Here is a 144,179-nt window from a genome sequence, read left to right as displayed (position 1 = left end):
CAGATTATAAATTTTATTGAGCTTCCATTTGGGCAATTTATTGCTTAGTTTCTTCAAATGGCAGATGATGGGACAGTGCCTTTATTGAACAGCACAAACTGGATAGAAAGAGTGGTTATTATTTTTTATTTTATTTTAAGTTTTTTCCTATGAAAGTAATTCATGTTCTTTAAGGGAAAGTTGGAAAATCCTGGATAGTAGTGAAAAGAAAATACATGATCTTTCAGAAGTAGTACAGCCTCTTAAAGAGTACCATATCATGGTTCATAGGACTTTGACGAAAGATCTCATTCAGAGAAATTGTATTATAATTCATGATGATTATTTGATTTTCTTTTGTTAATAAGTCAAGATGTGCAATATAATGTGGCTTATTCATGGCCTTTAAAATAGCCTCCATATGATGAGAATTCTGTTTTGGCAACCCAACACATCAGTGTATTTGATGACCTTTGTATATCAAAACGCTTGTGGTCTATAGTATATAGGAAAATACAAATTAAATTTGTTTTTATTTTTTAAAAAGTCAAGATTTTTGTCACCCAACTTTCAGCAGTACATTGATTAGAACTTCAAATTAGTCTCTCTGTTTCTCTTGTGTTAAATTGCTTTTTCATCTCTTCCTGTAGTTAACTACAAAGATTAGAAAAAGTACAAAATGTACCTGCTTAATATTAACGCATGATCCCTCAAGAGATTATTTTTCAAAAGGGCAAAATTTCTAGCATGGGTTTCAGTAATAATCAATAGGAGACATTGGTTTTCTTTCAAATGAGATCTAATCAATTACTAATATTCAATATTTAAGACTCTTTGTACGCCCTGCAGCTCTTAGAGTCCCTTCTTTGTTCTATTCAAAATGCATTGTCTGCTTACTGTATGGATACAATGTGCAAGAGTGAGTCCACAAACACTTTACAGGCACTCTATATTTTCAAAGAGCTCAGAAGTTAGTGGGTGATAATCACTCTGTGATCAATGCCAGGGCACAACAGAAAGAGCTCTTGAGCAGACCATGTCACTTCTCATAAGACTTTCTAGTGGAGGTGCTGCTTGATCTGTATCTTAAAGCAAAGGTAGGAACTAACTAGCTAAATGGGGCAGGGGAAGGGAGGCGTCTTTCCAGGGAGAGGGAGTAGCATGTGCAACAGCACGGCACCGCTGAGGCAGGTGGCTCGATCCAGGAACTGCATTTGAGTTCAGTGAAGCCACGTGCTTGTCGACGAACTTACTCTAAGCTGGAGAGAGCAACAGTCAGATCATGCAAGTAGCAGGGTCTAAAGGAAGATACACCTCTGGAGTGGGAAGACAGTACACGTCCTTTCTCTCCAATCCATTGACTCTCAGGCTCCATTTCTTTATCTGTAAATGGGTTGTAATACCTTCCTCACAGAACTGCTAGGATCAAACACACTCCATGTAGAACTGCATTGTAGAAGTGCATCACTACACGTGGGATCCAGTTTAATGCTCTTGAGGACATTGAGTCCACTTTGAATTGGATGTTAACAAAAGGAAGCTCTAAGAGGTATTAATAATCCAAGAGAGCAAATAACAAGATCATTTATATTTGACTTTGAATTATGTTAGAGGAGGTTTTGCAGATACTGACTTCCTTATTTATGCTTGCCTGAGATTAAAATTTGTTTCTATCTTTTGACACTTATAGACAATGGCCTTTATGTTTTAAATTCCATAAAAGAACTACATAAAATTCATATACAGATATTGAGATTATTCAAATGAAGCTGCAAATCCCCTTTTTGGAATATTCTGGATTGCACCATAACCCAAGGATCTAGGAATTAACATCTATACAAAATAGTATCTCAGCTACTGGAAAAGAAATAGCCTGTTCATACAGCTTCGTCAGAGAGACCTAAGGAGTACAAAGGTGTTCTTAACATGAATAGTTATTTTTTTAACTAGGACGTGTGGCAGCCACAAAGGTACACCACCGCTCAGATCTTCCTCCAAGAAAGAACTAACTGTTCAGCTGCAGGAGGACAGTTAACTGACAGCCTCCGACTGCAGCACCTTCTGCATCTGCGGTAGCATTCAAGTCGAGGTCACACTCTTCCTGGGCAGTCCTCAGTCAATGACTGAGCACGTTGAGTACCAGGGCCTGGCTATTTCTGCCCAATGCTAGACTTCTCAAACAGGCCACCTTTTCTTTGGAGCTCCTCACTGAGTGAGCCAGATCTCCCTCGTGGCTGGAGGCTCTTCCTGCTTGCTCCTCCTTTCATAAGTATCAGATTGGCCTCATGCCCTGAATTCTTCCCCATCCAATCCTGTGTCCTCCTCCTCTAACAGCTGATACCCCTTTCAATATGCCTCTTGCCCTCCTTACTCTGTCCATCTCAGCGTCTGTTTCCTGGAGAACCTGGACTAACCTAGGCAGATTGCCAGTCCAAATCATAAGCAGAGCAAGTTCAGGCTTTTGTTTCAGTCTGCTGGGGTGTCTGGAGAGATTCTGCTGTTGCCTGTATACACGGGGCTTATAAATACAAAAAACCTGACTGAGTACAGGGAAATATAGTTTCCCTCTTTCACCCATCATAGTTTTCTATACTACTCAGAGATAGTGCTACCAAGGAAATTCCTCTTTTTTTTAGAACCTTACTGCGGTCTCCAGGGTAATCCCTATGAGGCTTTAACACAGTAGCCATTGTCAGGAAAGGGGACTGTATGCCCATGAGCTGCCCATCCTTTCTCACAGTTCCAGACCGTTTTCAAGTTTCAGAGTTCCCAGAATGGAAAAAAGTCTTTTGTGAACACTACAGCCCAGGCATTTAAACCATTGAGGCATAGTGAATACACATTGTACACTGCTGTGACGAGCTAAACACTGAAATTTGGTCATAAAATTATGCTAGCCAAGTCCAGTTATTTTAAATGAACAGTTGGGCTTTATTAGACTCTCTTTACAATATTGTGAAAAGCAAAACTATCTTAATCTGAAATATAGTTCCTGTTTATTCCCCATACTTAACAAAATGTCTCATGGTATTATAAAAACTGGATTAAGGGCCCGGCGTGGTGGCGCAAGCAGTTAAGTGCACGCGCTCCGCTGCGGCGGCCCGGGGTTCGCTGGTTCCAATCCCCGTTGCGCACCCATGCACCACTTATCAGGCCATGCTGTGGCGGCGTCCCATATAAAGTAGAGGAAGATGGGCACGGATGTTAGCTCAGGGCCAATCTTCCTCAGCAAAAAGAGGAGGATTGGTATCAGATGTTAGCTCAAGGCTGATCTTCCTCACAAAAAAAAGAAAAAAACTGGATTAATTCCTTTGAAAATAAGTAGGAAAAAAATGCCCACTGAAAAAGTTGTATTGTGCAAAATGTTTATTTTATATATATTTAGTGCCATCTGCTGGCTATAAAATATTATAACGTTTGTCACGAAATAACTTACCTACAAAAAGTGTTAAGGAGCTAGTTTGCATATCTTTTAATAGAAAATGGAAGAAATCCAGGGAGAAACAAAGAGAACTTATGGACATGAGCTCCACTTTTTCTTAGTTATGATTATCTGCTCAGAAGTCCCCTCCTCCTGGAAGCCAGTCCTGACGTTTCCCCCATGGTGTGTTAATGCCACTCCACCTGCCATGTTGTCTGATCATTTAAAAATTATCTGTTTACCTTTGCGAGTCTCTTATTGAGCTGTGAGCCACTTCAATACAGGGCTTGTGTCTTATTTATTTGTTTTCCACCCGTCCCAGTACCTGGCACATGGTGGTGCTCAGCGAATATTGCATGAGGGAATAATGTGAAAATAACTGGTTCAAGTACAGGAAGATATTACAAGATAGGGTGGTTGGTGATCCCTTTGGGTCATTTTCACTGTTTGCTATCCCTACTATACGGCTAAATTATCCCAAAAATAGATCAATATGTTCTTGTAATTATTTTGTAATATCCAATGCTGTATTGGGTTCTCTAGGGGTCAAGTTCAAAATATTAGTATGTAAATTAAGACCGGGTTTGAATCCCAGCTCTACCACTTACTAGCCGAGCAGTTTATTTAGCATCTTAAAATTTTCTCAAATGCAAAATGGAGGCATTAAAGGTATATCCCTCAGAATGGTCTTTTGAAGGAAAAAATAAGGTAATACATGTAAAGCAGATAAAATAGAATAAGCGACCAGTAGGTTGGTGGTGGTGGTTCTTTTTGCTGTTGTTCTTGCTAAAGTCAGATCAGCACGGAGCAATTGCTGACTGGGTGGGGTTTCTGTTCTCCATTCAATAATGCAATTATTCTCTAGGGACTGTCTGTCTCCTCTAGAGTCTATTATCAATATTTACTAGGCCAATTTAGGAGCCTTAACTATTGTCTTGTTTCTCTGATGAGGGCTAACTTATATCTTTAATTTTAAGAAGTCATTATGCTGGAAACAGAAAATGCACACAGCCTAAATTTGTGACTAGAGCTTGTCCTGCAAAACAGCAGGTTGCTATAGTGTAGTGGTATCATATGGTTTTAACTTAGAATTTACTCGGGTGGTCTTTCCCTCCAGATATGACATAAGAAACCCAACAATCCCAGGCCTCCAGTGCTTGGCTTCTGACAAACTACTCACCAGTGAAGGCAAAGCCCATTGAAAGAAAGAAGTAACTGCTTTTCAATTGGAAATGAATCTAATAGTATCAAGGGAGCTGATGTCCTGTGCACAGATTTTGCCTCATGACACAGCCTTGTTGGGTGCAGGATGGAGGAAGGTAGCTGTTTCGGCTTACTTTTAGAGGCAGTTTGTAGATGCCTCTCTAAATTCCTGTTTTTGTAGCTTTCACCTTGAGACAGTTAGAAAAGCAAAAGGTAAACAGAGGCCAGGGTTGGTGGCATGGTTCTTTAATAAATGGTTCTAGAGCTCTTCTTCATACATCCGCCTCTAGCTGCCTGGGTCCAGGTGAGTAGAAGGGGAGGGATAGTGAATGAGGGGAAGATGTGGAAGGACAGGAAGGAAGTGGCAGGTGAGGCAGACAACAGACGGTAGTTGTCTGGGTTGCGCCATGTTGGAACAACTTCCCAGAACCTCTTATTCACCTAATTGGGTAGAGCCATCACGTGAACATTGATAGTAGGAAACTTGAGTTGTGAGACCAGTCTCTCAGATCATCCACTTAGGTTGGGGATTCAACCCCACCCACCCAGCTTTTCCACACTCTGCTCCCTGTATTGACCGTGGCTTTTACTTTCCATGACGAGTGATTTTCTCTGGGCATTATTTTCCCACTATTACCACCACCCAAGAAGAAACAAACTTAAACTTCAGTTTTAGAATATTTTAGCTAAGCCATTTTCTCACCTTAGATGGTTTATAATTACAGATTCACACACACTCATATGAAATAATATTCTTTGTGAAATACTTTCATACTTTTAAATCTTCTGACACACACAGAAATCCATACTCATTTTCAGTATGTCCACAGCCCTCCTCAGCCAGAAGCAAGGCCATGGAGAAGTAGAAAGAGGCTCTCAATGAAGAGATTTTTTTCTTTAGAATCACACCCTCCTGCAGGAAAATTAATATAGTCACCATAGTAAAGGCAAGAAATTTGGCGTTATTAACAGCTTTCTTAACTGTCTGAGCCAATGTAGACATCAGACGTTAGAAGATAAATATGAGTATAGCAAAAGAATACAAAGACTTGTTACAAAGGCAACGATTTTGTTCTCCAGGTCAGAAAAATAGGCAGGAACGAAATTTCTGCTGCCCCTTGTAGTTCTCCCTTATACTGATAAAGACTTCCACTGCAGGATCTACAGCATTTTGATGCCTTTCACTCTCTACTAACTTTCCTTTTCCTTAAGGGTACAAAACATGCCTTAATAGGAAAGCAATTTCTTGCACGCCCAAGACCTAGCTCAATGCCTGGCTTCTCACAAGTGCTTGGTCAATGTTTTCAGAATGAATTTTGTATTCAAACAGGTCCCACATGCATGGCTTCCATGGAGAACTAGAACTGGGCAAATAAGGGCAATGAAGGGGGTCTTGCAATTAAAAGAAACAAACTAACTGAGCTTATTACAATATTGCTTTGATGGAATCCGCTCTTTCATGGCGAATACCTATCTTTTCTGTTTGCAGCGACGTCTCTCTTGCCTGACCAGAGAACACCTCTCTTGCAGGCAACTCACTCTAGTTTAGATGAGCTCTAATGGCCTTTTGGCTCTAAAAAGCCCTGATCTGTGTATGACCCACAGGCACTGACACTTGTATTTCAGGGGAAGAAGAAAAGAGAAGCAGTTTAAAACACACAGAAAAGTCAAAATGACTGAAGCTTTTAGATTCAACTGAGAAATAGGAGAGCGCTGGAGTCCTAGAGAAGTCTATCTCCATGAGAAATTTTAGGAGATAGATGAAATAATGAAAATATTTATTGTCAAAAAACAAAAGTGAAAATAGGTAGCAAATAGAGTGTATAGCAGCATATGTTCTCAGTCATTGGAAAAGTAAGGAAATTTCCATTCAGTGGTTTTTCAAGGTAGGCATTCCAGAAGCTTAAGTTGGTGGGTTTTTAAGGACACACTTAGACCCCAAATTCAATCCAGTTTAACTCAGTTAAGTAAGTGTTTCTTACATAGCTGGTGACAGAAGGAGCAGTGGTAAGGACAGTGCATTAACCATGATTTTCATGTTCTGTATTTTGATGCTTTCAGGGCTTGTTAATTCCTAGAGATAGTAAACAACACAAGAACACCTTTCATAGACAAACTAACCAGTCCAGAGCTCATACTCCCAAATACCTTTTTTCTGTGCTCTCACATTCAAGGCTATTACCCACCGGCCCTAATCACCCCAGGGCCAGGGACCAGACAACTAGGGACAGTCTCTAAACCCCAGAGCCTGCTGAACTGATTCAAACTAGCCAATCCTAAACTTACTTACCCTGGCTTGCACATTCCTTCCCCACACACCACAATAAAGCCTCTTGCCCACACTTGCCCCCACCTTCCTCTGCCTCCTCATTGGCATTGGCACTTCTCCATGTGGAACGGCATGGCGTGCCCCTTCCTCTTAGGAAGTGTGAATAAACTTCTTTCTTCATGACAGTCATTTCTGTGTCTGTGTGTCTTACCATACATGATTAAAACAAATCCTGGAGGCCAAAATCCAAAACACTGACAACACCAAATGCTGGGGGGATGTGGAGCAACAGGAGCTCTCATTCATTGCTGGTGGGAATGAAAAATGGTACAGCCACTTTAGAAGACAGTTTGGCAGTTTCTTACAGAACTCAGCATATTGTTATAATACAATCCAGAAGCTGTGATCCATGGTATTTACCCAAATGAGATGAAAATTTATGTTCACATAAAACCTGCACATGGACGTTTATCGCAGCCTTATTCATAATTGCCAAAACTTGGAAACAACCAAGATGTCCTTCAGTAGGTGAATGGATAAATAAACTGTGATACATTCATACAATGGAATATTATTCAGTGCTAAAAAGGAATGAGCTACCAAACCATGAAAAGACATGGAGGAACCTTAGATGAATGTTACCAAGTGAAAGAAGCCAACCTGAAAAGGCTACATACCATATGATTCCAACTATATGACATTCTGGAAAATGCAAAACTATGGAGACAATAAAACAATCAGTGGTCACTGGGGGTAAGGATGTGGGGAAGAAGAGAAGAATAGGTGGAGCACAGAGGATTTTTAGGGCAGTGGAAATGCTCTGTATGATACTATAATGGTGGATATATGTCATTATACATTTGTCCAAATTCATAGAATGTACAACACCAAGAGTGAGCCCTTTACCTTAGGGACTTGGGGTGACTATGATGTGTCAGTGTAGGTTCACTGATTGTAACAAATGTACCACTCTGATGGAGAATGCTGATAATGCAGGAGGCTGTGCATGTGTGGCGGCAGGAGGTAGATGGGAAATCTCTGTACCTTCCCCTCAATTTTGTGTTGAACCTAAAACTAATCCCCAAAAAATATTTTTTAAAATATATACATAGGGGCTGGCCCGGTGGCGCAAGCGGTTAGATGTGCATGCTCCGCTGTGGCAGCCTGGGGTTCACCGGTTCGGATCCCGGGCACGCACTGACGCACTGCTTGTCAGGCCTTATGCTGTGGCAGCATCCTATATAAAGTGGAGGAAGATGGGCATGGATGTTAGCCCAGGGCCGGTCTTCCTCAGCCAAAAAAGGAGGATTGGCAGATGTTAGCTCAGGGCCGATCTTCCTCACAAAATAAATAAATAAATAAAATATATACATATAAAAGAACTTGTATCTAGCATTTACAAAGAACTCTTGCAACTCAATAATAAGACAAACAACCGAATAAAAAATGGAAAAAAAAAGTCCCATCTACCCTTAGAACAGGCAGATAGTGGTAACAATCTTAGAACTGCCGTAAAAAACCATGGCAAAATTTCTTCTTGATCTTTTCTTCTCTATCAGCAATGGTCATGCTGGGAAAGTATGGGCTTGGGATCAGGCAGACCTGGGTTGGAGCCTTGGTTCTGCCATTTGCTAATTACGTGACCTTAGACAATTTAATCTGTATGAACATCCATTTAATCATCTATAAAATGAGGGTAATACTGCCTATCCCACAGGCTGCTATGGAGATTAAATGCTATATATATATATATAAAATCAAAGACCCCAATTTAAAGAAGGTGCTTAATAAAGATCTATTTTGTGGTAGCTGCAGCTGATACATTTCTCCTGAGGGAATCAGCGCCACTTCTGTATGCTTCTGATAAAATGAAAAATAGATGTGATGTTTTAAAGGTAAAGGAACCAATTGGAATTTATGAGTGAAGCCATAAAAAGAGTGCAAAAATAAAGAAATGACATAGAGTTATTTGTTTTAAAGGTAAAGGAACCAATTGGAATTTATGAGTGAAGGCATAAAAAGAGTGCAAAAATAAAGAAATGACATAGAGTTATTTACAAAGGTAAACTTTAATAATTATATCTTAAAAGTGATATCATGGCAGTAGAAAATGTGATGGAGACTACCTACCAATGAGGACAAATGAGTAGGAACTTTTGTTTTCATTGGCCCAGATAATTTGAATACCTACAGGCAAATCTACTGTGCTTTGGTGTTTCCATCAGTAAAATGGAAATAATAATGGCTAATCTTTCCTTTTTAATTAAGACTTGAAAGGTCGGTCACCTTACTCTCCTCCATCCCTCTTGGCTGCCAGCTCCCATTGATGCCTTCTGTAACGCTGGAATTCTCCTTTCCTTTCCTACTCAGACACACAACCCTATTCGCTTCCTTTCCACTTTGTACAGGGACAACAGGAGGAATTCCTTACCGTGTCCCCTTGTCTCCAGCACTTCCTCTCTTTGCACCATCCTTCTTCTCATCACAGATTAATCTTCTCAAATACTGGCCGCCATACATTCAGGCCACATTTCTACTCAGAATTTTCCATCGCTTCCCATTCTTCCCAGGGCAAATGTCTTTACCTGGCACTGAAGACCTTCCACAATGCAGTCTCAGCCTACCTTTCTAGTCTCATCTCTTGTTGCTCACCTATACAAATTAAATCAGAAGACTGCTCTATCTTATGTTCACATTTGGGCTCAGACTATTCTCTTCCTATTTTCTCCAACCTCTCCACTACCCAAATCCTACCCACATTTGAAGGTCCAGCTCAAAGCTTTCCACCTTGAAGCCTTTCTTGACTACTTGATGTGAACTCTGCCCTGAACCTCTGCGATCCTTCTTATTCCACGCACAGCACATTTGACATTTTACAAGCTTTACTTTACATTAACTTTATATGATTGTCTTATCACTGGAACTAAATCCTCACAGACTCAAGATCATAATAAGTTCTTAATACCGAATATGCTTTTGCCCACTGGGGACCCATTTCCACACAAAGGAAGATGACAGACACTATTGGCCAGAACATAGAGCAGTGAAATGAAACACAAAGACCACCCCCTGGGGAATACCTATTGTGTTAATTTGCTAGGGCTGCCATAACAAAGTACCATAGGCGGATGGTCTAAACAACAGAAATTATTTTCTCACAGTTCTGCAGGTTAGAAGTCTGAGATCAAAGTGTTGGCAAGGTTGATTTCTTCTGGGGCCTCTCTCCTCGGCTTGCAGATGGCCTTCTTATACCTTTGTCTTCACATGGTCTTCCCTCCGTGTGTTTTTGTGTCCTAATCTCTTCTTCTTATACGAGGGGTCATATTGGAATGGGGACCACCCTAATGACCTCATTTTACCTTAATTACCTCTTTAAAGACCCTATCTCCAAATACAGTCACATTCTGAGATACTGGGGGCTGGACTCCAACATATGAATTTTGGGGGCCAAATTCAACCTATACGCCTACTTAACAGCATATCTTTTATAAAGAAGAAGAGGAAGGAGAAAGAGAAAGAGAGTGAGAAGGATAAGAGAAGAAAGAGAGAGAGAGAGGGAGAGAAAGGGAGAGAAAGAGAGAGAAAGAAAGAAAGGAGGATGGAGAAGGAGAAAGGCCTGTTAGCAATGAACACGATAGAAATATTTTTCTTTAAAATTTAAATTTGATAATTTTGCAGTAATTAAAAATAGTTTTGACACAAAGAATGTCATCCAGCTTAGATCTGCATGGGATGTGAATGACACAAAGCATGCAGAAGAAAAGGAGATGAGTGATTCATACTTGAAAAAGACCGTCCTCTCCTTTGATTGGGAGGGGAAATGAGAATATAATGCCTATAGTTTGTTGCAAATACTTTTGCTCAAGTTAATGTTATAATGAACTTTATAAACTTCTTTTTCTATAACGTGTCTGATCATTCTTAATAATAATTTTGTTATCTTCATAAAGTTTATTTAAACAGCCTTTCTGGTGTTATAGATTGATGACTCCATCCTACTAATGCTGTCATGATTCTAGCACCCAGGGAAGGAGTCTTGCTCTTGAGATTCAGTGTAAGGTTCATCTTTATCTAATCACTGTCTGATGCTTCATGTGGCAGTACCACTGAAGGCTTTTCCGTCTCAGAGAGTAAATGTGAACTAACTCAGATCCAAAGACATTAAAATCTTTATCAATGGTTACGTCCACAAAACCACCAACCATAGTTTTAACAGTGTGAGTATCTGTTCTGGACACAAAGAGATCATCAGTTCAGCAGAGAAAAACAGAACAATCTACTTTAGAGAATCTAAACCATTCATTTCACTGTTTTAGTAGATGCATAACAATCAACATCCAGTCATTTGCTGAATAATACAAGATATTATAATTTATCTTTGAGAGAAGCTGTATTTGTAGAATTTACATTGTATAGCTTTATTCTCTCATGTGAATAAATTATAGGCTCAGGAAATAAAAGGACAGATCAGGCAGAGAAAAAGCAGGAAGAGTAATTCAGGTAGGACCAGTAATCCATGGGTGACCGTCAGGTTTAGGCGAAAGTAAAGAATAAATCTGAATGTGAGAGTTGGGCCAAGACTGACTCTTTTAGCCATGGCCTCGGTGATGTGTGATTAAAGAAAGATGAGTTTGAAGAAGACTTGAAACCAGGCCAACAATGATGAAGGAAATGGACAGGCAGATACTACTAAAATAATAATGATAATAATAAGCTGTCATTTATAGGCCTACTCTGTGCTAGGCACTTTATGCATCATTTATTTAATCTTTAGAACAACTTAGTAGTGTCATCTTACACATGAGAAAATTGTGTCTCAGAGATGTCAAGTGCCTTCCTAAGACCCCTCAACTAGAGAGGGGCAAGGCTGCAAATTAGATTCGGGTCTGTCTGATCCACTGATACAATCAAATAAACACCAAACTGCCCTAGATGGAGGTCATTTATCTAAAGGGGAGACAGAACAGGAGGTCTAAAAAGTAAGGGACCCTGGAGTTGTCATTTTATACTGGGGCCAGGTGGTAGAGGAAATGAAGGACAAGGAATAGCTGGCTGAAAATAAAGGCATTGGCACTTCTGCAAGGGAAAAATAAGACAGTGACCCTGTAGGTAAAGAAGTTGGGTTCCAAAGGTCATCTCAAGAATTGTCTCAAGGGCCGGCCCCGTGGCTTAGCAGTTAAGTGCGCGCGCTCCGCTGCTGGCAGCCCGGGTTCGGATCCTGGGCGCGCACCGACGCACCGCTTCTCCGGCCATGCTGAGGCCGCGTCCCACATACAGCAACTAGAAGGATGTACAGCTATGACATACAACTATCTACTGGGGCTTTGGGGGGGGGGGAAGAATTGTCTCAAAAATTACTGACCAAGCAAAATCCTCAGCTCTTTTCATCCTAAACCTTCTTAGGGTTGGTGTAGGCCTGGGAGGGCAGGGCTGGGCTGAACTTGGGGACGGGAAACCAGTCTCCACGGGTGCAACAGTGGCGAGGGAAAGAGAAGTAGGCAAACAGGTCATTATGTAAACCCAAGAGCTCCAGCCCAGAGCAGGATCTTGTTCTTCCTATTCCCACAATAAGAAGCTATTTAGTGGGGAGCTGCAGAGACATCCATCGAGACTCACAGCTCACCACCCTGCAGCGGGCCCCCTGGCAAACCTGAGAGGATCCTGTCTCCTCTTGAGGAAGTTCAGGTTTCTGCTGCCCGTCCTACCGGGATTCCCCGCTGGATCCGCTCATGGGTAGGATTTGCATTAAGCGGAAGTCTCTATGGTACAGGCTTTGAAGCATGTCCTGTTTATTTGTTTACCGGCACCCATTTGCTGGAATTTAAAATTCTCTGGAGGAAATAAAATTCCCATCTGAGGCAGCTTTGTGACAGTGTGAGGTGTGTGTGAGAGACTCGGTGTAGCTCCTGAGGGTACGGAGCTATTCCTGGCGATATGATGAATGTCGCATTCAGCCAGACAGGGCAGGCGCTCCACTTAGAACATGTGGGTGAGTGACTGACGTGACATCTTGCCAAAACCTCTCAGATGCAAAGTTCCCCAAGTATATAATAAAGCCTTGGAAAATAACATGAAATTGCCTTGACTGCACTCACACAGCAGCAGAACGTAAATGCCATTTTTTTTTTAACTAAAAAACCTTCTTAAGGCTTTTGCTCACAATAGGATGGAAATGATATAGCAGTGGGGGAGCACCGTGATGTCAGTGAAGCGAGGCACACCACACACCATGCATTTGGTTGTTAATGCAGTCAGAGACACAGAGGAAGTCAGAAAACCTATTCTTTTTTTTTTTTTTTTAATGTGTTTCAGAAGGACCTGCAGTTTTCCTTTTTTTTAATTAATTAATTAATTTATTTATTTTTCCCCCCAAAGCCCCAGTAGATACTTGTATGTCATAGATGCACATCCTTCTAGTTGCTGTACATGGCACGCGACCTCAGCATGGCCAGAGAAGAGGTAAGTCGGTGCGCGCCCGGGATCCGAACCCGGGCCGCCAGCAGTGGAACGCGCGCACTTAACCACCAAGCCACGGGGCCGGCCCAGAAAACCTATTCTTAAATGACGGCTTAATGCAAAAGTAAAAACGAATGACTTGTAAATGTATCTTGAGCTGTCTGCTCTGCAGCTGAGAGAAACTGAGATCAGAACAGCCACTATGAGTCTGGGGTGACTGACATTCTCCATTTCAATTTCTTCATGGTGATCAATAACTTTAGGTTGAATAGGAAGACATCTGGCTTCCCTATGCTTTAGTTGACCTGTCCTGAGGTAGAGAAGATTCCATTATGACCACTCCTGCCAGCTCCAGGACACTGATGCTTGTGAAGTGTTGACCCTCTCTCAGGGATCAGAGGGCTGGGATTACAGGATGGTTCTCAGAGATGAGCGACATATTATTATTATCTGATGTGTTCAGTAAGACAAGAAAAATGCTGTCACTCATGCCAAGAATCTGAAAGGTCAATTTTAAGGCAAAATCAGACAATTAAAAAAAAAAGATCACATTCTTGCTGTGTGCCAGAAACTGGAAGGAGCTCAGAAGGCAGCAGTAAATTCCCTGCCCTCAAGGAACCTCAAGGAGGAAACAGACATATATACCCACAATTACACTAAGTATTACAGGTAACGGTGGTAGTGATAGTAAGGTATGTTTCCAGAATGTGAACATAAAAATGGGTCACTGGATCATTATGATTCATGGGAGGTTGAAGCTACCAATATGCAAATGAGTTGCAGGTAGACTAACAGACAACACTCCCCTGACAAAGCTCTTGGCATCTCTCCCAGCAAAAACAGAAGTCAGATTCCCACAAAGTCTCTGAAATTCCCACATATCCAGCATTCTTTTATTTATTTATTTATTTTTTGCTGAGGAAGATTTGCCCTGAGCTAACATCTGTGCCAATCTTCCTCTATTTTGTATGTGAGTCCTCACCACAGCATGGCCGCCAATGAGTGGTGTAGGTCTGTGCCCAGGAACCGAACCCGGGCTGCTGACGTGGAGCGAGCCAAACTTAACCACTATGCCATGGGGCCAGCCCCCAGCATTCTTAAAAGCCTCATCAAAGAGGGAATAACAGGGAGATGCAAGTTGTGTATAGAATTCAATAATTGTTAGATGTTAAATATTACGGAGACCACCATTGCTGGCCCAGTGAACCCTCACAGTCTATCTCTCTCACTAATTATAGCTAAAAACCAATGCAAAAAACCCAACTTCTTAAGGAACCTGAAAAGTAAAAACAATAGAAGGTACGTTGGACACAAAAGTCAAAAATTGAAGAAAAACCAGTATTGAGGTGAGTATCTTGGATTATTTTTCCTCTTTTATCTCATAGCTTTGCCCCAGTTATGGATCTGTGAGCAGCAGGCCCAGATATCAGAACTCTGACAGAAACCTCCCTTTTTTGACCAGAGCAGGAAAGGGGGCCCCTGCAAGCTGAAAAGTGGGAGACACATCTCAATATTTTCCCTCTTCTATTTCTCCTACCTCTATCGCAAGAGTGGCCCTAGTCTAGAACTTTACAGCAGTGGCTGTGGCTGAACCTAAAGCACTGAGAAAAACCCAGTCTTTCTGGTCAGAGGATCCGGCAAAGGGGTTCCCTGTGGTCCAAGGAGTATGGAAGAAATCCTCATCATTGTTTTCTCTCTTTTTTCTCACCACTTTGCCCTGAATGCAGTGCCAGTCACATGGAATTGCATAACAGAGTGGTCCGAATAAATTCCAAGAGGAACCCATCTTTCTGGTGAGAGGAACCTGGTGCAGGTGCCCCTGGGAGCTAGAGAGTGTGAGGGAAATCTTGGAGAGCTCAGACCTAGAGAAGTGATGCTCCAATTCTGTGTACAAACCAGCCAAGTTCTGGGCTAGTGATCAAGCCACACATGCATGAAAGAGACCCCAAGCAACATAGTGACCACTCGGAGCCCTGACCTGGTAGTGAAACCACTGATGCACAGAACTCATAATCTGTGCCTAACTAGCTTGATTAGCTGCTAAAACAAACAACTAACAAAAAATTAACATTCTCCAGATTTTTTTTTGGAGGAAAAAAATTCCAACAATCTCCAGAGGATTTTAACAGGACCCAGAGTCCGACAACATAACACCAAATTGTTTAGAATACAGTTGAAACTTAGTTAACAAACAAAGCACCAGGAAAATGGGATCAGTTCTCAGGGGAAATCTATCAATAGATGGCAATCCACTCCAAAACAGCAAAATGCGCATTCTTTTAAAGTGCTTATATAGGCCATATTCTGGGCCATTTAATAAACCTTAAAATTTTTTAAAAATAATTGAAAGCATATGAAGTATGTTGATAATCATGAGTGTGTATGACCATAACAGAATTAAGGAAAAAAAATCAAAAACAGAAAGATATCTGGAAAATATCCAAACATTTGGAAATTAACACAATTCTAAATAGCCCATTGGTCAAACAAGAAGTTTTGAGGGAAATAAGAAAATATTTTTAAATGAAAATACAACTTACAACAATTGTAAGAAGTGCTTAGGAAAAAAATTGTAGTGGGGGCCGGCCTGGTGGTGCAGTGGCTGAGTTCGTGCGTTCCGTTTCGGCAGCCTGAGGTTCCCCGGTTCGGATCCTGGGTGCGGACATACTCACTGCTCATCAAGTCATGCTGAGGGGGCGTCCCACATAGAAGAGCTACAACTCTACAACTGTGATACACAACTATGTACTGGGGCTTTGGGGAGAAAAAAGAAAAAGAGAAAGATTGGCAACAGATGTTAGCGCAGGGCCAATCTTTCTTAAAAAAAAAAATTGTACCATTAAATGTGTATGTTAAAATAATGTGTATATTAAAAAGAAAGTCTCGCATTAAGAAACTAGAAAAGAACAAACTAAATCCAAAACAAGCAGAAGGAAGGAAATAATAAAGATAAGAGCAAAAATCAATGCAAGTGAGGGGCCGGCCTGGTGGCGCAAGCAGTTAAGTGCACGCACTCCGCTGCAGCAGCCCGGGGCGCATCCCAGGTGCGCACAGACACACCGCTTGTCAGGCCGTGCTGTGGCAGCGTCCCATATAAAGTGGAGGAAGATGGGCATGGATGTTAGCCCAGGGCCAGTCTTCCTCAGCAAAAACAGGAGGATTGGCAGATGTTAGCTCAGGGCCAATCTTCCTCACACACACACAAAAAAATCAATGAAAGTGAAACAGAAAAACAATAGACAAAGTCAATGGAAATATCAATAAAATGGATAAAGCTCTAGCTCAACTAATCGAGAGAGAGGGAGAGAGAGAGAGAGAAAGAGAGAGAGAGGACAAAAACTACCAGTCTCAGGAATGAAAGAGTAGATTTCACCAGGAAGGCCACCAGGGGTCCGATGTCCTCGGGGAACCTAGACCCCTTGGAGAAACCAGAGGTGCACTGGAGGTGACTGTCAGGACCTTGGACCTCAGGACCTTGGACCTCAGGATGAAGAGACACACGCAAGGAGGGGCCGTGGACACTTACCACAGACCCCAGAAAGGCGGCGGAATACCGGATGAGTGGAGCCTGGGTCCAGGGCCAGATTAGAGGCCGTGTGGGAGGAACATGGTGGCCAGAACTGCGTGGCACTGCGTCACGCTCAGCCTAGATCTTGAGGGAGTTCTAATAACTCACGACACCGAAACTCACGTGACCATTTATGAGCAAAGATCCCTCAGGGAACATATAGACAGAGAGTCTCTGGCAGGCATGGGCTTCTGATTCAGCCAGAGTTGGGTTCGAGGTCTGGATACTGCCCAGGGCAAAGTAAGCTCCTGTCACCCCCTCTGTAAAAGGGGAATTCTAGTACAGCTGGGAGAGAAAGTGGCTGGACACCACGCCTGGCATTCAGTAGGTGCTCACTACATATTGGCTTCTTTCCATTCCCCAGAGAAGCCAGGCTACCCAAGGGCATTTGTCAGAATTGTCACTTTGGGGCAGAAAAAGCCGAGTCTCAGCCCGAGCTGGAAAAAGCCTGCGGCAGCCACAGTGGCCAGTCCCTCAAGGAGGATGGAGATGCAGGAGGGATGCTCCATAGAACAGCCCTGAAGCAGGGACCCCCCGAGCCTAAGAGACCAGCTGACCAAGGGGTGTACCTGCGGCAGCCTGTTTGCCCAGCAGAAGAGCCTCCTGGAGGAGGACGCAGGCTAGTCCACTATGCGGCTGGCTCTTTCCAGGGAGCTGAATAGACCCCCAGGAAAGAAGACCTCCCAAGAGAAGAGGATAGGGGGCAATAAGCTGGACCGGATAACAAAGCCTTCACTGCTGCAGAGAATGGAGATTCCGAGTGCAGTGTGAAGGCAGTTACTTACCGCTGTCCCAGCCCAGCCCCTGGGATGCAGGCGCTTGTCTGTTTCCTAGGGAGAAGAAAGACAATCTACTTTTTTAAATAGTCATTTTGTCTGTGAATTCTAACACAGGAGCTCACAAGCACCTGCTCGGCATTCCTGCCACACCTGGTAACACAGAGCTGCTCCTGCCCTTCCACACTTCGTTGTCACAGGCCACAGGACAGTTTTGTTCTCAGGACATCAGAGCAGGGAGTGGCAGAGAGGCTGTACTCCCCAGCAAGGTAGCTTCCTAGGCCATGACAGCCGAAGACAGGGCATTCTGGTGACAGGCAGGGCAGCAGGCTAGTTCTTGCACACCTGCGAGACACCGTCCAGAGAGGCCCAGAAATACTGGCATAGAATTTACAGAAGGAGGAGGTGTGGAGCTCCTGCAGGTGTGAGCCGGCCACCAGTCAGCGAAATGTAAATGGTCGTGTTAACTTGACCTCATTTGTATCCACCCGGTGAGGAAGCCTTGGAGAGATAAGGCAGGAATAGCAATGCTCTGTAATTACTTACTGAGCAGCTGTCATGGGCCAGGCACCAAGCTTAATATTCTAAACATTTCATTCACTCCTTATCACAACCCTGAACCCTCCCTCTCCAAGGCCCCCCGCCCCTCCTCCTTCTTTACTGTACAGGAATACTTTGATTAAAGGAAACCTAGAAAGCAGAAATATAAATTTGGCAATGAATCTTTTAATTGGGCTTTGACTTTTACAGGAGGCAAAAATAAGCTGGTTCTCATTTTTTAAAAAACATATTTAATAAAATCAATACTTGGTAAATATTTGTTGATTTAACTCATGAAACATGTGGATGTTAAGTGAAAATACATCACATATACACCAGAAATGAAAAAGATTACTTATTTTCGCCTAGCTCACAGTACCCCAGCACTGCTGTGCCCCTGGGAGCACCATTCCCACGGTTTTCTATGCAAATGCCCCCGCTCCTCCCAATACAGGATGACCCCAGGGCATAGGGAGTGCTGGCCGCCCACCAGCCTTGAGTTCATTGCAAGCAAAAATGATTTTTATGTATTTTATGCCTTTTTACCAATTTATTTGGAAGAGGCAGATGAAAATTTACAATTTTAACAGAATGTTTACCTTAGAACAGAAACTAGATGAAAAGATCATCTGGGGCCCAGAATGCACATATTTTTCCTGTAGATCCAGCCAAATGTGAGACCAGGGACTGGGCATAATTCATCAGAGCTAAGCAACACTCTGCAGGCAGGTCGTGTGGCGCCCACCTACCTGTGTAACATTGTCTGCCTTCAACTGCAAAAGCAGCCACCCAACTGATCAGAGAAGGACTGGAGGGAAAGCCAAGGCTTGCAGCAGGCTTGGCACCCCTCAGTGCCGGAGGCCACCTGCACACAGCACGGCGCAGAGGAATAGCCAGAGTGCCCTGGAGCCAATTCCTTCTAGAAACCAGCAGCGGTGGGGCTCATCCACCCCACCCACCTCCAGCAAGGAGGAGCTGCCGTGACGATGAGGTGGAATGAAGAGGCCCTGGCTGTGGAGGGCTTGGGCTGTACCTTATTCTTCTCTGGTCCCCAGGGCCCACAACTGTCAGGTTAATACTGCACTGAATGGAATAAACGGATTCTAGCCCCAGCTCCACAGGGAAGTTCCTGAGTGATCTTAGTGAGTTACTTCCCTTGAAGCCTCCTGCACAACAGACTGCTCCAAACTTAGCGGTATAAACCAAAAATGAGCATTTATTATCTGTCACTGTTTAGGGGTTGACAGGGGCCCAGCTAGCAGTTTTTGGTTCCTCTGCAATTACAGTCACACAGTGTCTGGGCTAGAGTTCTCTTGAAGGCCTTTTTAGTCATATAACTTGTGCCTGGTCTGGGGAGTCCTAAACAGCTGGAGGCTGGAACAGCTGGGGCACCTTGGGCACCTCTCCCTATCACAGTGTGGTCCCTCCATGTGGACTCTCCAGCGTGGTGCTTCAGGGCAGCTGGACTTCTTACAGAAGGCCCAGGTTCCCAGGGTGCTTGTCCCAGGAGAGAGGCAAGTGGAATTCAATTGCCGCTTGTGACCCAGCCTCGCAGGTCACACGGTGTGCTCCCAGCACATTGTTTTCTTGGAGGCAGTGATAGTCCTGCCCATGTGCCAGGGGAGCGGGTATAGATCCCACTTCTTGGGGGGAAGAGTGTCAAAGAATTTACAGATGTGCTTTGAAACCTCCACAGAGCCTCAGTTTCTCCACATGTTAAATGGGGATAATAATACTTCTTGGGCTAGATCTTTTAGGGGGATGGGAGGATAAACAGGGCTAATGCAGATGAACTCATGTCGTTAACAGTTAAAGTGCTGTCCAAACATAAGAGATGGACAGTTATAAAAGGCTGTCTGGTGTTACTAATTCTCAAATTGGACCATATTATAATATTTCAGAGGCTGAAAAGCAACTATAGTTTTCTCACTGACATTCTTCTCTTCAATAAATACATCACCTGAATGGTAAGAACATAATTTCCCCCATAGGATCAATAATAAAGCCATTTTGAAGGAAAGATAAATACAGACTGTAAGCATTTTTGCTTTTTCCTGAATTTGCCCTTGATCAAAATAAGGTTGCCCACCACTGCTATGCATCTTGTTACCCCCACTGCCAAACTCAGTGTCTTGCAAATGTTGCTGCGTATGAATGTTTATAGTTGAAAGAATTTAAAAACAAAAATGAGTTGTCATGGGCCTATTTGTCATTAAACACAACTGTCATTTTTACTCTGTGTGTAGAAATTAAGTAAAAATTTGTCCTGTGCCCACTTCAATTGTCATACTAAGAACAATTAATTATACTCATTTATTAGTTGGAACTCTTGGTTGTAAGCATTAAAAAAAAAAAATGTGAGCAGGCTTAACAGAAAAGAGTACTGCGGGGTCTCAAGCCGGGCAGTGTTGGAATATGGCCAGACCTCAGGAAAGGTCTGCATCCAACAACTGGCGGCAAGCAGGATTCTCCAGGATTTATTCACTCATCCGTTCCCTCTCTCTCTCTGTCTCTCTCTCTCAATCTCTCTCTCCTCCACCCCTGCTTCTTACTGTGTCTGCTGCATTCCACTCTTTCCGCAGACTAATTATTTCTACTTCTCAGCTTACATGACAAGCAGAAGGTGGCTGCTCCCCCATTTCCTATTTTGAGTCTTTCATTCAGCAGACTTGCCCAAACTAAATTAGACCTCTTAGTCTATAGGCTCAAATTCTTGGGAGAGATGATATGCTTGGCCCTGCATGGATCAACATCCATTCATCTAGGGTGAAGGACCAAGTCACATAGTATAGCAGTAGGCTTGTGAGTGTGGGGAAAGTCACACAATACAGCTGCAGGCTCCTGGGTGTGGGGGGGGGGGCGGGGAGGACGAGGGGAGGGGAGGACTGGTGGGGAGAAGCTAAGGGATTTCTTTTGAAATGGAAGGACACTCTGGAGGGTAGTTGCTACAACTTATTTACTCACCTTTTCCTGCTTTATTGGACTTAAGGGCAGGATTATGTTTCATTCATCTGTACTGTCAATATCAAGCACACCGCCAAACCCACAGTAAGTACCCAGTCCGTGCTGGATTTATGAATGAAAGTTTTTACATCACATTTCCTAAATAACAAAACCACCCAGAACTTTGGTCATGGGCTCAGACCTTGTGATTCAGTCATGTACTGCATAACAACATTTCAGTCAACGATGGACCGCATATACCACGGTGGCCCCATAAGATTAGCACCATAGAGCCTAGGTGTGTAGTAGGCTATACCACCTAGGTTTGTGTAAGTACACTCTATGATGTTTGCACAACGAAATCACCTAACAACGCATTTCTCAGAACATATCCCTGTCGTTAAGCGACACGTGACTGTAACTGTACACTAAATGGGGCTGTCTTTTTTAAGTTCATCTTGACAATTTGAAACGTAACCAAAAGACACATTTCGATGTTTAAAAGCAAACTTCTCCAATAGCATTTCTTCTCTTTAATGAAATGTGGCACAATGCAGTTTAAGTTGAATTCTTTTTACTTGTAACGAAAGGCAAAAAGAGCACATAATTAGATCAAGGGAAGTCTGAGGACATAACATTTGGATATATAGAGATGCCTTAGGCTTATAACCTAAATAATGCTAAATCGACTGAATGTAAGCAATGTATGTTTTAGAGCCTGTGAATCAAAGATACATTAGGGTTCTACAGAATCTATTCATTTGAAATGAAAAAGAAAACTCTTTGGGGTGGACTGTTGGGAGACTGAGGGCAGGAGGAAAGCATGTGGTGAAAACCTGGCAGTCTGAGGTGGTCCTCCTCACAGGGAACCAAGATGATACGCCAGGCTCATTTTAATCCAAGCACCACAGGTGTTTGGAGTTAGAAGGGACTTAGGAAAGCATATATTTCATCCTCTCATAGTAACGTTAAGTGACTTACCAAAGTCGCCTAGTTGACCTGGAGCGTCAAGGGACCAAAATGGCCAAGTGCAAGCATGCACATGTCCTGGGAGAAGTGGCTCATTCCTCCCCCAGGGCCTGTCACTAGCTGTTTCGAAGGGGAGAATTCTCAGCCAGGAGTGATTTAATCTTACGCAGTAAATGCGGTGGCTCCTGGGACTTCTGTCCTATAGTTTTGGCAGGCAGCAGGACACCCCAAAGCTTATCTCTGCTGGCTCAACAGCCACGCCATGATGTGCTGGCTCCTCCACCAGCTACTTTCCTTGCCCACTTTTCCAGAAAGACACTAATCTGAGAGACCTGACACAAACTGCTGACGTCTAGTTTTATGCACCTCCCAGCTACCTTTTCCGACTCAGTCACATAAATCTCTTTCCACTTAGGTCTCGTTTTCCAGGTCTATTTTCCACATGGTGGTGTTGCAACCTGCTGGGTGTTGCAATGGGCTGTCAGCGGTGGTGCAAGTCATTTGTTACTCAGAATAGAGTTCCAAAGTCTGCAAACGACTTACTTTTCAATATATAAATTAAAGAGAATTCAAGTTAATCCCCAGGATATGCCACACTCAGTTGCCCCGAACATACTTTCTTGTGAAAGCCCATAATTGCTGGATGGGCTTTATAGCCTTTATTTTCAAGGAAGCAATTTTTAGCTCTTAAAGAAAACCACAACTCACGGTGCCTTTTATGAATGTTCTACCTCACAAGGCAGTCTAGAGTCAAGGGTCAGGCAGAGTGGTCCTGTCTGAGTTCATATCCCAGCTCCACCTCTAACTAGCTGTCTGACCTGGAGCAAGTTAATCAGCCTCTCTGTATTTTTCCCTGTGTGAATTGGTGATAATAAAAGTATGCACTTTGTGGGTTGTGAGAATTAAATAATGTGTATGAAAGACATAACAGTGCCTGGAACCTGGTAAAGGCTAGTTTTATAGTAGCTATTAATATTTGTTATTATGAGGCGTTTCTTTTTCTGAGGGTTTTCCTTGATGTTTTACCAGTCATTTTGTCTTTGGGCATAAAGAACAAATGCGTTGAATCATCACTGCATTGAATCATGCCTGCACATAAATACACAGGGCGCCGCGGCCTGGATTTCTTTTGTTTTCAAGGTACTTAAAATTCCGTGGGCCTCTTCCTTGCCTGGCTCCAGAAATGTGTCTTGGGCTTGGGTAGCTCCAGGAAAAATGGGACTTGGCATGAGGAGCTTTTCTCCAAAATATTTCATGACTCTCTCCACTGGCTTCTCACACTTGCTCCTTGATTCATTTCTCCTTCCTGACATCCATCATTTTCAGGCTCTTTCTGTTTCTGGCCAGTCCAGGGAGAGGGGGGAAGGAGAGATTCCTGCTCAGGTTTTCTGAGCTGTAGCAAAGCTGGGTCTGGGCTGAGAGAAGGAGCAGGAGTCTGCGAGGTGGATCCCTGGCATTCCGGTTGAAGTTCCAAACTGTTTTCCAACTGATGCTGTGTCCTACTGTGCACTGCAGGTTAAATTAGAATTTGTGACCCGATCTAAGCGTTGGAGAGGCTACAGACAAGGGACTCAAATAGAGACCAGTGCCACGGACACAGGTCTGCCTCTGATGTATGAAAGGCACTTCTGCACGTTGATCGGCCTGGCATCCTGGATTCCTTGTTCCCTCAGTGTTTTCTCCCTTTACCGTACAGACCCTGCATAAAGATAAATTAATGCTTATTAAAAATCTACCATGTAGCCACGGAATAAGAATAGAGATCACTTCTTCTTTCCCTAAAGTTGTGGGTCTCAGCCTCATCATTTAGCAGAGTCTAGGCAGCTTCTAAAAGGTACAGATGCCCTCCCTTTCTGATTTCATTGGTCTGGGTGAGGTCTAGGCATCGGCATTTCTTAAAGGGCTCCCAGGTGATGTCAGTGTTGCCAGAGCTCCAGGGGTGAGACCTGGCAGGCCTGTGGGGATCCCCTCCCATCTCCTTCCCCCCATTTCAGGTTCCAAGAAAAGAGTCAGGTGGCACCAAAGATGCTTCCCACAGAGCCCAAAATAACATATCTGTGTAACCTTTTCACAAGTTTTATGAATAGTACATGGCCTATTGTTACCTACCTCATTTTCGTGGCAGTATTTTCAGGACTTGTTTCCAAGATCCATCTTAAACTACTAAAGAAGAATTATTGTGGACGTTCAATAGCTATTAATCCAACATCTGACTCAGAAAAGAAGGATGAAGGCTAAACTTTGTGAAAATATATCTCTGTTGCTTTTTTCCATTTTTTCTACAGGCAAAATTTGTTTGCTTCTCCTGAATGTCTCCTTCACAAATGTACAGATTATTAAATATTAATAATAGAGGAACTTGAGAAAATATTTATTTGTCTTCAGAAAATCAAAATGGAAGCAAAAGTAAGAATCTTAGTTTACTGGGGATGTGATCTCCAAACACTCAGAACTGATTCATTTGGAGTAAATGAGTCTTAAACCACCATCCCGGCCAGGTTTTGCAAGATGTAGTCGGTACCTCCTGGCTAGAAAGGCAGGCTACCCATGGCCTCACCCCAAACTCCTCACTCTCTAGGGGCAGGGGCCAATAATCTGCATTTTAGTCAAGCTTCCCAGGTATTTTGCTTGACTTTATTTTTTAAAGCAGCAATGCTACCTTTAAAATAAAATCATACATGGAATCCCAGTAAAGAAAGTGGTGAAGGTTGAGCTCCTCTAGTCGAGTGAAGCAGTGACGCGGCAGGCTTGGGGTTCAGCAGGTGGCCTGTCCTGGGGGTTCAGGGAAGCTTCCCTGAGGCACCACACCCACGGCTCGTGGGACTCCAAACATCAGTGTCGTCAATGCCTCACGCTTCCAATGAGCTGCCTGTCTCCCAACTTGTCCCCTTCCTACTCTCTGCCTTCTCTCCTTTTCAAGGGCCATCCTTGTTAAAGTCCTCAGTCCTCTTCTTGTCTCACCATACTCTTTCTTTCTCAAACATTGTATTCATTCAACGGCTTTCGAAATACATACATTTGTCCAAATAGTCATAAAAGAAGAGAAATTTAGAACATGTAAGATTGCAGTAGAGTGAACTATTTTTTTAAAATATTTGCATTTAACTTGCTGAATTTGTAGAAGTTTTTAACTTCCCAATGTCCTCATTTCGTTGTGCACCTACTCTGGCTGGAGTGGGCTTGAAGCATGCCCGAGCATTGTTCTGGTTGTCCAGGAGTGCTGTTGAGGGCTGATCTTGTATTACATGGTTCTCTGTGTTACATCAAATAACATCAGGTTCTCTGCACAGGTCTAACTCTGATAAAGAAAATAATATTGCAGATTGGAACTTTGAAGCTGAGAATGAAGGAGTTGTGTGCCCTGTAGGTAACTTCTTCAAATCCTAGTTGTGTTTATTTCATCCTGGGAGATGAGGAAAGACGAGCAAATATCTAGTCTGTGTGTGAACTGCATGTACTGTGTGATAAGCTGCCAAAGGAACCACAGAGTGGGCAGCGCCAACTTCTCACAAGGCTGTTTTGTATCAAAGTGTGGCTAAACTCTGCACAAAGCAAGACACAGCATGTGGGCCACCACTGGGGGGGTTGTTGTGGCATCTGTTCAGGGGAATCCGGAGCCCCAACTTAAACCTCTCTGACATTCACACTTTGAAAAAATGAGTAACAAGAGAGTCTCAGTGTCAAGAATAGCACTGGCCCTAAAGCGTCACTAACGTCATTGCACCCATCCCCAGTCACCCCCGTCCTGAGTTGGAAACTCCTCAAATATGGATAGAAGTCCATGGAATGTACAGTTTTAGGACCAAGGATGGAATTTTGGGCCATGTGCTCAGTCATTGCCACTTCTTGCTCCTTTGTCCACTACACCCAACAGAGGTCATTTTGGGCAGGTCAGAAAGGATTGGGATAAGTTCTTTTCTCTGTCTCTCAATCCTCTCATTAACTCAGGGTCATTGGCAACCGGGTCTCTATTCCTTCTGAGACTGCACCAAATCTATACCCATAGCATCCCAAAGCTTCCAGGAACCCAGCGTGGTGGACACTGCTCCTCAAGCAAGGTGCCAAGGCTAGTGCACTGGTTCATTGCACCTTGCAGTTCAGCTCTTGCTAGAGCAGCTTTGACTCCAGACACAATCTTCTTTGGCTGGATGCAAAATCAGGTGCTGGAACCCATGTCAGTTTGTTTTCTCTGAAGAGCCAAAAATTCCTTACCTGTAACTCCTCTCTAACCTGTTGCCTGGGACAAAATGGACACTGTGGCAACATGAAGCTTCTTGGCAGGCAGAAGTAAGGAGTTCACTCACTTCAGCATTGCTAAGCATTGTGGGCTTCAGGGCATCTTGAGGTGGAGATGGATCATCTCTACCTATTCTCTTCATATTAGTTTCTGAAAACAAACCTGGATTAGTGGCATGAGCTGAGGTGAGTTGAACTAATAGCTGCTTGGTAAGTGAAACAACAAATCTCTTAGTTTTTAAATATATCTGAAAAATTATTCCAAAATAATTATAGGTTAGAAATACATAGTGAATACCTTTAAAGGCTAGACTTATACCCATCTATTTCCTAACTGTTAAGAACCTGTATTAGAGTTATGTCAAACAAGATTTATTATTTATTCAACAGATATGTTCTGTGCACCTAGTGTGTGCTGCTCCGGCTCTGGGCATTGGGGCATAGCATTGCTTTCATGGATGTGGGTCTGACATCCAATTTATAGTCCCTACCTTTCAAATGGTAAATCTCTGCTCGTAACTAATAAACGAGATCATGTATACCTAATCACAAACATCTTCCAAAGAGTTAGTTTAACATTTTAGCTGCTCTCATATTTGTCGTGTCACGGTCTCAACAAATAGATAGTGTGGTAGGTGATATGACAAGGGACAGTCTAGGTTGATGTATAGCCAAAGCGGAGGGGAGAGGGAGGAGTTGAAAGTTCCTGCAAGAACTGATTTCTAAGTGAGATGTGAAGGATGAGTCTGGGTTATCCAGGAGAACTGCCAGGGGCTGACTAGGCAGAAATGTGATGGTTCAAGCATGTATACAGGTCCAGAGGGATACAAGGCATAAAGAATTGGGGAATGGTGAGAGATGAGGCTGGAGAAGACGGAGTAGGGAGAGGGTATGATATGGCACAGATCACGAAGGCCTAGTAAGTTATGTTTAGGAATTTGGAAGTGCTGAATAATTTTTTTAAAAAAAGGAATGACATCATTAGATTTGCATATTAGAAGTAGTTCTCTGGAAGACTGATGGGCAGTAAGAGAAGATGCAAAGTGACCAGTTAAGAGGTGCTGCTGAAGGCCATGGGAAAAATGATGGTGGGTCATGGCAGTGAGGATGGACAGAAGGGAATTTATTTGAGAGACATCTGTGAGACAGAATCAGCAGGATTCTGTGATTTATTGGATATTGGAAGTAAGAGAGAAGAAATAAGGATGACTCCCCAGATAGGGGAATAGGGAGAATCGTGGTGCCATTTACTGAGATGAGGAGACTGGAAGAGAAGCAGGTTTGGGTTTGGGGGTTTGAGGTGCCAAAAAGACATCCCAGTGTGAGCATCAAATGGGCAGTCGAAGATATGGGTCTGAGGCTCAGGGAGGAGATCTGGGCTGGAGGCACAAGGCTGGAAATCTCCAGCTAAAGGGCAGTAATGAGATTGCCCAGGGAATGTATGTGGAGTACAAAGAGCAGAGGCTCGTTTTTGAACAGTAGAGGACATCAGCATTTAGTGAATACGAAAGGCCTTCAAGGAGACTGGAAGAGAACAGCCAAAGAGACACAAAAACCAAGTGTATGGGTCAGAGAAACCAAAGGAAGGGAGTGGTCAGACGACAGGATAAAGACTGATGTGTCCTGAGAACCTAGTAACATGGAGGTCATTGGTGATCTTGGTGAGGGAAGTCCTCTGGAGTGTTAGACACAGTGCCAGACCCCACCAGCTTGAGTAACTGAGAAAGGAGGAAGCAGAGATAGCAGGTATAAGGAACTCTACCAGGGATGTCCATGAATGAAGCAAGGAGAGGGAGAGAGCAGCTGCCATGGGAGATGTTGGTTTGAGAGAGGGTTCTAATTAAGATAGGAGACACTTGGGCAAGTTTAAGGCTGTTAGAAGGCAGCCCAAACAGTGGAGAGATGACCAAGCAGTTAGTTGACAGACGGAGGCACCAAGATGATGGGCTGGGGTAAGCCAACCCTTGGAGGAGAGGTTGCTGTGTACGGAAGAGAGGGTCCTCCTTGTGATGAAAGGTGGATCTTGGGTGAGTTTGTGGGTATATGGGAGGACAGGAAGGCAACTCCTGCTGATGGTGTCCAATTTAAGAGGAAAGGCCATCTCTGGGAGAGTGGGAGTTGGTGGCAGTGTGGCAGGTTTAAGAGACTAGTTGTCTTAGTCAGCTGGGGCCGCTATCACAGAACACCATAGACTAGGTAGCCTACAAACAATAGAAATTTTACTTCTTACAGTTCTGGAGGCTGAGAAGTCTATGATCAAGGCACTGGCAGATTTGGTGTCAGGTGAGGGCCTCCTTCCTGGTTCATAGATGGCCGTCTTTTCACTGTGTGGAAGGGGGTGAAGGAGTTCTAAGTCTTTTTTATAAGGGCACTAATCCCATTCCTGACCTAATCTCCTCCCAAAGGCCCCCCACCTCCAAACACAACCACACTGGGGATTAGGTTTCAACACATGAATTTTACGGGGATACAAGCATTCAGTCCACAGCAGTAGTGAACATTTGCTATATCGGCTCTGGAGACTGGGACCAGGGTAATGTAAAAAGATTTCAGGGCAGCACTTAGGGTCCAGTTGCTGATGGAAACTAAGAATCCATAGTGGTTCTTGTCTCCCAAGTTGTGGGATTTCGCCAGCACTCCTCAGTACCATGGGCATAGATCTGATGTTGGACAGTGGGATTTTGCCGGGTGGGTGAGATGGGAGGGAGGGGGATCCTGGCAGAAAGAGAGTTGCAGTGATGGGCCCTGGCACTTGAGATGGAATAACGAAGAGACTTGGAGGCATTGGAGGCTGGGTTGTCTGAATTTTAAAATGCAGAAGCAAAGCCAAATTGGAGTGATGACAAGGAACAGGATGAGACCATAAGACTGGGTGGATGACATGGAGTAGGAGTGCAGGTCACCAGTGATGAGGATGTCAAGGAGCTGCGAGGCTGGGTGTTGGAAGCGTGCTGAAGTCATTCACAGCATTGGCAGGAACTGAGAGGACTGGGGGTCAGGGCTAGAGTAAATGGGCAGAGGAGGGGTGTTACCAGGCAGTCCATACAGGACAGCATTGATGAAGGGTAGAGAGAAAAACAGTTCAGAGGAGATTTCCAGGAGATGGAAAGAAGCTCCAGGGAAAGAATGGTAGAGTTGTGGGGGAATGAACCTGTCACAGGAGAAGGGGCTCTGGAAAGAGCCAAGAGGTGGAGACTACCGAGAAGAGCTGAGTGTATCGGGGATGGGGTGGCGACCTCAGGGAGCACAAGGTAAGGTTGGGTAGAGGGAACAGCTTAGGGGTGAGAGGATAAATTGGGTGATATATCCAGGTGCTTACCCAGGAGAATGGGGACCGGAGACTGCCCATACTTTGTCTAAATGAATCAGTCCTCCACCTTATCTGTGTCTGGGGGCAGGTGAGAGGGAGGCTCAGGCTTCTGGCTAGGTGTCAGCAAAGGCCCACTGGATGCAAACAAGTCCTGGCCCAAATTAGAGGTGGGAGGTGAAATTCATGGGCTCCCAGTATTCCTAAGGCTACCTGGATGTGGAGGGAGCTCAGCATCCTTGGGTGAAGAGTCTGCTCAGGTCTAGATAGATTGGCAGGGCTTTGAGAGCGAGAATCCATGTCGGGGCACTCTGGGCATTTCATGCTCCAACCATTACTTCATTCATTCAGTCTTTAATCCATGTATTTGTTCCTCAAACTTACATTCATTGTTTCTTCCCTTCCTCATTCCAAAAAGGACTTAAGACATTCATATTAGCATCTACCATGTGCCAGGCACATGGGCTTCAGAAATACGCTGTTCCTTATCTATAACGCCTTTTCCAGGTTTTCTTCTGTTCAAACAAAATCTATTGTTCCCACAAGGCCTCAACCTAGTGACCTAGTTTCATCTTCTCCCTTAAAACTCCTCAGTATGTCACCCATCGTCTTTTCTTTTTGGAACTCTTTGAGTACAGATGCTTCGAATCTCATATTTTCTTACATAACTATATTTTGTTCTAGCTTACCCTGCCTCTCTAACTAAACCGTAAGCCCTTTGGGGATGGGAGACTTATATGAATTTGTAACGTCTGTGATACCTACTAAGGCAGTAGGGACATGGTAAGCCCTCAACAACAGGCATTGCATTTTAGGGAGACGTGCCCCTCTGTAATGGAGTGGTTCTTGACGCTGCACTAGAACTAGGACTGATAATGAACTCGCTGAATTTCTCAGGAACACTCCTTGCAGCACAAACAGTTTGACATACAAGGTCAGCTACCAGAAAGACAGAAGATAAAATCTGAAAAGCAGCAAAGTAGCAATGTACATTTGTTCTCACCAGAGACTAAAGGAATACATTATAGCACAGTGACAAGTTAATGTTAGAGCTTTGGGGCAAGTCGAATGTGTACAGACACACTTTGTTGCACCCATTTTAGGTTTCCGTGAATCCTGCTGGGGTTATGCACGTTCCTCTCTTGATGTGAGCAACTGCTGGGGGATACAACTGCCAGAATCTAGAACTTGATCCCAAGACACTTCTCCAACAAAGAGATCAAGTGACTTAGCCCATGGAAATGAGAAAGATGCCACAGTCAAGATTCCCCCTTTGCTATCACTCTGTGAGTAGGAGAGCAAGAGGGAGGAAAAGGGGGAAATTTGAAAGTTTTAAATGAAGCCTTTAAAATGCCAACATAGAGAAATAAGGAAATTGGTTCCCAGCTTAGTTTTCCCTTGACAAAATTTCACTTTCCATTTCCCATTTAACAATGTTTCCCTGGTCCTTCTACTTTAATAACACTAAACTTTATTTTGGGGCATTTACTTGTCTTCCTCTTTATTTTATGCTCATTTCCTCCTTTTAATCTCCTCTCTCTCCATTCCCAAATTTTTTAAAAATTATTTTAAAATTAATAGTTATTTCAAATGCCCAAATTATAGCTTTTAGTGAGAAAAGGATTGGGTTTGCACCCTGGAGACCAGACCCCAGGAGATTCTTCGTTGAGTTTCTGTCCTTGGAATCTGTCTGCCTTGGCCCAGCATTTCTATAGTGTCACATAAGGAAGTACCTTCCTGGTGCATCTGCAACTCCTGAAAAGAAAAGCACATTAAAAGTGGACAGTAATTGTAATGCCTAATCTATATTCATTATAATCTTGAATTGATTCGTAGGGTCATCTGTGCACAACTCATATTTTAAAATGCAGCTTTCAGTTTGTCTCTCACTTTTTTTTTTAGCATCTACCGCTATGTGGCAGGCACTGGCCTAAGGATACACATATGAATAAACTGCATTTGCCGCTCTTGTGGATCTCACAGTTATAAATACAAAACGAAATCTGGCACGTAACCGTCCATGACTGTTGTAGTTTCTGCTCCACCACTCTTCCTGTGTGAAACATCCTCCTTTTCCCGAGGGCAGAGGGGCAAGAGGAGTTGCCTACTATTTTATCCAGGCTTAATGACCCACCAGATGGGCATCATTTGTAACGCACTTGTGGGAAGCAAGGAACTTCAGGGGAGTACATATAGCTGCTCATATAGACGAGAAGCTTGAAGCCCAGAGAGTGCAGGACTGGTCCAAAGATCACACAGCTGTCCTTGCTCTTCTGTGCTCCACTCCCCCGCATCCTCACACCCATCCTGGACTGTCAGCCTCAGGCTCTGGGAGGACAGAGCGACTGCCATCCTCCTTATGCATCCTCCATTGCTTTGAACATTTATTGAGCAATTACTTTGATGGAAGTAATTGTTAGATACTTTACACACATCATCTTATTTAATTTTTACAAACCCATAGGGTAGATGTTTTTATTACTCCCATTTTAGGGATGAGGAAATTGAGATTCAAAGAGGTCTAGTGACTAGGCCAAGGTCACAGGGCTGATATGTGTCAGGGCAAAGACTGGAATCTAGGCCTAAAGTTACCACGTTTTTTAAGTAATACCCTACACTGCCCCTCTCTGGGATTCTCCACTTGGTCGCCAAGTTAAGAAGGGGACTCGTCAGCACTGGTGGAACTGATAAAAACCCACTGGGTGTCTCTTAAACATAGGTATTCTTCTTCCAATTCAATTCAACAAACTTTCATAGCCAGGCTCTGGGTTAGGCTCTGTTGGACAATACGAAGTTGAGTAGAAAAGATTCTTTGTCCTCTAGAAATTGGAGACCTTGGGAGAGGAGAGCTAGAACTAAGTGAACTTCAAGTGCACTACAGAAGACAGCATTGTGAATCATCGTTTGATTGTTATCTCCTGCATTCGTTCACTCACTCACTCATTTATTCATTCACCAAGTGTTTTCTCTGGTAAAATGGTACCAGCTGAAGGGAGGCAGTTCCTGAAGGGATGCCTACCACGTACAGGAGGACACAGACAAGCAATCTAACAGTCCAAATATTGAAACTGTTTTCCCATGTATTTTTCTACTCATTAAAAAAAATCAGTGAACAAATTATTTGTATCACCTTTAACAGACATTGAATTAAGTTTCTTTTATTCTAATGAGTAATATATTCCAAATTAATCCAAGAGGGTAACACTGGATCCATCTGACACGTGGTTTCAAAACCCAAGCATTCCGTGATATCAATCATTTTTTTTTAAGTGTCTAAAAGTAGTTGTTCCCTGCTCCAATAAAGACAACATCTGAAAATCCAAATTCACAAAATATACAGCGTACGAGGGATTATTAATTAGCACGGAAAAAAATTTCCCTTTACAAAAGAATTGTCTCTTAAAAAGGTGTAACAGTGAATGAATGCTGATATTAACTTCCTTAATAAAGAAATCGCTGGGCAGAGAAACTTAACTGTGAAGATCCATTGCCACATGAAGCCCCTGGGATTACAATGGAGATAACTACCAGAACGATGTGGCTTGATCTACAAAATTTGGACTTAAGAACAACTTTTTGGAACAAGCCCACTGGACACCACAAGCAAGGGACCTCAGTTGTTATCCATGAGGCTGTACGGTTTTGTGCAAAGAATGTGGGGTGGAGGGGAGGAAGGATAACTGGGATCTGCCCGGTTTTCCTAATCTTCCTGGGCTTCCTTTACTCGTGCATTTCGCTGCTGTGTGAGAGAAGACATGTTTTCGAGTAAAGTTTTGTCTTTATCAGCAAATGAAGTTTTCCTGCTTTCTTTCTTTTAAGCCACAAGGTTACACCATGTGAAACTAACAGAACATACTTGTTGATAATCATTCCTTCTCGTGCCCTTCAATTTTATCACCTTCAGCCAGGGCTCCTACCCTGGTTTTCAGTTTACGGTTTTACTGTCAGGCACACACTTGTGCCTCGACTCTTATCAGCTACCCCTGAGATACTCTGCTGCCATTTTAAGTGGGGTTGCACCGTTCATCGCATCCGTGAGCGAGGGAGCTGCCCACCGCAGCGTTCTAACTTGCGAGGCTACACGTAGCGGAGTAGAGGTGAGACGGTGCGCGGCTTGTATCCGCCCGCCTTCCAGCGGCGGGGCCACCGCGGCTCCAGAGCGCACGCACAGCGCCCCACAGTGGTCGTCCCCGAGCGCCTCTCCCGGGTCCACACGCCCCCGCGCCGCGCGGCCCGGGACACGCGGGCTTTGCCGGGCTGCACGCGCAGCCTTAATCGCGTCCAAAACTTCGACCAGCGGCCCCCACCCGGATAGGGCACTTCTTTCTTCCCAGCCCCTTCCAGAGGGAGGGGCGACGGCTCCCGGAAGGCAGTTCACACCCTCGTCCCCGCCGAACCCCTTGCCGGGCCCGCGCAGGGCCGGGGTCGCGGGGCAGCCACGGGGTTGGCCCCCGCCCGCGCCATAAGTCCGCGCGTGCGCGCTGGCCGGCCGGGAGCGCGCGTCCGGCGCGGAGGGGAGGCGGGGGCGGGGCCGCGGCAGCTCACAGGGTGTCCCCGCCCCCGCCCCCCGGCGTTCCGCGGTCGCCGTGACAACCGGAGCGGCGGCAACGGCGGCGGGCGCGCGAGTCCGGCGCCGCCTCCCGGCCGCACCGCCAGGCAGGCAGCCGCCGCCCGGCCTTGCAGCTCTGCCCGCCTCCCGGCCCGCGGGGAGGGACCGACCCGCCCTCTGCTCGCCCGCCCGCCGGAGAGTGAGCGGCGCCCGGGCCGCCCCGCCAGCCCGCCGTTCCCCGGCCGCCGTCCGGGCGCGCGCAGCGAGCGGTCGCGACTATGCCAAGATGGTCCTGCAGGCGCGGAACAAGCACCGGGAGGCGGCCCCCAAGCCGCCCCAGCCGCCCCGCGCCTCGCAGTCGCCGCTGAGGGGGTCGCCGGACGCCGGCGCCGGGGAGCCCGGGCCCGAGCGCGCGTCCCCGTCCCCCGGGCGCAAGGGCGCCGCGGGCAGGAAGGGGCCTCGCGCCGAGCCCGCCGCGCCGCCCGCCGGGGGCGGCCTCGGGGGGCGCCTGGCGGCCGGGCTGCGCGGGGCGCTGGGCCTGCGGCGCGCGGGGCGCGGCCGGACCTGGACCACGCTCCTGCTAGGTGAGCAGCCCCGGCGCGCGGGCGCCGCCGGACGCGGAACTTTGAGGCGCGGGCCCCCCCTCCGCTCCCCTCCCGCTTCCGCGCCCGAGCCCCGCCGGCCGGTCCCCGCCAGTTTGCAGCGTCTCCGACTTTTTCTGGGACGTCCTCCTCTCCCCTCCCCCTCCCCGGGGCCCAGCCTTCCTCGCTCCCTTCCCACCCGCTCTCTGACTCGGCTTTAAAAAAAATGGCCCCGAGATCAACAGCTGCCCGGCCTGGCCGCGAACTGGCAGCTCTGCGCTAACGAGACTTGGGCGCTGCTGATTGGCGCGGACCGGCCGCCTGCCCGTTATCTCGGCCCCGGCCCGGGAGGATGGTTTGTTTGGGGTTGGAAGCGATTCCGTTGAGCTCAAAGCAAAGCACTTTCCCTGTGCTAGAAAGTTGCTAAACTTATAATTAGATTTTAGCTTGCTTTTTTCTTCTTGGCCGCAAACACTGCCGGTGGCACTTTATTTGTGATTCCCCTCGGCACATCACTTTCCAGGTTATATTGTGTTTTGGGCGCCCGAACCTTAATCCTCCCTGCTGACCTGGAACGTTCGGTGTGGAGGGCTCCCCCCTTCTCCCGCTGCCGTGCACCAAGTGGATAATGTGTAACAATGTGCTGAAAAAAATAAAGTTGCAACGTTCATAGGTTGTGGCCCAACTTCAGGTTTCCTTTGTTTCCTGATTGACATTCCGATAAGGCAAGTTATGGCAGTTTGGATAATAGGCCTAATTTTTCTAAGTCAGCCAGTAAAATGCTATAACACTGCCTTTCGTATATAATGCCATTAATGGGCTTTGGCTACTAAATTATTTAACTGTTGGTGATTTATCCCTTATTATCCTTTCAGATTCCTTTAGTGACCCAAAAGAATTTGGAGTTCAATATAGGCGGAGGAATAGAACACAGCAAATCGGCTTCCCCTGAGATCACAGCCACCACGAAAAGCCACTCAATCATAAAAAGCCAAAGTCATCACTGTGCTTGTGTGTGTGTGTGTGTGTGTGTGTGTGTGTGTGTGTGTTTTAATGGACTCAGAAAGGTTGATATTGTTATTGGGGTACTTTTTTTTTTCCTATTGTAGAATCAAGCCTAGAAAAATAAAGTATTTTAAGTACATTCCTCCTTTTGTCGGTAGTGAGCTTGAGAAACCATGGCCGTGTGCAGGTTGGGTAAATTCACCTTGGGGAGGCAGCATGGTACAGTGGATGAGACAGAGGCTCCAGATCCAGTTCACAGTGCTTAAGTTTGGTTTAAGTTTCAAATTATTTCTTTTGTGAACCTTTCCTTTTCTGTGATGTGAGATTGTCACCAGCCCTACTTACTCCCTCAGCATGCCCTGAGGAGCAGACCTAGAAGGCATGGGTAATATATGGGAAGGCACTTTGTGTCTAAAGCATTTAACAAATTTTAGTTGTTATTATAAAAGCACATGTATAATACTGATTTGAGGTCTGGTGACAGAATGAACTTGCATTTTTCTTGAATGGTTATTATAAACATTAATGACTTTGTGGTGAAGTGTGGAATGGCTTTGCTTCTTCAGGGAGGTTACAGTAGCAAATCATAGAATAATATCTATTGCTGTTTTCTTTTGTGCATGTGTACTTTCTTGTAATTGCATTTCCTTTGAATCTTCTTATATTGGATGGCCTAGATTTGGGTTTAGTAATGCTCATACCTAAATGCAGTTTTGTGTTAAGATAAGAGTGTGGCACTTTACTTGCCTCACCCTTTTGGGCGTGAGGGAGGTACCGTGAAGGAGCTGTCCCATGTTCTTGGGTGTCATTGGCCATCAGATGTATGGAAGCTGGATGACCAGACCAAATCTAGAGACTGTCTGTCCTTGCTAATCATCTACATGAGGCCATGGGGCAGCTTGAGAGAGAGTTCTGGAGAATGATCCACCCTGGGATGTTTGGTTCTTTCTCTGGCCTTGGATGCTTGAACCCGCAAAGAGGAGCAGAGTTTAGACATTTTTGAAAGCTGCCTCATCTCCTCTTTTTCCCCCTCCCAGAATGCGTGCGAGTTGAGCTGACACTGTACAGTTTTTTTAGTATGGGACTTTGCTATGACAAAGACTGCTTCATTTATGTTTAGGAAGAAATTTTACAACTTGAGGCTCCCTGATAGAAGCACAGATTTTTGAGAGTTAGAAACTGAGTCGGAGTCCCTAGTTCACTTTCTCTCATCTCCTCCATATGGGCTAAGCTCTGATGAGGAACTCACTGTCTACCAAGGTGGCCCTTTCCATTCTTGGACGGTGTTAAGCAGTGTTAAAAAATCCATTTTAATGAACATGTTTTTCTTATTTTTGGATATTATTTACTATTTATTTAATGGTAACGGTTGTAAAGAAGGGTTCTTAAAGTGTTTATTTTTAGAAGTTTCAACCCAATAGCTCCCTGTGTCGGCCAGGGGAGGCAGTGCTGTAGTAAGAAGAACGATGACAATGTTTCTCCAACTTTTTTGACCACAACCCCCAGTAAGCAATACATTTTACATTAAATCTGCTCACACTTCTGAAAATGCAACCCAGTACATTTATGCATGTGTCTGTCTCTTGATCTATTTGTGTATGCCAGTGTCCTGGCAGAAAACACATTTAATAAATGGACTGTTTTCAGAAGTGTGAGCAGGTTTAAGGAACCCACAAAGGACACTGAAGCACCCAGGGACTGTCAACAATGAGATGCTACCACCTCTGGCTCTGTAGGGGAAGGAGGGCTTCATCAGGAGCTGAACCCAGGGATAGCTGTGCTGTGGGAGCAGCATCACTCAAGAAGAGTAACCACACACTCTCCTCCCATCCTCTGATCTGCCGCTGGAGCCACTCACTGGCTGACCAACTGGAAACCCTTAGGCAAGGGCCCCAGCTGAATCATTCTGTAGGGTCATCCTCCTGGGGCTAACAAGGCAGAGAAGGGAGGAGAATGGATTTGGAGAGGCAGATGGAGAGTCATCAGCACATATTTATTACGTGCATGTATTTAAAACAAAAGTGTCATGTTACGATACTTACGCCTATAATGTACAGTACACTCTGATTTTTCTATTCTGTCCTTTTTAAAAAAAATGCTGTTTAGGGGCTGGCCCGGTGGTGTAGTGGTTAACTTCCGCACTCTGCTTCGGTGGCTGCCCGAGGTTCACAGGTTCGGATTCCTGGTGCGGACCTATGCACGGCTTATCAAGCCAAACTGTGGCAGGCGTCCCACATATAAAGTAGAGGAAGATGGGCATGGATGTTAGCCCAGGGCCAATCTTCCTCAGCAAAAAGAGGAGGATTGGTAACAGATGTTAGCTCAGGGCTAATCTTCCTCACCAAAAAAAAAAAAAAAGCCGTTTATAAACCATTACATTGATTTCATGATCTAGTGTTATGACCCACAGTTTCTGCCTTAGAGGAACTGTTTTCTGATTCTATACCTGTTTTGAACTGGTTGGGTGCCTGAGCAAAGCATTTAGCTTCTCTGAGCCTTAGTTTGTACACATGTAAAAATGGGAGACCTGGACTAGACTAGTGGTTCTCAGGCTTAGCTTTATACTAGAGTCACCTGGGAACTTAAAAAAATCCTGACAGCCAAGCCACACATCAGAGCAATTAAATCGGAATCTGAGAGTGGGGTGAGGTGGAGGGAAGCATCAGTAGTTTTAAAGTCTGATGTCCTCCTCTCTTTAGAAGCAGACTGGCATTACTGAGCTAACGTTCCTACGTGGCAGCAATCCCCTGGGACTAAGTAAATCACCACCTCTCCTCTTTTAAATGGGGACACAGACAGTCTAGTTTGCCAAAGTTTCTCCTAGTCTCTATTGTTTTCCCAAAACTGGAGCTGTGAATTACCATTTATCATCTGATATGGCTGTTATTTTAATTAGAGTTCAGAGAAGAGTGACATGTTTCTTGTACCCATGTCCATTATCAAAAGAGGGAAGACAGAAGGATAGGTGGAGAGGGCTCTGTGTTTCAAGGAGAAATGGAAGGGGTACTTTCCTTTGTGGAAGTGAAGAATATACATGTTAAACATGCAAACAAGGCATGTCGGTGGTGAAAGACTGTAATGTAAGATGCCATTGACAAAACATAATTAAAAAATGTAACCTGAATGTGGAAAAGATAGACGATAAAAACTACTGTTTTTACCCCTTACGTCTGTCCTGCTTGACTCATGACATGACTTGCCTGGTTCCTGTGGTCGGTGGCAACTGTGCCCCACTCCAAGCTGGTTCTTTATTGGGAAGGCTTCTCAGCCTCAGCACTATGCCATGTTGAGTTAAGTGTTTGTTTGGGGGACTGTCCTGTGCATTGTGGGATGTTGAGCAGCATCCCTGGCCTCTACCTATTAGATGCCAGTAGCATCTCGCCAGTTGTGACAACCAAAATGTCTCCAGATAATGGCAGATGTCCCTGGGGAGGCAAAATTGCCACTGCTTTTGTTATCTACAACTTATGAGAGCCCGGAAGCCTGTGTAATGGAAAACACATGTGACTTCTTAGGGGCAGAAGGGGTACGAAACTGGGTGGAGGCAGAGAGTTGAGCCTAGGTGTTGGGAGCTGGGATGGGTAGGAGGTGGTGTGGTGTGTTTGAAGTACCATAGGCATCTCAGTACTGATCTGCATTTGAATCCTGTTTCTACACGTAAAAGCTGTAAGTCTCCTAGTATTTCTGACTCTTAGTTGCCTTATCTTTAAAATGGGGATAATAAATGCTTCACCTGGTTATGGTGAAGGATAAATAAGATAATATATGTAAAATAACAGTAGCTTCGTTCACATTTGCCAGTTATTGAATGCCTCTTATGCCAGGTTCTAGTTGTTGGGGATAAAATGGAGAACAAGATAGCTGTTGCCTCTGGCTCCATGGGACTTCCATTCTGCAAGAAAGAGGGGGGGAGGGACAAATAAATAAAAATAATTGCACATTGCAGTAAGTGCAGTGGAGGAAAGAAAAAATGTGGCTGAGATAGAAAAAGCAGAAAATACCTACTATAGGGTCAGGAAAGGCTTCTGGGAGGTAGCCTTAAAGCTGAGACCTACAGGAAGAGAAGATTCACAGTGTAGAGAGGAAGAAGGAAAGAGCAAACAGCATGTGCTAAGGTAGGCAGGCCTGTTGAAGGAGGAGAGGGTGGTGGAGCATCAACATGAGATGGGCACAACAGGAGCTTGGGCTTTATTCCTAGGGCATTGGGCAGCCACTGAGGAGTTTGAACAGCAGAGTGACGTGATTTAATTTTTACTTTGAGAAATCTGCTTTTGGGAAAATGGGTTATGGCAGTGCAAGAACAGAAGCAGAGGGAGACCACTGAGGCGGCTCTGGCAGGGATCCAGCAAGGGAATTGTTGGCCTCGATGAAGGGGCTGGGTTTGAGATTTATATTGGAGATAGAAATGGTAGGACTTGCTGGGGAATTGGGCTTAGACTGAAGGGAAAGGAAGAACTATGGCTTTTTGGCTGCTGTAACTGGGAAAATAAGGGTGGCATTCATGGAGATGGTGAAGACTAGGGGTGTGGGTGAGGGGACAGGTTTGAGGGAAAATATCCAGAATTCTGTCTTGACATGTTACCTTTGAGACATTTGTGCAATGTTCAAGTTTTGTTTTTTTTTTAATAAGACCTAATTTCTTACTCTTTTCTCACCTTTGATCTGCATGGAAATTTTGTAAAAATCTGGAGCTTAAAGGTTACCTCCTGGAATTTTACATGTGAAGAAACTAAAGTAGGTTAGGTTAATGGCCTGACATCATTAGTGAGTTCACTGGGTAAGTTTGGGATTGAAGTTAAGGTCTCTTGGCTTGTCAAGCACATCTTTCAACAAACTAAAAGAGCCAGACTACCAAGGCTTTTAGTTTGGGGAGTAGGAAGATCAAAACAAAAACAAAATAACCATGGAGGCACCTCGGAGAGTGTGAAGTCCCAAGTTATTAGTGGTAATAGTTGTAGCTATACAAGGTCATTGAGTGCTAGGAATAGAGATAACCAAGTAAAAACCTCTCATTTCACATTTGGTGGAAATGAGACTCAGAGAGGCTAAATAACTTATAAGTCATTTAAAATCAAAGGAATATTTCTTAAGAGTGACTTTCTTACCAGGGGAGGTAAAAAAGAATTTGATTTTTAATTTTATTTCTTTCCCTTTCTTAATTACTGTTTTCAGCTATCAGGATTTTGACAATTTCTCCTTTGGAGTATGTTTTGAATTTATATAAGCCTTTTCCTAATAAAAATTGTTAAAAACATAGATTTCCAATCCCCAACTGAGATCTGGTAAATCAGGATCTCTGAGGGTGGGGGCCTAGGAATGCAATCTTAACATGCCCCTCCTATATCAGTATTCTCAACCCTGGTTGCCCATTAGAATTTCCCCAGTGCCAGACCCAGCAGTGTTCGAAGCTCCCAGGTGATTCCAGGGTGCTGTCAATGTTGAGACATTGCCCTTAAAAGTGTTTATAAATCACCTGAAGGGTCTTGTGAAAATATAGATTTGGAGTCAGGGGGTCTGGGATGGGGCCTGAGAGTCTGCATTTCTGATAAGCTCTCAGGTGATACAATTACTGCTGGAGGACAATTGGAATACAAAGGAGCCAGTTCTCACATTGAATTTTGTACTACCTAGATTTTGCTCCCGTCATTTCTGTACCAGTGATAATTAACCTTGATTGTACATCAGAATCACTTGTGAATAAAAAAAGATCCCTGGAGTTTCAGATGAAGGGGCCTTGGATTAATACTCGAGTATCTCTAGTTTCATTTAGTGCCACTGATGATTCTAATGCAGTAGTAGAGTTTAGAGCACTGTGGCTTTCTATTGCTGCGTTATGATGTTCTCTCTGAAACTTGCTGTGTTTCGTTATTGATTAGCCCAGTGCTTCCCAACTTTTTTCACATCATGGCACACATAGAAAATGATAATATTCATGTGGCATGGGGTTGGGGGTAAATGATCTCTTCAAAGCCTAGAGGTTACTGGCCCTAGGGACTCTGGTGCTTCCTTTCTTGGCACTCCAGGCCCCACTGATTGGGAAGCTCTGCCAGACTACCTTCCTGGTGTTCATGGAGCTCTGAGAGCCTGACACATTCTGTGTATAATGAGTGGGCCCTCAATAAATATTACCTCATTATTGTCATTATCATTTGTGTTCTGTACCATCAGTATTAGCGTCGGGAATACTTTCGTCATGTTAGATCGAAGTCCGCGTCCAGCTTTATCATAGCTGTCGTCTTTTCTGGCTACCCACCATAAATCCCCACCGAAGTTGTAATCATGTCTTGAGACCCCCCCCCCCCCATCCCACTTTAGTAAACTCTGTCCTGAGAAGGTCATCACTGATCTGCCTTCTCAGGTTTCTTACACTTTGTAGACTTTGTGCCATTTTAGGCTTGAGTGCCTAACGTGTTCTCTCAGTATTTTATGTATCTAAATCTTACCTCTCAAAGATTTTATCTTTAAGGTCACAGTTGTTGGCTAATATTTTTTTGATGTTTTTCTTGGTTTCTAGGAAAATGTGTTGTGCATGTAGTAAGCATTTAGATACCTGTTGACTTTAAAGCATTTAAAACACAAAAATCTAGGTGCTAGAAAGAAGGAAGGAGTTGAGCTTGTGGTATACATGACTGTTTTCTCCTTCCCAAGCTGGGTCCTAAAGAATGTCTTTTCACTTGTTAGTTTACTATGCAGAAACTGGGATTTGTTTCATTCCAGGTACTATAGACTAGAAATATGATTTATTTCAATATATTAATTTTATTGTACTATGTAATTTTTTTACTTTCATGTAATGGGAATCCTTTGAGCAGTTTGAAGTGCTTAGACATTGTCTTTAGGTGTTTTTTATTTAATTGAGAACATTCTGTAATTTGTCTTGCATAGTGATAGTCATTTAATAATTCAACCCAGTGAGATATCAGGCACAATGCTAGGAGGTATAGATATTAAGATGAATTCAACACAAACTCAGCCTCAAGGCTTTTGCATTCTAGCAGAGGAAACTGTTGCGTGCATGACTAGCTATTTAGGTGCTGTAATAAAGGTATTATAGCTAGGGTGGCAAGACAAGCTTCACAAAATGCCACATTTGAATTCCTTTGACTTTGAAGGACAAATTAGGAGTTTTCAGGCAGGAGCGAAGGCATGTACCATCATTAAAGCACTTGGTGTTTTAGGGGATGGTTGCCCGGTGCAGCCAGCATGCCGGGTGTGTGGTGGGGATTAGCTGGAAATAGAGTGTGGGCTCCATGCTGTGAGCCATGGGAAGTCATGGGACTTTTCAAACTAGGGCATGAGATGCTTAGATCTGTACATTTAGAAATTGATTTCGTTCTCCAGGATGAATTGTTGATGTAGAACAGGGAGATTATTTACTGGTGACTTCAGCTTCTGGAAAGAAACTTTTAAACTCTGAATAGACCCTTGAGAACAATAAGAAATGGTTAGTAATATTAGGAAGGGGTTGAGATAGAACTTGTCAAGGTTTGTTTGGAAACTTTGTCCAAACGATTTAAGGAGTGTCCTTAACCTCTTTTTTGTGTCATTTTGTCACTTGAGGGTTAGGGAGGCTAAAACTCTTTAGAATGCTTTAAGTATGGATTAACCTCAATTTAGGAATAAGTTGTATTTTTAAATTTTGCAAGTCATTTTGGACTTAGAATACATTTCTCTATATAAATATGTTACAAGATGAGGTCATCAAATGGCCCACAAATGGGAAAGGAGGCAGCTCTGTCATGATGGAAGGAACTGAGGTTTGAAATCAGAACCCCTGGCTTCAGGTAGTTCTTGCCATTTACAGCTGTGTAAGGCTATTTGGGGAAATAACCTCTTGGAAGCCCAGTTTTCCATTTGTGAAATGGAACTAAATACTCACCAGGTTGTTGTAAGAATCAAATGAGAGAACTTGTGAAGGTGCTCTGTAAATTTTAAGTCAATACTAGCTATGAAGTACCCATGTAACGGAAAAAATGTAACATGATGAGAAAATGTATTCCTGGTGGGGAATACCTGTTGCGGCTGCAGTTGCAGGAGAGCCGCCTGCAGGTGACCAGAGGGGCAGAGGGAGAGGCAGCCCACCCTGGCTTCATAGCTTTTGCTCTCACACCCTGAGGAGGAGGACGAGAGAAAGGACAGTGGGTCTCCAAGTTTAGTTTGCAGAAGACTCAGCTGTGGAATCTTAAAAATGCAGATCGCAGGGCTCTACTTCCCAGCAATCCTGATGGGGGCAGTGGGGGCGGGGTGGGGAGTGCTCTGGGGAGGTGCCAGGACTTCTGAGTCACCTGCTGGGGTGGGGTGACTCGGGGGAGGGGAGGAGGCTGGGAGAGGAGATGAGAGGCCTCAGGGGGCTTGGGGGCTGGGCTGACAGAGAATGGGGTTTGGGAGCCCTTGAGGATTGAGCAGTATGAAAGAACAGTATGGAAGAACCCCCTCTCCTATTTCTTTCTCTGTTCCTCCTGCCCTCCTTAACTGCTGCTGATGACTTCGGGCCAGGCAGAGGGGTGGGGGCAGGGGGTGTCCCCTCGCCACCTTCCAAGGACACTGGACTTCCCTGTGTGGGGCGATCTGGAGGGAGGGGAAGACCAATAGACGCGACTGGTCAGTGGTCTTGGGAAATGTGGCCGGAAGGAGAGGGTGTCAGAGGGAGCGTGGAACCTCGTTAAGAGGAGCACCTGGCCCATCCAGCTCCCTGGCTGCGCTGGGCCTTGAGGCTGAAAACTGGAGGCTTGGGCAGCTAGCTGCATGTAGATGAGGGATCTAATTTGCACTAAGTCAATGGGGGCTCCATTTTTGCAAAAAACAGAAACTATTACATGCACACAAGTGTGTGTGCGCATCTGTCCATCAAAGTATGTTCAATTTTGGCTTATTATGTGGACATGATTTAGGATCATTTCATTTCCCCTCTTAACTATATCAAATTGTACATATTAATTCAGCAAACGTTTGAGTTGGGCTATGTGCTCAGCCTCCTGCTAATAAGTACTATAGTAAAAAGTAGAGTGAAACATTGTTTCTGCCCTGGGAGTTATCTTCTATTTTGTTTAAACAAGATTCTAATAATAGAATAATTTTCAATGAATTGGCCCTCTCAAATCCCCTGAGCCTGAAAATTGATACAATGTAACATATAATCTGGTACAAAATTTCCTTACTCAGAAAGTGGAAGGGGTGTCCAATTTAGTTTCAGAGTGTTGGTAATTTATATGCTTCCTGCTAAATGTAAGAACCTTTCAAAATTCTTAGCCATAGGATTGGAATCTTTTGAATTAGATTACAAAGCAAACCTTCTTTCTGTGAATACTTTTTTCTTACAGAATAGGTTTGGATTTTTCCTAAGTGTTTTTTATGTTCTGATTTTTTAAAAAAAATGCTGTATTTACCTCAGTACCTTAGAATGACAAAAAATAGCATATGTGTTAAAATGGAAAAAAAAGATTATCAATTTTGTGACACTCCCAGAAGACTATAGACAGGGTTGACATCACTGGAATAAATTTAGAGAAAATCATATATAATGTTTTCTGTAGGCAAGAAGGCAAGAAAAGCTCTTTAGGGGTGCCCTTAGAAGTTTTTGTCATTTTGTCTTTATGCTTAAATTATATGCTCACAAGGCAGTATCTACTTTACTGGGGCTTTTATTTTCAAATGACATATACATATAATTTATTTCAATTTTGAATAAAGCATAGCTCTACATTTTTATATAAAATTAATAGTTTGTATAAAACATACTACCTGTATCAAGAGATGAATTGCAACTTTTCCCCCCTTTATCTTTAAAATAAAAAAAAAAATAAGGGAAGAGGAATAAGATACTTGAGGGTAAGGAGGCTTCGGCCTTTGTCTCTCCCTCTCCATCCTCCGCAGGAGGCCATGCAGTGCGTGGCTCTCAGGTCAGAATTCCTGCCTCCAATATCCTTTTGTCTGTGTACCCACTTTGTTTCCTTGGGCAAGTTGCTCAAGTTCTCTGAGCCTCAATTTCTCCTCTGTATAGTGGGGAAATATTTATACCTACCACATAGGATAGTTGTGAGGTCTTATTAAGGCAGTTCAAGTAAAGCACCTAAAAAGTGCCTAGCATATAATAAAAATTCAAATGTTAGCTGCTTTATTATTATTATTACTAAATTGAAATGAATAAAGGAATTCAAAATGTGGAGCAGATTAGGAATTGACTCTGGAGACTATTAAAGGATGCCATCCAAAGGCCAAGAACTCCCAAGAATTATTACACTGGTGCTGCAGGGATTGAATTAAAGGAAGGTACCAAAGGCCACTTGGTACCTTCCGTCTTTCTCGTGAGAAATTGGTATTCTGAGGAAGTAGAGGGATGATGACCTTGAGAAGTCCTATTTATCACTCCAGAATTGTGAAGGTCAAACACTCATTTAAAGGTGTAATGTGAAATGCATTGCTATTAAAGTCAGCAGATGACAGGATGCCTTCTTTTATCAGAATTATTTAGTAGTATTCTAGAAGTTTATTATTGTCAAATGGGAAGAAGAAACTAGCAGTGAAAGTATAAAACAGGAGCAAAATTATCATTTTTAAATAATCTTGTTTAAAATGGAGAATTGAAGATGATAAACCAAAAAACTATAAGAATTAATAGTTTAGTAAATGAGCCAAGAAGAAATATATTACAAAATAAAGATGCTTCAGACATAAATACATTAACAATATCCAGTAAAATATAATGAAAAAAGATTTCATGGATACTAACAGAAAAAAATGTTAAACTCCCAAGAGAGACTTAATAAGAAATATGAATTAACTATGAATTAATTATGTGTTAACTCGACTAATAGGATTTTTGTCAAGGGCAATTTGAATAATTGAACATGGTCCATATACCATGTTTATGGACATTACTGTGCGGGTTTGCATTGTAAACATGTACATTCTTCCTGAATTAATTTAGAAATGAAATCCTAATTATAATCTCACAGGAATTACCCAAGTATAAATTGTACCGGGTCTTCAGTATGATAAAGGTGGCATTTACATTCAGTGAGAGAAGAATGATTTCTCAGAACGTGGTAGTTAGATCACTGAGAAAATAAAACCCAAATTTTATTATGGTGGGTTGAAGTCTTTAAAGGCAGAAACCAAAAAGGAAGTGGATGGTAGATTTGTTAACAAGAAAAAAATCAAAATTTCAGAAGATCAAAGTACCATATACAAACAAATGTCAAATGACAAACCTAGTTAAATATTTGCAGTTTCAATGATCTAGAAAGAGTAACTCTTTGTGTTTTATAATCATTAATATCTTCTAGACAAATCTATTTTTTAATTTTTAAAAATGTAAACACGTCTTTAAGATCTGAGCTGTTTGGTTTTCATTTCTAAGAGTATTTTCATAGTTCAATTCCTTAGTGATTATTAATCAGAAACCTGCAGTAAGATGAATCTTGTGATATAAGCAAATTGAGTGGCCTTTTCTGGGTTCATCTTAATATGTTCTTTGTTCTTGGACAGAAAGCAAACTATTGATTCTCATGAGACTGATTTTATTATTAGCTTGTTTTCTGTCTCTTACCTTTTCTTTGTTCCTTTTTGCTCTCCATCTCTTCCTTCCTTCTTTACTTGTTTTATATTAATTAAAAAAAAATAGATTGCAGCAGTATATAAAAGGTGGTAGTTCCTCTTTTTATCCATCCCCATTCCTGTTCCCTGAGGTCACCATATTTCTTTATTCTAAGTTACCTCCCACCATTGGTTCTCTTCCTCTGGCAGTTCTATTTGTGGAAGTTTCCTTCTGAGGGTTCCTTGTATAGTTTTTGCCTAGTAATAGGCCCTCATGTATTTTGTTAAATGAGTGAGTGAATGAAAATTGTAGATATATGCCTAATTCCTTTATAATCCAGTCTATTGGTATTTTAAGCATACCTGGGGCTTCTTTCGAAGAGTCAATATTCTTTCCCTACTCCCTCAGAATCCAACATTTACACATCCCAAACTTTACAGTGCTTATCTCTGTGATGCTTTTCTGTAAGGTGAAAACGTTTCTTTATGCTAACGTAGTAATATAAATTTCTTTTTCTTCCAGCTGCCTTTGCAGCAGTCTTGCATTGGTAAGATTGTTTTTCTCCTATGGTATATTTTATGCAGATGTTTATAACTTTCCAAAGCTATTTCCAATATATATAAGGAATAATTTCAGTATGTTAAGGATGAATATATATTATCACATGCAACACAGTAGTCTGAAAAAGTAGTTTGATAAATCAGGGTTAGAATAATGTAATTTTTTAATAAAAAAAGAGATCCAATATTAAAGAGGTTGTGTATGAGACTCTCCTTTGCTTAACATTAATATAGTGTTCGTGTTGAGAGGAAGATTAGTTTTTTTTTAATCTTCTGGATAGAGAGAAATGTGAATTTCATTAATCAGACATTTCTGAAATGGTAACCCAATGACATTTGTAGTTTAATCTATAATTTTATTGTATTTGACTTAAAGTATCATTGTTCTGGTTCATTCTAATTTTAAAATCTAATTTGAATGTATTTTCTTACAGAGAAAAATTTTACTAGAAATACAAGACATACTGAGTGGAAAAATGGATATGGATACCATTGTATTTGAGTTTTATTATAAAATTATCTGCAAATTTATAGATAATTTTATTTTTTCTTTTATAGTTTCTTTTAAAAATAAGACTTCGTGTAAGTTTCAGCACTGTTGCTTTGTTGTCTTTTGTTTTTGCAGGAGCCATATAACACACCTCTTTGAAAATGATCGTCATTTTTCTCACCTCTCAACATTGGAAAGGGAGATGGCTTTTCGCACTGAAATGGTTAGTTTTCATGTGGTATTTTATTGTAGTATTTTAGTAATCTAAAAATTTTAAGCTTTTTGTCACAGAAATTTTCACAGATATCCCAGAGGAGGAAGAGTAGACAACTCTCCTCTACCCATCCCTCAGCTCAGCAACTGACAACACAGCCATTTTCTTTTATCTACACGTCCACTCACCTATCTCATTTTAAAGGAAACCTCAGACATCAGATCATTTCATCTGTAAATACTTTCATATGTATCTCGAAAGAAAGTACTTTTTTGTTAACACAGTACCGTTGTCACACTTGAAAACAGTGAACAGCAATTGCTTGATATCATTAAATATCAATCAGTGTTTAGATGACCTGATCGTCTTTTTTTTGTTTTTTGTTTTCTTTCTTTCTTTTCTTTCTTTTTTTTTTTTTTTATAGTCGGTGTGTTGGTATGTTTGAATCAGGATCCAAACAATGTCTGTACATTGCATTTAGTTGATGTATCTCTTAAGTCTTTTAATCTGTAAATTTCTCTTCCAGTTTTTGTTGCTTTTCTTGCTACTTGTTTGTTGAAGAATCCAGGTCATTTGTCCTGTAGAATTACCCACAGTCATTCATGTTGTTTATGATGTTCCATTTTCCAAGTTTCCTGAAAATTGATAGATCAGGGTCTTCATAGCTGAAGGTTTGCTTTTTTTCTGATGGGAACAGTTAATAAGTGGTGCTGTGCACTTACTGTGCCATACCAAGAGGCACAAGGTATGTGGTCGTCTCACTTTCTGTGATGTTAAGATTGATCAATGGCTTTAGCTATTGTCATGCTGATCCCTCCGTTATAGCCTAGCCATCAGCCTGGATCAGTTATTTCTTTAGGATTGCCAAAAGGTGATTATTTATTCTATTATTTTTTTCCCTGTATTTATTAACCGTAATCCCTCCATAAAGAAGAATTTTTGCACAATTCCTATTTGGTTTCTCTGAGGTACACTTCACATGGGAAAGACAGGAAAATACTTGATTCTTTTTATTTACTGCTTTTCAGGAAAATAAGTTGGTTTCTAGCATCCTCCAGCTAGTGGTGACCAATGGAGTTCCTTCTTTTGGGATATCTTTATGATCTGATGGATTTTAATATGTTTTGTAAACTTACCTGTCTTTAAACTGGTGAGAGCCCTTGCACTTGGCTCTGTGCCCCTTTGACATGACCTCACTAGTATTCTGTGGCTGCCTTACTTGCTGGTACTGCAAGGCATTTCCTCTTCAGACCTGGAATCATCCAATTTTCCAAGGAGCCCCAATTCCTTTCAGTGGCAAATGGTATTTAGAGACCATAATTTTGGTGCTAGAGATGCTCATTGGTCCTGTTTTATACTAGATTGGCCATTGTGTCTAGGCCTTTTTAGTAAACAGAATTAGGAAGCAATTTTTTTAAGAGAAAGTAAATCATTAATTTATATTTTTAAATTCAAATTTAGGATTAGATGGTTTTACTTATTTGATGTTAAATATATCTTTTCTGTTAGCCTGAAAATCTTGGTTTCAAATTACTTATATTTGAGGAATAAAAGTACCAAAGGTATTATTAAAAAAATGATTACTAAAAACAATTTAAAACTTAGTTCTTTTTGACTTTAGGATATATTCCACTAGGGATGTACAGTAAAATTACTATATCTTAAAGTTATATGAAATCCTCTCCCAACTTGATATATAGTTAATTCCTTTCTTTTATTTTTCTTTTGATGTTTAGGGGTTTGAAAATTTTTGTTTCATAATTAAGATATTTACATGATTCCAAAATCAAACCTGCAAAACAGGGTAGGTTGTAGTAGTTTCCTAGGGCTGCCATAACAAAGTACAATAAACTAGGGGGCTTAAAAGAGCAGAAATTTATTCTCGCACAGTTCTGGAAACTAGAAGTCTGAAATCAAGGTGTTGGCAGGACCATGTTCTCTCTCAAAGGGAGAATCCTTCCTTGCCTCTTCCTAGCTTTTCCTGGTTTCTGGTAATCCTTAGTGTTCCTTGGCTTGCATTGGAGATGCAGTCACTTCAATCTGCCTTTATCTTCATGTGACATTTTTCCCTATGTCTGTGTGTAAATTTCCATCTTATTATAAGAATACCAGTTATATTGGATTCAGAGTCCACCTTAATCCATTATGATCTCATTTTAATTTGATTATATGTGGAAGGAACCTATTGCAAATGAGGTCACATTCACAGGTTCTAGCAGACATGAAATTTTGGGGGACATTATTCAATCTAGTACAATAGGAAATATTTTTAAAATACTAAATATTAGAGTTGACAGCTAATGGTGCTGACTACCAGGGCAGTTCTAGGCAAAATTATATGGAAGGTATGTGTTCATCCGTCTTGCCCTGTAGTGCCACTTATACTCCCTCATAAGGCTTCTAGTACTTTCTTGTTTTTTTATCCCATGTATTATTCCAACCTTGGTATCTTTCCTAGTTAGTATGTCAAGCCAAAAAATTATTTATTTCCCTCAAAATGAGAGTACTACCACTGTCCCTCTCTGCCACCCTCACAGCATAGTCCTACAGGGATCTTAACCATGTGCTGAATTGAAAGGAGGGAAAATAGTCTGTAAAATCAATTGGCATCTGAATGTAATTTATATGTAATGCATCAATGTGTAGCCTTCCTAATATATTTGCATTTTTACATGTAAATCTGGAGGAAAAATGGCTGATAGTGCCATTTTGAGGATTCAAAAAGCAGTTAGCAGGGAACATTTTTGGCTAGGGAAGATTTCTTGGTTCATGGTAAATTAAAGTTCCGTGATAAACCACTCACTCACCTTGTTCATAAGAGAGCTCTTTCTAATACTTAAATTAGTATGGGTTATAAGGTCTTCTTAAATGATGTATGCTGTCTGAGTTATTACTTTTTAAATGTTGAAACTATTTTTGAAGCTATTTTGAACTCAATTGTTTCAATTAAGACAAGGTTATACTAAAATATGTAGGTTTTTTGCAACTTAAGAATTTATCAGTGATCAAAAACCAGTGAAATTAATTGTAGATATTACTCACTTAATTGCTTTGTTTTTCAAAAACAATGTGTTTGTTTTCTTTTTAAGCTAATAAGAGGCATAGTAATTATGTACTTTTTATTATAATTTCAACATATGCTTATTTCAGGGACTATATTATTCCTACTTTAAGACTATTGTGGAAGCACCCTCATTTTTGAATGGAGTGTGGATGATTATGAATGATAAGCTAACTGAATATCCCCTTGTTATTAATACATTAAAAAGGTTCAATCTTTACCCTGAGGTAAGTTACTTTTTCAATTGTGATTTTTTTAACTTTTTTAAAGTTTTATTTGTATTAAGTGCTGATTCTAAATCTAAGGTGTAATTTAATATATCAGATTTTATCTCATTTTCTTAAAGAAAATGTATATCTTTTCTTGGAAAGGAATATGGAAAAAAATCATTATTAATTTTGGGGGGCTTTAACTGATTTTATGGGAACTATTATTATGATTTACTGGTTTAGAAAATGTGAAAACTAGATTTGGTGTGTTTATAGGGATTATAGCAAGGGAGCACCATTACTTTTACGTGTCATTTGCCAAATAATATTTCTTCACTATGTGTCTTCATTTAATTGAATGCCCTTTCTCCGGGTGGGGGTGGGGGAAACGTAGGCTCACCCGGAGGAGAGGGAGGAAGGCAGTGATACCACTAACTTTTTGTGGCCTCTCCTTTACCATCTCTGCCTTCATTTGACACATCCCTAAGCATTCTCCAGGGCCAACCTGGGATGTGACTTCCTCAGTGACATCCTCTGTGACTTGGTATGAGGTTCTTCAGTTAAGCACACTTTCCCTGTGTTTCCCCTTCTTAGCACGCTGATGCTGCTGGACAGCATGTGGCCTGATGCCAGGGCCGTGGCTGCCTTGGTCTCTGTGGGGACTCAGTACCAGTACTTAGCAGGGCTCTCAGTCATTTCCCATTGAGTGAAAGGAGGAGTCCAACTGCCAGATCAGTGAGTTAGCCCGATTGATTGATGTGGACATAGAGATAGAGGAGAGAGAGATGAATAAATAACTACCAAGGTTCAGTGTTTTTTTACTAACGTACTGCTTATTGAGTACTTTCTTTAACCATGTACATGTTTACTTTTACAGAAATGGCATCACATAGCATGTATTTTTTTTATAAATGCCATTTGTCTTTTAAGAATATTTATAACCATCTTCCTATGTCATCTTTTCTTCCACAGCATCATTTTTATTAGCTATATATACAATCTACCATTGTTTATTTAGTCCGTCTTTTATGGAAATTTTGGCTGTTTTTAAACATTCTAAAGCTGCAATAAGCATCCTTAAAGCTAAATCTTTACACACATCCTTATGTTTTTTAAACTATAAATTTATTGATGTGGAACTATTTAGTTTAACAGAATATATACTTTAATGATTTTGGTACATGTTGCCAAAATGCTTTCTAGATAGGTTATACTAATTGAAATTCCCACTAGCAATGTATTTTGTTCATTGCTATATGTATACATTTCATTCAATGCTCTGTATTAGAAATGCGTTTTCACTTTTAAAAATAATTGCTTGTCCATGCCCTTTGTCTGTATTTCTATTGAAGTTTTGTAAGAGCTTATTTATTATATATAAGATGTTGATAATATGCTATATGGATAAAACATTTTCTCCAGCTTTTTGTTTGCCTTTTAACTGTTTGTGATGTGTATGTATTTTTTCTGTACAGAAATATTGTATCTGTCAATTTTTTAAATTTATGTTTTTTCATTTATTCATACATATAAAAGATTTTCATTTTTTAATCCTTATCGTTTTAGATATTTACATTTTTAATTTATCTGGAATTTGTTTTGATGCACAGTGTGGGGTAGGAATCTAACCTTATGTTTTTTCAAAATGGTCTTTTGTGTAACCTAACACTTTGATGAGGGGTCCATCTTTTCCCTACTGAGTTGAAGTAGCTTTCTTTATGATGTACAAAATTATTATACATATATGCTTGTACCTGTTTTTCGACTTGTTCAGTATTGCCTTAGGTTGAGGTCCTGGGAAGCAGGCTGTGAGGTGGAGATTTGCATAGAGGAAGAGTATAGGGGAGTGCCCTTGGGGGCAGCACCTGAAGGGGGATGAAGGAAGCAGGATGAGGCAAGAGGAGGAGTTGGGCTATGATGCAGTCACAACAGAGGCCTCAGCCAGTCCCACAGGGAGCTCTGGAGCTGAAATGGCCCTGCAGAGTTGTTCTATTTTGATGCTAGGGCCCATGGCCTTTGTATTCCTCCCTGTTGACTAGTCAGACATTGCATGCAGTTACCATTGGGTAGGGGGTGTGACCTTTATAAATTTACTCTCTTTAGCAGAGGGTAGTTCCCAGAGAAGGTCTTAGCTGAGCTTGTCAGCCACCAACCCTCCCAGCTGCTGGGGGAATGAGTGTCTCGGCCCTGATGGGGGATCTGGGTGGCACTCCATTGCCTCCACCGTGTTACTTTGATGTGTCTGGCTATTCTTGTGTCAATATCACACTATTTATTTTAATTATTTAAAGTAACAAATTTTAATATCCAGGAGGACATTCTCCTCGGTTATCTCCTTTGTGTTATTCTTCTGGGTAACAGTTCTAGATAGACGCTTGGGATTTTGATTAGCAGTGTTTCATGTTTATGAATTAATTTGAGGGAGACTTTACATCTTGAAAAATTAGATTTATTCAAGAAGACACAGGCCCTGCCCAGTGGCCTAGTGGTTAAGTTCATGCACTCTGCTTTGGCGGCGCGGGGTTCGCAGGTTCGGATGCCAGGCTCAGACTTACACACCGCTCATCAAACCATGCTGTGGCAGTGTCCTACATACAAAATAGAGGAAGATTGGCACAGATGTTAGCTCAGGGCCAATCTTGCTCACCAAAAAAAAAAAGAAGATAGTATCTTTCTATTTGTTCAGATCTTCTTTTATGTCCCTTAGTAGAGTTTTATAGCTTTTGAAAAATATAACAAGAAATGTGTAAGATTTATATTTTCTTCTTACCCATGGGTGAACAGTTGAAGATTGACCAGTGGAGAATCTCTGTAGGGGATTGTGAGGCTCATTTTACTAGATTGAAAGTTGTCACATGGGTGGTACAGGAAGGGAGAATTTGATAATTATCAAAATATCTCAAAAATATTCTAGTAATGAAACTGTTGAGGATAATGTCTTTTATTATGATGTCTCTATTTTTTAAAAAAATAGGTAATCTTAGCCAGCTGGTACCGGATTTATACCAAAATAATGGACTTGATTGGTATTCAAACCAAGATATGTTGGACGGTTACCAGAGGAGAAGGACTCAGTCCAGTTGAAAGCTGTGAAGGCAAGTTTCTTTCTATGATATTGTCCAATTATCTGTTGCAGCATAATAAACTTACCCCAAACTTACAGTATAAACAACAACGATTTTATTATGCTTACGGATTCTGCATGTTAGTTGGTTGGTTTGTTTCCATGGTGTCAGAGGCCTCTGCTAGGCTCCAATGGCTGGGAAGACTGAAATTAACTAGAGACTGCTACACTTACATTCTGGCCCCCGGGCTGGGCTCAGCTGGGACTGTCACCTAGGACATCTGCATGTGCCCTAACCAGTTACAACTTGGGCTTTCATATAGCGTGGTACCTCAGAGTGGTCAGGCTTTTTATATGGCAGCTCAGTTCCAAGCTGGGCACTGCATGGCCTCTTATGACCTAACCTCAGAAGTCACATAGTATGACTTCTGCCGTACTTTGTTGAAGCAATCACAAACCCAACCAGACCCAAAAGCTTGGGCATGACTGCACCCCTCTATAGGAGAAGTGTCCGCGAATTTGCAGCCGTTTTAAAACCACGCAGCTACTGTCCCGTTCTCATCTGTGTTCCTCAGTAGTGTCATGTGTTTGTATGGGAACCAAGGCAACCATTTAATATATCTGGCAACCACTTTCAAAATAAGCACATTTTAATATAAATTGCCAGACGCTTAAAGTAATTTATAGTTAGAACATATGTTTTGTTTATTTTTAAAGGATTGGGAGATCCTGCTTGCTTTTATGTTGCTGTAATTTTTATTTTAAATGGACTAATGATGGCATTATTCTTCATATATGGCACATATTTAAGGTAAGACTATTCATTGGGAATATTTTTGTATGTGTTTATAATAATATATACTAGAATAATAAAAATAGTGAGGTGATCATTAACTTTTCAGTTTTATAACAATGTCGTTTTTGATATATCTACTTATAGATATAAAAGTATTTCCCATTTGGATGATTTCACTTTTGGCAGGGCCAGCCAAACTGAAAATAATTTTAGAGGCTTAAATAGAGCGTGGTGGGGATATTTGATAAATTTTAAATATTCATGGGCATTTGAGCATAAGCAGTATATATTGTTTACATAAAATATAAAGGAAAAGATCGGGCCCGGCCCGGTGGTGCAAGCGGTTAGGTGTGCGCCCTCTGCTGTGGCGGCCTGGGGTTTGCCGGTTCGGATCCCGGGCGCGCATCGATGCACAGCTTGTCAGGCCATGCTGTGGCGGCGTCCCATATAAAGTGGAGGAAGATGGGCATGGATGTTAGCCCAGGGCCAGTCTTCCTTAGCAAAAAGAGGAGGATTGGCAGATGTTAGCTCAGGGCTGATCTTCCTCACCAAAAAAAAAAAAAAAGGAAAAGACCACTAATTATCAAATGGTGTTAATGATTCTTACTTTGCTAGTGTTAAAATAAAAATATATTTTATGCAGATATTTAATATCTGACCTGATTTACTTCATAGTTGAGCAACATTCCTAAAACTAAAAGATTGACAAATTTCCTAAGGATTTTTGTTTATTTTTCTTCTTTTTTTTTTTTATTTTTTGACAATTCACCACATTGTATACTTTATTTTACCATGAGAGTATCTTTAGAATTTCCTTTTTTACTGCTCACTGATTCTTTGTAGTACAAAAGTATGAGCATAGGTATATGATTTTCAATTTGGGTTAATGAGTTTGAATCTACTATTATCCCATTATCTTCTTTGCTTTGGAAGTGTGGATTTTCAGTTTAGTACCTTAAAGATCTGTTGAGTTCCTAGTGCAGTTTTGAGTATGTAGCAGTTACTTGGTAAATATTTGTCAAATGAGGAAGCTATTAGAATATCAATTTAAAATATATTTGCATATAGATTTAAGATACTTTGATGCTAATATTTATGACTTCTAAGAAAATTCTTTTACTTATTTTATTGGGGGAGACTGAAATGAAAATGCATGATTAAAAGATGATGTGAAAATTTTGTTTTTGAAACAAGACACACAAATAACCTAACAAAAAGTATATGCTAACCAAAAGTATATGCTAATCAGAATAGGAGGCTGACTTGAGGGAAAGCAAGGCCTTGTATTGTGACGAGCCCAAGGTAGAGAAACTTGGAAGCATCTATTCATTTTGCTAAGTACTGCCCATCTGTCTTATGGATAGGTTTATTACATTTGGGAGATTAGATTTTAAGTAGGAGAAATTAAAATATGGAACATGGCACTGCTAATCTATAGTTATGCTACTTTTTTCATTGAAAGAAGAATTTCTAAACGTTTATTAATGTAAACATTCAGCATCATTTTCTTATAATGCTTGTTATAACCATCGTTTCAAAGACTGAATGTGCAGTGTCTGCTGCAGAGAATACGAGGTTCTGGTTTTGGTTGAGGGGTTCTTGGTGGTTTGGGCCCTGACCTGAGGTTTCTCAGTCTTTAGCCTCAGTAGTCCCCAGTTGGCAGTTTTCTCCCTACACGGAGATGCATATTCATTTGTTCAGTCAACACATAAATTACAACAAAGTGGTTTCTTTTTGAGCCTGAATGTTTGGGTTCTGAAAGTGTGGCTGTGGGGTGAGATGGGAGATTGGGGCGGGGGGCGGTGTATGTGAATGGAGGCAGGAGAAATTTGTTCTGTGGAGGGTTTGCTTTAGCTCAGCGTTAGAGGATTGGAGCATTCTGGACAGGTGGAGGAGAAAAGAATCCCAGGGAGAGGCAAAGGTGGAAAATTTGGGATGTGGAAAGGGGATAATAGGATAACAGGTCAGTTTTACTGGGATGGAGATTATTGAAGGGCGTTGTGGAAGGTTGAGATTGGAAAAGTTGATTGGGCTGGTTGAAGAAAAACCTTAATGCCAGGCTGGTTTGAAACCTCTTTCAAAGCAAGTGAGAGAAATCAGAAATTTGACCAGTAGAGGGAAAGGGTTCAAGATAAGCTGTGATCTCAGGAGACCCTTGACTTCCGCCTCCCCCAAGGTCAGCCAGTGACTACTTCAGCACAGTGTCTGTCAGACTGCAGGGCAGACCTAGTAGGGGTTTTAAAATCAATTTAGTGGGTGGACCCAGCAGTTTTTTTACATGAAAAAGAAAAGAATACAAATATAAATAGTAGAGTGTACTACACTTAATAAGATAGGTGCTATTTAGAGAAACTTCTGTTTGTTGTTTGTTGTATATATGTGTATACACATGCATGTGCTGAGTTACAGTGTAAAGTCTCATTTCTTATTGTTATTTCAGTGTAAAAAAAAAATCTGTAGACCACTGCTTAGGGTAGCATGAGGGAATGACTCAGCTGTCTCTGGCTCTTCTCCCAGCTCCCAGGGCTGCAGCCTATTTCAGCTCCACCCACTGTACTGCTTTGCACCCCAGGGGCCCCTTGGCCGCTGAGTGTTGCCTGACTCTTGTGGTCTGCCCTCTGGAGCTGCGCTTCCGTACAGACACTGCAGTGGTGGCACACATTTCCGTTTCTCTAGCTCTCCCTTTGCTCTGTTTTTGGGCTTTTTCTTAATCCTGAATAATCTCTTTAGCCTGGTCCAGACACATCCTAAACTCAAGGTTCTTTCCAGCCCCACCCATCCCCAAATGAGGGTCCAGTTCTTATGCATTATGGAGCCACTTATATTCTAGGAAGTCTTGACTGTTGCCCCTTGCCCTGAGGGCGGGTGTGTAATTATACTTCAGTGGTGATCCTGGTTTATATTATGTTAAATAAAGTCTTCTGTCACTTCTTTTCTATCAGTTTTTTTTAATTGTATTTTTAAATGTTCTTGACATGAGTATTTTTATTTTAACTCAAATTACAGGTTAGTTCTTAATGTTTTCTTCCTTGATGGTTAGTTTAGTCACCCTTCTAATTTTATAAAGTTTGATAAAGCTGCAGACTTCTCAACATGTGGGTTAAGAATAAAGAGGAAGATATCTAAAATTGTCTTTAGAATCTTTTCCTAAATTGTGTTATGTATTGAGAACTAGAAGTTGAGATTTGTCTAGCAGATTAGAAATTTACAGGCAGATTGAGTATGACATTTTTAATCCAGAAGTATATTTGTTTTAAAATAATACAGATATAAGTTTCTGAGGTCGGATAAGCCAATACGTTTCACCAGAAATGGAAATAGAAGGGAAAATAGAAAATATAGCCAAAAGGTGAAATGGGGCCAGGCTGCCAAGCTCTGACTTGAGGAGATGAAGAAGGACGTTTTTTTGCAAACATAGCCTGTTCATGATGTACTTCTTTTTCTGGAATTCTCAGTATTTTAGTATTTCTTTAAAATACTTGTTGTTAATTATTTTTTGAAAGCTACGTTGTTAATTCATGGTTACATTTATTTATTTCATTAGATTCCCTGTTTCTCAGCCACAGTTTCTGGAGGACAGTTTCTTAAGATGGCGTATGTGGAAGTCTCTATTCTGTAGTAAGGAGGGGACATAAGAGAATGGTTAGCAGGCATTTAGGACAATCCCTATAGCTTCTTTAGGGTGAAATTTATATATTCCTGGGAAATGAAATTCTCTTATTGATAAATGCCAAAAGCGTTTCTTGTTGGACCCCAAGGGCAGATACCAAGCAAGTAATCCTAACCCTTTTATTCCTTGTAGTTTACTTTGATTTTAGTATTATTCTGGAGTTTGGGGTTCCCTCTAGCTAGGCCATTGTTGAGTAAGAGTAGATTGGATGGTATATATAGCTATTAATTATTTACCCTTAGGCAGTGGTGTGCTGGTAAATGTTTAACAGCTAGCTCTCTGGAAAAAATACATACATACGTAGAATTTATTACAAATTTTATTGATATAAAAGATGTGTACAAATAATAACAGGGTTTCTAAACAGGATTTTTTCCTTTTTTTTTTTGAAATAGTGCACCAGAAATACTCTGACTAGCTCAAATAAAAGAGGGAGTGCAATACTGGAGTATAGAGGTCTTGTGGAATTAGGGACAAGACATAAAGTATTTTGGCCTCATGAAAACTGAAATTGGGAATTCCAAAGCCCTTTTAACCAAGGAGACTTATTGTCTCCATACCACTGTCTCTCCTTCCCCACCGTCTACTCCACTTGTTTCCTGTCTTTGTCCCCTCTCTGATAGAGGGTGTGTGTGTGTGTGTGTGTGTGTGTGTGTGTGTGTGTATGTTCCAGAGGTTTTGGTCATTTCACCTGGGTTTGGAATTCAAAGAAGTCAAACCTTTTTTTTTTTTGAGGGTTAATATTTCCATTAGTGGAAAATTAATTTAGGACAGAATTAATCCTGAAAGAGGGATGTCCATTGGAAGATGTGTTTTTGCTGTAAGGCTCATTCCTCTGTTGGTGTTACAGTGTTCATCTTTACTTGCTACCATTGATTCTTTATTTGTCGCTGTCCTTTAGTCAGTCTTTCTTGGTTCCTTCCCATCTGCTTAGGAATGTGTGCATGGTTACCATCCCCTCTCAAAGAACAAAATTGGAACAAGACTTTAGTCAGACTCTCCCTTGAGTTATCCTTCTCACTCCCCAATCTAGACTTCAAAACTCCTGTACCTTCCTCCACTGCGTTCTAGTCTCAGCAGTGGTGAGGACGTGGTCCCATCCACCTGTACCACCACCTCCTTTTACAGTGATTACCTGGTGGCCAGGCCAAGCCATTGTTTTGTTGGTTTGTTTTTAATCTTTGGATGGTAAAAAGATGCATAAGATCACCCAGGGTTTTCACAGAGAAGTGCTGTGGCCAACCTAAGGGACCTCTCTCTCTATCTTTGTGTGCTTCGTTTTCTCTTCAGAGTCTCTCCGTGGTTACAGCTGCCACCATCTTTAGAGTTTCTACACCCCTCATTAAAACCGTAGCTGAAGGATGGACAAAAATTCCTTTCCCACTTTCCTAAGACAAGGGAAATAGAGCAGAATCATTAAAGCAATTAAGTTTGAGTATGATTTTTAAATCTTGTAATAGAATCTGCCTTTCTGATTCGGTATCCTGTCTGAGGGTCCCCAGAAAATACCCCTTTTTGGTTTTTAGGCCCTTCCACATTTGGTTCCATTCTAGATTAAGCATCATCTGAGCAGATCTTTGGAGAGAACAGTGGGCATTGAGTTGGTTTGATGATCATCGTGGGGCAAACCCAGCTCATACTGAGTATCCGTCTGTCTATACTGCCTGGTACCTCTCCAGTCAGTGCTGCCTACTTGGTCTTTGGTTTGTTGTGCTCCGTGGAATGCCTTTACTGAACGTTACTGTTAGGGTCTTATAAGAAACAGCTGTATGAAATTCCTTGCTTTATGTTTTGTGTATCTTTATGATTTGAGTACTTTATCTGCTATATCACCCACTATCCTCTTTTAAAAACTTTTTTTATGTATGAAATGTGTCCTGCCTCTGTGGGGCCTGTCTGGTAAACCTTTGTAATTGTCTGTGGTCAGGCCTGAGAAATCACACATGGGTTTTTAACCAGGAGCCCTACTCCTTAGGACATCAGTGGGCAAGGTCATGAGCTACCCCTGGGATAAATGTAGGACTCATTTGGTAGGGGCATCTGGAAGAAATGTAGTGTGGTCCTGGTCCTGAATGTCCAGCAGAAATATTGTCAGGGGAAGAGCTGTTCCCTGTTTCTAAATTCACCACTGTGTACTCTGACTCTCAGGAGTGTAGCAAAGCAGAACTGCTTCTATGGGTGAAATGATGCCAATAGTAAGGCATGTAGGAGCCAAGACAAAAGACAAAGAATTTGGTCCAGGCTCACCTGGACATTATCCTCAGGTTAAATAAAACGTGAGGATCTTGGGCATGAGTCAGTTCTTGGTTCTGGACTGGCTGCTGTCTATTATTTGGTGAATATCTGTCATCTCGGCCTTTTCCTTCACCCTCCGATTGGGATTTCCTTCATTGCCCTCTTATATTGGATTTCTTGTGCCTGTATCCTATTTATTCTTCTTTCTTGGTTTCTTTTCTCACTTTGGTACATCTTCTAGTAGTTTTTGAGAGTGGGTAGATGGGAGGTAAATTTTTGAGACCTTGCATATTTGAAAAATGTGTTTATTTTGCCTTCATATTTGATTGATAGTTTGGCTGAGTATTGAACTTTAGATTGAAAATCATTTTCCTTCACAATTTTGAAAGCATCACACTATTGTCTTGCTTCAGGTGTGCTGTTCAGGCGTTCCTAGTTATTTGGGACTCCTAAACCTTTGTGACCTTTTGTCCCCTTTTTCTCTCTGGAAGATTGTAGAATCTTCTCTTTTGCTCCATGGTTCTGAAATTTCACAACAATATGTCTTGGTGTAGATCTGTTCTCATTTATTATCTTGGACATATGATGGGTTATTTCAGTCTTGCAACCTATGCCCTTCATTTCAAGGAAATTTTTTTGAATTATTTCTTCACTAAGTTCATTCCTTCTGTTTTCTCTTTCAGAACTTCTATTATTTGGCATGGCTTTTCCTGGCTCTCCAATTTTCATATCTTTTTTTGTTTTTAAAATCTTTGTTGTTCTACATTCTAGAAAATTTTGTCAACTTTATTTTTCCAGCCCTTCTACTGAGCTTTTCATTTCTATCATGCTTTTAATTTCTAAGAATTTTTATTTGTTCTGTGAATCTTCCAGTTTTTGAAAAATAGTATTTTATTTTTGTTTCATGGACTCAATATCTTTCCCTCTGAGGTTACTAATGATTTTTTTTCCTCCCTGAATAATCTTGGAATCCCCTACTTTGATTTTTTGTATCTTTTGGTCTCCACTTTCCATTTTGGAAGCTTTCCTTAGATGTCTGGCTATCCTAGGCTGTCATGATTAAGACTGGAGAAGAAAAAGCTATATGGAAGCTCTAAATTGTAGAATCTGTTAACATTGAGTTTTTACATAATTTGAATAAATGACGTGGGAAGAACTTAGAGTGACTGCCAGTTCTTTGGTTTGCTTTTAGATATATTTAGATATAATCTGAAGTAACAAAGGTCTTTCAGGGTTGTAATGGGGAGGTGAAGTGTTTTATCAGGTTAACTGAAATGGAAGATGATAGAAGAATTTTTAAGACGTGATTGGATAGGAGGGAGAAGACCTAAATCAGTTAGGAGGCACTGTCTTCTATGTAGAATAAGTTAATATTTGCAAGGCACCTAGAAAAATGCCTGCCTTCAGAAAATATTTTTTAATTGAATGAAGTGAATAAATAAATTAGGGAAAAAACAACTTAGCTCATGGTTGTCATATATGAAAGGCACAATAATAATATATTATTATCTATCACATAAGCTTTATTGGCATTTACCAATTTAGGAAATATATTTACAATGGACTCATCTGAAGCTTTCCCTCTGCAGATTCCAGTCTTTACTTAAGACTATTTGTTTACTGAAGAAATACATGCATAACACTTACTATGTGCCTGGCTCTAGTCTAAGCTCTTCATAGTCATGAACTCATTTGATCCTTATGATTAACCCTATGAGATACGTTAACCATTTTATAGATGAGGAAGCTGAGGCAGAAGGACGTTAAATAACTTTCTCAAGGTCATGTAGCTAGTCAGTTACAGAGTCGGGATTTGAACACAGACAGGGTCCAGAGTGTGTGCTTTCAGCCACCACATTCTGCTGTCTTGAGATGAATACATTTGAAATGTTCTTTCTGATAGTAATTTAGTTTTCTACAGCTTTAGTTAATTTATATTTAAAGACCCTGAGTAATGAATAAAAAGCCGTTTATTCCATTTCCAAAGAGAGTGGTATTTATATTTCATAAAAAAGTTTCATCTAAAATATTTTAAAGAAAAATGGCACTTAGAAGGATGTAGACTTTGCACTCTCTTTTCTGGAATAGTTCATTTCCTAAAAGTTCTCTGGTTACCAGGATTTTGCTGTTTTTATGCTAACGCTTCTGTAGGTATTGTTTATATTAGTTTGACATGTAGAACTTTACTCTTTCTAATATTGGTATTTATTAGGATTCTATTTTGCCCCCTTTTTAGTTTTCATACTTGTGATTTTGTAATCATTCTAATAGTTTCTTCATTCATTATTTTTTCTTAGAGTCGTTTTCTTGATGCTTTACAAATTGGCTTGAAAGGTAGCATACTGTGTATGACATTTCTGTTTTCTTGAATGTCTATTTGTGTGATTGCTCATCTCTCCCTGATTCATCATCCTCCATATAGAATTGTGCACCATGGTTTTGAATGGTCTGACAGTTTGTAGGTTTTCAGTCTGTTTTTTGAAAAGTTTCTCTTCTAATGGTTTTCAAGCCCCAAATCAATAGAATACACTATTTTATTTCTTCTTCTTTTTTTTTTTTGTGAGGAAGATCAGCCCTGAGTTAATATCCATACCAATCCTCCTCTTTTTGCTGAGGAAGACCAGCCCTGAGCTAACATTTATTGCCAATCTTCCTCCTTTTCGTTTTTTGTTTTTTTCTCCTTTTTCTCCCCAAAGCCCCAGTAGCTGGTTGTATGTCATAGTTGTACATCCTTCTAGTTGCTGTATGTGGGATGCCGCCTCAGCATGGCCGGACAAGCGGTGCGTCGGTGCGCACCTGGGATCCGAACCTGGGCCGCCAGTAGTGGAGCGTGCGCACCTAACCACTAAGCCACGGGGCCGGCCTCTTATTTTATTTCTTTTGATGGTGAATAAAAACATCTGTTTTAGTGTTATCTGGAAAATTTTTATGATTTTTTTTCCTCATAGCTCTTTGACAAATATCAACACGTTCCTAAATAAGTTTATTGAACAACTTTCTATTATTGTGTTCTAGAGCTGGATATGATACTTATTAGTATGTTTTTAAAATTAATTGTCATTATTTTGTGTGTACATACATGACTTTGGCATTATTTGGCTTTTTGAGATGAAATGCAGCAGGAGTCCGTTGCCCCCTCTGTCTCCACCACCCACCCGTCCCCTTGTCCAGAGAAACCACTTTCAGATCCTTGCAACCTCAGTGATTCTAACATGTAAATCAGTAGTCCATATGTATGTTATGATGACGATATAAATACCCCTCACTGCTAAGTCAAGTAGGGTAAATAATTGTTTATTTGGTAACAATTTTTGTCCTGTAGTTAATAATTGCCCAATATTTTGTTTTCATTAGTTTTCTATATACCTGTTAATTCCAAATCTACAACTGAACTGTAAAACTCTTTATACTTAGCCAAATGTATAAAATCTGTCATTTCAGTTTTCCCACTCCCACCTCCTGGGACTTCCCTGCTGTAGCCCTCTGTCTTCTGGTTTGACCCTAGACCAGTCGTTCTCTAGGCTTGCTGCACAGCTGTTGTCCTGGGATGTTTGGTCACCACCACCCTGAGAGTTCCCCTTTCTTCTCTTGTGTTGGATTCACCATTGCTTGAGTCCTATATTGGCTTCTTTCTAGTTTATTCCTTCATTTTGGAGGATCCCATCCTCAGGTACTTCCCAAGAAAGAGTAGATGGAGGTAATTTAAAAAGTTTATTTTGCATGTTGGAACTTTATTTTACTTTTATACTTGATTGCTGGTTTGGCTGGTTTTAGTATTTTATTTTCCTTCAGACTTTGTTCCACTGTCTTCTAAGATTCAATATAGCTTTTCAAAAGTCAGATGCTATTCTGCCATCAATTCTTTTTGTATATAGCTCATTTTTTCCCTCTGATAGCTTTTAGGTTCTCCTTTTTCTCTTTAGTGTCTTAAAGGTCATGATGTGGTAGATATTGTTTCATTCTTTTCATCAGACACTCTGTAGGCTCTATCCATCTGGACATGTACATTCTTCCATTCTGGGGAAAACTTTTTCTAGTAGTATTCTTTTGATGACTTTCTCTTTTCCGTTTTCTCTGTTTTTCTCAAAATCCTATTGTTTGACTATTGGACTCTTGGATTGAAATCTAATTTTCTTAGCTTTTTTCCTCCCTTATTTTATCTATGTTTTATTGTACTTTCTGCAAGATTTCCAGATCTCCTAAAGAAGTTTGAGCTTGAAATTTTCTTGTCTCTTGCATTGTCTCTGTTAACTACAGGTCCCCTGTGCCTTTGTGTTAGTCTCTGTTTTTCACATTGAAAGCTTCCTCATAGCCTGGTCGTCCTTAGCCTGACATTTATACTTAAGAATGAAGTAGCTTATAAAAGCTGGTTAGAAGGTTGTAAGGTGGGTGGGCCTTACTGACCAGTGGGTTTTATTATAGAACGATCAGATTGTAAGCCACCTTGTAGGGGGAGAGCCAGGCTCCTTTCATTTTGTAGCTCCTTCATTTACCAGCCTCAGCAGCCTCTGTGTATGGCCAGCAGACCGGAGAAGAGAGAGTGGAAGAGGCACATCCGATTCTTCACCACCTCAGTGCAGAAGTGACACAGATACCAGTGACACTTCCCCACCCCCTGCCCCTTGTATGTGGACACTTGTATATGTGAGGGCCCAGGTGCACTCACCAGGGCAGGCTCCAGTATTCTCTGTCCCTCTTTCCATTCCCTCTATTGCACCGAGGTGGCTTTTTGATGAGAACTTTTTAGTGATCTTTTTTATGAACTTCTCTACATTTAATGTATGCTGCTCAGTATCACTGTGGCCATTCTGATCTGTCTCTGATCTCTTGCTCCTCTTTTGAATATTTCACCTTTCTCTGTCTGTCTCTGCTCAGTTCTTCATTGCTTCTCAGCTTTTGTGAGAAAAGCCTGGCCCGTCTTTTGTAGACATAGCTAGTCATCAGAAAATGCCTTTTCTTCATGTGAGGAACCAACCAGTCACAGAGTACAGTGCATTCATCTGATTTTCTGTTCTTCTCTATTATCTTCTTTGGTCATTGGAGGTTCATAGTGGCTTCTTGGATACCAGAAAGAATTTTTTTTGATCTACTTTATTTCTCGATGTGTTCCAGAAGCCCTGAGGGACGAGAAGATTAGTGTGTACGTCAAGCCTCCCTTTTAATTTTGCTTAATGTCCCCCTTTCTAACATGAGGTGAATAGTCATAGTTAATATAACCAATTTTCCTACTCTCTCTTCTCATGATCCAACCCAAGTTACCTGTGAAGTGACTCAGTGTTCTTCCTAGGCTCTGTGGCAGAATAGACTAGCTTTTTATATCAATTCTTTACTCCTCCCCTGCCCCCCACCTGTTTTAAGGAAAAGTTGAATTTCTTATTCTCTGTGCCAATTTTGCTTCCATTGTTTTATTTTTTTGTTCTTACTTCATTAAAACAATCGAGCATTTACTGTTTATGCAGGCTGGATTTTTGGCTAAAAATGTGTCTTAAATAGGCTATGGATTGTACCAGCTCAAACTTGTCCAGCTCCATGTTTTTTTTGACTGTTCTATTAACTTGGCCTGCTAGCACATCTTTAATCATTTGGTCTAACAGTTGTATATGAATATTTAAAAGAAAAGTATTTTTCTTCAGTTTGCATAAATTGATGAAAGTCATTAGTTGAAAATACAGGAGTCTTCTCTCCAAAACCTGCCCCCTTTTATGTCACTATCTCAGCAAATGACACTTAACCATACTGTTTGTTGCCCAAGTCTGACCCCTAAGAGAGATCCATGACTTTCCTCTTCAGTTACCTCTGAAATCCAAGTAGTCACAAAATCCTACTGGTTTCTTTCTTCAGAATATCTCTGGCGTCTTCACACTTATCTCTTTGCACCCTGGCATTCTCTTTTTCTGGGACACCTGGCATTCCCTCTCTGGACACCCCAGAATTCTGTCTCCCCAGGATACCCCAGCATTCTCTCTCCCTGGACACCTAGCATTCCCTCTCCCAGGGACACTCCAGCATTCTGTCTCCCCAGGACACCTTGGCATTCTCTGGGACACACCAGCATTCTCTTTTATCGGGACACCTGGCATTCTCTCTCCCTGGGACACTCGGCCTTCTCTCTCTCTGGGACATCCCAGCATTCTCTCTTCCTGGGACACCTGGCATTCCCTCTTCCAGGGACACCCTAGCATTCTGTCTCCCCAAGACACCTTGGCATTTTCTCTCTCTGGGACTCCCCGGCATTCTCTCTCCCTCGGACACCTGGCATTCTGTCTCTCTGGGACACCCCGGTGTTCTCTCTCCCCAGGACACCCCGGTGTTCTCTCTCCCCGGGACCCTCGGCATTCTCTCTCACTAAGGCTGCCTCAGCTCTGCCACCCAGTCCTGCTCCCCGCTAGGCTGTTTTCCATGCTGCAGTCAGTGTGATTTAGTTTGAGGAACTGTGACAGGGACAGTGCAGCTGGAGCACAGGTCTTGGGGTAGGAGGAAGAATAGTGAAAGGAGTCTGGAGGTGTATGCAGGGGCCAGATTCTGAGGCATTTTGGACTTGTTTAGGTATTTGGATTTGCTCCTGAGAGCAATGGGATGCCTTTGAAGGACTGAGGGGATAGCGTTAGCATGATTGGATTAATTTATTTTTAAGGGTGGTACTAGCTGCAGTGTAGAGAATACACTGTAGAAGAAGCAAGCCTGGATATAGTGAAGCCCATGCGGGAAGGTGTTGCAGTTGTCATGTGGAAGAGAGTGGTAGCCTGAGCTAGTGGAGTGCGAGTGGGATGGAGAGAAGTAGATAGACTTTGACATATTTGGGAGGCAAAGTGGATAGACTTTGAGATATTTGGGAGGCAGAGATTATGAGGCTTTGTGATTGACAGGTGTTGTTTGTTTTTGTAATTTTAGGGCAGCACACGTTTTCACATTGGTGTAATTTTCTCCAGTGGTTCTCAGCAGAGAGTTAAAAAGCTAGGCATGCCTGTGAGGAAGGGGAACAGCTGTGAATTATGGGGAATGAGCTGGCGTGTTGGAAGATAACAGCTGTGGGGAGGGCATGTGTGAGAAATGAGCTCAGAGGAGCGGGGGGGGGGGGGGGGGGCTGATGAAGTGTCCAGGAGCAGTGTCTGAAAGTGGCAATAGAGGAAACTACTGGCCTCACCTCCAGGCCTTGAGCCATACAGGAACACGATGGAGTGACAAGGGAAAACATTTTCTCAGAGGAGAGTGAGGTGTCAAGGCAGGAGGAGAAGGAAGCATCTGGGCAGAAGCTGAGAGTGCTGGGAAAGGAAGTTCTTCACCATGAAGTGGAGGTTCTGGAGGGTGCAGTAAAAGGTCTGGATGGGGAGTCAAGCGGTGTGGGGGTTGGGTCACAGTTGAGGCTCTGCTGAGCACATGGTGCTGATGAGAGCAGGAACCTACATCTGGGCCAGACTCACAATGACATGAGGTGTGGTGTGTTTTTGACTGCAAGTTTCCAAAAAACCGAATGCCAGCAGTCTTACTTGAATGGTTTTTATGTTTTTGCTTACTCCTCAGATATCTTTTGACTCTCTGCTATGGGCAAGGCTCGATGTTAAGCACTGTGGTAACTACAATGATGAATTGGGAAGTTTACAATCTAGTAAATAAGATATTTCTTGGCCCTGGCAGACAGAGTTAAAGGCATTAATTAGTTCCTTGTAACAGACTGGAAGGACCAAGCTGAGAGGTTTTCTCAGCCTTCCTGATTCTCATTCTCATTCCTCACCTTTACTTTCTGTCTTTCCTTAATGCTCCCTGGTATCTCCACCTGTTAAGTTTAGGGGAAGATGCTCAGCTCTCAGCCAGGCCTGCTGGGCATTTCTTCAGCCAGCCAGCAAGGTGCTGAAGCTTAACATCTCAAACTTGAGACTGGAATTCTCTTAATTCAGTTATTTCCAAATTATTCTCTAATGTTCTCTTTCTTAAGCATTTATACAACAAGAAAACTCCAAGAGTTAATATTGTTTTGAATTAACTATGATTACTTTTTTTTCTCTGATCATTGAACTTTGCATGTTTCAACATTCTTTGGTAAATAGAGGTAAAAACCTTAATCAATAACAAAGCCTATCAAAATGTGATGATTGATTTGAATCCGTGTCACTTAAGGAAAGAAGAAAATTATAAAATTATTAAATGTCAGAACTGAAAAGTATTTCTAAGATCTTTTACACGCTTACCCTCTCATTTTGCATCTAAGGAAATCAAGGCTCAAAAGGTGAATGAGGTATATAAGTAAATGTGGTGAAATTTAGCAAGCTTTAGAATGCTTTAAAATTTACACAATAGGAGCTTTCATATTTTATGACGGTGGTAATATTGCAGAAAAACTTTTTTTAACCACTAGGGAATGCTGAAATATCAACTGATCAACTGTGGTGGAAAATGAAATCAATTTTAAGTATTCTGATTACTGCATCTTTTCTGTTTAGCAAAATAAAATGACCTATGTGGTAGTCTCTAAGGGTCAGAGGGGAGGGAAGTACATACTGGGGACACTATTTTAGATTTATTGCAGATTACATCATTTCATAATGATTGTAACTCAGAGTATTCCTTGTAGATAACCAAATTTCATTCTCCCCTCCTGGCTATGCAAGGTATGAAAGTGTATCCGAAAATCTGCTTCCCTGGTTAGTGAAGCAATGCTGGCTATGTTCAGCTGAGGCTGAACCATAACCTATATTGTGGTGATTTGGTGCAAAGGGAGTTTTGTCACACTGGGTCTTCCTTTAGGAAGGCCTCAGAGGCCCACAGGTTGTATGGCAGTTGAGTGAGAGTGGAAGACTTCTTGGGCAGACCCAGTCCTGAGATTTGGTCAGGAAATTGAATTAGTGACTCTTCTGTCCTTGTCCTCTCTTTACTGCCATCCCCACTCCTATCTTTACTCTGCCATTAAAAAAATTAAAGTTATAAAATTTCAATTTTGACTCCTCTTTGTTCCAGGGCATTTTTAAAAGTGAATTTTACATTAAATTCCCAAAATATTGTTTTTTTTCCCATCTTTCTTGTTTTAGGTTATTTTGGATTATAATCAGAGAATGAGGTTCCTTTGCAGCCAGATGCTCCAGGGACATAAAAAAATAACGTATAATCTCTGTATAGTCAAAATACTATCTATATTCATAAAATGGAGTTTGTTGATTATTTCATTCAAATCCTTATTATGTTTCCTTTAGCTTATGTGACCAGCCAGATTCTGAAAATGTTAAAATATTCTATGATCAGATTTGATGATGTTCTTGTATTTCTAGAAGTTTTAACTCTAGATATTTGACTGCTGTATTATTTGTCCATAAAATTTTTATCTGAAGAAATATAACTAGAATTGAATAAGTGGAGCGAGACAAACTATCCAACTGAATGAGCAGACTTACCATCATATGAATGACAATTCTTCCCAAATTATATGTAAATTTAATGACATTCTGATCAGAAACCCAACAGCTTTTTTTTTTTTGGAGGGGAACAGTTAATTTTAACTAGTTAAAATTACCTAAAAAAAAAATCTTAAAAAATCAGAGTAGTTGTGAGTGGGGAACTTTCCTTATCATATGTTAAAATTGCCATAATGCTAGTAAGTAATGAAAATAGTGTGATACAAAAATTATAGAATTAAATCAATTGACTGGAATAGAACAGATTCTAGTATTGTAAGAAATTAATATATGATAAAGGCTGAATTTCATTTCACTGGGAAAAGATAAATGGTATTAGCATAATTGGCTATTTCAAAGATAACAAAATTAGGGCTTTACACATACATTTCTATGGATGCAAGATTTAGGTGTAAAAAGCAATGGTCCTAGAAGAAATTTTAGAACACTGTATCATTTTGAGGTGGGGAAGACCTTCACAGACAAGACAGGAAATGCAGAAGAAATAAAGGAAAATATTGACATTGAACTACATAAAATTAACTATATAAAATTTAAAATTTCTTTCTGGCAGAATACACCATAAATTGTATCAAAATGCCTTGTCGCTCATATGACCGTCAAAAAGTTGATATCTCTGATCTTTAGGGAAACACAATCCAGTAGAAAAATGGACAAGCATGTGAACAGGCAATTCACAGAAGAGAAAATGCATATTGTCCAAAAAACCCACTAAAATAATGCTCCGTGCAAGTAGGCAGGAAGTACAAGTCAAAATAACAATGAGAAAAAAGCTCCCATCCAGCTGATGGGCAAAATGTAAGAGAGTCTGGGCACATCTGGTGCTGTGTTACAGAGAAACGGACCCCTCATACACTGTGGTGGAGGTGTGGACTGGGAGGGCGTTTTCTGGAGAGTTCACATTATTTTACTTGGCAGTCTCACAGTTAGATCTACCCTATAGAAATAAAAGCACCAGTATTTATGTGTACAAGGATGTTTATTTTAACTTTTTTTTTTTTGTAGCAAGAAATTGAAAGCTATCTGTATGTCCAATAATAGGGAAGGGGCTGAATAAATTGCAGTACATTTGTACTATGCAGTATTTGATATCTATTAAAAAGAATGCCTTGGGTTACATGTATTGATTAGGAATAATCTTCCTGATTGATTAGAAAAGGAACACATTTCAGAGAGATGTTAATAATATGATTATATTAATATATGTATTTGTATGGGTATAGAGAAAGCTTTGGAAGAATGGACACACATAAATGTTATTATTGATTATCTTAGGTAAATAGGATTGGAGAAGGGTGACAAGGAGGAAACCAATTTTTAAAATATGTAGACCTCTGTACTTTTTATCTTATTAGTATAGCTTCAAAATATTAAAATTTATTGGGGCCGGCCCCGTGGCGCAAGTAGTTAAGTGCATGTGCTCCGCTGTGGTGGCCCAGGGTTTGCAGGTTGGGATCCTGGGCGTGCACCGACGCACCGCCTGTCATGCCATGCTGTGACAGCGTCCCATATAAAGTAGAGGAAGATGGGCACAGAAGTTAGCTCAGGGCCAGTCTTCTTTGGCAAAAAAGGAGGAGGATCAGCATCAGATGTTAGCTCAGGGCTGATCTCCCTCACACACACAAAAACATATATTAAAATTTATTGATTAAACCCATATCTCGCTCTTAATCTTTCTGTTTCATCACTGGCAGTGAAGCCTGGGGTTTGCCTGTCTGCTGGTCTTTTGAAGAAGATGTGCTGCGCTTCTGAGGAGAGAACCCTGACTTCCCCTCCCTGGCCTGTACTACTTTCTGGCTCCTTTTTTCCTCTTATTTTTGCAATCCATCCCTTCAGCCACTTTCTGACCAATATGCTGTTTCTTTGCCCCTTTGTATTTCGTTTGTGCCAGTCCAGGTTGTTAACTGGTGGAGAACAGTCACACAATCCTACCATTTAGTGTCCTTATGAATTTGTGGTCTTCCACTTCTGTTGATCCCTTGAAGACGGCTCTGCAGCCCTTCTGTTTCCCTTGTTACCTCTCTCCTTAAAAAGTGAGTGGTAGCTCAGACACCTCCTTTTCCTCAAACCTTTATTGCTGCCACCTCTTCTCTTGAGCAGCAAGTGGCTGTGCCCCTGACTCTGTAGGGAAAACATGCAGACTTCACTCTTGGGCTAAGGCTGACTGGCCTCTTGTGCTGGGGATCCAGCCCTTCCTGTCTCCTCCCAGGTGTGGGGTACAGAGGGTCTATATGCTTGTGACACGGATTATCCCTGCTCTCTCATCTACCTGCTCTGTGTTTCCTCATTCACACGTCCCCAGGAGTAAAGATAATGGCCTAAAATACCTACGGTCTGATTCTGTTACCTCTCTGTGTTATACATATACTTGTTGGGTGGGTAGAGAGAAGGAAGGATATTTGAGTACGATAATGAGAAAGCGGCATGAGCTAAAGAGAGTAAGATGACTTCAATAGTAAAGATGAAAGAAATGATGGAACAAACCTAAAAACAGCCTTACTCTCCCCTACCCAGAGGCTTCTGGCCAGACAGGGAGGAGAGTGGGGCACATATTTCACTCTTACCTGAGCAAATGAAGCATTAGTTGTTAGGACGGCCAAGCTATACCATTGTGATTCTTAGCTAGAGTTATAAGCCTGATGGTCATATTTTGATATCTGCAATTTGATATTTCACAGATTTTTGAAAACAAATGAAAGATAAAACTTGATCTGTATGCTCGTGTTCCCCAAGCATGTTCTGTAGAAAAGTAGCTTGGGGATAGGGTTTGAGAAATACTGAATTAATTAAATCTTTGATATGCTCAAGTGCTTTGTGAATTTCCGAGAGCAGGAAACAGTGTGGTGTTTTCCAGCTTTATGACCATAAAGCCCTTTTCTGCACTTCCCCTTCCCCTTTCCTGAATGTACATCATGTGTCCCAAGAAAAATAGTTTGAGAAATGCTGAAGGACAAAAATAAACATGTGGTACTAAAGAATGGAAAAAACAAAGAAAAAGAAAGATGAGGTTGCAAGATGCACAGTAACATGACTATTAAGAAATTTTTATTCCCCATCAGATTTTGTGTTTTCTGTACATTTTGAAGATGGAAAATGATTTTTAAAAAATGAAACTTGTTTTTTTTTTTAATTGATGTTTTAATAGTTTTTAACATTGTGAAATTTGGGGTTGTACATTTTTGTTTGTTCATCACCATATATATGACTCCTTTCACCCCTTGTGCCCACCCCCCACCCCCACTGCCCCTGGTAACCACAGTACAGTTTTCTCTGTCCATGTGTTGGTTTATATTCCACATATGAGTGAGATCGTACAGTGTTTGTCTTTCTCTTTCTGGCTTATTTCACTTAACATAATACGCTCCAGGCCCATCCATGTTGTTGCAAATGGGACGATTTTGTCTTTTTTTTTACAGCTGAGTAGTATTCCATTGTATATACATATACCACATTTTCTTAATCCAGTCATCAGTCGAGGGACACTTAGGTTGCTTCTTGGCTATGGTGAATAATGCTGCAATGAACATAGGGGTGCATAAGTCTCTTTGGATTGTTGATTTCAGGTTCATTGGATAGATTCCCAGTAGTGGGATGGCTGGGTCATAGAGCATCTCTATTTTTAATTCTTTGAGGAATCTCCATACTGTTTTCCATAGAGGCTGTACCAGTTTGCATTCCCACCAGCTGTGTATGAGGGTTCCCGTTTCTCCACATCCTCTCCAATACTTGTTTTTTTGTCTTGGTGATTATAGCCATTCTAACAGGCGTGAGGTGGTATCTTAGTGTTGTTTTGATTTGCATTTCCCTGATGATTAGTGATGTTGAACATCTTTTCATGTGCCTATTGGCTGTCTGTATATCTTCTTTGGAGAAGTGTCTGTTGATTTCCTCTGCCCATTTTTTGATCGGGTTGTTTGTTTTTTTGTTGTTCAGTTGTGTGGGTTCTTTATATATTATGGAGATCAACCCCTTGTCAGATGTATGTTTTGCAAATATTTTCTCCCAGCTGGTGGGTTGTCTGTTCATCTTGATTCTGGTTTCGTTTGTCTTATAGAAGCTCTTTAATCTGATAAAGTCCCACTTGTTTATTTTTTCTTTAGTTTCCCTAGTCTGGGTAGGCATGTCATCTGAAAAGATTCCTTTATGACCAATGTCAAATAGTGTGTGTTGCCTGTATTTTCTTCTATGAGTTTTATAGTTTCAGGTCTCCCCTTCAGGTCTTTGATCCATTTTGAGTTAATTTTTGTGAATGGCGATAGCAGATGGTCCACTTTCATTCTTTTGCACGTGGCTGTCCAGTTTTCCCAACACCATTTATTGAAGAGACTTTCCTTTCTCCATTGTATGTTCTTAGCACCTTTGTCGAAAATTAGCTGTCCATATATGTGTGGTTTTATTTCTGGGCTTTCAGTTCTGTTCCATTGATCTGTGTGTCTGTTTTTGTACCAGTACCATGCTGTTTTGATTACTATTGCTTTGTAGTATGTTTTGAAGTCAGGATTGAGATGCCTCCTGCTTTGTTCTTTTTCCTTAGGATTGCTTTAGCTATTCGGGGTCTTTTGTTGCCCCATATAAATTTTAGTATTCTTTTTTCTGTTTCTGTGAAGAATGTCATTGGGATTGCATTGAATCTGTAGATTGCTTTAGGTAATATAGACATTTTAACTATGTTTATTCTTCCAATCCACGTGCATGGGATATCGTTCCATTTCTTTATGTCATCATCGATTTCTTTCAATAATGTCTTGTAGTTCTCATTGTATAGGTCATTCACCTCCTTGGTAAGATTTATTCCTAGGTATTTTATTCTTTTTGATGCAATCGTAAATGGTATTATCTTTTTTGAGCTCTCTTTCTGTTAGTTCATTATTAGCATACAGAAATGTAACTGATTTTTGTAGATTGATTTTGCACTCTGCAACTTTGCTGTAGTTGTTGATTATTTCTAATAGTTTTCCAACAGATTCTTTAGGGTTTTCTGTATGTAAAATCATGTTATTTGCAAATAGTGAGAGTTTCACTTCTTCGTTACCTATTTGGATTCCTTTTATTCCTTTTTCTTGCCTAATTGCTCTGGCCAAAACCTCCAGTACTATGTTGAACGGGAGTGATGAGAGTGGGCAGCCCTGCCTCGTTCGTGTTCTCAGAGGAATGGCTTTCAGTCTTTCCCCTTTGAGTATGATGTTGGCTGTGGGTTTGTCATAAATAGCCTTTATTATGTTGAGGTACTTTCCTTGTATTCCCATTTTGTTGAGAGTTTTTATCATAAATGGATCTTGTATCTGTCAAATCCCTTCTCTGCGTCTATTGAGATGACCATGTGGTTTTTATTCTTTGTTTTGTTGATGTGATGTATCACGTTGATTGATTTGCGGATGTTGAGCCATCCCTGCGTCCATGGTATAAATCCCACTTGATCATGGCGTGTGATCTTTTTAATGTATTGCTGTATTCGGTTTGCCAATATTTTGTTGAGGATTTTTGCATCTATGTTCATCAGTGATATTAGCCTGTAATTGAAACTTGTTTTGACTAGTGATATTTTAGAGAAAATAAGCTATCTTGCAAATAAGCATAGTAGAGTTCTATTATGGCTAAAACTTTTTGTAATACTGGACGGTTATCATGTTGTTTCAAGGTATTATTAGGATTGACCTGGATTTCTGTTATTTGAGTTACATTTTCTTATCCTCTTTTCCAGCGGTAGCCGATTAGGAGGCCTGGTCACAGTGTTGTGCTTCTTTTTCAATCACGGAGAGGTAGGTAGTCAACAAATATTTTTAAAATCTTTTGGGGGATTTTACTGCTAGAAATACAAGTTTCCTCTTTAGGAGTCAGTGAAATATTTTTAAAAATTTTAGAAGATTTTTCTTATAGAAATATAGGTTTCTTCTTTAAATTTAATCTGTAGTAGCATTCTTCAAATGTTTGATCTTATTTTTATTCAAATTTTAAAACTAGCATCTATTTTAACTTTTCATGACCTTTGTATCTTTTATGTGATATATCTTTCAGTGATTTGAAGAAATAGTGGGTCTGTATCAATTCTTTATATAATGTAAAACTGTGAAAGCTCGTTTTTTAGCTATAATAGAAATATATATAGATATATCGTGTAACCTCCTTGTGTGGGGATAATTTTTTGTTGTAGGAGCTAAATAGTATGTTTCTATTTTAATGTGTTTGTATTAAACTTTGATATACTTTTAAGTATCCTTTGCAGAATATTTTATTATACCTATAAATTTGCACATATCTAAGTGCTTTCTAAAGAGAACAATATTGTAGGAAGCATAGATTCTGGATCCAGGCTACCTGTGTTCAAATCCTGGCTCTGCCATTTAGTGGCTTTGTGATCTGGGCAAGTCATTTTGTTTCGCCTGCCTTAGTTTCCTCTTTGTAAATGGGTGTCATGATGTTACTCATCTCATGCGATTGTTGGGGAGATTAAATGAATTCATATGTGTAAAATGCCTGGAACAATGTTTGACACACAGTAACTGCTATGTAATTATTATTTTGTATTATTATTAACTTAGTTTAAATTAAAGTCTAATATACATTCAAGGTACCAATGAAATCCTTCCAATAAATTAATCATAGTTGTGAATGAATTTCTAGTCATATATCTCTGTCCACTTTTCTTTCATGGTAAGTTTTGTATGAGGGAAAGAGAAGAAAGGTCAGCTCGCTTTGAGTGAAGTAACAGTCCTTTTATGCGTTTATACACTAAGCGTCTACAGTGTTTGAATATGCACATGTTACAAAGCTCTAACTGTAGAGTCAAGGTTGAACTTTTTTTATTATTCAGCAGGTTACTAATAGATCTTGAACTCAAACGTACTTAGTATTTAGAATCACAGAAATTTAAAGCTAGAGTGGCCTTATAAATAGAGCATTTGACAAAAAAAATGATTGCAATCTGATATCAATTAATTGGCTTGGTCTGAATTTTGAGCAAAATAAAACACAATTATTTGGCTCTTTTTGACTGCGGATGCTGCTCAGTGTTGTAGTGTGGACCATAAAACATTTAGAAGCACAGATTCTGTGAGAATGACCTAAGAAATAGGAAATAATCACTTAACAATGGAAGAAAAGAGCATTGAGTGTCCACAATAAGATGTTGGAGGAAAGGGATTATTGAAAATTTTGAAGCCAAGACACAGTTTTAAAGACTACCGTCTGTTAAGCAGAAAGGTCCACTGTGTTACCCTCAGTGTAAATTAAAGGTTATTAATTCCTGATCTTACATTTTTTCTTAGAATTTTGATACTTATGTAGCATGAACATTGTTCCTTACAAAGTCTTTTCAGTTTTTCTTTTTTTCTTTTCTTTTTTTTTTTTTTTTTGGTGAGGAAGATTAGCCCTAGGCTAACATCCGTGCCCATCTTCCTCTACTTTATATGTGGGACGCCTGTCACAGCATGGCGCGATAAGTGGTGTGTAGGTCCACACTCAAGATCTGAACCTGCGAACCCTGGGCCGCCATGGCAGAGTGCACAAACTTAACCACTCTGCCACCAGGCCAGCCCCATGAAATTTAGACTATTCAGTTTATTTTTCAGGTTGATAAATTTTCTTTTTGATACTTTTCAGCTATTTAGTGTATTTAAACATGCTTAGACATCACTTTCTGCTTAGGAAAAGGTAAACTAAATGTGATTAGAATTAGAACTGCAGTTTAACTGAAATAGTCAAGTTGTTAATGGTACTTATATCAGTAACTGTAGCTATAGAGTAGAAAAGAGACTATTTTGAGTCAAGACATATTAAAATTGAGAGCATAAACTGCAGTTCTATAGTTTTGGGTAAAATAATGGTGAGAACTCAAGTAACTGAAAACCATGTTGTTATAATTTTATATTTATTTTGGTTTTCAAATTGTGAGAATTTCAAACCCTATTTTTTTCTGAATTTTAAAAATGTTGCCTAAAATATATAATTTTTATATTGGGAGAAGCATCTACTCTGGTAGTACCTATTCCTGCATTTAGTGAGCTTCGTTCTCAAGTATCACATAATTTTGCTCATTGGAATTGGTGATGGGTTACTAATTGGTACCCTTCATTTTTAGAAGAGTTATTTTAATCATGTGAGTGAGTGGTTTATGTGCCAAAAAATAGTTGTGAATTGTTACTTGCCCTTAAGTTCCATTTCCATTATTTAGTTTGCTCTGTGCTTGAGTCTAAGATAGTATATGATGTACTTCTTAAAATATTCTTTCTCTCAGATGGTTTTACAAGGGAAAATTTTCGCCTTAACAAAAAAACTACAAAATGTGTGGTATAAAAGGATTAATCAAATTATTTAAAACAGAAATTTAAAACCTTCAAATCTGAAACATGGAACTACAATAAAGGAGCTATTAATTGCGCATAGTAAAGATCAATAATAGTGATGTTATACATTTCATAATAAAAATTATGCAGATGTTTTCACTTATAAAGGTTTTAAATTAAATGTTGATTCTGTCCCTGTTGAGAGTTATTGCTAAGATGAAAGCTAACAATTGTGCTCTGCCTTTGAACTGTTTCCTTATTATAAGGTAAGATGGATGTACCATGAGTTGATGCTGCAGGATTTATAGCATGCTGATTGAAAAGCATTTAGATGTGTATATAAAAAAAACTAAATACAATATTTTTCTTGAGTTTTTGACTGTTAAAATTCATTACATGTGAAATAGTTTTATTTAGCTTTTTCATAATGAGATTTAAAAACAATTATTACTGAGCATGACTGATGGTGTTTTATATAAAACACGTTCACACATATAAAGATATGCACATATGAGGAGGAAAATCTCTTACTGTTTTTTTTTTGGAAACGAAAGTAGTTAATTCAAAGTGTATGAAAGCATTGTTTTAGAGGCATATCTAATTAATCTTTTTTATTACCCATAACATATTTCTGACCCATATAGTTTCCTGAATATTTTTGAACTGAACTGAGATTAAAGTATAAATATAAATGTGCTTGTTCCTAATTACTTATTGACATAGTTATGCCATTTATATAAGATTTGGGAAGGAATTCTCGGAACACTTTGCAAATAGTCTCATTAATCCTTATAATCTTGTATGGTATATAAGTAGTAAATAATATCTTACTATGCATAAAAATGGAGGTATTGAAAGGTTAAGTGTTTGGCTCAAGGTTGCTAAGCAGGGAGAGGATGATAAGTTTCCTAGTTAACCAGTAATGTCTCCAGACTTCTCTCAACACATATACCTCTTAGGGGAGTAGGATTTCAAAGACAACACCATAGTTTATCTTTTACAAATAAGTAAAGTACAAAGTTCTTTCCTTGCAATTTGTGGGACTTTTTTTTTTCTTCTTTTCCTCCTTTCTCTCGATCTCTTTTTCTCTTCCTCCCTCCCTTCCTCTCTTCCCTTTCCAGTGATGGTAAGGTTTTGGCCAGGACATTTATTCTGGGTCTTCTGTTTATTCAACTCAATTAAAACAACATATGCTGAGGGCCTCCTGTATGCCAGGTACTTGTAGATGCTGGGGATGTGCCAGGGAGTAAAACAAAGACTCCTGTCCTTGCGGATAATTGCGTGAAGGTAGGATGATATTCTGCTTAAGGTGAGAGAGTACCAGCTTATCTGGGGAGTAGTGAGGAGGCCATTGTGACAGGAGCAGAGAGTGGAAGGGATAAGGCCAGACAGTTAATAATGGGAGGTGGGATGTGGAGGGAGCTTATTCTGTAGTTCTTGTTGGTCATTGTAAGGGTCATTTGGAGCAGATAGAAGAGCCACTGGAGGGTTACATGCAGAAGAGTGGCATGATTTAAATACTTTTTACATTAGTTTGGAAAATAGTATAAGTACAAGATGTATTATTTATTTAAGCTATTGAGTGGTGTGCCTATGGACTTGTGAATTTATGTTAAACTTACATTAACTCTAAAAGTCCAAAGCAAGAGTGTGCTAATCTTAGTTGGGAATGAATCTGTTGATGTGGATTTGAAAATTAGCCTATAATGAAGTAGAAAACTAGCCTACGACATCCTTATGACTTGGCCCCTGCTATATATCACCACTCTTCAGGCTCTTTTCTTTGCGTCAGACCTACCGTCCTTCCTTCTTCCAGGTCCTAAAAAAGTCCATTCCTTTTCCTTGCTCAGGGCCTTTGCACGTGCTGTTTCCTATGCATTGCATACTTCCTTCCCCTTCTATCTCCTAACCTGTGCCTAATTAACTCCTAGTCATACTGAACAACTGGCTATTTCAATATGGGTTTCAGTGGTGTTCTCCATTTCTTCCCACAGATCTGGGTTTACATCTGGTATAATTTCTCTTTAGATTTAAGAGCTGGTGCTCTTAAGAGCACCAGCTCTTTAGATTTAAGAGCGTGGTGAAGATCGGCTGCCAACAAATTCTCTTAGTTTTTGCGTGTCTAAAAATATCCTCATTTTGTGCGTCATTTCTTGAAATGTATTTTTGCTGGATAAGAATTCTAGGTTGATAACTTTATCTTTTAGCGCTTTAAATGTGTCATTCTATTGTCTTCTAGCTTCCATTGTCTGATGAGAAGTCAGCTGTCATTCTTGTTGTTACAATGTGTAATGTGTCTCTTTGGTTTTAAGACTTTCTTTTTATATTTGATTTTTGTTGGTTTGATGGTGATGAACTTAGATGTTGTCGTCTTTATATAAATCCTGCTTAAGTTTCACTGGACATCTTTAGTCCATGGGTTGATTTTTTTTTTTTTATCAGTTTTGGAAAATTTTTAAGAAATGTTTTCTCTTCAAATATTTTGTGTTCTCCATTCTCTCTCTTATTCTTCTTTGAGGATCTAATTCCACATATGTTCAACTTTTGATGTTGTCCCACAGGTTTTTGACATTCTCTTCCTCTTTTTTCCTTAATTTTTTTTCTCTCTTTGCCTCTATTTGGATATTTTCTCTTGCCATGTCCCTGAGTTCATTGATACTTTGTTCTGATATATTCATTCTTCTATTAAGCTCATTCAGTGACTTTTTCATTTTAGATGTGTTTCAATTTTAGAATTTCATTTTTTTCTAAAGCTTCCATTTTTCTGTTGAAAATTCCCATCTGTTCACTTATTCTATCAATCTTTTTCTGTAAAATTTTAAACCTAATTATTATTATTTTTTTAATTTTTTAATTTTTTATTTATTGCAGTAACATTGGTTTATAACATTGTATAAATTTCAGGTGTACATCATTATACTTCTATTTCTGCATAGATTACATCATGTTCACCACCCAAATACTAATTACAACCCATCACCACACACATGAGCCGAATTATCCCTTTCACCCTCCCCCCTCCCCCCTTCCCCTCTGGTAACCACCAATCCAATCTCTGTCTCTATGTGTTTGTTTATTGTTGTTATTATCTACTACTTAATGAAGGAAATCATACGGTATTTGACCTTCTCCCTCTGACTTATGTCTCTTTGCATAATACCCGAAATGTCCATCCATGTTGTCACAAATGGCTGGATTTCATCGTTTCTTATGGATGAGTAGTATTCCATTGTGTATATATACCACATCTTCTTTATCCATTCGTCCCTTGATGGGCACTTAGGTTGCTTCCAAGTCTTGGCTATTGTGAATAACGCTGCAATGAACACAGGGTTGCATGTATCTTTACTCATTGGTGTTTTCAAGTTCTTTGGATAAATACCCAGCAGTGGAATAGCTGGATCATATGGTAGTTCTATCCTTGATTTTTTGAGGAATCTCCATACTGTTTTCCATAGTGGCTGCACCAGTTTGCACTCCCACCAGCAGTGTATGAGAGTTTCCTTCTCTCCACATCCTCTCCAACACATGTTGTTTCCTGTCTTGTTAATTATAGCCATTCTGACAGGCGTGAGGTGATATCTCATTGTAGTTTTGATTTGCATTTCCCTGATAGTTAGTGATTTTGAACATCTTTTCATGTGTCTGTTGGCCATCTGTATATCTTCTTTGGAGAAATGTCTGTTCAGGTCTTTTGCCCATTTTTTAATTGGGTTGTTAGTTTTTTTGTTTTTGAGATGCATGAGTTCTTTATATATTTTGGAGATTAAGCCCTTATCAGATGTATGGTTTGCAAATATCTTCTCCCAATTGTTAGGTTGTCTTTTCATTTTGTTGATGGTTTCCTTTGCTGTGCAGAAGCTTTTTAGTTTGATGTAGTCCCATTTGTGTATTTTTTCCATTGTTTCTCTTGCTCCGTCAGACACGGTGCTTGAAAATATGTTGCTAAGACCGATGTCGAAGAGCGTACTGCCTATGTTTTCTTCTGGAAGTTTCATAGTTTCAGGTCTTATATTCAGGTCTTTAATCCATTTTGAGTGAATTTTTGTGTATGGTGTAAGGTAAGGGTCTACTTTCATTTTTTTTGCATGTGGCTATCCAGTTTTCCCAACACCATTTGTTGAAGAGACTTTCTTTTCTCCATTGTATGTTCTTGACTCCTTTGTCAAAGATTAGCTGTCCATAGATGTGTGGGTTTATTTCTGGGCTTTCGATTCTATTCCATTGATCTGTGTGTCTGTTTTTGTGCCAGTACCACGCTGTTTTGGTTACTATAGCTTTGTAGTATATTTTGAAATCGGGGAGTGTGATACCCCCAGCTTTGTTCTTTTTTCTCAGGATTCCTTTAGCTATTCAGGGTCTTTTGTTGTTCCATATAAACTTTAGGATTCTTTGTTCTATTTCTGTGAAAAATGTTGTTGGAACTTTGATAGGGATTGCATTGAATCTAAAGATTGCTTTAGGAAGTATGGACATCTTAACTATGTTAATTCTTCCAATCCAAGAGCACGGAATATCTTTCCATTTCTTTGTGTCTTCACTTTCTTTCAGCAATGTTTTATAGTTTTTGGTGTACAGATCTTTCACCTCTTTGGTTAAGTTTATTCCTAGGTATTTTATTCTTTTTGTTGCTATTGTAAATGGGATGGTATTCTTAATTTCTCTTTCTGCTACTTCATTGTTAGTGTATAGAAATGCAACTGATTTTTGTATGTTGATTTTGTATCCTGCAACTTTACCATATTTGTTTATTACTTCTAAAAGTTTTCTGGTGGATTCTTTAGGGTTTTCTATATATAAAATCATGTCATCTGCAAATAGTGACAGTTTCACTTCATCCTTTCCAGTTCGGATCCCTTGTATTTCTTTCTCTTGCCTGATTGCTTTGGCTAGGACTTCCAGTACTATGTTAAATAGGAGTGGTGAGAGTGGGCATCTTGTCTGGTTCCTGTTCTTAGAGGGATAGCTTTCAGTTTTTCACCATTGAGGATGATATTAGCTGTGGGTTTGTCATATATGGTCTTTATTATGTCGAGGTACTTTCCTTCTATACCCATTTTATTCAGAGTTCTTATCATAAATGCATGCTGTATCTTGTCAAATGCTTTCTCTGCATCTATTGAGATGATCATGTGATTTTTATTCTTCATTTTATTAATGTGGTGTATCACGTTGATTTGCGAATGTTAAACCATCCCTGCATCCCTGGAATAAATCCCACTTGATCATGGTGTATAATCTTTTTGACGTATTGTTGTATGCGATTTGGTAGTATTTTGTTGAGGATTTTTGCATCGATGTTCATCAGTGATATTGGCCTGTAGTTTTCTTTTTTTTGTGTTGTCCTTGTCTGCTTTTGGTATCAGGGTAATGTTGGCTTCGTAGAATGAGTTAGGGAGCTTCTCCCACACCTCAATTTTTTGGAAGAGTTTGAGAAGGATAGGTATTAATTCTTCTTTGAATGTTTGGTAGAATTCATCAGGGAAGCCGTCTGGTCCTGGACTTTTATTTTTGGGGAGGTTTTTGATTACTGTTTCGATCTCCTTACTGGTGATTGGTCTATTCAAATTCTCTACTTCTTCTTGATCCAGTTTTGGAAGGTTGTATGATTCTAAGAATTTATCCATTTCTTCCAGATTGTCGAATTGGTTGGCGTATAGCTTTTCATAGTATTCTCTTATAATCTTTTGTATTTCTGAGGTGTCTTGTAATTTCTCCTCTTTCCTTTCTGATTTTACTTATTTGTGCCTTCTTTCTTTTTTTCTTGGTGAGTCTAGCTAAAGGTTTGTCACTTTTGTTGATCTTTTCAAAGAACCAGCTCTTGGTTTTATTAATTTTTTCTATTGTTTTTTTGGTCTCTATTTCATTTATTTCTGCTCTGATTTTTATGATTTCCCTTCTTCTACTGATTTTGGGCTTTGTTTGTTCTTCTTTTTCCAGTTCCTTTAGGTGCATTGTTAGATTGTTTCTTTGAGATTTTTCTTGTTTGTTGAGATCGGCCTGTATCGCTATAAACTTCCCTCTTAGAACCGCTTTTGCTGTATCCCATAAATTCTGGTGTGTCATATTTTCATTTTCATTTGTCTCCAGGTATTTTTTGATTTCTTCTTTGATTTCTTCGTTGACCCAGTCATTGTTCAGTAGCATTTTGTTTAATCTCCATGTATTTGTGGCTTTTCTGATTTTCTTCCTATAGTTGATTTCTAGTTTCATACCGTTGTGGTCAGAAAAGATGCTTGGTATTATTTCAATCTTCTTAAATTTATGGAGACTTGTTTTGTGGCCTAATATGTGATCAATCCTGGAGAATGTTCCATGTCCATTTGAAAAGAACATGTATTCTTCGGTTTTTGGATGGAATGCTCTGTATATATCTACTCGGTCCATCTGTTCTGGTGTGTCATTTAAGACCAATGTTTCCTTATTGATCTTCTGTTTGGATGATCTATCCGTTGGTGTAAGTGGAGTGTTAAAGTCCCCTACTGTTATTGTGTTACTGTCTATTTCTGTTTTTAGGTCTGTTAATAATTGCTTTATATATTTAGGTGCACCTACATTGGGTGCGTAGATATTTACAAGTGTTATATCCTCTTGTTGGATTGTTCCCTTGATCATTATGTAATGCCCTTCTTTGTCTCTTTTTACAGTTTTTGTTTTAAAGTCTATTTTGCCTGATATGAGTACTGCTACGCCAGCTTTCTTTTCATTGCCATTTGCGTGGAGTATCTTTTTCCATCCCTTCACTTTCAGTTTGAGTGTCTTTCGGTCTGAAGTGTGTCTCTTGTATGCAGCATATATATGGGTCTTTTTTTTTTTATCCATTCAGCCACCCTATGCCTTTTAATTGGAGCATTTAGTCCATTGACGTTTAAAGTAGCTACTGATAAGTATGTACTTACTGCCATTTTTTAACTTTTTTTTTTCTCAGTGTTTTAGTAGTCCTTCTCTGTTCCTTTCTTCTTCCTTACAGAATTGATGGTCTCTTTAGTTTGACCTCTGTCTGAAAGCTCTACTCTTTAACTCCCCTCCTTCCTCCTTTTATGTTTTTGATATCATATCTAACCTCTTTTTTGTGCATTTGTATCCATTAGCCTCTTATCATGGAAATAGATAATTTTCCCTATTTGTGGTCTTCTCTTTTCCCCTTAAATCAGTCCCTTTAACATTTCTTGTAGCACTGGTTTCTTGGTGACAAACTCCTTTAATTTTTGCTTGTCTGGGAAATTTTTGATCTTTCCTTCCATTTTGAATGATAACCTTGCTGGGTAGAGTATTCTTGGCTGTAAGTTTTTTCCTTTTAGCACTTTAAATATATCATGCCACTCTCTTCTAGCCTGTAAGGTTTCTGCTGAGAAGTCAGCTGATAGCCTTATGGGGTTTCCTTTGTATGTAACTTGACTTTCTCTTGCGACTTTTAGGATTCTCTCTTTATGTTTAATTCTGGACATTTTGATTATGATGTGTCTTGGTGTGGGCCTCTTTGGGTTTATCTTGTTTGGGGCTCTCTGTGCTTCCTGTACCTGGATGTCTGTTTCCTTCCTTAGGTTAGGGAAGTTTTCATCTATTATTTCTTGAAATAGAGTCTCTGCCCCTTTATCTCGCTCTTCTCCTTCCGGGACACCTATAACATGGATGTTAGTGCGCTTGATGTTGTCCCAGAGGTCCCTTAGACTGTCCTCACTCTTTTTAATTCTTTTCTCTTTTACCTGTTCAGCTTGGGTAATTTCTTCTAGTCTTTCTTCCAGCTCGCAGATCTGTTCTTCTGATCCTCTACTCTACTTTTGAGTCCCTCTAATGAATTTTTCATTTCCAGTATTGTATTCTTCATTTCTGATTGGTTCTTTTTTATGTCTTCCATTTCTTTGTTGACATTCTCACTGAGTTTATCTATTCTTCTCCCCACATCAGTGAGCATCCTTAACACTCTTAGTTTGAACTCTCTGTCAGGTAGGTTGCTCATTTCTGTTTCACTTAGTTCCTTTTCTGGGGTTTTGTCCTGTTCCCTTACTTGGAATGTATTCTTTTGCCTCCTCATTTTGCCTCTTTCCCTGTGCTTGTGTCTACGTATTAGGGAGGTCAGCTACGTCTCCTGCTCTTGGATAGGTGACCTTATGTAAGTGATGGCTTAGGAGGCCTGCAGTGTGCTTCCCTCAGTTCTCAATGTTCCAGGGGTGACCCCTATGTGGGCTACGTGTGTCCTTCTGTTGTGGCCTGTTTGCTGTCCCTGTAGGCGCCCAGGGAGGCCGAGTTATGCTCCTGGCCAGCTGTTGTAATGCTCAGCTGCTTGTAGTTGTTGTGGGCCCTTCAGTCTCTTTATCAGGTGTGGGGAGCCCCAGCACAGTTAGCTGCAAGTTCTAATACCACATTTGTGTTGCAGTATTTCTTTTAAGTGAGTAGGCCCCCAGCGTGGCAGGTTGTTAGGCTCAGGGCCTTACAATTGCTATAAGCCTCCAGCCTTTAGGTCTCTTGTCAGCTCTCTGAGGATTGCAGCTGTGTGGGGCTGGCCTCAGGCACAGGAGCGCGCAGTTGTTTCAGGGTTTGGAAGGTGGGGCAAACCACCTATGTGGGTCTTTGAGAAGCACAAGTCTTCTGCAGCTGACAAGCCCTGCCGACCACAGGTCCACACACACAGTCAACACAGTCCTGCCCCGTGTGCACGCCCCAACCTCCCGAAGCAGACCCAGTCTCTCCACGGCGGGAGCCCCACACACTCCACCACTGCCCCACACTCTCCACCTGCTCCTTGTGCACGTCCTGCCCCACTGAAGTCAGCTCAGTTGCCAGGCAGCAGAGAATCCAGTCACCAATCTATGCAGGCCCACAAGTTGCCTGAGTAGTTGTTGTTGCGTGGGGCCAGTCTCTAGGGTAGGCTGCCTGCCCTGACTGAGCTGGATTAAATCGGTGCTCTAGTGGCTGGGGTAGACCCTGGGCTAGCAGGCCTCAGGGAGAACTCCAATGGCGTCTGTGTCAGCACGCCCACACCAGGCCACAACAATGGCTGCCACCACTGTCCCAGTCCCTGGAGAGGTCTCACCCCTCACCGAGATGCCCTCAGGGCCTATTAGGTGAGTCTCTTTTCACCAAAGCACTGTGCACCTTTCTTTCTGGTGATTTTAGGTTGCTTTCTGAAATGGGTGAGTTTGCGCGTGGGCCCTTTAAGAGCCAGTTTTAATTTCTTTGTGAACCAGCTTTTCTGGGGGTGCTCCCCAATGTTTTAGTAGCAGGCAAAGTCAGATATTATGCCACTCGTCTCGATTGTGCTGGGTCCACAAAATGCCTCCAGTGGGGGCGCTCCCCGGCTCGGCCCCGCGCCTCCAGGGAGGCTGCGTACCTGTGGGCTGCTCCCGCGCGGCCGTGACGCTGGCGGCTTGTGAAAGCGATGTTTTTCTCTCCAGAAGGGAGTTTCTGCCTCTTCCACCTCAATTAGGATTGTCCGTTGTTGCAGGAGTTCCTCTTATCCAGTTTTCTGTTCTGTCTCGGGGGTAATTTTTCCACGAGTAGTTGTAAATTGGCTGTGTCCGCGGGAGGAGGTGAGTTCAGAGTCTGCCTACGCTGCCATCTTGACTTCCCTCCTGCCTAAACCTAATTATTATAGTTATTTTAAAGTCCTTGTCTGCTAATTCTAACGTCTACTTTATCTGTGGATTTAATTCAGTTGACTAGAATTTGCCTCTTGGTTGTGGGTCATATTTTTCTGCTATTTTGCATGTTTGATAGCTTTCTATTTTATGTAAGACATTTTATATAAAAGAATGATAAAGCCTGAACTAGATCATTGTTTTTGCGTGTTTTTTTCCCATAGGGAGCATCTTTTCCTGTGTCAGGGCATGTAGGCTGAGAGATTGAGCATGTAGATCCCACCAGGAAGCCTGCTAAGCTGGGCAGGACTGCAGTTTTAATTTGTTTTAGTTTACCTCCAGTTTCAAATGAATTAAAGAGATCTCTGCCCTTTGGCTCAATCTCCAACTTTCCAGATGCTCAGCCCAGGTGTTTTGAGAGGTTTGGTAGATTCGATCGGAGACATAAAAAGAAACTTTCCAACCCAAGCGAATGGACTGAATTTATCTTTTATTATATACAGGAGAGTAAAGGCGATAGTCTGCAAACAGATTGGAATAGGTCAGATAATGAGAGGGAAATGACACAAATCGATCGGAAAGGGAAACACCAGATCGACTGAGATAGAAGCAGATTTGAATAGGTCATATAATAAGAGGGAAAAACATCGGATTGATTGGAAAGGGAAACACCAGATCGACTGAAGGGAAATAACACAAATCAACCAGAAAGAGAAACACCAGGTTGACCAAAAGAGAAAACATCAGATCAGTTACTCACAACCTCCATGCCTTTGCGCCTGGGAGAGTCCCTTCAATTGACATGGCTAGGCGGGAGTCTGATCGTCAGAGGTCCTGGGCAAGGCATCCCCTCCACAGGTGAGACTCTCACCAGGCCTCACTTTCCAGCGGTTTATATAGCATCAGTAATCTCCAGAGTAAGCAGTTACAGAGTTTGCAGAGCAAGCATTTATTGTTTCCATGCACAAATGGTTATCAGTTGCGTATGTGCGCTGAGCCCCCTGGCTGTCGTCCCAGCCCGGCAGTTGTGTACGTGCATTCTGCTCCCTGGTTATCGTCACAGCCCGGCACAGATGGCCAGTCCGTCCCGAGCTACGATGCCCAAAGAGCCTTGTAATGTTACAATTTGCAACTATCTCTGTGGGAGAAGGGCCACTTCCCACCACACAGAAAGCAGCTTTATATTTCTTTGTGTGCTGGTGGCTGTAGGTCCATGGAATGGCCATACATGGCTGTACTCACGTCAAGACACCAGGGCATGCCCTCTTTGGTCTTATCAGCATTTGAATTGGGAAGGAGTTAGTTTTCAGCTTTTTAGTTTGTTTCATTCCATCTCTGGATTCAACTTCAGCAAGTTCCTGGAAGCTAAGCACTATATGAGATTGTGAGATCTCTCTGCTTTCTGTCTCTCCCCTACTGCTCCTTACTCCGCCAAATTCATGGTGTGTGTGTGTGTGTGTGTCCAGGGTTGGTGGAGGGGAAGTTGTCAGTTGAAAAGATTTATTTTTGTGTTGTGGCTTTTCTGGATTTCAGTTTATGTTGTCAGAAGTTGATCTGTTTTTACTGGTCCCAGCAAAGACTCTCTGCCTAAGGCAGGTCCATACCTGAATTATGCAGTTGTTCCCAGGTGTGCAAGTAGAGCCAACAGATGTTCTATATCTTCTTTTGGGCTACATCTAGTTCCACTGTAAATTTTGTCCCAAACTGGCAGTATCAAAAATAGTGCCCATTTCTGTACTTTTTTCCTCCAGCTTTTTATTTTGAAAAATTTAAAACCTACACAGAGTTCTAGATTCACTTCATTCACCGGTTTTAATATTTTACCACATTTGCTTTCTCTGTCTCTCGTATACACACACCGACATTTTTCTGATCCATTTAAGGTAAATTGCAGACATAATGACGTCTCTCATATATATATTCAGTATATATTACCTGAGAGCAGCAAAGACATTCTGCGTAATCACAGTACTGTTAACCATTCTCAAGAAATTTATCACTGATAATTATGCAAAACGTCTGCAACAGTCCATATTGAAATTTCACAGTTATCGTGATAAATTCCTTCATGCTTTTGTTTTGGATCCAAACTCTAATTAAGAATCTAGAACAGTTTGTCTTACTTTTTTCTCTTTCTTTTTGTGACACTGACATTTTTGAGGAGTCCAGGCTCATTGCTTCATAGAAGGCCTCACAGTCTCGGTTTGTCTGATTGTGTCCTTAATAGATTCAGATTAGAACCCCTTGTGAAGAATGACATGTACATGATGATGTATTCTTTCCTCTGCGTTACATCTGGAGGTGTGTAAGCCCAGTTTGACTCATTATTGGATTTGCTAACTTTGATCATGTGGTTAGGGTGGTGTCTGTCAGATTTCTCTATTCTAAAGATGGTTTTTTTTCCTTTTAAATTAATAACTGGTCTGTGGATAATATTTTGAGGCACTGTGAATATCCTGTTCTTCAGTAACATTTTACTGAGTCCTTGTAGCATCCATTGATGATCTTGATTTAGTTCTGTTATTTTGGCCACTGCAAATTGTAATTTCCTAATGCTGTCGTTTCTTCTGCATTCATTTACAGGTGGTGTTCTGTAAAGGTGAATCCTCCCCTCCCTTTCATTTTCTCTTACTATCACTGTATATACGTGGATTCTTTTTTTATTTAGTGTTTTATAATCCACTATCATCATAATTCTTCTTGATGCTCAAATTGACATAATTTTGGCCAGTAGGAGCCCCTTCTCTCTTTTTTTATGATACATAATTTTCATACACTGAAATTTAAATATCCTGACCATAGAACTCAATGGGTTTTACATATATATACAACCACGTAGCCATGATGCAGATCAAGACATAGACGGTTTTCAGCCCTCAGCCAGACTCTTCTCTGTCCCCACCCAAGCTATATCCCTCCCCTTCCTCCAAAACAGGTATCCTCGATTCTCACCTCTGTCACTGTAAATTTGTTTTGGCTGTGTTGGGACTTCATATAAATGGAATCATATGTTCTTGTGGCTGACTTCTTTCAACATATGTCTGAATATTTATCCATATCATTTTCCAAAGCTGTTGTTCCAGTGTTCACTCCCACTAGCAGTGTATGCAAATTCCAGTTGTTCTACATCCTTGTCACTACTAGGTATTGGCAGTCCTCTTTATTTTAGCCATCCTCATGAGTGAAAGAGGATCTCATGTTTCAGTTTGCATTTTTCTGATGAGTAATAATGTCGAGCATCTTTTTATATTGCTTATCTGGTTTAGATATCCTCTTTTCTGCTGTGGCTATTTAAGTCTTTGCCCATTTAAAAATTTTAGGTTGTTTATTTCTTGTATTGGTATATGGAATTCTTTGTCAATTTTGTGGAGTTCTTTGTCGGATATATTGTCTGTAAATATCTTCTCAGTCTGTGGCTTGCCTTTTCACTCTTCCTGGAGTTTTTTAATGAACAGAAGTTCTTAATTTTGATGAAGTTCAATTTATCAATCTTTTCTTTTATGTTTAGTCCTTTTTGTGTCTTGATTAGAAAATCTTTGCCTACTACAGGTCATGAAGATTTTCTCTTATGTTTTCTACTACTTGATTATTGTAGCTTTCACATTTTGGTTTGATCTATCTTGAATTTTTGTGTATACCTGAAGTGGATTTAAGATCCCCACTCCCCACCCCAATTTGAATATCCAGTTAACCTAGTACCATTTGTTGAAAAGACCATTCTTTCCCTACTGAATTGTAGTGGTGCTTTTGTCATTAATCAGGTGACGGTATATTTGTGAGTTTGTTTCTAGTCTCTCAATTCTGTTCCATTTATTTCTTTGTTTATCTTTAAGCCAGTTTCACATGATCAAATACTATAGCTTTGTAAGTTTGATATCTGGTAGTAAAAGTCTCCAACTTTGTTCTTCTCCAGTATTGCTTTAGCTATTCCAGGTTCTTTGTATGTCTATATAAATTTTAGGATCAGCTTGCTATGACTTCTCCCTCCTCCAACACATACGCAACCTGCTGGGACGTTAGCTGTGATTGCTTTGAATTTCTAGATCAATTTAGGAAGAATTGACATCCTAAATATACCAAATATTCCAATCCATAAACTGGATATATCCTTTCATTTATATTAATCTTCATTAATTTCTCTCAGTAATGTTTTGTGTCTTGAAAATATTTTGTTAGATTAATTCCTAAGTATTTTATAGTTTTTTTGGTACTATTCTTTGCCCTTTTGATATGTCCCTATCAGTCTTTGAATACTTACTTTCTTGCACAAAAAGGTGTTTCAGGATCACCTAGTACTTTCTTGTCCCCAGATGTGGAATCAGCTATTTTCCAAGGAACCTTGGATCCTGTTAGTGGAAAATGGTATTTAGAGACCACAAGCAGGGTGCTTGTGTTCTCATTGCTACTTGGATGTAATTACTTTTAGCTCCTTTCAGCAGAGAGCTAGGAAATATACTTTTTAAAAATCATTAATTCATGCTGATTCTTCCAGTAATTCTAATCCAGTATTATGGGGTTCTTCTCTGCCTTCCCCCATTCCATATTTGTATCTCCTTCCCCCCACAATTGAAGTGTATTTACTTATTTGCTTTATTCTGTAATACACACAAAATAATTTCAGAATTAGTACGCTAATACTATTACCAATAACAAATGTACTAAATGAGGTTTAAGATTTCTTTGCAGTTTTTTTCTCCTAAGAGTATATTCTACTAAGGGTGTACAGAGTTCAAAAGTAAAATAGTATAAAAGTTACTTGAATTATTTTTGCTTCTCTATGTTATGTTGCCGTTTTGATAATACCATTAGAATCATTGGTTTCAGTTTATACTGTCTTTGTTGTCTTGACAAACACTTGCATACTGTAGACAGAATTCTGAATATGTTGATAGCCTTGAGAAGTGTAGTTTACAACCACATGGCAAAGGTGGTAGAGTTGATATTGATAATATCTTGTCAGGTATATTTTCTATTTTAAGTGAGTAAGGAATGGTCGAGTTTGAGTCATTGCAACAGTAAATTGAGTCATGAAGATGTAATTCATTGCTTTTCCAACAAAGCTGACTGATTTCATAGAAGTTCTCTGTAAACTTAGGATAGGATATACTGATATCCTAGAAGTTCAGAGACAAAAAAAAGAAATGTTTCTTTTCATAGAACCAGCAGAAATTCTTTATTAAGATAATAAAGCTCAATAATAGCAATCATATATCACTGCAACATTAATTCCTGTGTGAGCCAGAGTTGTATTACAAATTCAAACTGACATATTTAACTGGCTGGTTAATTGGTCAGTGTATCAGTACATGGTACAGAAAGAGACAAAAACTCCAAGAAAGCTACCTGGCTTATTATCAAGATGTAGTGCCATCAGCTGCACAAAGCCCATGCCAAGCTAAGGGTCTCTATAAACCATGGGACTATCCTAAGTAACATCAAATAGGAAATGTTTAAACCATGACTGTTGCACCTTGCATTTTTAATGGCTAACATCTGTATAATAGAATTCTTAAACCTCTTCCATTCTCTGAAGAAGAGTTGCCAAATCCATGGTGGCCAGAAACCTTTTTTGGAAGCCCATGAAGTACGGTGCTTAAAGCAGTAATGTAACTAGTATTAAGCAATACAAATCAGTATCATAGCTAATATAGCAGTGCAGCAGCCAGAGGTGGGTAATTGGTTTTAAACCCAAACATTATGCTAGGTTACAGTTGATCCTGCAAGTATCAGTCTAGTTAATGTAGACTAAGCCTTAAACATGATCTGTTAGATACTAACTACAATTTGTAATTCAGTAGTCAGTCATACTTCTATTTATTTTTAAATTATGAAGAGAAATTGATTAGATTATGCTAGAACTCTAATAGTATAAGTAAACTGTTTGAAAGTAGAGATTGAAAAATGAAGCTGTCTGTTGCTAAAATTCCTTTGTTTTTGATTCTTGAGTAAATGATTAAAAAAATTCAACCCTTACTAAGCAGAAAATAAAAGCTTGTCGTCATCAATATCTAGATAGTATTATGTTTCATATGTCGGCATAATTTATTCAGTGCTATGAAATGTGTGCTAAAAATTGTATATTGGAGATGACAGTTTAAACAGTGTAAGATTTTCATTGAATTCATTTTCACAATTAAAGAATTTCTTGTATTTTGTTAGAGTGCAGGGTACATCCCTTTTTGAAGCAGTTCACATGTGTATTTCCTTCTTTAATTCTTATATTTCAAGATAATGCCTTTAAAAGTCATTGGTATTTTAAACTGTCAACCTATATAGAGAACTATAGATTTTTATTTTCCATTTAAAGTTATAGTTAAAGAAAAACATTTTTTGAAACTTAAGATATGATTAAAGCAAAGCTGTTTACTATTTTCAAACTATATGGGGTCATCTGGAACAGCAGTTATGTTTGTACCCGATCTAGTAAAGTCACAATGCTATTGAAGCAACAATAAGAAGCATTTGAACATACATTTAAACTCATTCACTCTTCACATTTTAGAGGACCTGCTTATCCTCACTTTACAGAGGATGTAATTGAGTTTTAGAGAACTGAGTGACTTCAGCTATTAAGAGAAATGAATTTCTAAGAATTGACAACATAGTAAAGTTTGGGTAGCAAAATAAATGTGGGTGAGCAGTTTGTATGAAGAAAATTCTCAAATTGTGCATTATGTAGCTTAAATATTTTCTTATTCGTTTTTGCATAGAGATTGGTAGCTTTATAAATTTTGGTTATATAGCTCTATTGTCAGTCATACTGAAATCTCTAGTTAATCTAATAAAATAACAGATTTTTGAAATTACATTCCAGTAACAACAAATAGGCCTTTTTAAAGACTTTTTAAATCTTTTCAGAATTCTCTTGTGTGTATAGTTCATTTAAAGATATCGATGTTAAATTTCATAGAGGATGATGAGTTTTGGTAAGAAAGAGGAGTAAATTGGCTCTTTCTATAGCAGTAGTAGAAATATTTAATAGTATGAGGTAGAGCTAAAATAAAGGAAAAGATTATTTCCACTGTGGTCTTTGTAATTGTGTATAGTCTCTAAAGTAGCCCTCCTTGACTTGAAAGATGTAATGATTTCTTCTAGCGTGACTAGCTTAGTAGTAGTAATATCAAATTTTTTAAATTTAATGCAATGCAGTTTTCTTTAAATTGAAAGATGGACTTATTAATATATTTAGTATATAGGCAGAGTAATGATTGAGTACAAAAAAGGAGACAGTACATTAAATCTAAAGTGAGCTTTTCAGAAAGGTTGATACTTGCCTATTTTAGGACTTTCGTTACTTTATTTGATCCTCTCTGCCACTTTTAAATATTTTACAGCCCAGGGTAGCTTAGGTAAAGAAGAAATAAAAACAAAAGTGGAGTGCTCCTTTTTAGCAGCATTTGAATGAAAATACTAACATTATGACTAGAAAGAGTTTTGAAGTATTGTTTAGGGTTAGTTTTGCTGAAATTTGTGTGAAAGAAGACAAACTATAGTTAATTTACACAATCCATGCAAATGAAATGTTTTTAATTTTGGCAGAACATTTTCTAGCTAGTACTTTCCCTTTAGACTGTAGTTGAAGTTTTTTGGTACATTGTTGTTGATAATTCATGATGTTAATATTTCACAGCATCTTATGCCATGTGTCTCCCTCTCAGTAATGTTTCTCACTTCCCAGTTTTGCTGTTGGTGGAAAATCTAGTAGCTTGTTTTCCAATACACCATTGAAGTTATGTGTGAAGAAAACTTCTCTTTGTATTTATAAATAGTGGCTTTCACTTGGTATGTCTTACTTAACAAATTTAGCAAATATTCCATACACTATGAACTTTTTTTCAGTGTACCCGTGTGATGTGGACACCGCCTCTCCGAGAGAGCTTCTCGTATCCATTCCTTGTGCTTCAGATGTTGCTTGTAACTCATATTCTCAGGTAACTTTGACTTCTCTTTAGTTGTTGTTTCTTTATTTGATTTGCATTGAATAATGTCAGCAAGAATTTTTTAAGTTTCCATAATAAAAGCAGTCAATGTAATAAAATAATTAAGATGATGCTGATGCCAGCTTGAATTCATAAAGGTATTTTAAGAGTATAACTTCAGAATGTTTACTACCAAAAATATTTTCTTAATCTGCCTTCTAGTCTTCTTCCTTTTTCTTAGTGGTCCACAGATACTGCTCGAGGAGCGGCAAATCTGCTTCCACTTTGTCTGCCATCTCCACTTTCTCAAGTCATTTTCTGCTACCACTACAGCCTCCTAAAAATAGGCAGAAAGAAGTGGGGAAGGTGGTGGCAGTAGAGTGTGTCCATAAGATATAGTCTTTTAGAGCAGAGAACAGTTCAGGGAATGATTGTGGTCAGGTACATTAACACATGTAATTCTTCTGTCTACATTTGTTTAGCGTTTCTGAGAATCAGCTAGTAGGGGTAGAAAGAAACCACCTCAGTAGACCAAAGATATGCTAGGAGAATTCCTGCTGGAAATTCAGGGCTGGATTGGGCTCTCCCATGTCGTCTCGCCTTCAGCTAGAGACCCGACAGAGATGCAAGTACCACACGAGTGGAAAGAGAGTAGGACACAGAACAGTTCTCTCCCCTTTCTGTTGACAAATACTGAGTTTAGACAGATGCTGCCTTGATTCAGAGGGTAAAAATAAAATGAAATGGGGCCTCTGAAAAAATAGAACAAAGCATGATGAAAATCTGAAGATGACTCAGACTAAGAACTCCCCTCAGTGATCTGCAGAGTTCGGGAGAACCTGGTTGAAGTCTGTTACTCCAAATCCTTTGGACCATCCATTTCCCCCTGTGATGGTCTCAGTAGGAAAACAACCATTACATGACTTTTTCTGTTATTTAGTGTTTTTAGACCGGCCTTTCACAGAATGTAGGATGGGTGGCAGCTTTTGTATTAGCTTTTAAAGTCCCTGCAACTCCAGCCTGATTGCTCTCCCCTAAATTCCTCTTTTATTATAAGATTTAAAGCTTCTTTAGCATCTTCTAATAAAGTGAACTCTGTGAATTCATAACCTTTAGCTCTGGGGTATCTTGATAGATGTTGCCTTCTCAAACATTTCAGGAAGAAGTGTTGTGCTGTATGAGCATCTGATTCACCATTGCACATGCTGTGTTTCCACTTCACATTCTTGATCTTGGCTTTCTTCTCCATTATAGTGCAGACTGTGGACTTCCCATCAGTCTTTAATTTCTGCTTTTCTTCTACCTCTGCTTCTGTCATAAATCCAATGATGGCAAACTTTGCTTCTTACACTTCCTCACTGATCTGCTCTGATCTGAGCAGCCACGGATGGTGCTGCTCCACCTGCTGAGCACTGCTTCCTTTAAGCCATCCTGAGGGATGTATTGCAGAAGGTTCTACTAGTTTCTTATTGCTGCTGTAACAAATCACCTGCAAACTTAGATTTATTATGTTAGATCTTACAGTTCTGTAGGTCAGAAACCCTAAAATCGAGATATCGGCAGGGCTACACTCCTGGAGGCTCTAGGGTCGAATCAATTTCCTCACCTTTTCTAGTTTCTAGAAGCTGCCTGCATTCCTTGGCTCATGGCCATGGCCCCTTCCATCTTCAAAGCTAGCAATGGCTGGTTGAGTTCCTTCTCCTGTCGGTTTATTCCAACTTTCTTCTTGCCTTTTAAGGACCTCTGTGATTACACTGAGCCCACCTGGATAATCCAGGATAATCTCCCTGTCTGAAGGTCAGCTAACTGGTAACCCTAATTCCCCTTTGCCATGTACTGTGACATACACATAGTTTCTGGTGATGAGGATGTGGATCTCTTTGGAGGCCGTCATTCTGCCAGCCACAACGGGGCTGCTCCGATTGCTGTTTCCTGGCCTCAGGGGCTGCTTTCTGTTAGGTTCTTACGTCTTGTTCTCCAGGTGCTTTTGTGGCAAGCTCTTTCTTTATGTTTTCTTTTGCCTCCTAATCATTGTCATTTCAGCCTCATCCACATCCTCATTCCTATCTTTACTTTTGGTTTTTGCAGAAAAGTTTTAGGGGAGTTTCTTTCCTTCAAGATCTTTTCCGTTCTCTTTATTTTTATCCTAATTGACATCTTCCTTCTCATGTTCCTGGGCATCTGAAGCTAGAGCTGCCACTGCTTTCACCACTGCTCTTTCGGCTTCATCACCATCTCCATCTCCTCCTCATCCTCAGTGGCACCTCATCACTTCCTATTGAGGAAAGCCTTCCTGTCCTTTGTTCCTTGGTTTGCATAGCTCCCTTGTTACCTGATGTGGCTGCTGCTGTGTCTGGTGTGACTGGTTGTGTGGAAGTGTGGCGTCTGCTTTCATTTCCCTGGGGTGACAACTGCTTTCTTGGCTGCAGTCCTTTTCGCTGGGGAAAACCACATCCTCCTTTTCTGGAGTTGTAGCAGATGTCTGGCCTTTCTTCTGAAAGATGACAGCCTCATCTCAGTCTTCTGATATTTCATCCTTATTACTAATTTCTGTCTCCTTTGGTGAAGTAGCTGTTTCCTTTAGTTCTTGGTTTCTACCTGTAGTTGACCGCTCGTGGTGTTGGGGGGCTGGTGAATGGCGTGGGTGAGACGAGAAGAAGCTGAGCAGCGTTGCTGTTGGCTGTAGCTACTGAAGATGCTGTGATAATGCTAGAAAAGAGACTACTTCTAATGCTAGACATCATTTATAAATAAGGTTAGAAAGATATTTTATCTTAACAAATTGGTTAAAATTAACCAATTAATTGTCCAGTTTTGAATTTTAAGTATTTTTAGTTTTGTATAAATCACCTAATACCAGCTATAGTCTTAGCTGGTTCTTGGTTGTTCCTGGCAATATTTGTTTCCATTTCTCTTATCCTAGTTCAGTGCTGTATTGATCATGCCATCATCAGGTGGAGTTCCTTTGCTTTCCACTTGTTCCTCTCTCCTCCCAGTGCGTTCTGTACCAGCTGCCAGATTAGTATTAAAATCTGCTCGGAAATCTTTGTCTCTTATTCATCCATAGAATGAAAATCATGTTCAGTATTCAAAAACAGTAGAGAAATGCTTTATTTTAGACAGTGGCTTCCCAACTTATTGACTGTGATCTACAAGAAATAAGAAATCCATCTTACATTCTGACCTGGTATACACATGCACGTGTGTAGACAAACAGCTGAAACAGAAGTTTCATGGAATTATGAATCATAAGAGAATAAGGACCCTTACTGTGTAGGATGCAATCATACATTTTTTTCCCTCTACTTCACTCCATTAAAAATTGCTGTTTTTTATCTAATAAATTGATTCATAACTCATTAATATGTTGCCTGGATTTTAAAAAGACTTGATTTAGGGGCATGATGGAAAGAGTTGGATTAGAATAGTGGAGAGGGATGTCCTTGGAGAAGGGATACTTAATAAGTGAAGAAAGTCGTTTTTGGTGGCGCTCAGCGCCCAGGTAGGTTTACCCTAAGGAAGATTTCTCTACTCCATCCAAGGTGCATACCTTGTCTCTCAGTATGTTAACATGCACACTTCACCTTGGGAAGATATCAGGGGTTTCGCATTGGCTCACTGATTTGGGAGAAAAGTACTTCTTAAAACTAGCATGAAAGGTAAAATCACCTCACTCTCTTAAAAATCCTAAATTACAAGTCAGGACCAAGGTGAAGCCTGTAAAGGTGGCTCCAGAACAACCTCTGCCATTGCCTCCCCTAATCTCTGCTTCCTACCTCTGCAGGGCCCGGCTTTTATCCCGCATCCTCCACAGAATCGCCCTCAGCTGCTCTACCCATATTCTGAATTCTTGCAGTACTTGTCTGCAGAATACTAAGCACTTTGAATATGCTATTTTCTGTGATTTTTCATAGACATCCTCTGTCTCTCCAAATGAATCTATTGAATGCAGCATTAAGCATGTTTGATTATGAATTCATCAAAACATAGTTTGAAATAATTCAATGAGTATCCTGACCCAGATGCCCTCTCTCTCTTTGGCAGGCTTTGTTTTTATAGTAATAATGGGTATTTACTTTTCCTAGAAAATTGTTGTAATCGAGTGTCAGGAGGTATAATTTCTAACCTGTTGGTTCATTTTATGTCCGATTTATGTTTATAACCAGATCATGTTTTAGAGATTCTAATTTGCAGCAGTTTGGACCCATGCTAGAATATTTTCTGGTTAAACTTACTGATATTTATTTTATCTTCTCAAGGGCTACAAAACTTTATCGAGGCAGCTTGATTGCACTCTGCATTTCCAATGTATTTTTCATGCTTCCTTGGCAGTTTGCTCAGTTTGTACTTCTCACTCAGGTAAGGTGCTTATATTTTTAAGCTGAATTAAGGTTAGTGTGTTTGATTATGTGAGCTCATTTGTATAAAATTATAAAACTGAGATGTTATATGATTCTGAGTCCTAAAATGTTTTTTAGTTAATACTTTTAAAGAAGTTCAGGGTAGGGGAAATATGTAAGATTTATTTATTAATGGGTGTTAATTATTTACTTACTAGTAGAATGCATTTATTGAACTCAGATTTATAAGAATGCTTATCTTTGTTATTCAGTATTTTTAGTGTGCTTAAAAGAGGACTAGTGCTATAAGTTTAAGTATTTTGCTTAACTATACTGTTTCTCTCAGGTAAGATGTATTTCTTCTATGAATAATGCTGTACATTTTTACACATAGGATAAATAGCTGAACAGTTCATATTTTATATAACTCCCCTACCAATCTGTAATTGATCTGTCATCTTTCCATGTACACTTGTCAAATAGACTTTCTTTTCAAATAGAGGTATATAAAGCAAAGTAAAGGTAGCTTGTTGAGAGAGTAAATTGTGTGTTCATCTCCCATTCACCACTACTTCTATTTCTTTATCTTACTGGCCATATTCATACTCGTATAAAGCAGTTTAAGAGTTGCTTTTTAATGTTTAATGTTTAATGTAATCTTTGAAATGTCTTGTTTGAGAAATGAAGTGAGACCTGGATTTGACCTCACTCTCTTCACTAGGTTCCTGACTTGGACAAACTGCTTAACTTTTCTTAGTTTCAGTTTTCTCATTTGTGAAATAGAGAAAATAAAAAACCGACTTTATTGGGTTGTGTAGGATCAGATGAGGTAAGGTGTGTAAGACTCATGCGTACTACATGGTACTTAGCAAGATGTCAGTAATGTTGGCTGCTTTTATCATTTAAAAAAAGAGGCTCTGTTTGTACTTAATTCTTTTAGACTGCTTTGTCTGTTTGAGTATGGTTACATTTTAAATGTTTCTAGTTTAAAATGTCCCTGAGAGTCACTCCTTAAGACTCTACCCTGTAGGCCTGCTGTGTACTGGTCAGCCCCTGTGGTGGAAGGGGAGAGTTCCATTGCTTCCAGTTAGGGAGATGGCCATCTTTTTGTTGCATGGAGCGAGGGGAGGAGGTGGTGTGCTTCTCTGTGGGGCTTATGTTGAATAACAACACATACTTTTTACATAAAGGAAAAAAATACAGAATTGTTTCCAAAAAGTTATATAAAATATGAACTGTTTAGTTATTGTGTCATATCAGTCATCCATCAGCAATGCAAAGTTCCCTGTGGATAAATCTGGGCAAAGAAAAACCTTGTTTTTCTTGCTAATGGGAAACAATGTTGTAGATTGTTTGGAGAAAAAAAACTTGATGAATAGAACCGAAGTTATATGTTTCAAGTATTCAGCTGTTTTGCAGTCTGTTTATACCATGTTTGTGTAGTCGGAGAAGCATTGATTTAATTTGAATTGCTTTCTCCATGGAGAAGGGAGGAGAGGCATTAAACCTCTATATTTTACTAAGAGGTATGTTATCATCATTTAATCAATTAATTCATCTAAGTAACTCCAGTACTCTTAGAATTCTTGGTAAATACGTACACAATTTTCTTCAAAACTGAAAAGAAAGTTAAAAATACCTTTGTAATGAAAGTATTCCTTCTTATTTGAAGTTTGATAATAACTAACGTGACTATCTGGATAAATGAAAGAGAAGACTAATGGAGATACTTGTAAAGAGTGACCAACAAGCAGAACTTAATGTATTTTTACACACACATGCATTAAATAATTATTTTCGAGTTTAACGTACCTTCCCCAATTATGTATTAATTGTCATATATTATAATTAAATTTTCATATTTTTTTATTGGGCATGGTACTTTGTTATTGTACATATTGACAGTACAGTCACCTTGACATTAAAATGAGTATTGTTTTGGGTAATCCACAAAGTAGATAATGTATATGGTTAATTGAGAGAGCTGTTTATGGAAGAGAAAAATCAACTGATATTTGCTACATTAATATATTGACCATATTCAATAATAGATTGGCAGGTAAGAGGGAAACTAAAGATCTACCTTTCAATATAAATATAAATCAATTGGAAACAGCAGTAAAGGTAATTTTTTCTTCATTCTTATAGATATTCATTGTATATATAATTTTTATCTTTTAACTTCTTTTTTAAATTTCAGATTGCATCATTATTTTCAGTATATGTTGTGGGATATATTGATAGATGCAAATTACAGAAGATCATTTATATGCACATGGTAATGGTTTTTAATTTCTTTTTTCCATTTAGTTTGACCTTAAAACAAACTCCTAATTAGTGTTTGATTTCTTCATGGTTGAAACTAGTTGTAATATGATTCCATAACTAAAACAGGTGTCATTCAAAAACTATGATATAATTAACAGACCTTGTTTTAAATAGGCCACCCAGAAAATTTTAATTTAGGTCATATTATCTGATTTGAGGTTGTGCCTGACTTCTGTGTTATCAGTAAAAGAGATACTTCACAAAAGAGAAGCATGGAATTGTATATTATCCAGGAGCCTTCTGTTGAAATGAAGTAGAATGTTCATTTACTGAGCACCAGCTGTCCAGGCACGTGGGACATACCAGTGAACAGAACTGTAAAGATCCCAGCATACTTGTTGATTACATTCTAGTAGAGTGGAGGAAGGAGAGAAGACAGAGGATAAATAATAAACATAGTAAATGGGTAAATTATATAGTAGGTTAGAAGGTGGTAAGGACCATAGAAAAAAAGAACAAGTCATGGTTCCCCAGGGAGATCAGGAATGCCAGCTTCAGGGGGTGGGAGATGGAGGTGTCAAATGAGTTGGTTAGAGCAGATCTTACTGAGAAAGGGGAGAGTGGAGCAGAGATTGGAAGGAGGAGAGGGAGTTACCTAAGTAGATGTCATGGAGAAGAATATTCTAGGTTGGTGGAACAGCTAGAACAAAGGCCTAAGGCTGGATGGTTGATTTTGGTGAATGTCTATTCTTTAAAACCATTTGTTTTTGTCATTAGTTCTTAGAATTTTGATGTTTTCTTTTTCCTGTAATTTTGATGTTTTTATAATACGCCATTATTATTTTTTATTCTCTAATAATTGATACATATAAAAGACCATGTATAATATTTAGGGAAGTTATGAACAAAGTTATGAAATGAACAACCACGAGCCTACCCTCCAATTGAAAGAACCATCATGATTTTGAAGCCCTTGTGTGCCCTGAACACATCTCCTTCGCTTCTGCTAGAGATAACCACTCTCCTGACTTTTTAAATTATAATTCACTTGCTTTCCTTTATGACTTTACCATATATGTATTCTTAAATAATATATTTTTATTATTAAATGTTGGTATTGCTTTTAAAAAGGTTTGTAAAAATGGTATCCTTTTACAAGACTTACAGTTTCAATCAGGTTTCTGGGATTTCTATGTTACTGGAGTTCAGACATTTTCTTTGCTTTATATTTTCCGTTGTATAAATAAAGCACAACTTATCCATTTTCTTGTTGAAAGACATTTAGGTTTTTTCTCTTCTTTTTTCTTTTATGAAGAATGCTGTACATTCTTACACTTACCTCCTGGGGCATATATATTAAGTTTCTCTAGGGTAGTTACCTAGTAGTAGAATTTCTGGGAGGTAAATTATATGCATGTTCAACTTCATAATTTAATACTGCATTGTTTTTCAAAAATGATTAGACTGCTTCAAACAGTAATGTATAGCAGTTCATATTATTCTGCATCTTTTTTTATTTTGTCAATCTGGTGAGTATAGAATGATATCTTATGGCCTTAATTTGCATTTTCTCTGATTCTCAATAAAGCCGAATATCTTTTGGTGTGTTTATGGGCCCTTTATGTTTCCTTTTGTGACTTTTCTATTCAGATCTCCTACCAGTTTTTCTCTTATGTCCAGGAGAAAATTGCATCTGCTTTATTCGCTGCAGTGTAATCCACTGTTTCCATTATTTATTTTGATGCTTGGATTGCCCCAGAGTTGCTACTTCAACGTGACTTCTTTGTCCTTTTAACATGTTCTTATCATGTTTTGAGCACTTTTTAAAAGAAATTAGTAAAGGCTAAGCCTCTTCAAATGCTCTTCTGTATCTGTCTAGATGATCCTGTGTATTTTTCCCTCTTCATTATGTTATTGTGGTGAATTATATTAATTGATTTTCTACATTAAGAAACCTTGCTTTTCTAAACACAATTTTTATATATTGCTGGATTCACTTTGCTATTATTTTGTTAGGATTTTTAAATCTGTTCGTGACTGGGATTGGATAGTAATTATTCTTCTTTTACACTTGGCTTATTTTTTTTTCCAACTGTTTAATACTTTAGTTTTTTTTTTACATTGCAGTAAAAATCAGAATAATTGTTAAGCATTTAGAGTCTGTCAATCACACAGTCACGTAGGTAACTATGGATGAGGACTCTGATTTAAAGTTATAGTTATAACAGTACTAATATTACACAGGTTTAGTTTGTAGTAGAACCTGTCTTGGGTAAATGATATCTGCTTTGTGATGTGACTTACTAACTATGGAACCTAGTTACTTACTAACTGTGGAATATCTTCTTTCATTATCACTTTACAAGTTCTTAAATCCCTATAGTTACGTAAAGGAAAAAAGACATAGAAGTGTCTCCAAAAAGGAATTTTTTCCCATTTTTTTATTGTGGTAAAATACACATAACGTAAAATTTACCCTCTTAATCTTTTTAAGTATATGTATCAATGGTATTGAGTACATTCATTTTGCTTTTAACCATCACCACTGTCTATCTCCACAACTCTTTTCATCTTGTCAAATTATAACTCTATACCCATTAAACAAAACTCCCTATTCCCCTTCCTCCTCCCAGCCCCTGGAAACCCCCAATCTGCTATATATGTCTATGATTTTAACTACTCTGGGTACTTCATGTAAGTGGAGTCATGCAATATGTGTCTTTTTCTGAATGGGTCATTTCACTTAGCATACTGTTCTCAAGGTTCATCCATGTTGATGCAGATGGCAGGATTTCCTTCTTTCTTATGGCTGAATAATATTCCATTGTATGTATGTACCATATCTTCTTTATCCATTCATCCATTGATGGAAATGTAGCTTGTTTCACTGTCTTGGCTATTGTAAATAGTGCTGCAATGAATATGGGAGTGCAAATATCTTTTTTGAGATCCTGTTTTCATTTTCTTTGGGATTGCTGGATCATATGGTAGTTCTATTTTTAATTTCTTAAATTACTGTTTTCCATAGTGGCTGTACCAATTTACATTCCCACCAACAGTGGGAGAAAGGGTTCCCTTTTCTTCACATTTTTGTCTACACTTGTCTCTTGTCTTTTTGATAATAGTCATTCTAACAGGTGTGAGGTGATGTCGCATTGTAGTTTTGATTTGTATTTCCCTAATGATCAGTGATGTTGAGCACCTTTTCGTGTACCTGTTGGCCATTTGTATGTCTTTCTTGACAAAATGTCTGTTTAGGTCCTCTGCCCATTTTTATTTTTATTTTTTTTTTTTTGCTGTTGAGTTGTATGAATTCATTATATATTTTGGATATTAACTCTTTATCTGATATATATTTTGCAAATATTTTCTCCCATTCGTAGGTTGCTTCTTCATATTGTTGATTGTACCTTTTGCCTTGCAGAAGCTTTTTAGGTTGATGTAGTCCCACTTATTTCTTTTGCTTTTATTGCCTGTGCTTTTAAACTCATGCAGGGCTGTTTGCATCATGGCTGGTGTATGAGAGATGGGTAGCTGCTGCTGAGCTAAGAGCTGAAGTTGACTGAAATTAACTACAATTTCCTGTCCAAAAGTTCTCATAGAAGTTGCAATTCTTGATAGACTCCCAAGTGCAAAAATAGGTCCATCAGACACATTTGGCCAGGGCAATTAGTGTCTGAGGGGGAGACAGATTCCTGCCGTTTTCCCAGAACCTTCGAGCTATACTTGACTGACTTTGATATCAGATTTATTCTTGCCTCATAGAATTAATTGTAAATTGTCCCTCCTCTTTCTGTCTGTGGTAGATTTTGTGTAAGATTGGAAGGAATATTCCCTGAAAGTTTGGTAGATCTTGCCTGTTAAATTATACGGGTCTGTTATTTTCTTTGTAGACAGATTTTAAATTACTGATTTAAGTTATTTTATGATACTAGGACAATTTAGACTTTTTTCTTGAGTCGTTTTTTGATAACTTTTATTTTGCTAGGAATTTTCCCATATCATCTGAGTTTTCAAGTTCACTAACATGATTGTTCATTTTTTTAACCTGCTAAAATACAGATACTTTATATTTTCTCTTGAATACCTTTTATTGCTTTGCCTGATTCTTGATTATGAATCTGTTTATTCAAAGTGATGGTATTCTGTTAATTTTTGGCAAAATCGATTGGGAAAGTTTTAGAGTTGGTCTTAAATTTTAGCACTTATGGAAAAACACTGTTGTCATGAGACTTTGGTTACTTATCCATTTAGTTAAGTATATGAGAATAATATACCATGACAAGTTAAGTTCATTCCAGGAATGCAAGAATGATTTGACATTAGAAAGTATGTTAATATAATTTATCACATTAATATATTTTTAAAAAGGTGAATAATATGATCATTTCCTTTGATGCTATAAAGGCATTTGATAAAAGTCAACATCTATTTCTGATTTTAAGATCTTAATCAAATGAAAATAGATATTTCATTGAAATTTTAAATACATATACTTTAAACCAAAAGCTAGTATCACACAAAATGAGGAATCGATAGAACTATTCCCATTAATGCCAGAAGGTTGATAAATATGCCTACTGCCACTCTTATTACTTAACATTGTTGCATAAATATTAACAGATACAACTGACTAAAAAATAAGTTTCAAAAATAGGAAATGAAGATATAAAAGTATCATTGCAAGTAATATGATTTTGAATACCTAAAAAACCCAAATTAATAAACTACTACTAGAAACAATGAAATATTGTATTTATATATGCATATTTAACATAACTTTTCTGTATACAATCAGAAAATATGATGAAAAAAGATTTCTGATACAATAGCAACAGAAATAATATACTTTGAAATAAGCTTACTATGCAGGATCTATATGAAGAAAACTTTACCCTCTACTAACGTATGCAAGAGAAGATTTAAAGAAATGGAAACATGTATTATTTTTGGATCTAAAGACTCAATATTGGACAGATATAATGATAAATATAATGTAATGTACATTATTGAATAAGGCAATTCTAATAAAAATGTCAGTTTTTGAAACTTAAGGTGATCCTAAAATTCATATGGAAATTCATATATATGGATCAAAAATAAAACTTGGAGAAGAAAACATGGATTATTTTATTTTTAAAGGATTTTCTAATAATGGAGCTAAATCCTAAAGACCTGAAGGAAGTGAATGATAAATTTGACTAACATAAAAATTTGGAAAATAATCATAATACAGAATACCACAAACAAAGGTAAAAATGAACGGGGAAAATATTTATATGTTTGCTTGGTAAGGAGCTATGTTCTATAATATATAAAGAGAGCTCTTTTAAGGAAAATAACCAAAACTTGATAGAAAAATGGGCAATAGGAATAAGCAATTCATATACACACATGCAAAACAACATAAACAGCAAATAGAAGAAAAGATGCTGGGTCTCACCCACTATTGAAAGAATGGAAAAGTGAATCAGTGAAACAACGTTTTTCTCCTGTTAGGTTGGCAAATATTCAAAAGTGTTTGGAGGAGTGTGTATCAGCAGGAACTCTCATCCCCAATTGGTGGGAGAGTAAATTGGTGCAATATTTTGTATGGCAATTTGTCAGTATTTTTTCAAGTTTTAATTTATGTGTATTTTCAAAATTTAATTTGTGTGTACCCTTGATCCATCAATTCCACTTCTAGTAGTTTATCTCATGAATGTGTTGACATGTACGTAAGATATACACATAAGGACGTTTATCGCAGCAGTGTTTGTAATAGGAAAAACAAAATAACAAAATTAAACTAGAAAGCACTTACATGTTCAGCTGTAGTCAGAGGACTGGTGAATTAAACTATAGCACAACTCTAGAGTGGACTACTCATTCAGTTATTAAACAGAATGAATTAGATTAGTTTGGATTGATATGGAAAGCTGTCTGAAACGAATTAAGAGTAAAAGCAAGCAAAAATATAAACCAGCATTTATGGGCTGAGTTTTCATTTGTGGTTTTTAAAAAGTGTAGACTAGAATTTGTACATGTGAATGGCTGGAAGGGTGCACGTGATATTGGTGATCTTTCAGGTTCTGAAGTGTGGGATAGAATGTGGGCTGTTTTCATTGTATATTCCCTTTTGAGCAGTTTGAATTTTGTTTATCATGGACATGTGCAATTTTCAGAATAAAAATCAATGTTTTTTTGTTTTATGTGCATTAATTATATTTTTCTTGGATTTTTCCAGATTTCTCTTGCACTTTGTTTTGTTTTGATGTTTGGAAACTCAATGTTATTAACTTCTTATTATGCTTCCTCTTTGGTAATTATTTGGGTAAGTGTTCCTTAAGTACACGGCTGTTTTTGAAACTAATGGTTCATCAGTTTCTTTATCACTGGCTTGGGATTCCTGAGGGATTTTCTGTAAGAACCATCTCAAGTGTTTTACTGAATGCATCTGTATGTGATAGAGTGTTCAAGTACTCACTTCCAGATCAGGAAAGAAACACAACAAAAGTTAATATTGGAAAACATAGCACATTGCCTCATAGTCCTAATGTCCTATCTTTCTCCTTCCTCATCTTTTCCGTCACCTAAGTTTTAGTCCCAGGTTTCATTTTAGAAAGGTTTCTCTGCTGTCTACTTTCTTTCTCTCCTCTTTTCAGTTTGTATCCTATTCCTGCCCCACTCTCTTTTCCTCCCTCTGGCATCTCACTGCAGTCTCTCCTCCTTGTTCGTTGTCATCAGACGCTTGAGGCCTTGGTTTTTTAGGTTTTTTCCCCCTTTGTCTATTTGTATGAAATATTCAGATAGTTTAAATCAGGTGATGAGTCAGTTATATTTTGCTGAATCACTATAAAGAACAGATTTAGATTATCAGGAGACTGTCTTATAGAATTAGAGCAAACCGTGAAAGGTCGTCTAACTCTTTCTGCCACTTTTGGCAGGAGGACTTTCTAAGTATAAATCTTCCTAAATGTAAGGACTTCCAGAGTGGTTATGCCTTTTTTATCAGTGAGTTTCACTATTATAATGTTTTGCAAACCTAAGAGGAGAGAAATTATTCCTTATATTTAAAGTGCATGTGCTTGAGTATTAGGCTGGTTTCCTGAAGAGGAAAGCATATTGCACTCTTAACAGAAATGTATCCTACCACTTGAATAATCATTTAAGTTACTCAGATCATTTTGACTTTCTTGATTTCTAGAACCCATTAACAAATTTGAGACCTCCTATTTCTTTGTCCCATTTTACAAACAATATTTATTTAAGGTCCGATTTCCCAAGGATCTGCCTCTTCCCGGTCTAGACTGCTATCCTTTTCAAGTGGTGTGACTTGACTATACTTAATCACAGAAATTAGCAATTAGCACATGGTGATGCTGTGTTTTCAACAATGACAAAAAAAATCATTAACTGAGTTGCTGTGTGTTGAGATTAATGATAGTCTTACAGTCGGTAAATTCTGTTTGAATTAGGAAATGTGACAGTGTACTCAATTCTATATTTTACTTGTCTACACAGGCAAGTCCTGGTTTTCCTCAGGTTAAAGTACATGGCTCTTGGTACTTGTGTACAGGGAAGCCATTGAATGGAAGATTGCATATCAATAAAATCTAAGTACATTTTGCAGGAAATTTCTCTTCAGTTTAGTTGAGCACCTATAGTGTGTCAGGTTTCCTACTAGATGCTTGACACTGAGGTGTATCTTAGGTATGAATTAAGCATATTTATGTATATTTAATATATTTTAGTGTATAAAAATAAATATTGCCATCCATTACAGAATATAGTATGTTTTTGTATATTTAACATGAACACGCATTTGCCTATTTTTATTTATTGTTATCACTTTGAAACCTGAATCTTTTCACGTTTTGTGTTCTCAGATAGTCACAAACTTCTGAGAATATTTCATTTGGGTTCATATATTTATATTTTGATCTCCAACCACATTTTTGCCAAGTTTGAAGTAGATTTAGATCCCTGTAGGCACTGTTCTTTGGGAATCTATTACGTACCTGGAAAGACATAAGATTTGATAGAAAAGTATGTAGTTGATCCATTAAAAACTAATTTGTAGCTTGTTCTAAGAGTTAATAATATTTAACTTAAGGAAAACCTTACGACTAGAAGACACTTGTCTAAAATTATGAAATTATTACATATTTCTTAGGTAAATCAGAGATGTAAAATCAGCCATAGAAATATATGTATGGTGATTCTGTTTTCAGCTCTGCAAAGTTCCTAACTGCCCTCATCTGCCTTGGATAATATAGTGCTATTTCTTGAAGTCATTGAGCATGTGGTGATGCTATGTGGAACATTGACAGTGTGCTGAATTTTAGGTTCTTGACAGTCTTATTATTTAGATGTATTTTTTGGAACTTGAATTTATGTCTATAAGTATTAACTGTGTGCTATGTTGTTTTCTCCTTGCAGGGTATACTGGCAATGAAACCACATTTCCTGAAGATAAATGTATCTGAACTTAGTTTATGGGTAAGGATCAATCTATTTGAATGTGTATTTTTTCCTTCTCTAAAATATATCATTGGTTTTATGTTTTACTTTTAAGGAAATGATCTATGTAATGCAGGAAATCTAACAGTTTTGTAACATATTAGGGCTCAATTTTAATGTGCCAAATTGCCCTTTTCATGAAGCAAGTTAAGATTAATATTGAATAGGTAGTTAAAGAATTCCAGTTTTATTTATTTTATGAGCCATGTTTTTTCTGAGGAGCAGTGCATATGTAAGAAACTATTAGTAGAAGGAGAATTTAACTGCAATTGCTGTGTGTCTCCTATAAAATAAATTAATTTTGATAAGATTGTATGTGTATATTTTTATTTCTAGTGATAGCCCCTTGATTTTGGAGTAACATTCTTTCATTTAAGGTGCGTTTTTTAGCATTTTCTCTTGGATATGGAGATAATTATTTCATGTGTGGTTAAAGCATTTATTTTTTATTCCTAGGCTATGTCTGTGAAATGGCTATATGAAACATTGGTTTATTTTTGTTTTGTTATATTTTTCTCTTGTAGGCTATCCAAGGATGTTTTTGGTTATTTGGAACTATCATACTCAAGTATTTGACATCTAAAATCTTTGGCATTGCAGATGATGTAAGTGCATTTTTGCTTAAACTTGAAAGGCTTGAAAAGAATCAGGCTAAGAATGAATTACCTGAGTTATTAAAGTACCACTATTGAAACCAAATTCTAAGTTGAGGTCTGTTCACTTGTTATTTTTATCTATTTACTATAATTGAAAGTAAATGTGACTGTGAAGATAGTCTCTATTCTCCCAAATTAATTTTTTGATGCAATTCTCTTATTTTATTGGTCTTTCTGTATCACAAAGATTTTAAAGCAAGAAAGCTCTAGAGACTTAACCTCAAATTTTGAGGTCTATTCAGTCATTTTACTCTGGCTTTTTTATAATCCCCTCTTATGACAGATAAAGATGCCATCCTCAGAGCCTCTTCAACTTGTACATCGTGTTATAGTCTCACTCTTTTGTTCCCCCAGTTTTCTGGTCAGTGCTTGTGAAAGGTTTACTTATAAGCCTTTGTAGGTAGTTTAATCCAAGTTAGTCGTATTAACAGAAGTGTTGTTGTTGGTTTGTTTTGTTTTGGCATTTGGGTAGGAGAGAAAATAAAATGAGAATAATTTTGCTTTATAACTTTAAGGATTCTTCCTATCCATAATTTTGCTTTGACTGTTTTATTTTGGTGTTTTAGTAAGCACGTTAATTAAATGAAAAGAGAAAGCAACACAACAACCAGCACAGAGCAATGTAAATCACATATTTTTTTCTGTAATTTATTTTAATTGGCTATCTTTCCTCCTCCTGTAATAGATTAAAGCTGTGGTTTGAAACTGGGTTCTATGAAGTCCTGAGAGTTCTTCAAGGACTCTTCTGTGGGGTCCATTTACTTCCCAGTCCCCCTGCCAGCCCCTCTTTCACCCAGGGCAGTTTAACTTGATTTTCTTACATATTGGACATTTATACAGGTTTTCATATGAACAAGGGAATGTTTTGCTTAAAAAAGATCGAAAACAACTGTGCTATTAAATGAGTGGTCTACAACCTGCGGAAAAATTTTTAAAAGCATATAACTATAGTCTAAAATGTATTTATTCCTTCATTCAATATGTACCTGCTGTGTGCCTGGCAGTAGAATGCATTCTAGAGACGCAAAACTGAATACCACTGGTCTAGTGGGAGATAGGAATGATTTCTAGCAAATATAATCGAATGTAATGAAAACTATGATAAAAATAAGTACAGAGTGCTACAGGAATACACAGAGGGAGAGTCAGGGAAGGCTCCTGGAAGTCAGCCATGAAGATGAGAGCTCGAGGGTGATTGTTAGCCAGGATGCAGAGACTGGAAGAAAAGTGAGATAGCTCAAGTCCTAGGCTTATGGAATCTGTCTCCTCACTGGGGGAAGACAAACCACTTAAGGTATTGATTCAGGTTACAGTGACTATTGTCATTTTCTATCACAGCCTTATGTTGTACCAGGGCCAAAAGAAGTGCTACAAAAACAGTTATTTCCAAATTAGGAATCATCTAGTTGCAACTTTAATATTTCCAGAAATCTATAACATTGATCAAGGATATCAGCTCATAAATTCTTCATTTTGACACTGATCAAATGAAGACAATGGCAAGGCTGCATAGCTCTTGAGAAGCATTTCCACCCACCCTTCTCTAAGATCATCAGACGTACTTCCTTGTCCTTAGGAACTGAGTGAGCCGTTTCTCACTATATCCTGGATTTCCCTTCCCTGCTCCCGTCAACACTCTTCTTGGTAGAAGCCTGATGGCATCTAACCCAGAGGCTCAGTACTCCATGCCCCAGCGTTTATACTGGGGTCTGGTAACATAGGCACCCTCTGCCTAGCACGTATCAGAATTCCAGACTCCCAGAAAGAGTGTAGATATTCAGCATAAACCACATTGTTTGTACAGTTTAGGTACAGTGAGCCACTGTTGTTATTTAGGGTGGTGGGAGCCTCCCAAAATCACCTTCCTGATGCCAGCCAAGGGCCAGCTTTGCTAACAGGTTTTTCAAAGGATGGCATTCAGCCTACTATGTTAACTCTTGTCTGAACGTTAAGTTCATCCCTTCTTTTTCTGTCTGCCGCACCTTCTAGGATCTTCCATGAGTGTGCGCACCACTTCCCAGTCAGTCATAGATTTGTGGAGAGGTTGGGCTCTCTTGGATCCCCCAGCACATGTGTGCAGCTTTCTAGTCCACCTTGTCTACCCCTTGTTGGTTGTCTCATTTCCAGAATCTCTAAAATTTCTTAGCTTGTCTGCCAGTCTGCTGTTCACCTCACCGAGACTGCAACCTTAGGCTGGCAGAGCTGTGAGCTTTCGCCTTTCGTTTCCCACTGAGTTTGCTACTTTTACTGACAGTGCTGCTGAGCATAGATTTTTTGCTCTCTGCCCCGAAACAAGTCAACTCCCTCCAGTAGCAAAGGTTCTGCGTTTCACGGCCAGCCCTGCCCTGGTAGAACTGTTGGGCCTACTGAGCTCGGGGAGGTGGTTGTGGTGCTGATGGTGAATGGGAGCAACCTAGGCAAGAATGCCAGACTCCCACTATTTCTACCCAAAGTTCATCCTTTTTTTTAATGAATGAATATTTCTCAATTTGTTTTCCTTTTGCTCAATTTCTAGATCCTGATATAGTTGTTTTTGGCAGTTTTACCCAATTTTGTAGTTGTTATTGGAGGAGGGGATTTACCAACTTCGTCCTCTGCCATGTCTAGAAGTCCCCATATTCATTGATTTTTGAGTGTTGATCCAGCCTTGTATTTCTTGGATAACCTCACTTACGATGTATTATTCTTTCTATATGTTGCTGGATTTGGTTGGCTACTATTTTTAAGGATTTTTGCCTCTATTCATGAGGGATATTAGACTGTAGATTTATTTTCTTATAATGTTTTTGTCTAGTTTTGGTTTCAAGGTAAGATTAGCTTCCTAAAATTATTGAGAATTGTTCAATCTCCTATTTTCAAAGAGAATTTGTGTAGAATTGGTATTATTTCTTTCTTAAATGTTTGGTCAAATCCAACCGTGAAGCCCTCAGGGCCTGGAGTTTTCTTTGTGGGAGGCTTTTCTCCTGCAAATTGCTTTCTTTAGGAAGTTTTTGGTAGTTTATGTCTTTAGAGGAAACTTACCTGTTTCATATATGTGATCAAATGGATTCTGTTTTTAAAACAATTATCGTAGGATTCAGTTAGCAAAAATTCTTATTGAAATTTTTGCATACATGTGAAATGGTCTTTTATATTCTTTTATTTAGTTTTTCTTATTTGAATTTGGAATTAATATTTTATTAGTCTCCTATAAAGAGCTGTTCTTTGTTTTTTTGCTATTTTTCCTACTTGCTATTTATCATATTAATATTTTCAAAGTACCACCTTTTTTTACGTCCTCTTTGGTTTTTGTTATATTTTTTTTTGTTGCTGAATTCTGTCATCCTCATTTCCTTTCTTATTTCTTTGGGCTTGTTCTGTAGCTTTTTCTGATGCTTGAGGGAAAGTGCTTGATTCTTTTGTTTTCAACCTCTTATTTTCTGATAAATGCATTGAAAAGCTATAAATTTCCGTATAAATAGGACTTTTTTGTGTCTTACAAATTAACTATTTTATGATTTTCTTTTCACCTGACAGTTATTAAGTTTTATGTTGTTTAGTTTCTAGGCAAAAGGATTTTTAAAGCCATTTCTAGTTATCATTTTCCAATTTTACTGCATTTATGATTAGAAAAAAATGATTTGTATTACATCAATTCTTTGAAATTTATTTTGGCATGGTATGTGAACACTTTTAAAAAAATATTTTACCTGTGTTTGAGGATAACATGTATTCTCTCTTTGTGAAGTTTGTATTCTCTGTGAGCTTATTAGTAATATTATTCAGATTTTATGTTGTCTGTCTACTTTTTCTATTTTAGAAGGAAATATTTAACATTTCCAATGAACACTGTCAACTTATTTCTTCCTACTGTTTTTTCAGTTGTTCTTTTATACACTTTGAGTCAATACTGTTAACTGCAAATATGTTCGTGATACGTATAATCTTGCTTTGCTATTTATTTTACCAGCATATACTGTCATTCGTTGTCTTTTCATATATTTTTTGCTTTGAGTTCAGTTTTGTGAGACATTACAATTGCTAACCTCGATTTCTTTGGTTCAGTTTATCTGGTATATCTTTTTCTCTTCTTTTGTTTTCAACCTTTCTGCATACTTTTGTTTTAAGTATTTTTTTGTAGATGATAAAATATTGGTTTTTTTTTCCCATAAATCTAATTTGAGCATCTGTCCTTTAATTAGTGGATTTAAGCTCTTTGTGTATATGGCAGTTATCAATGTGGGGACTTCTTTCTTCCATTTTGTTTGAGATTTTTCAACTATTTTACTTGCTTTTTAGATTTTTTTTCTCCTTTTCATTGGATAGCTTTCTTATGCTATTTTAGGTACTGTATATTCTCCCTATTGATTCTTAAACTTATCAGCATATATTTCTTCCCCAACAAGACAAAATATTTGAAATTCTTCAGCACATTCCCACCACCCTTTAGTTTCTCCTCTCACCCTGATCCCTCCACTTCATGTAGGTTTCCTTTAGGGTTTTAGTTATTGATTTGTCTTATATATAGTTTTCCCCCTTTTCTTTGGTTCTTGCTTTTTTAGACAATAATGAATTGAAAAGTGGGCAGTTTTTTTCTCATTTTTAAAATGAAAACAATTCAACCTTCCTCACTTGGCTTTTGTGGGAAGTGAGTGAGGTGACATAACTGAGAGCACTTGGTGACATGTAAAAACTACACAATGTTGATTGTCCATCAAAAGGTGCATTTTATTCCAAGTCCTGCCCATTTTCTACTTCTTTCAAAAAGTCTTCTCAGTCCCCTTTACGGAAATCTGAATTACTGTTTCCTTTTCTGTGCTCCATCGCACTTGTCCCTTTATGATCGACATCTGTGTGTGTCACCAAGCCCACCCCAGCAAAGGAGATATTGTGCAGCGTATTTCACCAGGCTTAGCACATTGAGCAGGAAAGACCCAGGGATAAAAACCTTTGGTGTGTCAATGATCGATCGTGGAAGCCAGGGTGGTGTTGGAGCTATCATTTGTCAGCAAAAGAAGGGAGAACTGAAGTTGGAGGGTACAGCACTTTCTTCTGTAACAGAAGCAAACCTGGTGTGGGAACAGTGAGCTGTAGAATGTAGTGAAGACTATTTTTAGATACTGTTAAGGTTAAAATGCATTATTACAATATGTGGCATAATCTAATGGTACCTCACTTTATTCCTTACTAGGCTCATATTGGCAACTTATTAACATCGAAATTCTTCAGTTACAAGGATTTTGATACTTTATTGTATACCTGTGCAGCAGAGTTTGACTTTATGGAAAAGGAGGTAAGTTTTCTTTCCTTAGGTTTTGGTCCATTAATTTTTCAGAAAAGGTGCTCCTGTTATTTGAGACTGTCTCCTCTGCTGTTATCTCAGTTTGAAGGAAAAGGAAAATCTGGCAGCTTAGAGGATGTTCCTATTTACAATAATACAGCTCCCTGAAATATATGGTTTTTTCTCATTTTGATAATTTAGGAACATGTATTCAGTCTAGCAGTAGTTTTTTGGATGAGTAAACAGAGGCTTTTCAAGTTGCTGCTTTTCAGGAATAGCATTAATTCAGGGATGCTCTCAAGCTCTTACATTTCCAGTCATTTTGTGGTTGGTTGTTTGAATGATCTCATTGCTTTAAAATATCATTGAGTACAAGATTTCATTCCAACAACATTCTTCTTTCTAAAACTGTATTCAGATGTTTAGAAGGAAACCAGAGAGTAATTTAGTGGATTGTGAGACAGAAGTCTGCAGTATTACTTGACGTGCTTGAACAAGTGACTCTTATTCTTTGTGCCATAGCTTACTCGTTTCTAGTAGTGTGCTAAAAACATATTGTGAGGACAGAATGAGGTACATAGGAAAGTGCTTTGATATTTTAGTGGTATCTTATATAAAATATTATTTTTCAGTACTTTATGAGCTGGTTTGGTTCAACAAACATGTATACATGTGTGTCTTTTTTAACACCACCCATGTGGCCCTGATTTATTATGATATTTTATTTTCTGTGAAGCATTTTCCTTCAAAGCTGTATGTGTATATGTAGTAAACTGGCCATCAGTACTCTGTTGACACATTCATTTTCCCCCTTGATCCCCACTGGGTTTGCCCCATGTCCTGAGTTACAGACCAGTGGACAACAGTGTACCACACTACAAACTTATCAACCAGACATTCTGAGTGGAGCGAGTTCTGAAGATGTACTGTTTACTCCAGTGACCTATCAGTCTTTATTTCCTGTGTTCTGGCAAATGGTTTTGACACATAATGGCTGATAAAAAGTATACAGATGATAGTGTTGAACCTGCTGAAAGAAACTAAGGAAGAGTATCTTGCAAGACATTAAAATGCCTGTCCATAGCAGATCAAGACTCTTTTAAGGAAGTGGTGAAGGAAGTAGAGAGTAAACATCAGCAGAGAATTAGGACGCGGTGGAAGTCCTTTACCATTATTGAGGCTATACATGCCACTACAACCTAAGAGTGTGAACCATGAGTTATGTGGTAGAAGAAATTGTTTATTGAAGCGTAGTGTGACTGCAGTCAATTTGAAGAAAATGGCAAAGCTGTTTCTAGCCTGGCATTTCCCGTCTCTATACGGATCTTCACAAGGACCGTGCTGTAGAGACAAGAGTATGGTGCCAGTTCAGAGAGTGCATCCATTGTATGGTACGTCCATATAGTGGGGAAAAGAGAACAATTTAATGTGATATCACTGATATGGACAACACTTAAGATGTATAATGGAGTAAGCAAAATGGTATGATCTTATTTACCTCTAATTAGCACACACAGAATAAAATGTAAGAGAGCAAAATTTTAATAGTGGTTTTTGGGTGGAGAGGTAATCAATGATTAACTTTTTTTGTAATTTGCATCTTCTAAATTTTCTACAATAACCATATTTTAATTATATTTTGCTATTAAAAGAAAGTAAAAACAATGAGAGAGATCTTTCCCTTTTAGAAATGAGAATGGATAGCAACAGTATATAAAGTACAGGGATACCAATACAGGAACATTTTTATGGCTGAAAAAAGACAGTGCTGGATAGACCCAGGTGTATGTACTTAACTATGTTTATGTGTATGTGCTTAATAAGAAGAGAGCATCACAGGTAAATGGATAAAAGATGCATTATTTAATGAATATTATTTGAAAAATTGGATTTGGGCTGGGGAGTCAGGTTAAAGCCTTGTATCACATTATACACCAAACTTCTTTATAGTTAATTCGTGTGTTAAAAATAAATGAAGCCTGAAAAATAAATTTGAGAGACATTTCAATGAAGATTAACTTCATTCTTTAATGAGCATAAAACCAGTATAAGAACACATATGAGAATGATTAATAGATTTGCATGTAACTTAAAACATCTGTACATCAAATATTGTAAAAATTAAAAAGCAAATGACTAACTGGGATGATTCTTGCCATAAATTTAACAAATGAAACTAGAAATTAATGTAATTAGTATAGGAGCTTGTCCAAATCAATAAAAAAAATTATCAAGGACTCTTATCCCTCCCCACCACCAAAAACACATCCCCACCCCACACATATATGCAGAAATGAGTGAAGGATGTATAGACAGTCCATTGGGGAGGAAATGCTGATAACCGATTAAAATGTGAAATTGATTGTCTTCTTTATTTTCCTGCATTTTCTAGTTTTTACAGTGAGCATATATAACTATTTTTATGCTTAGAATAAAATCGACAATTACAACAATATTAAAATAAAAGAACTTGTAATTCTAATAGAACACACATGCAGGTGTGGTTTGTTTCCTCTGCGTTTGTTCTTGGGTGTATACACTCTCTTTAGTATATCCTTTGGTCCTGAGAAAGTTTTATAATTTTGTTTCCCTTATATTAACACTTTTATATTATATATTAACCTTAGTCCTTTCTATTGGTTTCCTCCTGAGAGTTATCCCGAACTTAGCTAGTCACTGCTTGCCCCTCCCCTATTTCCCACCCGTTTCTAATTTATCGTAATACTATAATCAGTGAGATTATTTTACTTCCTATATATTCTCCCCCTCTTACTCCATTTCTAAGAGTCTCCTTGTCTCTACACTGTCAGCACATGTAACCACTCATACTGTCACCTTTGTGTCCTTGTCATTGTTGTAGTTCTGTAGGTCATTGTTTTTAATGCTCACTGCAAGTTCTGGGGTTGAAGCCCTTCCTGCCGTTTCTTGGTTGTGTGAAGCTTGCTCTTCAGTGGATTCCTCAGGAAGGGCTCATGGGAACAATAATTCCTGAGTTTTAACTTGTTCAAAATATTTTATCTGTGGCTTTTATACATAAAGGTCAGTTTGGCTACACACAAAATCTTTGGCTCATGTAACTTTCCTTGAGTATCTTAAATAAGTTACTCCACTATCTTCTGGTCTAGAGTGTTGCTGTCAAATCTAATGCTAATCTGATTTTCTTTTTAAGAGAAATACTAAAAAATACCTTTTATTTTTTTTTAGTACAGTTTATTTTATTATTATTATTTTTTTTTTGAATTTTTTGTTTATTGCAGTAACATTGGTTTATAACGTTGTAAAAATTTCAGGTGTACATCATTGTACTTCTATTTCTGCATAGATTACATCATGTTCACCACCAAAATACTAAAGACAACCCATCACCACACACATGTACCGAATTATCCCTTTCACCCTCCTCCCTCCCCCCTTCCCCTCTGGTAACCACCAGTCCAATCTCTGTCCCTATGTGTTTGTTTATTGTTGTTATTATCTACTACTTAATGAAGGAAATCATACGGTATTTGACCTTCTCCCTCTGACTTATTTCACTTTGCATTATACCCTCAGTGTCCATCCATGTTGTCACAAATGGCTGGATTTCATCGTTTCTTATGGCTGAGTAGTATTCCATTGTGTATATATACCACATCTTCTTTATCCATTCGTCCCTTGATGGGCACTTAGGTTGCTTCCAAGTCTTGGCTATTGTGAATAACGCTGCATTGAACACAGGGGTGCATGTACCTTTACAAATTGGTATTTTCAAGTTCTTTGGGTAAATACCCAGCAGTGGAATAGCTGGATCATATGGTAGTTCTATCCTTGATTTTTTGAGGAATCTCCATACTGTTTTCCGTAAACAAAGTTTTGTAATATAATGTTAAAATTGTTTGAACTCTTTGTTAAATTTTGTGAAATACTTTTAACACAGTTTTGACACATTGCCTTTTTTAGGTAAACACCTATATCTTACAACTTTTCTGACATTTATTGTTAGTTGTCATTAGCAAATGTCTAATTTTTTAAATAATAAAATAGTTTTGGTTATATACTTTTTGCTTAGGTTAAGACAGTTTAAAATTTATGAATTAAAAATATATTTATGTATTTTAAAACGTAAAGTACTATGCAAATGTTTATAAAGGTAATAGTAAGAAAAACATAAAAATTCTCCTTTTAATGGGACTTCTAACTCACGAAGTATGCATTTTGTATAATAAATTATCAAAATTACTTGTCTAATATAGAATAATAAGTGAGAAAATTGGAGTAATGAGAGAGAATATCAGAAAATGCTACTTACTATGTACTTTATAGAATTAAAGTGTACCAGTATTTTAAATATGTTTGAAACTAGATTTCTCTTGATAAACGTATTTGGGAAAGCATACATATTTGACTCAAAAATATAGGATTGTTTTTGTGAGGGAAAGTGTTGGTGGTAAGCAAATCAATTGCAATTTAGAAATTTCAAGCACAGGATTGTTTAAGACTGTGACCTCAAATTATTGAGAGGTGTATAGGATTGCAATGTGTGGGGCTTTGTTATTTTAAAAAAAATTTCCGTAGTTTTTTATTGTTACTAAAGAAAATGTAAAAGTGTTTTTATTCCTCTCGCACACACTGGTCATTATTCTTTGTGCGTGTGTGTGTGTGTGTATGTGCATGTATCATGGGATCGGGTTAAGATTTTTATCCCCCACAAAATATACAGGAAAAGCTTGTGTCGTTTAAAGGAGTTCTGCTGACCTTAGATGAATATTAAGTTGGGCTCTTTAGTTAGAAAAGTAGTGTGCAAAAAGTGAACAGTAATCTTTCTAGTCACATTTTACACTTACAAGTGTTTGGGGACTCTGTTAGTGTTTTCAACTCAACATTTTGGAGAAGTTCATTTCTATGGAAATGTATCTTCATTTTTGTGATGGGTGTCAGTGGGTAGATTGGACCCTAAATGGGTGAATGCTCATGTTTCTCTACTTATACTTTTTAAAGTTCACTTGGTTCATTATTTGAAATGGAATTTTGTCTGTTTAAAACAACGTTTTCCTCTAACAGAACCTCTCTGAATTTCAGACTCCGCTGAGGTATACAAAGACATTGTTGCTTCCAGTTGTTCTTGTCGTGTTTTTTGCAATCGTTAGAAAGGTATGTCTATCGCTTAAGAGCTGTTTCTTATAATACATTTTCTTGTTTCTGCATAGCAGTTACGTATACGAGGCTACATGTTAATCTGACACGGTTTTGTAGATTTATTGAGACAAATTCTGTATTTTCTTACTAATAGCCTTTGAGAACATTTATAGGCCTTAAAAATATTCTATCTGCCTGTATAAAATAGACATAGGAAAAGGATGGCTCAAGTTTTGATAGTCATATATTTGGAAAGACGTGATCAGAGAGGCCATATTGACCCAGAGACAATTGTTTTTGCTGTGTAAATTATTACTGACTCGCTTGTGTTCTATGTAATAATTCCCTAAAATGTTTAATATATGCCTTTCTAAGTAATTTGTGTGGTGCTCACTAACTCTTGGATCAAGTTTATTATTAATCAAAAGAAAAAAATAGAATATTAACAATGTATTACTGAACTCGATAAAATAGTTAGACTCCCAACTTGGCTTTGATAATGAAATTCTAAACCCAGATATAAATCAGGCCGGAGAAGTTCCAGTCTTTAGTGAAGAGCAGGTGTGATATCCTTTTTTCTTTTAAGAGTTGGTTAACTCTGTAACTGCAAGTGTTTTAAGAGAATGAATTGACATTAATCTGTAATCGAAAAACAGGTGATAGACCCTAAGTTTTCTGATTTTTAGGTACCGATATCTGTGTTAACACAATGTCATATTATTTGTAGAATGTTTTATACTATATTTATTGTTCATGTTATATATTTGTACTTTCCCAAAACATTTCAGCTGTGTTAGTTCAAATGGTTGTTTGACAGCCCTGTGGGGTACACAGATCCTTTTATCCCCCTTTTGACAGATGCAGAATTGGAAGATCAGAGAGGTTGTTACCTGCCTCACATGATGTCCATTAAAAAGCAAGGGAAGAGTGAGAATCAGACTCTGCACCTTCCCCCCCTCATTGGGTGTAGACAGTATTCAGCTTTGTAGTCTCACAGCCCTTTTTAAATCTAATCAGTTTATGGTTAGTTTCTGCTGTAGGCCAGGCTCTATGCTCCCTTTGCACTTTTGCACACTTTGTGTGGGTGGGCACCTAGTAGGTAATCAAAAAATAGTAGATGTTGGCAGTCCAGAATGCATTAAAAAGACAGCAACCTGGATGGCTAGAAATGATGAAAATGATTAGATCAGGATAAACAAGCTGGGGTGTTTGATTTAAAGAAGAATGATTCAAATGGAAAGTGGATAATTATTTTCACATTGTTTAAGAGCCTGCCACTTGGAAATAAGACTACACTCATTTTGGCTACTCAGAATTATGGTCAATTCCAGGAGGTAGAATTGATCTGGACTGATTAGGAAAGTGTTATAGATTGAAGCAGTGGCTGGTTCAGAGCTGAATTAAAACCTGTCAGCAGTGTCATAGAGGACATCCATACTGGGGATAGGATTTCAGGTTAGGTGACCTCCCAGGTACTGCTAAATATGAAAACACGGTGTCAGTTAGCTGTGCTTATCAGTCTCTGAGCCAGTGCTCCTGTTACGTGTGTGTATAACTAAGGAGAGGCATTGCTAACAACCATGGCATGGTGGAATTCACTGAATGTGAATCAGACACCAAAAGGTCAAGTTTCAAGACCCAGCACTGCTTTTAGTTGTTGTCCACCTTCAGGGGGATCATTTAACCCATCTGAGCTGTTGCTTGTTTACCAAAGGAGGATAATAAAATCTACCTGAACAGAGTTGCTGGGTATTAGATATGATCAAGTACTGTACAAATGTAAGATTATGTTGTTGTAATTATTACTGTTTTCTGAGTTCTCTCTATCTCCATACTTCTTATATTTTTAAGTAAAAGTTTGAAAGTTTAGGAGATAGATTAGTTAAAATTTTGTTTTTCCAAAAACAACTGTTCTAAAGTGTTTCAAAATCTGTTTGCAGATTATTAGTGACATGTGGGGTGTCTTAACTAAACAACAGACACATATAAGGTAAATATGCTATTAATACTTTTGTTACTTCCTCCATTTATTAAGTGGATATTTACATTGTGCTTGTTTTATAATTCCGTGTTGTACACTCAGCATTTGATAATTGATGTTTTCAATTGTTGTCGTCCCCCTTCTTTGCTATTCTCATTATTCCCTATCTGTGCAGAGCTCACATCACTTATTCAGACACAGATCCCAGAGTCCAATCTGACAGGAGCCCTACACATAATCTACACTTGAAGGACACAGCTTTGTGCTTCAGTTGAGCAAGGAAAAGAAATTATTCTGTTAATGGTTTTAGGACTAATGGACTGCCTTTTGAGAGAAGAGCAGGGAAGTATAAAACTGGATCCATACCTCACTTTTTACTCCATATAAATTCCAGGTGGAATAAAGATTTAAATATAGAAAAAAGTGAAACCTCAGATTTAACCAGGGGATTATTTTTATAATTTTAGCATTAGAGAGGCCTTGTTAAATATGACATAAAACCTGTAAGCTAGAAGGAAAGATTGACAAGGTTGACCAAATAAATACTTTGGTTTGGTAAGATACTGTAAGCATTGTTCAAAGAAAAAGATAAATTGGGGAAAATATTTGCAGTATATGACAAAGGACAAAGCATCATATGTAAAGAACCTCTATAAATTAATAAGAAAAATGCTAAAAACTCATTAGAAAAACAAGTAAAGGACACAAACAGGCAATTGAGAGAAAAATAAATTCTCGTTTTCCCTTTCCCACTAGACTCATGTGCATGGACCTCCTTTCTGCTCTTGAACCATGGCAGTTGTGTCCTTCCTCTGCATTTGTGCAGTGGTTGTGCCCTAAGCCCATAATTGTGCCCCCCCACCTCCTATGTGTCACCTCCTTTAAGAAGCCTTTCCTGACCATCGTTTCTGAGTAGATTCCTTGTCTCCTTGCTTGTTATTCTCTACTGTCACACCGTTTATCTTTCTCTCAGCGTTTGTCACCGTTGGTACTTAAATACTGATGTGTTACCTGTATCTCCTGAAGAGGGAGGGGTCATTTCTGTTCACTTCAACAGTTTATATGCAGTGCCTGGCGCACAGTAAAGAATAGTAGTTGAGTGAGTGAAGACTTATACATGACTAAAGATAGATGAAAAAGTGCTCAATCCCATGATAAAGTGAAAACCTTTTTTTATCAAGTTTGTAAAGATTAATAATACCCAGTGCTTGCAAGGGTAGGAGAAAGTAGGTGGGAAAGCAGTTTGGCAATACCTAGCAAAACTTACAGTGGACCTGCCCTAAACCTGGCAGTTCCACCAATGCAAATATGTCCTCGAGAAATGTTCACAGGCATGCAGAGATAATGGTACAGAGATCCCCATTGTGGTTGTGTGTATAATACGAAAACTGGAAACAACCAAAATATCCACTAGTAAGGCATCAGCTTAATTATGACCCAGTCATAGAATGGAATGCTGGACCATCTTTATGGAAATATTTCCATCATACATCATTGAATTAAAAAATTACAAAACAATATATATAGAATGATTACACTTTTGTTTAAAATATGAAGATTTTGTATGCTTATTTGTGCATAGGAGGGGTCTGGAGGATAAAACCTGTAACTGTTAAGAGCGTGGGATTAGAGGTTCAAGTAAAGGAATTTTTAATTTTACTTTCTTTTGTGGGATTTTTTTGGCGGTAGAGATTGTTTAATTTATGTGTGTCTATATTTTCTTTTATAACTTGAATACACATAGTCTTGTATATTATTCTCTCACCTCCAAATTTCTACCAACCAGTGATAAATTATTGCATATACTCCTGAGACAATCCTTGTTCTCCTTTAGAAACAATTTGCTGTAACTGTGCCCTTGCTTACACTGAAGCCTTTGAAGGCCAGGGGAATAGGATAAAGCTTCTGGTATATAATGCCAAAATTCCTCTTCATTTGAGATGAAATTGTTTCTAAAGAACTCAGGAAGGAGCTATGAAGTTACAGCTATAGTATGCAGCTCTGGAAGAGAAAGGTGGAACTTTTCACAGAAACAAAGCAGTCCTTTCAAGAATAACTCACCTATAGAAATAATTATGAAAATCACTGAACTTCATGGGCTTTTCAATTCAGGTACAATCAGAGCCTTTTTGAAAGGAGGATGGCACATTGACATTTCATTTCACATAAATACCAAAGTCATATGCCAATAAGAAAAGGGGAGGGGTAGGAGATACATTTTAATTATCAAGATGTGAGTACCAATATCCTCTTTATTCAGGGACCTAGGGGGTAAAGTGGATAGTACGGTAGAGATTGTTATGAGTTGAAATATAGACTTGTCTTTGTCACTTAGTAGCTCTGTGCCTTGCTTTCCTTGGTTGTAAACTGGGATAATAAAGAGTTGTAAGATCAGAGTTAATGGGGTGTACTGAGCATATTAACATTGTAGGTGCTCAATAAACGGTAACTGATCATTTTTACTTGGCACAAAAGAAGAATAAAGAATCCGTTTCACTTCCTTCATTTGCCCCATGTTTTTACTGAGTTTGTTACTACATCAATATTTTTGAAACCAAACTCTCAAATCAGATTGTGTGCTACCTGGATTAGGGGTTAATTGAATCATTTGTTCATTCATTAAAAAAAAATGAGCTTTATGTGCCAGGCATTGTTCTAGGTCTTGGAAATATATCAGAGCTCCAGATAGAGAAGGTATATGTTATCAATTCACACATTTGTATCTCCCACCCAGACTTCTCCCTTGAACTCAGATTTATACATTTGTCATCTCTACTTGGGTGTTTAGTGAGAGTCTCAAATTTTGTGAACAGAAAACTGAATGTGCCCCTGCCAGCATGCTTCTCCTGTGTCTTCCCCTCTCACATGGCAGCACCATTGCCCCCTCACTCTCTCTTCTCTAATCAGGCTGTCTTTGCTGTTAGGCCATTAAGGACCTTCCTACCATGGGGCTTTGCATTGTCTATTCTCTCTGCCTGAAGTGCTCTTCCCTGAGGGATCCTCAGGCTCAAGCTCTCAGCAACTTCGGGCCTTGCTCTGATGTCACTCAGTTGGTGACCACACTGATTAATAGATGCCTGCCCAGTCACCCAGTACTCCCTGCATCTTTTACCCTGTTTCCTTTCTCTCACAGTACTTATTGCCATATGACACATTCTATTTATTTTCTCTTTGTTTGTCTCCTTCAACTTACATGTAAGCTCTGTGAAGGCAAAGATTTTTTTCCGTCTTGTTTACTGATGTATCTTCAGTGCTCGATGAAATTGAGTGGATGGGTGGATTGGTATCTTGTATTCCTGAAGGGTTCATTTTATTAGGGAGGGACAGATGATAATCAAATAAACCAATAAATGAGAATTTTGTTTTCTATGAGAAGATAAAGCAGAGGAGTGGAGTAGGAGTGCTCAAGGAGAGGGGCGCTGAATGTGGGAGTCACATGCGCCTCTCTGGTGTTTGAAGGAGTAAAATTAGTCTAGTGTGACTGGAGCACAGTGATCGAGAGGGAACGTGGTAGAAGATGAGTTTCAAGGAGGAGAAGTGGGGACCAGCTTAGGAAGACCATGTGTAGCATGGTAAGGATTTGAGAGTTTATTCTAATTATAGAAGAACACACCGGAGGGTTCTAAGTAAGGGAATGGCGTGACTGGATTCCCATTTTCAAAAGATTGGTCTCACTGCTATGATGAGAATCAACACAGGGTGTGGGGCGGAATGAGTTGTGGGGAGGATATGTGGGCCTCTAGGCATGTATCCTTTCTCTGGAAATTAAAACTGTCAAGCAAAGTTAAAGGTGGAATTTTGTGGCTATTTGTGTATTCCAGAGCTGCTGCTGAAAAAATCTCGTATGTGGCTTCCTAAATTGTCTCTATAGCTGCTGCAGTTTCTGGGGAAGCTGAGGGACCACTGGGGACGGGAAGCAGGGGTATGGAACTGGGAAGGCTTCAGAGTTCCTCTTCACTCCCTGCTTGGCCAAGATATCACCAGGAAGGTTTTGGATACACCGCAGCATGCCTTTTGTTGGCCTAATAAATGTCCATGTAGTCAAATATGCAGGATATGCGACATTGCCTTTTTTTTTTTTTTTTAAATAAACTGTCTTAAAAGATTGTAGCACCAGTTTTGGTTTATAACTTTTAGTTATTTTGACTTACATATTTGTATCCTGAGGGAATATTATAGAAGTTTTAAAACTCATATTTAAAGATAAAAATGCAAATAGTTGAAGTGCTTCAGTAATGATTGAATAGTAGTATTTCTTTTTCCATTTCAGAAAACACCAGTTTGATCATGGAGAGGTAAAGACTAATATTACTAAAATTTATGTTATTTTAATGTTTGTATATATTTGGACTTTTCTTTCTAGTTCCAGTTTCTGAGTTTATTAGTAACTGTCACTCATCATTTTCAAAGCCTGTATGTGTTTTTATGAGAATACTACAAACATCCATTTGTTAAAACAGTTAAGTGGGAAACTCATCCCACTCATTTAAGTGGGGTAATCAATCTGCTCTGATTATCCTCACGGTAATAGCAATTTATTTCTGGAACCCAGTGAGACGCATATGTATGTGGCATGTGTTTTGCATGATTGACAGTCTCTTTCCTCTCTGCTCACCTTGCCCTGAGGCTTCGGAAATGTGACCGGTTGCTGCTCCATCTCCTGGTGATTCAGCTTGGTTTTGATGGCTGTTGTGAGGTGGAGCTCTGGGATCTTAAACTGCAGTTATTTCTGTGTACCACTCTCCTGTCTTCATCTGATGGTGGCACCAACGTAGATCCAGAAATGTGGGCTTTATTAGCCGCAGGCTTGACTCTGAGCAGAATTACAGAATGACTTGCCTACATTGATGTATAATTTTAGCCCTCTAGTAAAATGGAGAAGTTTGAAAGTAAATTTTAAGATTTGTTTATTTCAGAAATCAAACTATTGTTACTAAGAAAAAGAACCCTTTTCTGTATATTCACCAGTTTAAAAATTTATTCTTAAACTTCACAAATAGTAGGAGTAAAAAATATTTCCTCTTTCTTTCAGCTGGTTTATCATGCATTGCAACTGTTAGCATATACAGCCCTTGGTATTTTAATTATGAGACTAAAACTCTTCTTGACACCACACATGTGTCTTATGGCTTCCTTGATCTGCTCAAGACAGGTAAGATGGTTGTTAGGTTGGTGTTATAGCTGCTATGATAATTTTACTCCAGCCTTTGTTATTGAGTGGCCCTAAAATAATATTGAATTACCCAAAGTTCTTTAAATTATTATAGTTAAAGTTTGTCATGGTTTTGTACTCATCTTTCCTGAAGGGTAGGGGCCAAAGCAGATCATTTACCCTTCTAACTTCTAAAATAGTCCTTGGCATACAACAAACACTCAGTCAGTGCAGGCTGAATTCATAAAGGATTACTACAGATGTTGACAGAAATCAGAGCTTAATTGTAGAAATAATTTTTTTTGTTTTGACATTTATATCACAAAGAATTCTAACAATTGATTTCAAGTTACAAGTATTTTCAAATTATTTGTTCTTTTTCAGTATCAAGCTTAAAATTTTTTTTCACTTATATGAGTATACATTTGTATGCACATCCCTCACTTTACTTTTTTAAATTTAGTTTAAGCCATCTTATTATTTGCTGCTTACTTTTTCTTGATAACTGCTTTCTTGCTCTGTATCGACAGATTTATGCTTCTCCATAATGTCACCTTTTCATCAATCAATTAGCCAAGGTGCAGCGGCATTACTGCTTTTAAATTTGGGAAATATTTACTAAGCATCTACACCACACTCTAGGGATGAGGGTAGAGGGGTAGATAGAAAAATCAGAAAGCAAAAGTATATGTATGCCCTCAGGAAACTTGAAATCCAGCTCTACAGATATGTAGAGAAATAATATTAAGGAGAGAATGATAGGGACAGAATGTTACTACAGTGGTCCCCCCTTATCCGCAGCTTCACTTTCCGAGGTTCCAGTTACCTGCAGTCAACCATGGTCCAAAAACATTAAATGGAAAATTCTAGAAAAAAACAATTCCTAAGTCTTAAATTGCGTGCTATTCTGATTTGTGTGATGAAATCTCACACCATCCTGCTCCATGCTGCCTGGGACATGAATCATCCCTTTGTTTAGCATATCCATACTGTATACACTATCTGCTCATCGGTCGCTTAGTAGCCTTCTTGGCTACCAAGATTGACTGTCAGGTATGTGTTCAAGTAACCCTTATTTTGCTTAATAATGATCCCAAAGCCAAGTTTATTATTAGTTATTGCTCTTAATCTCTTACTGTGCCTAATTTATAAATTAAACTTGATCATAGGTGTGTTTGTATAAGAAAAACATAGAATTATATAGGTTTTAGTACTGTCCGTGTTTCAGACATCCACTGGGGGTCTTAGAATGTATTCCTCGTGGGTAAGTGGGGACTACTGCACTGACTGTGGACTATTTGAATATGGAAAAAATTAGTCAGCCTCAAGGTTCCCGATCAGAATGTTGGTGTTATGTTAAAGAGGCACTGCTTTCCAGAGGCTGATGTGGGGATGAGGCCACTGTTCCTGACTCCCCCAGGCTGGGATAGGAGAAGAGGCTGGTGGGAAGCCTATCATCTTAAATCCTACCCCATGACTTATGATAGAGAGCCTTGCCCCAGGCTGGCTTCACAGGTGTGGAACCTCTGCGATCACACAAGGGCCTGCACTCAGAAGGACCTTGCACCTAGTTTGATGCTCTGCTGTTACTGTTTTGAACTTCTTAATAGTTTTTGAACAAGGGGCCCCACATTTTCATTTTGTGCTGGGCCTGGTGAATTATGTAGGTAGGCCTGGTCTTACCTGAATCTGGGAGTAGAGAGAGCAAGTTGAGAGAAGAGCTTCTTCAGTCATGTCCCACCTATATAATAAGGCTGATGGTAGAATTCTTTTGATCCCTCAGGTCATTGTTTCTGGAACTTTTCCTTAGGATAATTAATCCTTTATCTGGGACTCTAGCAGAGACTATGTTCTTCTCTGGGAAGATCCAGTGTTTATTGGATACGTGCTGCTTTGTACTAACAGTTATCAATGTATTCTTATTCTGGTTTCAGCTATTTGGGTGGCTCTTTTGCAAAGTACATCCTGGTGCTGTTGTTTTTGCTGTATTAGCAGCAATGTCGATACAAGGTTCAGCAAATCTGCAAACCCAGTGGAATATTGTAGGGGAATTCAGCAATTTGCCGCAGGAAGAACTTTTAGAATGGATCAAATATAGTACTAAACCAGGTAAAAAAGTCCTATTATTTAGCTAATGTTTTTCCCACGATTTTATATACCACTGCAAAATCCTAAATCCAGGTAACTTCCAAAATCTCTTTCTAAGCAGTGGTGCTTCTAGATTATTCAGAAAAGGACAAGTATCAGTCTTAAGTGGTTTGCAAAGGAAATGTTAAACGTATTTTCTTAGCAATTTATTTTGCTATTTTCATAAATTCTAATTTTTTAAAAATTTATCCAAAACAATTTAAAATAATTTTTATACTTATTTTCTTAATGAATTTTTAATCTTAGTCTTTCACATTCCTTCTTGAAATGAACTCATGGAATCTGATATTCATTCATGTTTAGAAAGGGAGATTTTATTGTCATCTGAGTATCAAATGACTGAATAGTAAATCATCTTCCAGAATTTTTGTTGCTTTAAAACTTTTCTAGTCAATTTTATACTTCTTTCCTAGAATCAGGAAAGATCTCCTAAACATTAGGGGAAAAAAAATCAACCACAAATTCTCAGAGGAGATGAAGAGGCTCTATCTTCCAAGAAAAATAGTTTACCCAAGCCTGGTTGCTGACTGCTACTTGATCAGCCATCCGACCTCATTCTGGTCCTGCCGTGGAATCTTTAAGTCACGAACCTCTCTGGGCCTCAGCTTTTCAGCTGAGAAGTAATTGAGTTGACCAGAAGGAGACCCCCGTAACGCTTACCGAGTGGTTTCCTAAGACCTTGCTTCCTGCTTTGCAGAAGCAGTGTTTGCGGGTGCCATGCCCACGATGGCAAGTGTTAAACTCTCTGCACTTCGACCCATTGTGAATCATCCACATTATGAAGATGCAGGTTTGAGGTTAGTACACAATTCTCACATTGTTGAAAACAGATTTTTCACACAAGTAGTGGGTGAGGGAACCAGCAAAATAATGAGGAGTGTTTCAAAAAGGATGTGGTGAACTGGGATTTATAGAGTTAGGGGACAGAGGAATGCTGAACTAAGACTGCTAAGTTAGATACAAAGCTGTTAAGGCTCCATAGGGCAGTAAAACTCAACCTTTGGGGTTATCTTCTCTACCAGGCAGCAAAGAGAAATCATACCGTATCAGTTTTCTGTAGGCTAACAAGGCTCCAGAACATACAGGTCCTTATTAGTCGTCATCATCCTTAAGTGCCCCTGAAGATTCATTAGCCTGTAGTTTTAATTAAGGTTTTCTTACAGGCCATTTTTCTTGAATTCTCAGGAGTCAGTTGAAATGGAATCACATTCAAAGAAGGTTTCGTTCTGCTTTTCACAATATGACCTGCTAGAATGATATTTTTCTTGTTTTTTACTATTTTTTCATAAGTTAGAGTCTTGTGTTCTCTTTGAAAAGGAAATAGATTTAATTTTCATCAAGTTTTTAGGGTAGGTCAAGCTATTAATTTCCAAAATGGGTGAATTCTATTAATGTATTCTTTTGTCTAACAGTGGGACATATTTTATAAATAAAAAGCTTTTTCATTAAAAAATCAATTTCAGTAAGCTAATTTCCAGAGCAATTGTATTCAGTAAGTTTAGTTTTTTTAAGTCTAGGAATTAAAATGAAGAGCCATTTAATGCTAATTATTGCTGGTATCAGAGTTGGGACTGTTGGCAGCTTTAAAGTAGTCCTGTAGCTGTGTTTGTACAGCTCGTCCCCGTCCACACACAGGGTGCCTTACTCTTAGTGGTGATAGAGTGATGAAGAATTTAAAACAAAAACAAGCAAACAAACGAACAAAAAGACTAAGTTTGGAAACGAAGGGATACATTAAACCGAACCTCTTCTCCCAGGACTCTTGTGACACTTCTGCTTTTTTCTTTTGACCTCCCCGATGCCTCTTAGCAGAAGCTCCTGTGAAGAATGTTCTCTTGACCTGATTCTTCTGCGTAGTCCTTCTTCCAAGTAGGTCGATTGCATCCTTTTAATCTTGAAAATCTTCTGTCCAATTATTTTTCTTTAAAGAGCCAGAACAAAAATAGTATACTCAATGTATAGTCGAAAAGCAGCTGAAGAAGTGAAGCGAGAATTGATAAAGCTACAAGTGAATTATTACATTCTAGAAGAGTCATGGTGTATAAGAAGATCCAAGTGAGTATTCAACACAGTAAATGTTTTATATTCATAAGATGTGTGAGTTAATCCAGTCTCATGGCAAGTGCTTTACTAGTCGTATGTGTGAGATGTATGTAACATTTGGCAAAGTGTAAGTGGAAAAAACTTTCCAGATAATCATTTAAATTGAAGTGTTTTTTTCTGTTCTAGTCATTATAAATATCTGTTTTTTAATAATTATTTGCATGTGTACACTTCCTTAAAAGTATTATATTGGCACTGATTGATAATTTCCCAAATTATTCATATTTGCCATTGACGATTTAAAAAACTTTTATTCAAAGTTGGATGTATTTTCTTTCAAAAAACTTGCCGAGTCTGAAACCAAATCACGGAGAGTCTCATTGTGATGAAGTGAGTCAGGGAGCCGAGAGTCAGGGCATCCTTGTCCTCACTGCATCTCTGCACCACAGCATGTCCTGTGATAGATGGACCCCCTCCCAGCGTCAGCTTAGAGTGAAACTTCTTTCTTGCTATTTCCCATCTTATTTGAGTGGGAAAACAACTTTGCTGTGACCCACATTCTCTTGGGTTTAGAGTTTTAAAAAGTATCTATTTCCACAGAGAAATTCACTAAGCAGAGTATAGCAACAAGAGTTGGTAAGATCTTAAAAGCAAATGTGAATTCTAAAGTTAACTGTGTGGAAATGTTGCACCTGGGTGACTAAACAGCAGAAGACAGTAGCTTGCTATTAAAATACCAACGCATTTGCCCCATGAGCAGCACAGACATGAGCAGTTTCCTCAGAAATCAAGGATATTTTGTGGAATACTGTTATTTTTAAAATTCTCACTACTCTTTAACTAAACAGAAGCCTTCAAAAAAATGCTATATCTGTGGCTTAATCATACTCATTCACCATTTATCTCCGTGAGACACAAGGGTGTCAAGACAAAATAACTAAATACTGACTCAGGAGTAAAAATAGTTCTGTGACACAGTATCAGCGTTGCCCACAAGCAAACTCAAACAATTGTTGATTGCTGAATGATTTTCCTGTGAATATATCGCAAGTGACTTGAATTTAATCAGAGTCTATAGAAAATGTTATTGTTCTTAGAGTCATAATATAGAAAATGCTTTAAGTCCTTATGAACATAAGAATATATATAAAATTCATAAATTCATTTTTGATTAGCTTACGTAAATGTAGGACAAAAAAGTCTTAAGCATCTCTCATAAGAATTTTATGAGGACATTGTAATAAATGAGTGGTGGACTGGCATTTGCAATCAGAAGAACTCATTTTCTTGCCAGAGATTTCCACCAGCACTGGGATCCCCTTTATTGCCTTGGGCTCTCCGGTTTGGTGATGCCAGCCTGAGACGCCTATAGGGTACTGGAACAGAAAAATAACGTTTCATGACCTTTTTCCCCCAAGCTAATGGTGAGCCATGATTCAAGATTCTTCATTTTGTTTCGAGGCCCTCGAATAGTGTTTTGAGTATGTGGAAGTTGCAGAGGCTGGGGCACTGTAGTTCTAAGATGCTGATGGAGCTCCTTGGTTTTGCATAACTTCAGTAGTCCCATATTCTGATGGTCAGAGCACTGGTTTTTGTACACAAGAAAGGATGAAAAGACAGACTGGGAAGTATGGCAATAAATCTTGCACCCTAAGTAAGGTCAGCAGTGAATTCAGTGGCTTTGGGTCACCCGCATTTAGAGCTCACTACGGGCACTAAGACTGAGAGTTGGGGGGGTGTGGGGGGTGCTGGATTTCCCTGTCTGGACCTTGACTTGCCCTCGTTGGTGTTTATTCCAGCAGAAGTGGAGACGAGGAAGCTAAGGAAGTGGCTTTCTCTAGTCTGTTTTCTCCACTCCCTAACTAAAACAGCACTCTCCACCTACTGCGAGATTTAAGCAGGACTGATTGTGAATCTCAGGAAACCTTGGATGGGTGCACTCTGCTTAAACCTTGAAACAAAACACACAAGCTGTGCTTTCTGTTCTGACAGGGAAGCAAGTGGGGAGCTCAGGAGAGGAAAGAGAAGAAGGACTAAGGTTTAGTGCTGACCTTTGCAGTAGGAAGAACTGAGTTTCTTGACAGAGCTTTCCACTGGCACTGGGGTCTCCTCTGTTGCCTCGGCCCTCACTCTCCGGTTCAGTTATGCCAGCCTGAGACTCCTGTATGTTAGTGGAATAGAAAAATATGTCAGAACCGGGGGAGCAAATGGGGAACTCAAATAGGAGAGAAAAAGGAAGAGAGAATAGCATTTATCTAGGGCTTAACTGTGCCCGACACATTGGTGAGCACTGTGTTTATGTGATCTCATTTTCAAGTGGCTTAATTGTGTGGCTTGATTATCCCTTAAATACTTGACACCCTGTATTCAAATACAAGTACGAAAATACGTTCAAATGCAAGTTGTAGATGAGTTTGTAATTAACTACTCTTTTATTCTCAGTTCTCTGCTTTCTTTCTCATTAATTCCAATAATAGAGTTGACATAAAATTAAGATACATGAATTCAGAAGAAATTATTCAGATTTTCACTAATGCTATTTAAAGATGGAGCTGGCTGGCCTGGGGAAACTTCAGGAAACTCAGATAAGGACTAAAGGATGTTGTTACACTTAGGCAGACAGAGCTCAGAAAGGCAGCTTTGCCCTCCCTTTCCTGAAAGCATTTGAACTTAGGAGCTGGGTAGTTTTCTACTTCCTGTGTGTTTCACTCTCTATTACCATTGGCCTGCAGGGTAGTAACAGTTAGGCCTTGGCATGTGTGAGAAACTGAAAAGGTAGAAGCCCAGGCCTGGTCATATTATCATACATGTTCAATATTGATAGAATCTAGTGTCAGTGATGGTGTGCAAAAAATGTGCACTGAACACTCTTCAGGGGAACACTCATTTGTAAAACGTTTTAGGGAGATAATCTGATGGAGGCAAATTGGGTAGCCCCTTGACATAATGATAATACTGCTTCTAGAATTTTAGCTTGCAGAAAGATATAGGCACAAAAATGTTTATATCACCATTGTTTTCTAACAACAAAATGGGAAACAAAATATCCGTAACAGAGTGGTTAAATAATACATAGGAATACTAGTAACTGTTTAAAAGAATAATGTAGGTCTTTACGTATTGAGATGGAAAAATGGCCACATTTTGTTAGGTGAGGAGTCCCAGAACCATCTCGATTTTGTAAAAGCAACCCAGGAGCATCTGTGTATATAAACATGTCCATGCCTATATTTGTATGTGTGTCTGTCTGAACATGGATAAAAAAGGTCTAGCAGAATGTATGCTGGATTATTTACAGAAGCCGCCACTGAGAAATGGCATTGGAGGTGATGGTGACTTTCATTTTTTTATTTGACAGGTCTGTATTTTGACACTTTCTGGCTGATTAGTTAGCTTTAAATTAAAGATGTTATTAAAAAGCAGAAAGCATGTGCATTTCTGTCACAGTGCTTGCTTCATGGTGGAGAGCAAGGGACTGGGACTGCCTTTGGGAATAAAAGGGACTTGTTGGAAATGGTTTTTTCTCTTGTTGAAAAGAGTGAAGCAGCTCTGACAAAACATAAGCAGTTGTTAGTTCTCTGTAATTTTTCCTTGTATTTTTCTGTTTTTTAAAATTTCTCAAAAAGCAAATAAATGGTGAACTCCCTTTTACCTTTTTTGTTTTTATTGATATTTTGGAAGAGTCCAGGCCAGTTGTCTTGTAAGAATGTCCCACATGTGGATTTGTCTAATTCATTCCTCATGATTAGATTCGGTTTGGCAAATTTTGTTGAGAATCCTACATAAGAAGTGTTGTATACTTTCCATGATGTCACAACGGCCCATATCACTTTGTTCTATATTGGTGATGCTAAGTTTGATCACTTGATTAGACTATGTCTCCCAACTCCCTCTATTTTAAAGAGACAAATCTTCTTTATAATTAAGAAGAAATCTATAGGGTGATACTTAAAGGCCATTTGTTTATCCTGTTTCTCAACAACTGTTCACCAGATAGTTCTTGCATCCAGTTTTTATTCTTGCCTGAATCAATTATTACATTGGTGATTATAAAATAGGTAATTTAGATTTGAAAGTAATGTATTAGTTACTAATTAGTGGAGGTAAGGGTGGATTTGATAAGTAATAAATAATAATAATAAATGGACCCAGAGCTATTGGGCTACCTTTATGGAAAACATTAAAATTAAATTTCTACCTCACACCATACAGAAAAATTAATTCCAGATGAGTTATAGGTCTAAATGTGAAAAGCAAAATTCTAAAACTTTCATAGGAGAATACAGAATGCATATTTTCATGATATTGTGATAGGGAAGAATTCCTTAAACAAAACATAAAAATCACAAGCCCTAAAAGAAAAGACTGACATTTTATAATAATAACATAAAAATCTTCAATGTAGCAAAAGCCGAAAAGAAAAAAGAAAGAAATTGTGAACTCTAGCAAAAGCCAACAATTATATCTATAAAACTGTTCTAGATTTGAAATAAATGTTAGTTATCTTGAAGAAATTAGTTGGGCAAATAGCATATAATACTAATTTCACTTTTCCTATTCTTTATAAAAGTGTATTGCTTTTAAGATTTAGTTATGCATTTAGCTAAGATCTGAGCTTAACACTACTGGATTTTTCTTTAAATTGACTCATCCTAGAATACAATTAATGGGAAGTTGCATAAATGTGAACTAAGCATATTTTCCAATTATAATTTTTAAAATCAATATAATATATTATCTCTTACTATGTGCTGGACACAGTGCTAGGTACAGTCTCTTACTACCCATAACACACCTATCTCATGGGTGTTTGCCATTTTACAAATGTAGAGAGTGAGACTGAGTGAACCATCCACCACCACGTTCTTGGTAAGTGGCTGAGGCAGAATTTAACTGAGATCTCTCTTACCCCACCACCTGAATTCATGTATTTTGTATGTCTGTTTCTTTCTTTATAGTCACTTTTGCTGCGTTCACCTTGTTCTAAAGAGGATTTGTGGCAGCTTATAAATATGAATGACTATGAAAGGATTTTTTAAAAAACTAGATTACGTAGAAAAAAATGAAATGAGAGCAGGAATATAAAAAGTGCGCGCTGCTGTATCTGCCATTATATAATGTACATTGATTTTTAATCTGTGCGTTAATTTTTCTAGGCCTGGTTGCAGTATGCCTGAAATCTGGGATGTGGAAGATCCTGCTAATGCTGGGAAGCCTCCCTTATGTAACCTCTTGGTGAAGGATTCCAAGCCTCACTTCACCACTGTGTTTCAGAACAGTGTTTACAAAGTCTTAGAAGTTATAGAAGAATGACTGCTGCCTACAGAGAAGTACATCAGTAATGGTTTCAATGTTTTGCTAATAACTCACGCCTTGTTTTTAATTCAAATCCCAAAAACTTTTATGGGTAACTGTTTTCAAATAGAAAACGTTTTCTTTGGTCAATTTGAGTGTCATTCTGATTGTAAAAATACTTATACCTTTATCAATTGGTTACTATTTCAATGTACCCCTTAAAATTTGCTATGCAAATGAGTATATGCTTATACTTAAATATTTGTGCTAAAGTGAGCAAAACTACCTGTATAAAAAGTATGATGGGTCATCCAAGGATAATATGAAACTGTAGTCAATTCTGAACTATGTAGGGGCTGATTTTACAGTTATAGACTGTTGCTGCCCCTTGCTTCTTTTTCTGCCTCTTGCTCTTGTCTCTTGGACATTTCAGTGATGATTGTAATCTCCTCCGTCATGTCAGACCCTGTCATCAACTTCAGAAAGAGTAGATGGGGCAGACATGGGTATTTGCTACGTGGAATTATCTGTTTATTTCACTTTTCATGTTCTTTTGTTCTCTGTTGCTCTTGTTAATGAAACGTTTCCTGCCTGTTATTAATCCAAACTCTTGGACCTGGTGGTCAGGACCAAATTCCTGTAACTACCAACCTTGTGGCGTTAGTGTGGCTTTCTCTCACTCTTTCACTCCCAACATTCATTGTCAAATAAGTGTTATTTACTCATTTAGTTGTTTATCAAGTACTTGGTTAAAAAAAAAATGTGGCAATTGTATATTTTTCTCATTCTTAGTATTATTCAGATGTTTATATTTTAATACCTTTAAACCACTTTTAAAATTTTTCATGTTTAATTGTAGTTTTACGAAAAACTATTTTGAACAACCCCAAATATAATGCATCTAGAAACTAATGTATATTTGAGTAGACATAATTTACAGTGAAGCAGTAGGCTGTAGTATGTGGTAATTTTTCCTTTACTATTAAGATACAGTAAAACATGAATAATTTCTCTGTCAAAAAAGTAAATGAATAATCATAAGTGAATGAAGTTTTTATATTTTACTTTTGAAATTGCCTGTCTTTAATAAGACGAAGCCTTAAGCCTTATGCTATAATTTTGGTTCCAAAAACCATCATTTCAGTATGAAGAATGAATATATTCAGCCTTCCTCTTTATTTTTTTCTTTCCTATTTATTTTTATTTTGAAAAATTTTCAAAGCTGCTTTGAATTTGTAGTATGAATTTTTGTTTCTTAGAAGTTAATTTGTGTGAAATGAGATTCTTCAAAACGGTGAATCCTTATAGTTCTGAGAAATGATTTTAAGATTTTAAATTCTAAGCAAACCTTGACTCTGGCAGACTACACATTTAATTATACAGTGTTCTCTTTATTAACCACAGGCAGATTAACCTCATTGTGGATTGTCCTTGAGACCTGAGTCCTCAGGGATGGTTTCCGGTGCCCACTCCTGGGAGGTGCTGAAGAGCTGTTCTCTTTCTGCCTCCTCACCAGAGCCCAAGGACAAGCCTGGTCTGGGGGAAGCACTAGCTTGCTTAGAGCAGACAGCTGCAAAGACAGCCTCGGCTGAGGAGTATGAGGCCCCAGCCTGCCCCAGAGCCCACGTTTCCCCTGGGAGCCTCCTTCCCACCCTGAGATTCTCTCAGTGTCTTCAGGGGCCTGCCCCTTGTTTCTCACTTGCTGGGTGACTTTTATTTCTTGGGCTTTTGCCAGTTTTAGAAAACAGGGAAGCAGCTGGGGAGTTGTGGGTTAGGAGGAGGATTTGAGCAATGATGCAGCAATCTGGAAAAATAGGAGGAGGGCACTTGAGGCCCTGGAGGATGCGAGTCGCCCTGGGTGTGGGCGGGAAGAGGGGACGTGTACTCTGCTCTGTCTGGGATTGTTTCTCACCCAAATGTGGCTGTTTTGTTCATCCAGCAGTTACAATTTTTTTAAAAGTCATACTTTTAAAGTTATTCTCTATTCTTCCCACCCTCCAATCCCTTTCTAATAAGTTCACATGTAATGATTGGAAATTCTGTACAGGAAAAACATTAAAATACTGTTATAACTGTTTCACGTGCTGGGAAAAGTTAAATTTATGGGTTTTTTTTTTTCCTCAGAAGAGTCCTTTTGTAACAGTATTTATTAATGTAACTCCACCAGCAAGCTATGATTATATTTTAGGCCAGTCACTTTAGAACAGAGGCCTTGGGCTACACTGCACACTCAACCTTGGTCACATCTGGTAGCAGCCGGTGCTGTAGATTATAAATATCTTTTATGGCAACATAGAGTAGTAGTAGGTTCGATATACATGACAAAACAGTATTAAAGCTCAGTATTTTATGCATTTTTAGCATTTAAAAATATCATTGCTTTCGTGTGAGGAAAGTAAGGATGGACAAGGAGGCAATAAAAGTGGCTCTTGCTATGACATATAAGAAAACAAAGTTGGGGCAGTATTTCTAAACAGATAAGCCTCTAAAAATACCTAGCAGAAAAAGTATAGTCTTAAAATAGGGCAATGATATTAAGGAGAAAATGAAAGGATGTATCAGGAACAAAGTGGTATTGCATAGGAGTATTGTGTTTTTATGAATTTTATGCCAGTTGTTTACATGTACTATGTATGTTAAATAAAAAAGATCATGAAAAATATGGAAAGTGTTTTTCTGGTTGTTATTTTCTTTTCTACCTTGACTGTGAACATGTTCAGCCTCATTCTTTAGTCGGATAACCATGAACTGGTTTGTGGCAGATCGAGGTCCTGAATAATGGGGAAAGGTTATAACACTGGGTCCGTGAAACTATTTAGTCCTCTTCATTGCTGGTTGTGTAGGTATTGGAGTTACCCATACTCTTCTTGTAATTATGGTATTACACACTTAACATTACTTTATCATTTACGTCAGGGGACACAATCATTCTTTAAAACCATATTTTGGGGGTAATTCCAGAGTTGCTGAAAGCTTTTTCTCCTAGATAAAACCAGTTTGGTCTCATGACATTTCCTAAATTAAAGCTCCATGTTTTTGTTTGATACAAGCATCAGCTTTATTTTTTTGTCTGCTTGGAGGAAAGACAGTTTAGCTTAGTTCATGCCTCTATGATTAATTTCTTTACACAGTGACGCCTTCATTCTCTGCCATCTTGGAGAAGGACATGTTCTAATACAGTGGTTCTCAAATTTAGTGAGTATCAGAATCACCTGGAGGGCTTGTTACAACACAGATGGCTGCACCCTACCACAGAGGTTTCTGATTCAAGTGGCCTAAGGTGGTGCTATGGTCTGAATGTTTGCTATGGTATGCTACATGCTACATTTGCAATGTAATGCTGTGGTATGAACTCCAAGGTTCATACGTTGAAATCCTAACCCCCAAGGTGGTTGTATTAGGATGTGGGACATTTGGGAGGTGATTAGGTCATGAGGGTGGAGCTCTCATGCATGGGATTAGTGCCCTTATAAAAGATGCCTGAGAAAACTCCCTTGCCCCTTCCACCACATAAGGTTACAGCCACAAGGTGCCATCTGTGAACCAGGAAGCAGGCTTCACTAGACACTGAATCAGCCAGCACCTTGATCTTGGACTTCCAACCTCCAGAACTGGGAGAAATAAATTTCTCTTGTTTATCAGATACCCAGTCTGTATATTTTGTTATAGTACCCAAATGGACTGAGACAAGTGGGGCCCCAGAATTTGCATTTGTAACCAGTTCTCAGGTAATGCTGATGCAGTTAGTCCAGGGACCGTATTTGAGAACCAGTGCTCTAATGGATGGGAAAAGACTCTCTGAAAGACTGGCCTCTAGGGGGAGCTCCATTCCTGACAGCACTTACCCCAGCAGGACAGGCTAGAGATCCTCTATATTGCGAACTGAATTTTACCAGAGTCCCTTCTTTCTCTCTTAGCGGGCACTGCTTCAGTGGAACTTGCAAGGAGCAAAGAGCAGATAAGGTAATATTTAACTGATAACAGATAAGGTAATTTTTAACCAGAACATTAATACAGCTTATTTGTAGTGTGTTTACTGAAGAGGTGAGTTATGGATCATTTAAATATTTTGAAGCTGTAGACGAGACTGGGCTTGGACCTGTGTCTTTTCAGTTCAGAGAGGGAAAAAGAGTGAACTCCTTTGAAATTGAACTTCCTTTTGTAAAATGATTTTGTCTCGAAGAAAATAGATAAATTCAGTGATGTGTGTGGATTTTAAAACTTCATTTTCCACTTTATTGCTGTTGTTTGGCCCCAGAAATTCTCAATCTTCTCTCATTATTAGAGAGCAGCTAAGGATCAGTTCTGGGTCATGGATCCCCTGTTTCTCTGTTCTGCCTTCCCTTCTTCCTTCCCCCAACTAGAAGTTTCTCATTTAAATCAGTAAAACCATTCCCTGTGCGGAAAAAGAGGAGCTGCTGTTAAACTTTATTTCAGTCGTGAATTGACCTTTATTTCATAGTACTGTATCAGTACAAATACATTTTCACCTTTCCTCCCATGAGAGAGTTTTAAAATTCTGTATGAATATCAGAGTTGAAGACTTCTTCTCTTAAGACTGAGTCATTGTAGTGTAATTAAAAGATAGATTTCCTTTTT

The 144,179-nt window shown here is 39.0% G+C and overlaps 1 protein-coding gene across 2 annotated transcripts; it reads left to right on the top strand.

Moving 5' to 3' along the window:
• The first annotated feature begins 34,346 nt into the window (after positions 1-34,346).
• DPY19L1 (dpy-19 like C-mannosyltransferase 1) lies at positions 34,347-142,242 on the top strand. 2 transcript variants are annotated; one of them, XM_058528103.1, is made up of 22 exons: positions 34,349-34,800; positions 47,861-47,885; positions 48,524-48,611; positions 51,753-51,890; positions 54,847-54,967; positions 55,654-55,747; positions 76,743-76,800; positions 96,741-96,832; positions 101,080-101,179; positions 103,361-103,438; positions 109,655-109,741; positions 111,850-111,909; positions 112,455-112,535; positions 117,757-117,858; positions 122,905-122,976; positions 124,902-124,951; positions 129,213-129,237; positions 129,975-130,094; positions 132,029-132,203; positions 132,940-133,039; positions 134,172-134,297; positions 139,442-142,242. In XM_058528103.1, exons 1-22 carry the CDS (start codon positions 34,503-34,505, stop codon positions 139,596-139,598), a joined length of 2,247 nt encoding a protein of 748 aa, XP_058384086.1. In that variant the 5' UTR covers positions 34,349-34,502; the 3' UTR covers positions 139,599-142,242. The 2 variants fall into 2 exon arrangements, with proteins under 2 accessions (XP_058384096.1, XP_058384086.1); XM_058528113.1 differs by lacking the exons at positions 132,940-133,039; positions 139,442-142,242 and having other exon boundaries at positions 34,347-34,800; positions 134,172-134,273.
• The last annotated feature ends 1,937 nt before the right edge of the window (positions 142,243-144,179 follow it).

This window comes from Diceros bicornis, chromosome 3 (genome assembly GCF_020826845.1).
Source record: "Diceros bicornis minor isolate mBicDic1 chromosome 3, mDicBic1.mat.cur, whole genome shotgun sequence".
Classification (NCBI taxonomy): domain Eukaryota; kingdom Metazoa; phylum Chordata; class Mammalia; order Perissodactyla; family Rhinocerotidae; genus Diceros; species Diceros bicornis.
The sequence above is the reverse complement of the archived record's forward strand: the minus strand, read 5'-3'. Positions and strand labels throughout refer to the sequence as shown.

Coding starts and splice junctions, on each gene's coding strand:
- DPY19L1 (XM_058528103.1), top strand. CDS start 34,503: ATGGTCCTGCAGGCGCGGAACAAGCACCGGGAGGCGGCCCCCAAGCCG. Junction 54,968..55,653: donor TCCAGTTGAAAGCTGTGAAG/GCAAGTTTCTTT, acceptor TTATTTTTAAAG/GATTGGGAGATCCTGCTTGC. Junction 132,204..132,939: donor CAAATATAGTACTAAACCAG/GTAAAAAAGTCC, acceptor CCTGCTTTGCAG/AAGCAGTGTTTGCGGGTGCC.